This window comes from Homo sapiens, chromosome 4 (assembly GCF_000001405.40).
Source record: "Homo sapiens chromosome 4, GRCh38.p14 Primary Assembly".
Lineage (NCBI taxonomy): Eukaryota > Metazoa > Chordata > Mammalia > Primates > Hominidae > Homo > Homo sapiens.
In genome coordinates this window covers 103,932,127-104,076,305 of record NC_000004.12, presented here as the reverse complement: position 1 = coordinate 104,076,305, position 144,179 = coordinate 103,932,127, and the positions used below count along the sequence as shown (strand labels likewise).

Sequence of the window (144,179 nt, the reverse complement as noted above, 5' to 3'; positions counted from 1 at the left end):
TTTCTTCTGTTACTTAAGGGTTATTTAGACATGCACAGCTTAAGTTCCAGGTATTTGAGGATGGGAATTTTCCAGATTTATTTCTGTTTTTGATTTCTAATTTAATTCTTCTGTAGTCAGAGAACAAAGTTTATATGATTTCAATATTTTTTACTTTAACAAATAATGTTTCATGGTCTTTTGTAAAGGGCCATATAGTCTTTCCTCAAGAATGCTTACGTGCATTTGAAACAATGTGTTTTCTGCAGTCTTAGATTGGGAATGTTCTGTATATGTGAAGTCTAATATACCCTGCTACTTTTCTGTCTATTTGATCTATCAGTTATTGAGAGTGAAGTGCTACATTACCAAATTATAATTGTTTTCTTGTTTATTTCTTGCTTCAATTCTGTAAGGTTTTTTGCCGTGCATTTTTGGACTCTGTTGTTAGGTATATACACATTTACAATTGTTATAACATTCTGGTACTGACCCTTTTATTATTATGAAGTATACCTGTTTATCTTAGAAAAATGTATTGTTCTAATATATATTTTGCCTCATATTAATATAAGCACTCCAGTTTCATTATGGTTTTTGTTTGTATGATATATATATATACACATATCTAATATATATTTTGCCTGATATTAATATAAGCACTTCAGTTTCATTATGATTTTTGTTTGTGTATACACACACACACACACACACACACACATCTCTACACCATACAAACATTTTGTTTATATGGTATATATATATATATATATATATATATATATATATATATATATGGTATACATATTATACAATAATATATATGTTATATATAGTGGGTTTTATGCTTACTATTATAAATGTTATACATATGTATATAGTAAGCACAAAACAAGTATTTGTTCAATAATTCGATAAAATTATATACATATATAGAAAAAATGTATTTGAAATTTTGCTTTTATATACAGTCTATAATCTCTGGTTTTAGGCTATTTATATTTAATTTAATGCCTATGTAATTATATTTTTATTTAACATTTTATTATTTATTTTCTGTATATCTCTTTTGTTCATCTGTTTCTTTCTCACTAGTTTCTTTAGTGCTAATTAAATATTTTTGTGTGTTATTTTAATTCTTTGATTTTTTTCATATATACTTTTTTTCTTAGTCACGTTGGGGATTACAATATACATTCTAATTTATACATTCTACTTCAGATTAATACTAGCATAATTCTAGTAAATTATAAACAATTTGCTACAGTGTAAGTCCATCCCCTTATTTGCACCATTATTGTCAAGTATTAGATCTATATAAACAAAATACAGAGCTATTAGTATTGCTTTATATAATATGATGTCCATTTTAAAGTTAAGAAAAGACTGATAAACACGTATTTATAAGATATTTTATATTAGTTAACAGTTACCATTAACAGTCTCTATTTCGTCCTATGGATTCTACTTACCCTTAGGTGTCATTTCTTTTCATCCTGAAGACCTTCCTTCAGTATTTACTGTAAAGCGGCATGTTAGCAACAAATTCCTTGTTTTTACTTTCCTGGAATATCTTTATTCTGCCTCATATTGAAAGAATAACGCTGCTGGATATAGAATTCTTAATGAACAGTTTGTATTTGGTTTATATTTTGTTTTGTTTTAGCACTTTTAATATTCCATTCTACCGCCTTCTAAACTCTATTAGATAAGTCATTTTTCTCTTGTTGCTTTCAATATTTTCTCTTTGTATTTGGCCTTTAACAGATAGATCATAATGTGCTTAAGTATGCCTATTTTAATATTTGTTCTATTTATATTTGTTTATTAATATTTTCCATCACGTTTGATAAGTCTTTAGCTGTACTTTTTTCACTGATTCTTTTTTCTGTCATCTGGAATACACTGTTGAGCAGCTACAGTGCCATTTTAACTTCAGTGGTTATACTCTCCAATTCCAGAATTGTTATTTGATCATTTTTTGTGACTCCTGTATTACATTGATAATTTTATTTGTTGATTCTTTGTCATCATAGTTTCCTTTCATTTTTAACCTGATTCTCATTATTTCTTTTAACATATTTTAAAAAGCACATCTGAGTCATTTTTTCTGCTAAATCCAAGGTTGATGGATACCTAAGGACGGTTTCTATCTATTGACTGCTTTTTATTTCTGACAATGTATTACAGCTTCCAGTCTCTTTTATCTCTCATACATTTTATTGAAAAACTAGACATTTTTGATAATATTTGGTAGCAACTCTTTATCTTGATATTTTGATCCTGATGATGTTTGTCAGGTGTTTGTTTCTTTCTTTATTCTTGATTTTGTAAGTTGCCTGGATGTAACCTGTGAGATCAGTCTCCACTGTGGTGCATGACCAGTTATGTCTCTGCTCAGATTGTTAAAATTATTTATTTTTTATTTATTTATTTTTAGCTTGGCTTCCTAGGAGATACTTCTGCATCTGTGTAACTTAGTGTCTCTCCAATGATTACACATGGGTTGAGCTCAAAACTTTGGGCCAGTCAGATTTCTGTCTTCTGCAGAGAAGTGTGTGTGTGTGTGTGTGTGTGTGTGTGTGTGTGTGTGTATGCCTGTGCGTGTGTTGGGGGAGAAGGAAAACACATTCAACACATTCAATGTTCAGGTCCTTTCCAAGATGCACCAAATTAACTTTTCTATGCTCTCTTTTAAGTTTCCTATGCATATACATGCAGTCAGTGTCAACCAGGAATGTTTGAATATCTTTTGCCTTCGTCAGTGTCTCTTGGATGCAAGCACAACCTCGGCCAGAAATGTTTGTCCTAATCACATCCACTACCTAAGGCTCGTAGAGCCAAGCAGCTGGTTCTAACCTGTTTGCCTGCCTTCAGGAAGCCATTTCCACCAGTAATACTGAAGGGTGTGGCTATTACCCAACACTCCACATACAAAGGTTGCTGATTCTCCATCTTTTGAGTTCTGACATTAGAATCACACTGACTTGGGGAAGAATAGGAGGAGCACCAGCCAGAATGATGCAGACTCACACTGCTTTTTTTAAGTTTAGCATTTTTTCAAGTGTAAAGACTTTTTCAGTTTTTCTATGCCTCGCTTAAATTGCAGAGCAATGGAGTGGTATTTTCGGTCAATTTTGCTTCAGTGTATAATTGCTTTTTAGGGAGAGTATTTGTCAGTCTCCTCAGTCATAGCAAGAAGTCTTATGTGACTTTAAATGTGTATATATGTTCCAACAAAATGGACAAAAGCAACAAATAATCTAAATATCTCTTCATGGAGGAAATTTGTAGCTGTGAAGAAATGTGGAATTATTTTTAAAGAGTAGTACATATTTTTTTGTTCCAACATGTCCAATGTGGAGTTGTACTTTAAATTTTAGATGTCCACCTCATAAAAATAATGTGTATGTAAACTTTGCGGAAAATGTATGGCATAATGGAAGCAATATATTGTTGTATAAAAGGAGTATCATAGAAGAGATAGAAAACTTGAGGGTAAAACCTTACAGAATTGAATCCAGATAACTTATGTGCAAGAAAATATTGAAGATTGCATATACTCACAAAAATCAAAATTTATTCATTAGAACACAACGGTATTATAAAGATCACTAAGAGATTATAGGAAATGGGAACTAAAGGGCAAAGAAAGATAAAACATGGAAATTATACTCAATAAGCCACTAGTAATGATGTGTATACATGTTTTGAAAAGCAATGATAGAATCTTTCCAAGAAAAAAATATTGTTTATTGTATTTCTTGGAAGTTACCTGAGATAAATTTTCTGTATGACTTTTTTAGTTTCTCAAGGGGAATACATGTAAGTATACATAAAAATTTAGAATTGTTTAATAAAATATTTGGGATCTTATATAGAGGTATTGGAAATGACACATTGTGAAGTGAAGAGAAAGTTCTTGTTTAGTTATACTTGAATTTGTATGCAGAAAAATCTAAAAATATGGCTTTGGAGGATTTCCTTTACCATTATGATTCTGTAATATATAATGCATAGAGGTAATTAGAAAACTTAAGTGTTATATTTCCTTTCACACCAAATATGACAGACATTTGTATAGTATATTTAATACTCTTTGAATCATGCTAACTACCCACTGAAGAGTGTGAGGGTGATAGTTTGACAGGTTTACAAAAGATTATTGAGAGATCTGAAAAAAAATACACAATTGCTTAGAGCTTTAATTACATCAGGACTGATTTCTACATAATATCAACTAGAGAATACTTTTCTACTATAGCATAGATATTACATAAATATATTTAAAACTCTGAATTAACTAAACAAATATCAGCAGGGATAAAAAGTGGGTTTTCCTAAACTATACATGTAGTCATTAGTACTTTTATTATCTCCTGTAAATGGCCACAGGCGATTATAAAATTCTCTCTATCCAGTCCGAACTAAAAGACTATTCACTGGATATGGAATTCCCGAAGAACTGCTAAGTGATAATGGAGCCCAATTTACATCACGGAAGCTCCAAACCTTTCTTGGCTTAAATGCAGTGAAATACATTCATTTCATACTACAGAAGCTAGCCGCTAATGGCCTCATCCAGCACTTTGGACAGTTGTTCATGTAAGCACTTTTGCTTGAAAGTGAGGAGGCTGCACAGTGCAATAGCACCTGCCTAATGCTCAGTTGTCCTTCTGCTGTGCTGAGATGTTCACTTATCATTAGATGAAATCCCCACTCTGTGACTTCTGGGCAAAGAAAAGCACTCCCTTTTTTGATCTCAGAGAATCAGAAATATCAACAAGATATTTCAGAGCAAGGTGATTTGGAGGAAAAGGCATTAGGAAATGGGCCATAAGAACACATTTTCAAGCTGTTTCTTAGGTATTTGTTACTCTTAATACCTATAGAAATATATGACTATATCCTATTATAATTAAAATGAAGGAATAAATGAAGAGGTGCAAAAGACACGCAAACAAAGGAAAAAACATATTTTCATAATAATGGATTTTCACTTTCTTATCTGGTATTTCAGATATCAGTAAACTGTATGAGTAGTTTATACTTGAGATGTCTTAACTCAACATGAGAGAGAGGACAAGACTGCAAATGACATTGAAGGAGATTACCTAGAAGGAAGAGTTTATGACCTACTGGCATATATTTTAAAAATTTTGAAAGTTTTGTTTTCTTTTATTTTTATCTTTTTCTTTGCATTTATTTTGTTTTTAAACAAAATGCATATACTGACTTAATGTAAGTAATTTGTGCCTTCAGATAAGTTTTAAATAAGTAAATATGCATATGTTAGGGATAAAGACTGAATTAGATTTTTAGTACTTACGGCATGAATACCTACCTTCTAATACCAGTACTTCCTTTAATTATTCAGTAATCTTGGCCCTGTTATTAAATTTGTTGTTCCTCAAATACTTTATTTCCGAAGGAAGAACAATACATATTTTCTTTGCCTGCTTTCTTATGTTGTTATTGTTGTTATAAGAGAATAATGATATAGATCATTGAAAGGGTTTTACCTGAGAAATAAATAAAGAGTATTCAAATAGGAAGAGAGGAAGTCAAATTGTCTCTTTTTGCAGATGACATGATTGTATATTTAGAAAAATCCCATCGTCTCAGCCCAAAAACTCCTTAAGCTGATAAACAACTTCAGCAAAGTCTCAGGATACAAAATCGATGTGCAAAAATCACAGGCATTCCTATACACAAATAATAGACAAACGGAAAGCCAAATCATGAGTGAATCCCCATTTACAATTGCTATAAAGAGAATAAAATACCTAGGAATACAACTTATAAGGGATGTGAAGGACCTCTTCAAGGAGAACTACAAACCACTGCTCAAGGAAATAAGAGAGGACACAAACAAATGGTAAAACATTCCATGCTCATGAATAGGAAGAATGAATATCATGAAAATGCCCATACTGCCCAAAGTAATTGATAGATTCACTGCTATTCCCATCAAACTGTGATTAACTTTTTCACAGAATTGGAAAAAAACTACTTTAAATTTCATATGGAACCAAAAAAGAGCCTGTATAGCAAAGACAGTCCTAAGCAAAAAGGACAAAGCTGGAGGCATCACGCTACGTGACTTCAAACTATACTACAAGGCTACAGTAACCAAAACAGCATGGCACTAGGCACAAAACAGAGGCCTCAGAAACAGCACCACACATCTACAATCATCTGATCTTTGATAAACCTGACAAAAACAAGAAATGGGGAAAGGATTCCCTATTTAATAAATGGTTTTGGGAAAACTGGCTAGCCATATGCAGAAAACTGAAACTGGGCCCCTTCCTGACACCTTATACAAAAATTTCAAGATAGATGAAAGACTTAAATGTAAGACCTGAAACCATAAAAACCCTGAAAGAAACCCTGGACAATACCATTCAGGACATAGGCATGGGCAAAGACTTCATGACTAAAACACCAAAAGTGATGGCAACAAAAGCCAAAATAGACAAATGGGATCTAATTAAACTAAAGAGCTTCTGCACAGCAAAAGAAACTAGCACCAGAGTGAATAGGCAACCTACAGAATGGGAGAAAATTTTTGCAATCTGTTTCTGACAAAGGGCTAATATGCAGAATCTACAAGGAACTTAAACAAATTTACAAGAAAACAAACAGCCCCATCAAAAAGTGGGCAAAGGATATGAACAGACACTTCTCAAAAGAAGATATTTATGTGGCCCACAAACATATGAAAAAAAGCTCATCACTGGTCATTAGAAAAATGCAAATCAAAACCACAATGAGATACCATCTCATGCCAGTTAGAATGGTGATCATTAAAAAGCCAGGAAACAACAGATGCTGGATAGGATGTGGAGAAACAGTAATGCTTTTACACTGTTGGTGGGAGTGTAAATTAGTTCAACCATTGTGGAAGACAGTGTGGCAAGTCCTCAAGGATCTAGAACTAGAAATATCATTTGACCCAGCAATCCCATTACTTGGTATACCCAAAGGATTATAAATCATGCTACTATAAAGACACATGCACACGTATGTTTATTGTAGCACTATTCACAATAGCAAAGACTTGGAACCAACCCAAATGCCCATCAATGATACACTGGATAAAGAATATGTGGCACATATACACCATGGAATACTATGCAGCCATAAAAATGGATGAGTTCATGTGCTTTACAGGGACATAGGTGACGCTGGAAACCATCATTCTCAGCAAACTAACACAGGAACAGAAAACCAAACACTGCATGTTCTCACTCATAAGTGCGAGTTGAACAAAGAGAACCTACAGGCACAGGGAGGGGAATATCACACATTGGGGCCTGTCAGGGGGTGGGGGTCAAGGGAAAGGATAGCATTAGGAGAAATACCTAATGTAGATGACAAGTTGATGGGTGCAGCAGACCACCATGGCACATGTATACCTGTGTAACAAACCTACACATTCAGCACATGTATCCCAGACCTTAAAGTATAATAAAAAAAGAAGTTATAAGAAATATAAAATAAATATACATTAATTTTAAATGGATTTTCTACTTGTAAAATGTTGCATTAAGCTTGTATGAGTTAATAATTCATTCATTTTATTTCTTTAAAAAGAAATTATAAGTCCTCCAATAAACTATAAAAGAAGTAACATTAGCTGAGGAACACTAACATGATTTCAGATAGAAGAACACCCTGAGTCAAAGTAAGACAAATGGGAGATTTATTCTAACTTATAAGAGAATATTAATTCTCATGATTACCAGACAGAACACTCTAATCCCCAAATTAAGCTCAAAGAAGGTAGACTGAAAAAAATCTAATAACTAAAAGAAGTATTTTTTTCAGAGATATGGCCTAGTCAGTTGGTGTTTGATAAAGTGGACAGAATGTTCTGCTAATCAGGATAAGGTAGATCAGGGCTATTTGAACATTGTGGCTCTTAGCAGAGTAGTGAGTAGAAACCAGGTTTAAACATAGATGTTTCAATGGGACATTGTATAAGAATATAAACTTATTAGAAATCTTGCAAGTAGGAACAGTCTACTTCTACTATAGATTTTCTCTTGTGTTTTGTTTTAATATTAATTATGTTTGTCATTGATAAAATGATAAACATCTTAACTCCTTGGAAATTAATTTTGACTGTATAAAACCTAAATGGTAATTTTTGGACTGTAAATAGTTGTTTGATTCTGAATCACTAGGTTGGGGTTGTTTCTCAGTAAATAAGAGGGTATAGTTACGTAGAAGAAATACGTCCTAGCATTTGATAGCACTGTTGAGCAACTACTGTTAATTATTATACATTGTATATTTCAAAATAATTAGAAGAGAAACTTTGAAATGTTCCTAGCACAAATAAATGATAAATGTTTCAGGTGATAAATATCTGAATTTCCTTGATTTAATCATTATACATTGTATGAGTATATCAAAATATTACATATGCCCTATAAGTATGTATAACTATTATTTATCAATAAAAAAACATTTGGATAGAAAAAATATAGCATCCCTCTCCTTTTTTATTTTGAAAATAATTTTTAAATTATGAACAAAAAAATTAACATGATCAATGGCATTCAGATCATTGAAGTTTTTCTATCAACTGTGTTTAAGACAAGAAGGATAGGAGTATGCAAAAGGAACAAGACATGTATAAGGAACTTGTTTTGTAAAACAAACCTGGAATCTATTTGAGCTTTTCTTCTTTTTTTATGCTTTGCAGTAGTTTATACAGCATTGGTATTGTTCAGTGTTTCAGCATTTTTTTATTATAAACTGAAAAATTATAATTGTATATATATTGGGGTACATGGTGATGTTATGATATATGTATACAGTGTGGAAGGAATAAATCAAGTGAATTAACATATGACCTCACATACTTGTTATTTTTGTGGTGAGAAAAATTTATCTTTTAGCCATTTGAAGTTTGCCAATCATTATTATTAACTGTGATCACCAAGCTGTGGAATAGATGTCAAAAAACTTTTCCCTCCTAACTGAAACTTTATACCAATATCTTGCCATTTCCCCACCTCTTAGCCTCTGGTAACCACAAATCTACTTTCTGTTTCTGACTTCGATAGTTTTAGATTCCACTTAATCATATGGTATTTGTCCTTCTGATCCTGGATTATTTCACTTAGCATAATGAAATTTTCAAAGAACTAGTACTCTAAAACCTGTCTGGTTTTAGGAGTACATTTGATGAGATGTAGTTTTTTCTCTGTTATTATTATTGAACATATAGTTGATTATAATAAATTCCCCAATATTTGGTCCCTAAATCAGTTTCAAATTCTTAGTATTAAAAAAATGAAGTTGATATGATTGATTAAAAACAAATTATAAATTGAAAAACCATAAATTTATAAAATAAATTAGAAAAATGCAGTTATTAAAAGAAAACCTTAGAGATGCTGTGTCTGATTAATATTTGTATACTTTCAATCTTTGTACACTTTTGTGGCAGAGATTGCTAATTGCCTTATCAATATTCATTACCCTTTTCTTCTATTAAAAAAATAGGCATTATAATTGAAGCTATGGCAACGAACCATGACATTTCCAGTCTCTTTTCTTGCCGGGTAGGGTCACATGACCAATTCTGGCCAATGGTATATGAGAAAAGTTGAAGTGTGCAACCTCTGAAACTTGCTTGCCCTCAAAAGAAAAGGAGCATACAAAGTATTTTCTTCTTGTTTTACCCTTCCCACAGGCTGTAAGGTAGATACTAACTGATTTCAAGCAAGCTGATGAGGTAAGAGTCTAGAGATGGCAGAACAAAAGGAATGAAAGTGTTTTGTGTCCCTGACACCTCTAGGGCACCTTACCAATCCCAAACCACCAGAAGAGTTTCATCACAAAGAAATTAATATTAATCTTGTTTCAGTCAATATACTTTAGGATACCTTGTTACTGTGGCTTACACTACATCCTAATGTAACTTAATTTTAGTACTGTGAAGAATGTGATTTCTCATAAAGTTTTTAGGATGTTTGAGCATGGTCATTCTTGTGTTTTTTCCTCAGTAGACTAGTAAGTGTCAGTAGTATTTTAGAACCAGATTTGTCTACAGTTTATTTCACGCTAAAGCTCTGATAACTGAGATATATGCTAAATATAATTATTACTTTGTAAAATAGAAGTGATACGATAAAATAATTTTTATGTTTGTCCAAAAATGTTTGCCACCCATTAATGATATCAGACCGTACTGATGAAAATTTTGTTAATTTGAAGAAACTTTCAGGCATTTCTTCGCCCCATCCTCTCTTACACCTCTCTCAACGGCTTGCTAAGAATTTTTACCACGTATTCGTACATTTACAAAATAAGAACTTTGACAGCACAGGAATTGCAGACAATGAAGGGTGTATTCTAAAGGCCTTTTCAGGATGCATAAGCTTCTCAATGGTAGAGCAAGTTTTATTCACTGTCATTCTACATCAGATGTAGAAACATAGTTGGTATGAAACAGTGTAATGTGATTTATTACTATAAAAGAAATTATAGCATAAATATAAGGGGTGTTGTTAAAGTATTTAGATATAAAACTACTTATTTTGCTTCTGCTTTGACTTTCTGATTTCTTATAATGGTGTAGTCTATAATTCCTTTCACTACTCTTTCTCTTTTCGTGCATTATCCCAGCAAGCTTTTAAGTTATCTATTGCTAAATGAGAAATATTTAGTAGCATGCGAGACAGTCACTGTTCTTTTTATGATAACTAACCTTCATGTAAAAATCTCCTTTTCCAGGTTTTTGTTTATTTCGATTGTAACTTGCCTTTGAAGCTCTTCACTTGCTTAATAATGTTAGTTCTTTCTGAGACATAAAACAAACAAAAAACATCCCGCAAAAAAGAGCCTACTTCCTTTGTTTGTGTTTTAAATAACTAGGCATTTGTGAGGCTTTTAAAAACACTATTTAAGTTTCTTAATAATAAAATTCTTCTAAGATTCCCATTTACTTTCCTTTTAGATTTTCCATGGTACATGTGATGCTGTATAATAAAAGAATTGGAGGCAGGATTTCTAATGAGTTAGATTGGATTGAAGCATGACAGGGACAGGGGTTGTCTCTCAGAACACTTCTCACAGGCTGCAGGCTCTGAGGCCAATACTGGGAGGGAGCATATCAGGAGGGGTCTGCCCCCTGGTGGATTCCAGCAGAGAATTTCTGATTATGTCTATTATTTCAAAAATAGATCTTCTCTTCCACTCCCTGACGTTTGTCAAATTTGAATTCTTGTGTGTTTCTGAAGCTGATAATATTAATTTTAATCTCTAATACTTGTTCTCATCCAGACAACTAAGAATTAATTTGGAAGTCCCCACCCAAAGAGGACAGAGGATTTGCCTGGAAAAAATTTTTCCTTCCCTCAGGCAGAAGAAAACACAGGAAAACAAATATGATCTAGCCAAAGCTATCCCTGCCTAGACATAGGTGTGTCTGAGCCAAGCAAGCATGTGGTCTCATAAAAGGTTTCCGAATGGAAGTGCTGTGAATCGCATCATACATAAGCGAGTCAGTTAATTCCCCACGGCTCAAGACATCCTCTCATTGATTTATGATGATTCTGCAGCATAGCCCACTAAATTGCTGAGGATATGCAGTGAACTCGGAGAGCTTAAAGAAATCTGCCTCATGGACAAACCTTATTTTTTTTTAATAAAAATGTTTTCCACACTCAAGATTCTACCTTTTTTTCCTGCCTGATTTTAAAATATGTACCTGAGTTTCAAGTACAGTTTGAATCATTCAGTATGCACTTTTATTTTTATAAGCATCAATATTTAAAGAAACTACTAATCTTAAGGATGATTTCTTTAGGAAGAGTTATTTTCCTTTCCATCCTTTTCCCCTTCCTCTTTGACATTTTCTTTTCTACGCTTCCCCAAACATTTCTCCTTTCTAACTTAAATTTCTTTTTCTCTTTAGAGATCTAGCCTAATTGCCCTCTAGTTTTATAATAAAACAACTTCTTCTTGCCTGGAATGGTTTTCCTAATGCCTATAAATGTAAATAGCTTTTAGTGCCAGTATACTAAGTCTGTGGCTGAATGTTATACAGCCTACGATTATCATACCCCATACCTGCTTCTCAAATCTGCAGGAAATACGCTATGTCGCTATTTGAAACAGTTCTACTAAATCAGTTTTTCAATTATAACATATTTTTATACATTCAAGGCCTAGGAAACCTTACATTTAACTTAAAGAAATAGAATGAACCATTAAAGCCACAGCAAAATTTACTAGTTTAATGATGGCATTTCAAAAATTTGGTAATATGAAATGAAAACATGGACTGAAGAAAGAAAGTTTGATGATGAAAAAACAATGGATTTCCTATTCCCTAAATAGGCACAAGTTAATATTTTAGCTTTATAGAATTATTCACATTTTTGCAGCTTTCTTCTGTCTCAGCTGTTAATTAGTAGGAATAGAAATCACATCTACCTTTTTTACTCTTTGATATGGTGTATTTTATTAGTTTGAAAGACTATTAACTAGGCAATGAAAATGCAAATTTCATCCTATATAGCATCTTTCAGCCCAGAATCTAAAAGTCCTGGCTGCTTTCTTTTTTCTTCCTCACTTAGCTTTGTGCCTTGAATGGCATCTACGTGGATTTGAAAGCACTATTTTTGCCTTTACAAAACCCTGGAATCGTCCCTTGCAATCACAGGATGCATGCACTCTCTAAATAAGTCCCTGTTTTCTAAAGGAGATATTGCTTCAGGCTGTAGGATCTTCACATTGAACAAGGCACAAAGAGAAATGGACCCTATGTCTAGGCCATTCTATTCAATCATTCATTTTCAAGAAGGACAGACAAGTCAGGCAAAGGAAGAATGAACACATAAGCAAGCAGAGTACACTTGCTTTAGTTTCTATTTAGGAGAGTACACACAGGATTACTTTCATAACACACATCTTTGTCTGAGTCATAGCATTTAAAAACATTGGTAACAAAAGAATAAGGCTTTTATTGTAAGCTTTTATTTTGTCAACATATCACAACTAACCTGGCCTCCAGAAATATAAAGATATATAATCCAACAGGAAAATTTTTTTAACGTTTGATGTCATTTGTGTGAATAAGAGTTGTGTTTTTTGTCCAGTTTCAAGTATAACATATACACTAAAGCAAGATGCCAAAACTTTTCATATTATGTAAAGAAACATTGTTATAAAATAGTAGCCTAAACCAGGTGCAGTGGCATGGTGAGGTAGTCTAAGTTAAACTGGAGGCAGATGTGGGAGCATCACTTGAGCTGAGGAGTTTGAGGCCAGCTGGGCAACAAAGCAAGAACTCGTCTCTAAAAAATGAAATGAAACAAAGGAAAATTCCAAAGGCTCCAGAAATTCTATTAATAGGGCAGGATACAAAAAAATCAATGACGGAAGAAGGTTGTATAAAGTCAAATAATGTTTATTTTGATCGCTCAAACATTGATATCTATCAAAGCTCTCCTATTAACATAAATGTATAAGATGAAATATATAAAATAAATTCAAATATATTTTTATAAATATCTATCAATTATATATTAATAACCATATATCTTAGAACTCAACTAGTTCTGCTCTTTAATAACTGTATATTTTAGAAATCAATTAATTCTGTATCTGATGAGCGGGATGCCAAAAATTCCCCCAAATAAAATAAGATGTTATTCCCACATTTCATCTATTTGGGCTATCAAATTGGTACCTTTGTGTGTTTACATGATTTACATGTGACATGCTCTCAGAAATTATATTTATGTGACTGAGCAAGATGGAGTTCTCATTCAATATGACATCATTCAATTAAAAAGTAAAACAAAATCCAGTCCAGCATGTTAGTTATAATTCAAATAATTGTTCCCATTAGAATATTTCTAGATTATATCAAATAGAGAGGTATGCAGTTTCACCTAGATGAATCTAACTTTATCATAAAAATTACTGCTAAAAAATATAATACACATTTTGGGTTGGGGTAGGGGCAGACAGACAAGAAACACTAAAATACACAAAGGTAATTTTCTTCAAAGTGAGGTCAGATACATTCATTATATATAACCAAAAGTTGAGATGATATTTAAAGACCACAATAAACTAATATATTAAAAATATAATTCAGTTTTTTAAAGAAGATTTACATGTCATTCTTCAGGACTGTGTCTGTGAAGTTCATTCCTCTATTATGTTAAGAAAATCCTCACCAAATTTCTGTGATGGCACTCAACAGTATTGTATTCACAAGTGGGCCTCTAGTAGATACTAAAGAGATATTTAAATTCATTTTAGCACATTAGCAACAGGAAGATGATGATATGGAGTATCACTAAATAGCCACTAAAGTAATATTGGATGCCCTACCCATTATGAGTGGTGTTTGCACTGCAAAGAAGAGGGAGAAGATGAGGATGGCACAGTAATCAGATCAACCTGTGCTCTGATAGGGAAGGGAAGAAAAAGGTAGAAAAAGAAAGAAGGGCTCCTCCTTGGAGAGCTAGTTCTAGAGCAGAATGGGATTCCCAATGTCCTAGAAGAAGTCTCACTGTTCACCATCAATACTAGCAAGGTAAGTCTCACTGTTCACCAGCAACAATAGCAAGGTAGCCCTTTGCTTCATTCTCCACTTCCTGAAAGAAGAGATCGTGAAAGTCTGTCTTCCTAACTAGTTCCAAAATCTGTCTTCCTAACTAGTTCCACTCTTAGTCACACTAATTGCATAACATCATATTTGTCCTGGGGATTTGTCTCAAACATGTTTAAATTTTAGGACTTCACTACCCACCTTACTCTTCTATATTCCATTCTAAATATATGTGGAAAACAATGTGTTAAAATTAAAATACCTAGGTTGACATTTATTTCAGATCGTGATCTAATGAAAGGAACTAAATTTACCTTTCTGTCTGAAACAGCCAAAACCCATACCAAATATATAATTAATAGTTTTCAATGCACTGGACATCAGAAAATGAAGGATGGTGATTCCTGAGATATTAGAAACAAATGAGCTGAGACATACAAGTGTGTCAGCTTAATGTCTTAGAGTTTCCAGACCATGGCACAAGGGGGAGGAACTGAGGTGAAGTCCAGAGCACACCTTGAGTTGAGGAGATGGACTTAAGATTTCAAAAGGGCAAAGTGCTTAGAGTTTGTAGGATGGAACACTGGAAAGAAAAAAAAAAACTGCAAACAGGAAGAAATCCAGAGATCTGTAGAGGGGTCCATTGACTAGTCAGCAGAGTACTGATCAGCACATACATTTAAGGACACTACCTCAGTTTAGGGAAAGAACCACCAGAGGTTATTAGACATAACAGTGTCCAGCTCACACACAGAGAGGGTAATAGTGCCCGCTGCCATTGGTCTGATTGGAAAATTTTAAAATAGATGAGGCAAGATACAGAGGATCTTGTCTCAGAAGTGGAGAATAGAACCAGTCTGAGCTCTGCTCCACTCTCACCTACCAAAGCATAAAAGCAAGACTCAAAAAAAGATTGAATTGTTTCTAAGTAATTTGACTGCATTCTAGAACAAAGGTAAGAATATTTATAAAAATAAAACTTATCCAGTATCTTACAAGCCACAACTGACAATGTCTGCTGTTCAGTCAAGGATTATTGTGCATACAAAGAAAAAGGAAAACAAGAGCCATGATAAGAAGAAAAATCAATCAATTGAGACTGTCCTAGAACTAACACAGATCTGAAAAGTATTATACAAAGACATAAAACTTATTATAACTCTATCCCATATGTTCAAAAATTGAAGTAGAGACATTGACATTGAAGATATAACAAAAAAAAACCAAATAGAAATTTTAGAGCTGTCTACAATGTCTGGAATGAGAAATACACTTGATGTGATGCCAGATTTTGAAGACTTAAATTAGATTTTCTGCTCTAATATTCATAAACTATAACAACTTTTTTTAACCTTAGTTTGCTTCTCTGTAAAAGAGGACTAATAAGTCACAGTTAAATATATTGCTGCAAAGATTAAAATGATATGATGATAGAATTAGATGTTGAGGTATAACATTTGGCATGGTTTCTGGCACACTGTATGCATACAATAATTTTGAATGTATTATGTTGCTCCTCTTCTCATATTCATTTCTGGTTTCCTAATACTTGAGAAATAAAATCCAAACTCTCCATTTTGACATTCAAGATCTATACAATCTGGCTTCAGTCTTCAGTCTTTTGTCCAGTCTGTTTTCTATGTTAATGTAGCTAAATTCTAGTCAAACTAAAATTTACAGTTCTTTTTATATATCTATTAAAATTCTCTGCCTCTGCCTCACTGTCTGTTATGTGCTGACTTGTGGTCCACTCACTCTCATGTTGACATGCTAACCCCTTGTATCCCACAATGTGAACATATTTGGAGACAAATATAATTAAGTTAAAACAAGGCCATTTGGGTTTGCTCTAATCCAAGATGATTGGTGTTCCTATTAGAAGAGTAAAAATGTGGACACAGACATATACGAAAGGAAAACAATGTGAAGACAATCTTTTACAAGCCAAGGAGAGAGGCCTGGAATAGATCTCTACCTCATGGCCTTCAGAAGGAACCAATCCAGCCAACACCTTGATCTCAAAATTCTAACCTCCAGAACTGTGAGAAGGTAAACTTCTATTCGGTAAGCCACTCAATCTGCGGAGTTTTGTTATGGTAGTGCCAGCAATATAATACACTGCCTATTCACCCTTTGCCTTTTATCTGCATGCCATTACGCATATATCCAAACTATGAACTTCCATTTAAAATTTCAATAGTTTGTCAATTTCTTCATCAGGGTGGATAACTCCTTTCACCAAAATGTAATATCTTTATCTTCAGGAATCTTACTGCAGAATAATCTACATTTTTACGGCACTTAACTTATATACATGTGAATTATTGTTCCTTAGTTAGATGCCCTGTTGTTCTTATTGAACCAATATTTCTTAGGGGGTAGAATCTATTTCTAGTTTATTTTTATATTCTCCACAGAATATAGCTGTTCTATGCACATGATAATGTCTCAATTAAGATATTCTTTATGAGTTTAAGCATAAGTCATATGTCAACAGACAACTCATATAAGCATATCTGTGTGAGTATGTGTTTGTATAATTTTTAATTGTATCTCCTTTACTGTGGAGTCCATAGTAAACTCTGAACACAAGGACTTTATCAGTCTGATGAAAGCGCTGGTTCAGCTTTTTAAAAAGTCCATACTCTTCTTAGGCCATAATGGATTGTTTTCCTATATGTATTATAGATAGCAATATATTTTTGAACAACTTTGAAAAGAAAAATAATTAACAATTTTGTATTTTGGTCCTAATTGCACTTCTATTATCAAAACTAACAACTTTAGGAATATCTTCTTCTTGTCAGACCCTGCCATCTTGCTGAGGGGGAGCACTCTAGTGCCTTCCCTGATATACAATTTATGAGATGATACTTCATCTCCTCTCAAAAACTCTATGCTTTGTTTTACCTCCTGAAACACTGCCACCACCCTTATATTTACCCATTGTTATTCCTTGTCTTTTACTTTTTTGTTTTAACTCTAGAGAGGACTTACTTGTATGTCTTCTCCAAGGGATCAACAGAGAAAGCTAACCATAGCAATCATTAATTACTTTACATAATCAAAATCTGAGTGGACAGGAAGAAAGAGATTCAAGATTCACCTTGAATTACCAGCTCAATGAAAACTTTCCCTGCCTTGAAACACGTAGAATTCTTGTCTTCATGCTTTCACTCTGTTCTGCTATGGAGGGCTAAAATATAACACATGTAACACTATAACGGGGTAACAGGTAATTTTTCACATGTTTCACCTCCCCATATTAACTCAAAGCCCAATATTAGCAGGAAAAATGTCTCATTAATTTTTTCTATGTGTGTCTCCAGTATATAGAACGTTAGTTAACACATAGTAGGCTCTTTTTACATTGGAGTGCACTAGCAACTCATAGGTTAAAAGATTCCAACAGATGACAGGAAGTTGTTCTATGTACTATTTATTTTCCTCTCCTCCTCTTTTTCTTCCTCATTCTCTTCTTTCTCGTTCTTCTCCTCCCGATTTATTTTTATTATTGTCGCTGTTATTTATTTATTTATTTTGGTCATCTATTTCAAGAAAAGTTTATCTGGTGGTGATGGCAGCAGCAGTAGTTTCTTCTTTTCCTTCACCTTCTCCTCCTCCATCTTCTTCTTCACCATATTATTATTACTACAGTTAGATTTTGTTGCTATTGTTATTGTCTCATTGCTGTTGTTGTTGTTATTATTCTCTATCACAAAATCCAAATGCAAGTTTACATCGAAATTTTTCAAATATAAGTAACACCGGTGTCTTCAGTGCAGTATATTAGAAAGTAAAAGATTTATTTTTATGAAACCCATGGTCCCTTTCAACAAGTCAAAATAATGCTCACCAGAGTTCCCTGCCCTTTAACTAAGATTACTTGGCCTCCAGGCAAAAGTCATTTCCTTGTGGTTCATCCAAACCTCAGCTGTCTCTGGAGGTGGTTTCTCACTTTCTAATTTACAGATTGTGATTTTATTGACATTTAGGAGGGTTGCAATGGGCAAGTAAAAAGTCCCTAAGGGGTCTACAATTTTAGGATTAACCTTTTCTGTATAATTACATACTTTCCATTGCAGAATATTTTATGATTATTTGAAAAATGTAAATTAGTGTCTTTTCCATAAGAAAGCCACTGTGATCAGGATTCTGGAAAGAAATATGCTGGCATCACTGGGAGCTACTGGCCACAGGACCTGGGGAGCTTGGGCTTAAAGTCAGGCTGATCTGAAGAATTGGGTGATGTCTCTGAGACTAGAGGTGATACATTATCATGCTCAGGGAGAGAAGCATTCCAAACAGAGGAAATAGTTCAAAGCTGTAAGCACAACTGGGTAAGTTCCACAGCGTAGGCATTCAGTAAAAGTTCTAAACAAAAAGATACAGGTGGACATTCATAGAGCAGACTTGAATTGGAGAACCGACAAGTACAAAACATGGGATAATTCTAGATGTCAGTTACCTTATAATAATAGGAGAGGGGTTTAAGTCCAGTGACTGGTGACTATGACATATGTTCAAAGTAGGACCAATAATAAAATATTACTGTTGATGATAAAGTGGCTACTGTCACAATGTTTCCTTAATTTCCCTTCACTTCTTTTATTTAATTCACCACTGCTCAAAATGAAAATCTGATACATAAGTTTATCTTAGGATAATAAGGAAGTAAGGATGTAAGCTGCTGGACTAAAATGAATGTATAGTAGCCAGGAGAAAAATCACTATTTGACTCAGGTTTACCAGCTCCCTTTTGACAGTGGCTGTTGGTGCTTTGCCTGGATTCCCTTTATGAAGCCAATGCACCTATCACCTACTGGTTATGAGTATCAGTAATGATAGGTACAATTACACCCATCTGTGGAAAATTGCCCTTGGCTTACAGAATTTGTCTCACCAGAAGATGCATGAGAATGTAAACACTCTCTGGAGAAGGCAAAACCTAGCAATCACTGACTGATTCAGGATAAGATATTCCAGCCCCAAAGCCACTTCAAGCCAGGACAATTCTATGGTGCCATTCACACTCCAGAGCTCCCCATGGGATCACGCTTGTCTAGATTCAGTGAAACCATATTTTTGCTTAGCTCCTTGGCCTGCATCATCTCACTTTGATTTATTTCCTTAAAGGTTTTCACTGAGAACACTCCAGGAGTGCTTGTACAAAATTACTTATCTCAGGCTCTACCTCTCAGGCAGCTGAACTAAGACCCTTCTCTACAGATGTTTATTTACCAAGTTGAAAAATGTAGGTATGCATTGGATTCTGAACTAAGCAAGGGATGAAATGAGTACTTATTCTCCCAGTTCTTACCATGTGACCTCTCTGATCCTCAGTTTCCTTATTACTAAAATGGGAATAATAAGGTTTTGGGGAGGATTGTTAACTATTTTCATGCTAATGATAATATCCCAAATTTGTATATTAAAACTACATTTGTATATTTTATTCATTCATTTATAGCTCTTTACTAAGTTCCTTCTATTTGTTAGGCATTGTCCTAGATTCCGGGGTATAGAGGATGAATAAACAAACAAAAATAACTATTCTGATGAAATATTAACGGTGGATAGTACTCAAATGAGAAAAATGTACAGTAATTTAGATAAATATTTTGGAAAATTAATGTAGAAAATGGGTGTAGTAATGTGTTTTCAGTTCTCATGACAACCTTGTGCATCTTTTGCATGAAAAAACTAAGGATTAGAGAGACTTGCTAAGTTATTCAATATCACACAATCGGTAATAAAATGGAACACAAATCCAGACTTACTTGACTTAATGGTTAAGCTGTATTACCTCACACAATATAAATAAAATCTATAGTGATAAAAACATTGAATAATTGAACCACCAACCATTTTTCCTATTGAATCCTCAGGACATCTGATATTAGCAAACATATCCAGTTTATTTTTAGAATTTCTTACTCTTCATTGTGTGAAAAACCTTGGCTATTATGTTACCCTGCAAGCTGCCCACAAGAGAAAGTAGAAGAGACATTAAGATCTAAGAATTAATGTGTATAACTTCTGAGATTAAATGGGATTAAAAGGAGGATTCAAGAAAGAGAAATGAAGGAAAGAAAATATGACCAACATTCATAGGAGGAATAACAATATTGCTAGTTAAGATATATGAACAGTCATTACAGTTTTGTTTCATTGAGAAAATGGTTAAAAGGAATTGAATCTGACTAAGCATGAATGGCAACACTCTAGATGGAACACCTGTCTGTACCACAGGAGGTGGAATTGGAGTAAAGAAGGCACAATTACATCATCAGGCTGCTTACCTCTTCATAAATTTTAAGCTCAGCTAATTTAAATGAAGCATATACTTCTTCTGTAGGTGAATTGAGTTATGTAACACCAACTATAAAATGATAAGTATAGAGAATGCTATGTTACTTTCTTTGAGAGCTTAGAAAATTTTGGTTTATACAAGTAGTACTTATACTCAAGTTTTGACATGAATGGAAGCCTGGTATACCCACTATCTGTCAGCACCCACATTGTTTTTGTATCTCTCTTACACACACACATAAATTTAAAATAAAAATTTAAGACAAAAAAAAAAAAAAAAAAACTAAGACAAAAAACTTCTTGAGGTTTTGGAAAACCAAAACCTCAAGAAGATAAAGTGACTTACTCTTGTTTTAGTTTTCAGCTGGTAGAGTCAGTGTTTGAAATCTGATTTTTAATAGAAAAAAAAAAACTTTTTACCCTGTGTTACTTGCTTTTTACTAACAAAATTTTATTTTTAAACGATTATATATGACAAGACTTTAGCATAGTATTGGACACAAAGTAGGTATAAAATATGTGGGTTTTTTCCCTTTAATTTCTAAATCAGATATAAAAATATGAATGAAACTGGACTTTCTATCTTGAGGTCAGAGAAATAAAAAGACCTATGGACAGAATACTCAGTGCTGGAAGGTTGCCCAGGGAGGTTTAGGGCCAAGGGCCAAATCTAGTGTATGTGCTACTCATGTCCTGTACCAACTATGAAAATTCTCCCATAGATAAAACCAGCAATGCTGCTTCCTCAAGAGTAACAATTCACCACTGTTATATAAAAATATTATTGTGTTCTCAGATAAATCAAACAAAACAAGAACACACATTAGGGTAAACATTTATGCATGTTTTATTATTTCAAGACTTCTTAGAGAGTTCAATATATATTAGGAATCTCCAAAGGTAGGAAAGGAAAAAGGCAGGTATTACCCCAAATATTTTGAACAAGAAATATATCTCTCATAGAGCATGTTGTGGGATAAGAGTTCTAAAGAATAGATATAGGGAAAATTTATTATATTCATTTTTTGCTTCAGGTTGACACAGAGAAATGTGGTCACTTTCCCTTCAAGAAATAACTTTATACCACATATTTAAAGATTGGGCAGGATTTTGCAAAAAATCACAATGCTGGACCACTTGCCTGTATGCAAGTAGGTTGAAGACCCATCACCTCATGATTTTTGATTAAGGCAGAAAACTTGGCCAAAGGGGTTCAAATTGACAGCAAAAGCACAACAAGATTGACTGGATAATTCAGCATCTATCTGCTGACATAAGCATCCTTAAATTACATTTCTCCCTTCTTATAACCTGGGGTCAAGGCTGGTCCCTGGGTCTTTATTAAGCTCCCTATAGGTGAGGATTAGGTAGGTCCAGCAGCCAGAGACAGAGGAACACAGAGGCTGAAGTGGGCAAGGCTATTAGACTTCCAAAAATAATAAGGAACCATTAATCCACCCTTTTATATGTAGGAAGACTGATGACAAAATACATTGAACAAAGTTGGTAGAAAGAGGGTAGTGATCAATTAGAGTAGCATTTTCTTGATTGTCAGGGTTACATGGTGTTACTTAATTATTTTCCTAGAAGTATTATAATCATATACTACCAGACCTATTTTAAAAGTCTCTGGAAACCAGTCTCAAAGAAGGACCAGCAATTAGCAGAAATTGACATGTGGATCGGCATTACAAATAAGTGGAACAAGATACAAGGGAAGCTTTGTACTGGGAAAAGCACATTGAATTTGTAATCAAAACTCAAGTGCTGGAATGACCACTAAGTGTGGGACTTTGGACATTTTTTCCCCTTTGTGCACTAAGATGGTTGAACTAAATAATATAAAAGGATCGTTTTATCTTTACTTTTAAACATTCTACATTATTTGATTTGTGGTACAGGTGCAAAAAAGATCTTTCTGCAAGAAAAAAAAAAAAGAAACTTCTTACAAGTTGCCTGATTAGACAGCCATTCTTAGATTGCACATTGTATCCTCAGTATTCTCTGCTCAAATGCCAATATTCTCAGGAGAGTAATACATGTCTCAATTAATCAAGGGTTACATAGTAATATCGAACCAAAAATTTGTTTATCAGATCATTTTGCAGTTGCAGAAATTGTCCAGAGAACACTACTGCATGGAAGAGCATGGGAAAGGTTGAGAGGAAGAGGTGATGTTCAAGGAAGACTAGCCTGGATAAGGCACCACAAGGAGACCTGGTAATTAGCTGGCTATCTTAGGAGACCAAGTGTCTGGAGGGCAAAGATGTAGGGATGATAATACAACTATGTAAAATTAAGCGTATCAATTTTCATTTATCATATTATTCAATTAAGGACTATAGTTATCCAGAAAAAAATTCTTTCATGACCTGAGAAGTCTCTAGTCTAATTATACGGCTGTTTTAAATATCTGGTAAAATATTTTGGAAAAACTCAGATAATTTGGTAATGCTACTATTTTATTTTAGAGCTTAGCAAACTCCACACTTCTATCCCTTAGCAAAAACAGTTTTAGAGCAAAAAGCATATCTCTTTTACTAAAAAGACCCTGATAATATTAGTTGAAAGACTTTTAGAGTAAATGTTTAAAGTACATACAAGGCAAAATATGAAATATGGTATTCTGGAAAGAATATAGGATTTAGATTTTACCAAACAATCTAGATTTAGATTTTGCCAAATCCACCAGATTTGAACACTGGCTCTTATATTTTATAAACTGTATAGTATTGACAAGGCCCTTTACCTCTCAAAGCCTCTGAATGTTGTGGGACTGAATGACTTAATACATTGTGTCTGTCTGTAGCTGCTCAATAAATCTGAGTTACTTAGTTCGTAGTTAAAACTACCATTTATTGTCTAATTCAGTAATCTATTTTCCTTCCTGTATTATGGAACATTTTATTTTTTAATATAAGAATAATTTTCAATTTAAAAGGATTAAGGAAAAGCCATGGGATAAGGAAACTAAAAATAATAGACAGGCGATATCCAGCCATTATATAGTTGGATACCAAGTTCTGATTTAATATGCCTCTACCCTCCCCTCTGGGGTACCTTGTAGTTAGAGGATTATGCCATGAGTCAGTTTGTCTGCTGATAAAATATTTTCTCCTCTGAGCAAATTTGCCACCATAATGAATAATTATTCTCTTCCATTAAAAAGATTTTACATCTACACAATTGAAGTTAGAAAATAATCCTCATTTTCTATCATACTAATCAACGTTTTCTGTCACCAAGACGTTCAGCTTAAGTATCTAAGGAATATCTCTTTCTGAGATAAATAGTAATATCCCAAGTAAGTAACAAATAATATCATAGATTTAAAAAATAAAGAAGGAAGAACTGTATTTGCTGAGGCGTATTCTATTCAAAAATACTCTAATATCTTTACCTGAGATCACTCCATCACATTTTGTATCACATTTCCTTACTTTAATGGAAAAATATGTTCATCATAAACTCCCATTGCTAATAAAGCAATCAGACTTCAACTTAAGAAAACACAAATACGTCTTACTTGACAGTTGAATTCAATGACTTCCCTGGATTGCTGGATTCGGTAGATTTAAAGGAAGAAAATGGGACCCAAAAATCAGAAACAAATACTTGTTTTCACAGAGTTCTTTAACAGAAAGTTAAAAAAAATAGTGCCTAAGAAATGAATGAGTTACTGTTTCAAGTAGGCAATATTTCAGTATCTTTATTATAAAATAATTATCTTACATAATCGTGGGTTAATGGAGGTAGATACCACATTTTATCAAATAAGAGTAGGATGGGAAATTCTATATGGAGAATCTGAAAAGATACTAAAGTTATTATGTATTGCTGTGAAAAAATTACCTGAAAACCAGCAGCTACAAATTCTGTGAGTCAAGAATCCAGGTGTGGCTTAGATGAGTGTTTTCTGCTTTGAGTTTCTTACAAGGCTTTGATCATGGTGTTACCTGTGGCTGGAAGTCATCTTAATTCTCAACTGGAGGGGAATCCACTTTGAAGTTCACTCAGATGGTTGTTCGCAGGTCTCAAGTACTCACTAGCTGATGCCTGGGGGTTTCAGCTCTTTGCCATCAGGCCTTCTTCATAGGGCTACTTGCATCATGGTAGTTGGCTTCCCCCAGAAAGTGAATTTGAAGAGAAAAAACCCAACACGGAAGCACAATCTATTGCAGGACATGTTCATTGAATTGACATCCAGTCAACTCTGCTGTGTCCAATTCACTAGAAGTAAGTCACCAAATCCTGCCACCTCAAGGCAAATGATTACACAAAGGTGTGAATCAAAGGAAGGAGGGATCACTGGGAGCCATCTTAGAGTGTGCCAGTTAGGACACTCAGTGCTTACATGTACGTTTCCCTTTCCCCTTAAACATCTGAAAGCAGCCAACTTTCTTCTCTAGTGTTTGGGCATAATCAGTGGGTAAAAACCACTGGGTTCCAAGGGTAGAAGATAGGTAACTCTCACATTGTGGTTGAATTTCAAACCTCAGAGCATACTGAACAGGGCATATCCATGTCATCTCAGAATGCGTTAATTTCTTAATATACGATAGCAATATGAATGTGTTTATCTCATTTTTCCAGGTATTTATGAGACTTTGTATTTTCTATCCCCTGCCCTCCTTGTTTTCCTTCCATCATAGCTTAATCTTGATTCTTTGCTCATTGAACTTCATTGGAGGTCATTTAACATAAATCATTACTACCTTGGTAAATTAAGCAGATGGAAAGCCTTACAAAAGGTCTTCTTGTTTTCTGTTAGATATAGCATTTAATAAAGGAATTGGGGGGAAGATTTATTTTTGGCTGATTTTTTCAACCTAGCTAAATATAGCCATCACGATTTTTGTTTTTGTTTTTTAGTCTGAGGTGACTAAAATCTTCTACAGATTGAATTTTTCTACCCACAATCTAGGTACACATACTTTAGAAATAAATTTAGCCACAGTAGAACTTATTGTTATTAAAAGACTAAAATATATGTCATAATTTAGTCTACAGAAAAAAATAAAAATGAAATGACATACTTAAATATACATTTTGTATTTTATTCAGGAAGTTTGGCTGTTCCTATGGACTAATAGTAGGTTAATACTAAGGCTTGATTCTTGTCTTTTCTGCTGCATTAAAATCCAAATCCTAGTGACTACAGAGTATAAAATTACAAATGTAAGCTTTTAAAGGTTAGAATAAGGTTGAAGATGAAAAGTCTATATTACGCTCTGTAGTTAAATCCAATTATATTACAGCACTCAGTCTGCTTCTTATATCTCATTTGTCAATTGAAGTTTATAATTATGCTGAGGAAAATAAAAATTTAAAATGTAGAATTTTAATAGCATATTTCATTTTTTAATTCTCCTAATTTTTACTCTAAAACCTCGTCCTATTTTGCTGCTACATTTTCTTGTTTTCGTGACCTTCATTAAACTCTGAAATTCTCACCCCCACTTGTGAAAATGTAATGAGCAGTAGCAATTTTGAGTGGAATCCAGTTTAAAAATCCCTTGCCTCACTCAGCTGCTTCTTAGATACCTGAAATGTGCTGCTTAATTTAGAAAGAAAATTTGCAGTGAGGCTGCAATCCTGCATTTCAGAGAAAAAGGAGCAGGAGATGATTTGTAGGTGACTGAAAGGTGATGTTTACACTTAGGATTTCCTGAGCTTACCAATTTTAACCTTGGAGCTTAACTGTCTTCGATTTTAAGAAGAATTAGACTCAACTCATATTCTGGATATTTTTCTACTTTAGAGGTGAATCTTGGTTATGAATGAGAAAAATGCAGGCCACATGTTCAGTCCTAAAAGAAGGAAAAGCAAAACAGTCTGTGAAGGAGATGTATGGAAGGTATAGGTTTAGCTTTCTTCTAAGCCAATTGCAAGGAGCTAACTTTTTAAATTTAACCTTTGGAATGTATTTACATGCGCAAAGAAATAAGAGGCTCTAAAGTAGAGCATTTGCCACTTCCAAGCAGAAAAATAAAATGTCAAAATCGCTACATGAGAAAACATGTTTTTAAAATTCTCATTGTAAACTATTTTAAATAAATATGATAAAATTGAATGCAACATATTTATGCATATATGCTTATTACTTGTATGTGTAAGTGTACATAAAGTTTGAAATAAAGTGTAAAACTCATTATTTTACTAAAATGTAGAATAATGGATTCGTTTTCCAGGTTAACATGCTTTGTTTTCTAAACATGAACTTTATGATTCTTTATAAAATGAACAGTCTGGAAAAATTGGGTCTTTTCCAATGGGCTACTATTAAGAGATCTTAGGCTGGGCATAGTGGCTCATGCCTGTAATCCCAGCACTTTGGGAGGCCAAGGCGAGTGGATCACCTGAGGTCAGGAGTTTGAGACTAGCCTGACCAACACGGAGAAACCCTGTCTCTACTAAAAATACAAAATTAGCCGGGTGTGGTGGCACATGCCTGTAATCTCAGCTACTGGGGAGGCTGAGGCAGGAGAAGTCCTTGAACTCGGGAGGCGGAGGTTGTGGTGAGCCAAGCTCATGCCATTGGACTCCAGCCTGGGCAATAAGAGCGAAACTCCAACTCAAGAAAAAAAAAAAAAAAAAAAAAACAGAGAGAGAGAGATTTTATTGAAGGCCTTCTATATCCGAGACTAGAATTAAGTAGTATAGTGCCCCTATCAGGCTTTCAATAAATATTGGTTAAATGACTGAATAAAACAAGGAAAGCAATAAGGAAGGAAGAGAGAGAGAGGAGAGAGTCAGGAAGGGAAGGAAGGCAGCAAGACAGAAGAGAGGAAAGAAAGGAAGGAAAGAAGGAAGGGAGGATGAAATGACATGATATTATAAATGACACATAAAATGCATTGGATATCTCATCTTGAAAAGCTTTCTTCACTTCTAAAAACTACTCTTCTCTTTTCCCTCTTACTTCATGGTTTTGCCTTTTTAGTTTCTGTGATAGTTTCTTCTCTCTCTTTCTCTCTCTCTCTCTCTCCAATTTTTAAATATTGGAGTGCATTAGGGCTTAGTCTTCAGATATTGCTTCTTCTCTATAATCAGTTCCCAAGTAATCTCTCCAAATTCTATGACTTTACTACACCAATAATCCTACCCACCCATCCAATATGTCTCTAATTGAAGTGCTCCCCTAAACTCTGCATTTGTATATTTAACTTTTTACTTGACCCTCTACATAGATATAAAATAGTCATGTCAATGTCAAATTCTACCAAACAGTACTCTTGATTCATATTCCTTCCCTGTGAATGAATCTGCCTTTCTTTGATCGTTCCTATATCTTCTACCAATGGTATTGCCTTTAATCTAATTTTTCAAACTAAACCTTAAAGATGTTTTATTTCTTTTCTTCTATCACAACACTCATCCAATCCTTTAACATGCCCTGTTGGTTCTTCATCCGGGAGACCGCAAGTGGTATCGCTTTTTACCTTGCCCATTGCTGTTATGATAACTTGCTCAATTACCCTCTTCTGTTGTTTAGATTACTGCCATGGACCCGTGACAATATCCCTGCTTCTGCTTTTGCCTCTTGTTTTGGTCAGGGTCCAACTAGACCAACAGAAATCACTCTAGACAATTCCCCATAAACTAGAAGTTTAAAGACAGGAACCAACCAGATCCCAAAACTATACTTGTTGCTGATGTCCAGTGAAAGCAGAACCACAGTAAGTCTCTCAGGCTCAGAATCAATGAAAAGACAGAAATAAATAAGATAAAATATGGCCTGTCTTCTCTCTTCCATCCACCTGTCAGTTTTCTGCCAGTATTTCATCCAGTTATTTCATAAGAGAGGCTGCGAAATGCAGTACTAAAGGTTCATCTTCCTCTAATGATAGACAATAGAACTTGGGAAAGGAGAGAAATGTACATGAGAGCAATAGGGCCAAGGCCAATGAGCTCCACTCCCTCACTCGATTTCAGCCATAGCTTATTGTCCCCAAAGACAAAACAGTAGGTATTGTGAAATATAATACACACCATGCCAAGCACCTAGTCTCAACTTTCCAATAGCTTTATGGCATACTGTAAATAAAATATGAAGTCCTTACCATGAACTATAATCTTTGTGTGATCTAGCCACTGCCTATTATAATGTTTTCTAATTCTTTCATTTTCCTTATTTAATTACACCACATTGTCTTTCTTGCATTTCTTTGAATATGCCTAGTAAAGCTTCTTTCCCAAGAGATTTTTCATCTGTCTAGTAATCCATCTCTCCTGTTGTTTATATGGCATTTAACATAAACACAGAGAATTTCCCCCAGAGCATTTCTCTGATTACACACCTAGGAGATAAATCTATCTCCCTTTACCCTGCTTTATTTTTCTTTTTAGCACCATCACCCTCTTACATTACATGGCATTAATATTTGTTGATTGTTTTCCTCCTCTTTGGAAGATAGGCTTTCACTTGTTTACTGAAACATCTTTGGTACTTAGAACAGTACCTAACAAAGAGAAAATCAGTAGATACTTTTTCAATAAAAGAAAAATAATAAATTTCTCTTGTTATCCTTATCTCTTCATGAATTGTAATTGCCATAGGTTTCTAAACCAGTTATTTCAAAAGTTTCTTTTAAAGTAAAATTTTTGGAATGCAACACACTTTCTCAAAGAGCTATATTGCTGGTAAGGCAGTGGATAGCTTTTCAGACTATTTTACTCAGAATGTGGGCAATGTCATCAATTCAAATTAAATAAATAAAAGACCAAACAATTATATACTTGACATTTAAGTAATATAAATTTTTTGAATACTGATAATTATGAAAGGTATATTTAATTTAAAAAGCTAAAATAAATTCTCATCAAACATAAGATTTTGAGGTTAGAAGCCATCTTATATGTCACCTAGTCAAAATTCTAAACCAAACTAGAAACTTCCTTTCAAAACAGCCCTGTCAAAAGGTCATCCTTTCTATGTGTGAACATTTCCAGTGACAGAAAACTGACTGCATTGTAAAGCACAATCCTTGATATATAAATTTGAGCTAGTTCTGCAATTTATATAGTTCTGTTTCAATATCTCCTGCCATCTAATATCTGCTAGTGTTTACCATTTTGCCTTCTGAGTTTATGCTGGGTAAATATAGCCCCCTTTTACTGACAGCTCATCAATTATGTTGAGAGAGCCACTATATCCTTCCTAAAATTCCTTCTTTCTATGACAAATGTACTTATCCTTTCAATCTATTCTATACAGCTTGATTTCTGGACCTCTTGCCCGGTCAATCACCCTCCTCTGTATACACTCCTCCTTAACACTGTCCATTGCTGGATTTCTTATCAGTTAGCTATTGGGATGAACAGACCACTTCAACACTGAGTGGCTTAAAAGAACAACCAGTTTTTAGCACTCAGAAGTCTATGTATCAGGTGGCTCTTTTGATTTCTGCTGAGCTTATTCTTACATCTCTGGCCAGCAGTGCATCAGGTAGGCAGCTCTTGTGATGTTGGCTGGGCTCTTTAACACTTTTGAATGTCCACGTCTATCTGAGGGACACTTTAAATGTTGAATAAGGTTAAGTACTGTCAACATGCTTTATGCTATACTTATTGCAGGAGTACAGAATTTTAAAAAAGAAAATGGTGAGTCACACACACATATTCACATTAAAATGAGGAAGAAATAAATACTCATAGGTACTAAGGCATAGCTGATGTGTATAATTTGACACTTCCATATTTTCTTTATTCTCAGCCAGCTCCTTAGTAGGTCATGGTTTCCTGCCTAGGAGGTTGACACAAGCCTTCATTTTTGAAAGGTCTAGTCTTTAGCAGTCCTGCTTTTATTGAGTTGTATTTATCCATTTGCTGTATAGAGAACATGAGAACATCCAGGGTATCTACTTCATTCCAGACATGTGTCTCCTGATCCCATAGTAGCAACTTAATTTCTCCTTAAGAGTCAGGGTCAATTTTCCAAGAGAGTACAGTAACGCTTTTCTTTGTCAGTGGATTTACTATAATGAGAATCTTAAAGTGGCCAAATGGCAATCTCAACTTCAAGTTTAATGAAACAATTGTCGTGCTCCCTGGTGGAAGTAGTCATCCCTTGGGAGGGAACTAGACTTATCAAGCAGCAGAACCCAAAGACATGAGGATAGAAAGTGCAAGTTTCACTGATATTCATTTACTAGGGATAAGAGTGAGCGAATAGCCCTCAATTTTAGCCCCTTTTTCCTGAGTTATGAGTATCTGCTATGGGAGAAAGAAAGCCAAATATTAGTTCACTGATTTACAACATAGACTGCACCCTAGGGAACATCATTCCAGCCCCACCAAGTGATGCAGGCAGCTGGCCCAGTAACTCAGTCTTCTAAAGGCCTTTTCACTGTTGCATTATGCTCTCTCTATAGGGTGCTGCAGAGCATGAGAAATCAATAAATTCTGTAAGTATCAACCCATTTCCAGATACACCAACTATATTTGGAAGTCATATCTCAACGTGCCCCAGACACTTGGACTACAGAAATTTCACTGTAGCGGCAGACCACAATTTATGTGTCGTTCGTCTCCTTGCCTCTGGCACACATGTATATTATTAATGTGTCTAGAGAAGATGCTCTTTCCTTCTCATCATGTCCAAGGGAAGTATATCTTAATTGAATGGTTTACTGATGTTCTGAAAGAAAGAGGCCATCAAAGTATATATGAGACAAGTCTGCCAGGGAACCTAAGATGAGAGGAAAGCTGGTTGAACCCCTCAAACTCACTTTTTCCAGCATAGAAACCATGAGCTGGGAAAAATTTTCCACAAGCTTGTCGCATAAAATTGTGGCTGTGAAGCCAGATTCTCCTAACTTATCGGTGTTTTTCTTTTTATTTATTTATTTATTTATTTATTTATTTATTTATTTATTTTTTCACTTCTCTGTGGCCCTAGCCCCATTCTCACGTTTGAGTTCTAGGTTGTTGCTAGTAAAATCTCAGTGCTGTATATTTGTTTTGGTTTTCTGTGGGGTGTAGAGATGACAGCTTGCTTGGACACCCTCATTTTAGAGCCAAAAGTAGCTACACAAAAAGAATTCTTCCTAAAAAAAATACAAGGAAAACTTTAGTTTAGAAACTAATCATTTGTAGACCCGAATGAAATGATTGTTTTAAAAATGTCTGAAGTTACAAATCATTAGAGTGAAATACTGATAAGGACATTTACAATGGAAGATAAAACTAAAACAATTTCTAAGTTTGATACATAGAGATATGTATCTTATAAATTCAGGTAGTAGGAAATACTCATAACCACCTTTAGAACATATTTATCCCCCAAGTTTATCTTAAATCTACTAAAGCCTCTGGATATCACTACCAGTTTAAAGAAACTATGAGCTAAAATTAGAAGTCAGATAAATATAAAATGAAGGATATTATAGAGAACAAAAACAGATCAGTGCAGAAAATCAAAGTAGGAGGATTCTATCAAATAAAAAATGTTAAAAACCACAACAGAAAAAGTGTGGTAATCTTATTATAGTAGAGTAAGTTGGATATACCTGGTAAATGATTTCATCCAGGAGTTATATGAATGAGTTATTTGCATAATTCAGTTAGTGGCATATTTTTATAACAAGTAGATTAACTGACTAAACATGACTGCAAATTATTTTTGTAAATTAAATTACAGTAGCTAAAGTTGACTTATTTTATGCATGAAACCTTATGAATATTTCTGATTGATTTTAGAACATCACTTACCCCTAAAATTTTAGTTTCAGATTTATCTGCCACATTATGTCTCCATCCTGGTACTTTTATAGAAATATAAATTACTTTTAAACAATGCTTATGTACAGCAAGTGCTGATATTAAAAGAATAATACATTATATTTGTTAAATCAGAAACTCCCTGTCAGTTAATATAAATAAGTATTATATTCCTGCCTTGTGAGTTTATAGAGAATGCAACCTCTAAAGCAAGGCCCAACTGAAATTTTTAAAGTCCTTTTTATCCTCCATGGAAATATACTGATGTTCACACTTCAAAAGTAAAAAAGTTCAATGGAGAGAATTTTATATTGCTGTATAGTGAATAAAAGACCAAAAAAATTCTGACAGCATCTCTAAAATCACCTGAGATTTCCTTGAAATTTTATTTCACTCAGATGATAGTCAGGAAAATGTTTAGGTGCTGCTATGTGATATTTACACATGCATTCACTTCATTTCTATCAGTAATCCTTTTAAAGCCCTTAGTTATTTCCGTAGATACCCATTCATAATAAGAAATAGCTATTTTTAAATAACCATCCCAAGGCAAGAGGATAAAGTAGTCACAACAGAAAATACTAGACTTTTGTGGCCTAAAATAAATAATGTGCTCTAAATTTAGAAAATAAGGAGATGAAACTAAAATGCATATTACACATCGTTTGTCTCTTTATGTATTTACCTATGAATGAAAATATTCCTGGTAAAATATTTGTCAAATAACTGTTATCAGGGTAGAGGATTTTTATTTATGTATTTGTTTAATTGTCTGCCTAAAGGTAATGAAAAATGGAAGAAATGTGGGTGGATGAATATAAAAAGGGAAGAGATGGCTTTTCCAAATTTGCACTAATTTTTAAGTAACAGGTCACTATTTTTTAAAGCAATCAAAGAAGGAGAAAATGAAATTACTTATTTTTAAGGGAAAAAATAAAAGCACTGTAAATTATGGAAGGGAAAATTGTAAAGTGGAGTCAATTTTGCTGAAAAATCATTTTCCTAGCCTAAACATGAGAAAAATCAATTCAGAGCTCATACATGCCACCCTCCTATACTCAAGTGAACTTTGAACATGTAAGATTTGGGGAACGATTAGTGCATTACTCATCATCGTTGGTGAGGGGCACCAGGGCAAAATATGAACTTCACACTTTCAGGTAACTGACTGCATCAGGAGGCACAACAGCAACCCTCAGATCCTCTGAACTGGAAGAAGCAATGCAAAAGCTTATCTGAATATTGTTTGCCATTGCTTAGAACATTGTGATTTGCATCTTAGAATGTGCTTTTTACCACAGGCACTGCCCCTTGATCACAGAGGTTACACAAGGAAAATGACTTTTGACATGCTAACGATTGGCATCTAACTAGAGAGTGCAGGGGAAAAAAGACATTAAAATCCTATTATTTTCCTTAACGAGTCTTTATTTTGAGGCTCCAGGAAACAATGTATGGTTTTTCTGGGAAATGAATATTTCTGTGTTCTTCTCTTTCAAAAGAGACTTAAGACACATTCAACCAATATTTATGAAATTCATATTTATAATAGATAATTATTTGGGATAATGTTTATTATCCTGATTTTTTTTAAATTTTATTATTATTCTACTTTAAGTTTTAGGGTACATGTGCACAACGTGCAAGTTTGTTACATATGTATACATGTGCCATGTTGGTGTGCTGCACCCAGTAAGTCGGTATTTAGCATTAGGTATATCCCCTAATGCTATCCCTCTCCACTCTCCCCACCCCAAAACAGGCCCCGGTGTGTGATGTTCCTCTTCCTGTGTCCATGTGTTCTCATTGTTCAATTCCCACCGATGAGTAAGAACATGTGGTGTTTGGTTTTCTGTCCTTGCCATAGCTTGCTGAGAATGATGGTTCCCAGCGTCATCCATGTCCATACAAAGGACATGAACTCATCATTTTTTATGGCTGCATAGTATTCCATGGTGTATATGTGCCACATTTTCTTAATCCAGTCTATCATTGTTGGACATTTGGGTTGGTTCCAAGTCTTTGCTATTGTGAATAGTGCCGCAATAAACATACGTGTGCATGTGTCTTTATAACAGCATGATTTATAATCCTTTGTGTATATACCCAGTAATGGGACGGCTGGGTCAAATGGTATTTCTAGTTCTAGATCCCTGAGGAATTGCCACACTGACTTCCACAATGCTTGAACTAGTCTACAGTCCTACCAACAGTGAAAAAGTGTTCCTATTTCTCCACATCCTCTCCAGCACCTGCTGTTTCCTGACTTTTTGATGATCGCCATTCTAACTGGTGTGAGATGGTATCTCATTGTGGTTTTGATTTGCATTTCTCTGATGGCCAGTGATGATGAGCATTTTTTCATGTGTTTTTTGGCTGCATAAATGTCTTCTTTTGAGAAGTGTCTGTTCATATCCTTTGCCCACTTTTTGATGGGGTTGTTTGTTTTTTTCTTGTAAATTTGTTTGAGTTCATTGTAGATTCTGGATATTAGCCCTTTGTCAGATGAGTAGGTTGCGAAAATTTTCTCCCATTCTGTAGGTTGCCTGTTCACTCTGATGGTAGTTTCTTTTGCTGTGCAGAAGCTCTTTAGTTTAACTAGATCCCATTTGTCAATTTTGGCTTTTGTTGCCATTGCTTTTGGTGTTTTCGACATGAAGTCCTTCCCCATGCCTATGTCCTGAATGGTATTGCCTAGGTTTTCTTCTAGGGTTTTTATGGTTTTAGGTCTAACATGTAAGTCTTTAATCCATCTTGAATTAATTTTTGTAAAAGGTGTAAGGAAGGGATCCAGTTTTAGCTTTCTACATATGGCTAGCTAGTTTTCCCAGCACCATTTATTAAATAGGGTATCCTTTCCCCATTGCTTGTTTTTGTCAGGTTTGTCAAAGATCAGATATTTGTAGATATGCGGCATTATTTCTGAGGGCTCTGTTCTGTTCCATTGGTCTATATCTCTGTTTTGGTACCAGTACCATGCTGTTTTGGTTACTGTAGCCTTGTAGTATAGTTTGAAGTCAGCTAGTGTGATGCCTCCAGCTTTGTTCTTTTGGCTTAGGATTGACTTGGCAATGTGGGCCCTTTTTTGGTTCCATATGAAATTTAAAGTAGTTTTTTCCAATTCTGTGAAGAAAGTCATTGGTAGCTTGATGAGGATGGCATTGAATCTATAAATTACCTTGGGCAGTATGGCCATTTTCACGATATTGATTCTTCCTACCCATGAGCACGGAATGTTCTTCCATTTCTTTGTATCCTCTTTTATTTCATTGAGGAGTGGTTTGTCGTTCTCCTTGAAGAGGTCCTCCACATCCCTTGTAAGTTGGATTCCTAGGTATTTTATTCACTTTGAAGCAGTTGTGAGTGGGAGTTCACTCATGATTTGGCTCTCTGTTTGTCTGTTATTGGTGTATAAGAATGCTTGTGATTTTTGTACATTGATTTTGTATCCTGAGACTTTGCTGAAGTTGCTTATCAGCTTAAGGAGATTTGGGGCTGAGACGATGGAGTTTTCTAGATATACAATCATGTCATCTGCAAACAGGGACAATTTGACTTCCTCTTTTCCTAATTGAATACCGTTTATTTCCTTCTCCTGCCTGATTGCCCTGGCCAGAACTTCCAACACTATGTTGAATAGGAGTGGTGAGAGAGGGCATCCCTGTCTTGTGCCGGTTTTCAAAGGGAATGCTTCCAGTTTTTGTCCATTCAGTATGATATTAGCTGTGGGTTTGTCATAGATAGCACTTATTATTTTGAGATACATCCCATCAATACCTAATTTATTGAGAGTTTTTAACATGAAGCGTTGTTGAATTTTGTCAAAGGCCTTTTCTGCATCTATTGAAATAATCATGTGGCTTTTGTCTTTGGTTCTGTTTATATGCTGGATTACGTTTATTGATTTTTGTATGTTGAATCAGCCTTGCATCCCAGGGATGAAGCCCCCTTGATCATGGTGGATAAGCTTTTTGATGTGCTGCTGGATTCAGTTTGCCAGTATTTTATTGAGGATTTTTGCATCAATGTTCATCAAGGATATGATTTTTTACAAAGCAGCAATTTCAGACTTAGAGAAGTTATGGACTTAACCAGAATCAAGCAGCTGGCCTCATCTTAGTTGTAGCTCTCAAGACAAAACTGTTTATAATCTAGAGCAAGCAGGTGAGGAATAGTGAGACAAAATGACTACCTGCCTACTAAAAGATTTTTGTCTTCACCACTTTTATTTTGTTTTCACCATTTATCAAATGCTGACTTGAAGAGAATACGATAAGAAAAACAAGAACAAATTAATAACTAATAGTATTGTTTATTGTGTACCATGCAGTATGCTAACCACTTTGCATGTCTCATTTCACCTAACACTTCCAACAACCCCATGGGAGATGATGCTATTATTATCACTATTTTAGAAATAAGAAAAATAAGTTCAAACTTCAAAACTTGTGTGGTGAAATAAGGACAGTGATGACTAAGTAAAAAAGTAAATTCACAAAGCCCAATCTCTTAATGGGAAGAAATTATAAATGTCTTAACCAAATTATTTTGTTTACATTTTCCTTTTATATATATCCACAGCTGTTACTTTTGTAAAAATATTTAATCCTAAAATTACTATTTCAATAAATACAAAAATGCAAGTTTTAAGTAATAAGAAAGCACTGTGTTAAACATTAATGTCAACACCATTTCTTTCTTAGGGATATGTAAATACTGGTGCAACTTATAATCTATGAATTTTATATTAGACAAAATTTGATACTTGTAATCTACTAAACTCTTAGTACTTTAACATCAGCACAGAGGAAAATGAATCCAGAAGAAAAAAAAATAGACTATTATCTGTTATTCTATTTTTTATTCTCTCTAAGTATAATTGGGATGTTGGCCAAGTTGAATTTTATAAGTCTATAAATTCTAATATTTGAATCCACAAAGAATGCCAGTCTATAAATAAAGAATTTGATAAGAGACAGACAAATGAGCATTTGATTGACAAAGGTAATCACATGACTGTTTCCTCCAACAAGAGAATGTGAAACACTGTGAATGCATGGAGTAAGTATGGTTAAGCTCAGTGTGCTGGAATTCCATAGTGAATACACATCATTTGACTAACTGAATATGAAATCCTGAAGAGTTAACAGGGACACACCATTCTGCTCCAATATTCTTACTCTGTAGCTTGTAAATATTTATACTTTACTTGTAAAACATTATTGAATGTATGTGTTTATGGTGTCTAATGCTCCTATCAAACTATAAATGTATCTGGAAGCAGAGCATTTTTATCTTCACATTTTTAAGCCCTAGAATAATGCTGAACATATAGTAACGATTTAGTAAATATTTGTGGAATTAAACAAAATACTACTTTTTTCTTATTTATCTGGTTACAGAACACCCTTCAGAGATTTAGATTTGCCAGTAGTAAACCAGAGCACAATCTTGAAAGTCTCACATATTAAGCAGCATTGCAGAGGGGTTAAAAGTACAAGCTTCAGAGTCAGACATTTTAGGTTGAGTCCTGATGCTCCCTAATTAGCTGGAGAGAACTTGGGCAATGATGCCCTTTCTAAACCTCAACTTAATCTCTATAAAATAAAGATAATAATGTCTATCACCTAAGAATTTTCAAAGTTTCAATTAAATAGCACATATAAAAACATTTAGCACAATGTCTAACATGTTGTACACATTCTATAAAACCTGCCTATTAGTGTTAATATTATTGTTATTATCATTAGTCAGGGCCCTAACAGAAAACGAATTCAAATCAGGTGATTCAAATTAAGAGACATTCACAAAGGGCAATTTACAGAGGTTTTGGCAGGATTCAAGAAGTCAACAAGAGCTACTGTAGCAAGCAGAGATCAGCAACAGTAGAGAAATGCTTCTTCTAGTTCTGAATGGGCAATAGGAGAAAATCGTGTTCCTGAAACCCAGTAAGGGCTGGAACCTGGGAGAGTGGCTGGCTGGCAAGATCTGTAGTCATGAACGAATGCAGATACTGCCAGAAGTGAGCCTCCAAAGTCAAAAAAAAAAAAAAAGTGGGTAAGAAATCTCCAAATCTCCTTCTCTTCCTACCTTCCAATCTCTTGCTAGTGATCCCCATTAGTTGAAGTCAACTGGTGATATGATTCAAAGAGTCAGCAGGGTAGGAAAAAAGATTTATTTGAAAGAACAAGAGTGCCAAATTTTGTCAAAGGCCTTTTCTGCATCTATGGAGATAATCATGTGGTTTTTGTCTTTGGTTATGTTTATATGCTGGATTACATTTATTGATTTGCATATATTGAACCAGCCTCGCATCCCAGGGATGAAGCCCACTTGATCATGGTGGATAAGCTTTTTGATGTGCTGCTGGATTCAGTTTGCCAGTATTTTATTGAGGATTTTTGCATCAATGTTCATCAAGGATATTGGTCTAAAATTCTCTTTTTTGGTTGTGTCTCTGCCCGGCTTTGGTATCAGGATGATGCTGGCCTCATAAAATGAGTTAGGGAGGATTCCCTCTTTTTCTATTGATTGGAATAGTTTCAGAAGGAATGGTACCAGTTTCTCCTTGTACCACTGGTAGAATTCGGCTGTGAATCCATCTGGTCCTGGACTCTTTTTGGTTGGTAAGCTATTGATTATTGCCACAATTTCAGAGCCTGTTATTTGTCTATTCAGAGATTCAACTTCTTCCTGGTTTAGTATTGGGAGGGTGTATGTGTTGAGGAATTTATCCATTTCTTCTAGATTTTCTAGTTTATTTGTGTAGAGGTGTTTGTAGTATTCTCTGATGGTAGTTTGTATTTCTGTGGGATCGGTGGTGATATCCCCTTTATCATTTTTTATTGCATCTATTTGATTCTTCTCTCTTTTCTTCTTTATTAGTCTTGCTAGCGGTCTATCAATTTTGTTGATCCTTTCAAAAAAGCAGCTCCTGGATTCATTAATTTTTTGAAGGGTTTTTTGTGTCTCTATTTCCTTCAGTTCTGCTCTGATTTTAGTTATTTCTTGCCTTCTGCTAGGTTTTGAATGTGTTTGCTCTTGCTTTTCTAGTTCTTTTAATTGTGATGTTAGGGTGTCAATTTTGGATCTTTCCTGCTTTCTCTTGTGGGCATTTAGTGCTATAAATTTCCCTCTACACACTGCTTTGAATGTGTCCCAGAGATTCTGGTATGTTGTGTCTTTGTTCTCGTTGGTTTCAAAGAACATCTTTATTTCTGCCTTCAAAAAAAAAAAAAAGAGTGCCAAGTGAGTACACTCTCCACCACACCCACATTAGAATATAATAAAAAATTTCTTAATCTGCAAAACATTTCCCCCTAAAGCCGCCTGCTCCCATGTAAATTTGCATGGTTTCTGTGAGAATATATTTTAACATGTCTCATTACTACAAACAAGACATTTGATTTAATCTGAAATACTTGAATATATTATGAGGATGCATTTTCAACATAAAAATGGGAAATAAAGCCATTGACAACTAGCCTCCAATATTGCCTCCCTTATGATCTAACAGCAAAGATCTTGTTGGTCTTCTAAAGAAAAATGAATGGAAAAATTCATTAGAGGCTGACTCCAGAGTAAAGAAGTGCTCAGTTTATGCTCAGAAATCATATAATACCTCAAACCACAGTGGAGCAACCCATGCTGAGCTGATAATGAAAGGTATTTAAGATACTTTGACTTTAGTTAATATCAGATATAAGAGAAACGTCATTTAGAGCAGGATTTAAGGAAGCTTGAAGATAATTTCTTCATCTGTTTCTCTGTAGTTCTGTGAGTTGTTTCTCTCTCTCTCTCTCTCTCTCTCTCTCTTTTCTCTTTCCCCCACCTCCCTCCTATAACTAGAGTTCTTAGAATATTATCTCTAAGATAGGGGATAATCCCTGATTTTGGAAAAAGTACTTAGAAATTATTACCTATACAAATTTATGAGAAAAATCGGGTTTACTGGTGCACAAGAATACAGTAGTCTTGAGCTGCAAAAACTATAACTTAAAAAGCCTTCTTGTAAATTCTTCAAATCAATTATCTGACTTCCTCTAGAAATTGATCTTTTTTTTCAAAGAGAAATGAACTATCAACCAAACTGACAAACCAGTGAATGGGTATGGAGAAAACCACACAAAGATCCTGACCACATTTCCACTGGAATCTTCATACTATGAAGCCATCAGAGGTTGTGCACACAGCAGCATAGCCTCAGAAAAGCATGATTGGCAGTTTCAGTTGGTGAAAAGCTGTCATTGGAAATCAGGCAAACTAATCTCCTTCAGTGTCTGAGACTGGGCACATACCTACAAATCTCATTAGGATGTTAAATTCTCAGAGCTCTCAAGAAAAGGGAAACATCTAATTAAAATATATAAATATCTTTATGTTAAAATTATTAATCACATATGTCCTCAAAAATCTATATCATATTGGATTTTGCCTGAAAGAGGGGAATAGAGCAAAGTTGCCCAATTTTTTTTCTGCTTATTTATTTTTCTTCTATCAACAATGTATTTATTCTAACAGTTGTCAATCTGAACTCCTTCTAGGTCACGATATATCTCCTATTTGGAATTCCATTAGTGTGACCAAAAGAGACAATCCAAAATCATTGACAATATTCTATGAGACAAATAATTTCATGATTAATTATCTGAGCACACCCATGTCACTTTTTACAGGTAAATCAGCATTTAATTATATAAAATTTTCTGTCATTCATGATTTTCCAACATACACTATTTCTCATTTTCACTAATGAGGAATAAAGCATAAAATAATATCAGCCTTTTAGGGAGTTAAGAATTCATTGAAACGTTAATAGTCAAGTAATTGGCTTTGTAATTTCTTCTTTCTATAGCTCTGTGTATCATATAATGCATCAGATAGTGGTCAGCCAAGATTATGTCCAAACATGGATATAATTGATTGATTTGTGAGCCACTATTCTGGGATTCTGAGTAATACTCTATGTGTAATACATCCATATGCAGTAGAAGTAACTCCTGATTAATATTTTTTACAATAAGAGGTTTTTATTGAATGTTTCAAGTCTACATTAACATAAAACTTAAATTCTTTTTATGTTATTTCATGGAGCAGAAGAGGAAGAACTCTTGAAACTCCATCTATTTAAATCAACACTCTCAGTAACTCACGTTAGTATGAATGAATAATCTCAATCTTTTTCAAGTGACAACCATACTCCATTCTCTATAATATTTATCTTTTACAACCCCCAAATAGAAACCTATGAGTAATAAAGGAAACTAAAATCTATTGCATGCATATCTACTATTGAACCAGTTCTGGTGTATGTGTTTTTATCCGGCTTACTAAATTGACTTAGGCCCTACGGCTACATTGAAAGATGTGTGAGATTCGATTTTTTACTGCTCTGTGAAGTCTCCTTAATAAATAAGAAAACAATAAAATAAATGAAAATGTTATTTAAAGTTTCCCAATAAACTGTCCATGTAAAGTACAGTTGATGGACACAAGTTTCATTTTAGCGAATGTCTCCTGGGCTCATAGACTGCCATGCTCTTTGAAATCATTTCAAACAGTTGCATAAATGTCTACACAGACCTACCCAATGCATATTATGAACATGTTTTTAACCTGTTGATTGGTTTCTACAAAATGTGCCTTTCTGTCTTTTGCCATACAGCTAAAAAAAACAAAAAACTGTTTGTAACTCTCTGATGACAATAACATTAAGCAAAATTCAGAGAGCCAGAGAATAAGTGTGTACATATATGCAAACACACACTCGTATACACACAATGTGGATGGCAAGGCCATGAATTGTTAGTGAATGCATAATTAGTACAGTGCTGCTACACTACCATTCCATTCATCTGTTCTACTTGTATTTACCTGATTTCTTTAATCTGCATAAATTTAAAGAGTACAAGGGCGGTTTGTTACATGGATATATTGCCTAGTGATGATGTCTGGGCTTTTTGCGTAACCATCACCCAAATAATGTACCCATAAAGTAATTTCTCATCGCTCACCCCCTCCCACACTCCCACCTCCCTGAATATCCAATAGCTGTTATTTCACACTCTGTATGTCCATGTGTATACATTATTTAGCTATTTTTATTGAAAGTTTTCTCAGGTGAGAAATTAACTTGATAAAATCTCAACCTGGAAATAGTATTTTTGGAACAAATTTCTCAAAGTAAAGAGTGTAAGCATTTTTTAAAAGAAATGACCACTAAAGGAACACACATTGAGATTTAATTTTATATGTGTTACTATGGTCTTGAAAGTGCTCATATGTTTTCTAGATATTTAGTAGTGTTGCTTAGAACTCTAATAAAATATTGTTGGAACTTGGTCATTGAAAAGAAGATATACTTTGCAATTTGTGGGGTGTCAGAAGGTCAATCGCTTGTTGTGATAGCTGCTTTTGGAAAATGACAACAATAAGTAAGTAGTAACTACTTTCCTGAGCTTATTAGTCTTAATTTGGAAGTCGTTTGAATTCAAGCATCTCTTTCTGACTGCCCTCCCGCTCACTACTACTGAAACCACGTAGGAGTCTTTCTTTTAATTAATTAGGGTATAATTAAACAGCAGGTACCCGAGCAGAAGCTTGAGAGTTGGTTCCATCTGTTCTCCAGGGTCTCACAATGGCAACAAGAGAGTTCCCTCGCATATTTTACCTTAAGCAGCTTTTGTAGTTTAATTCCAAGCTATCTCTTTTATAAATTGCTCTTATGATTTAACTTGATAATGTAACACTTCCAAATTGGAGCCCCTCCAGCATTTACCCTGAAAACATACAAAAAAGAATTATGAAGGGAAGAGAGAGCATTCCATAAAATTCAGATCAGCAAACTCAATTAAAACAATATATCATGCACTTATTATGTAAAGCAGTGGGCAGACTCCATTCCATGAAAACAATCAATTTTATTTTAAAGATAGAGAAATGTAAAGACATGGAGAAGGCTGACAATATTCCAGAATGTAAAAGATGGGACAGAATTTATAGGAGTCCTAAATTAGATCTGATTCCTAGTCTGGAGGAGCCCCTGAACATTCAAAACCAGGAATGTGATTTTTGCTAAAAGAATATTTTTGAAAAGACTGAGTAAAACTGGCAATATTATGTACTCAAATACTAGAGCACCTGTATCACTTGCTACTCCATATTATAACTTTATGAATCATTCTTGTTTCTTCTGTAAAATTTTTAAGTTTATTGAGAAGAAGAGAACTATTAGATTCATTTCTTCATCCCCACAGGAGATACTGGAGTGGTTTAATCACTCTTTGATGAATGGCAATCATTCAACCAGCTATTCTTTTTTTGCCCATTGTATAAATAAACCCCACCTTCTCATTGATGGCAGCATGCTCAAATCTAGAAAAGGCTAAGGCTTTGAAAGATTTTCAGGATCACAGCTTGATGCTCTTCGAAATTCAAATTGATCTATTCAAGTTATGTTTTCAGGATGCTTATCACTTAAACACAAAGAATGGTTTTAATGAATGTCACACAGTATGGGATACTCAGGGTGATGACAAAAATAAAGGAAATCCACAGATTAGATTGTGATATATACTTATTTTGCCCAGATATTAGAAAAACAAGTAAACTTATTTGCCTACAACAATAAGTCAAAACACTACTCACTTTAATTTTAACTTTGTCATAAGAAGATTAAGAACCAACATACATATTCACTATACCATCCATTGATTCAATGAATACATATTAACTTTATGTGGTGAGTAAACACTAATCCCTACATACATACTTTAAAGACTGTTAATCAAATTATAACAAAATATTTTAGGAACAAGTATATTGCAAAAAAGGTGAACAGTAACTACAAGAATATATAGTAGAGGCATTTCACCAGTTCAAGGAGACAGGAAATGATCCTTTTGTTGAGATGACAGCAGTGAGTTTAACTTGACAAGGCAGAAAAAAAAATGAGTTTCTTTTTATTTTTATTTATTTATTTATTTTATTTTTTTTATTATTATTATACTTTAAGTTTTATGGTACATGTTCACAATGTGCAGGTTAGTTACATATGTATACATGTGCCATGCCGGTGTGCTGCACCCAGTAACTCGGCATTTAGCATTAGGTATATCTCCTAATGCTATCCCTCCCCCCTCCCCCCTCCCCCCACCCCACAACTGTCCCCAGAGTGTGATATTCCCCTTCCTGTGTCCATGTGTTCTCATTGTTCATTTCCCACCTATGAGTGAGAATATGCGGTGTTTGGTTTTTTGTCCTTGAGATAGTTTACTGAGAATGATGATTTCCAGTTTCATCCATGTCCCTACAAAGGACATGAACTCATCATTTTTTATGGCTGCATAGTATTTCATGGTGTATATGTGCCACATTTTCTTAATCCAGTCTATCATTGTTGGACATTTGGGTTGGTTCCAAGTCTTTGCTATCCTGAATAGTGCCACAATAAACATACGTGTGCATGTGTCCTTATAGCAGCATGATTTATAGTCCTTTGGATATATTCCCAGTAATGGGATGGCTGGGTCAAATGGTATTTCTAGTTCTAGATCCCTGAGGAATCGCCACACTGACTTCCACAATGGTTGAACTAGTTTACAGTCCCACCAACAGTGTAAAAGTGTTCCTATTTCTCCACATCCTCTCCAGCACCTGTTGTTTCCTGACTTTTTAATGATCGCCATTCTAACTGGTGTGAGATGGTATCTCATTGTGGTTTTGATTTGCATTTCTCTGATGGCCAGTGATGATGAGCATTTTTTCATGTGTCTTTTGGCTGCATAAATGTCTTCTTTTGAGAAGTGTCTGTTCATATCCTTTGCCCACTTTTTCATGGGGTTGATTGTTTTTTTCTTGTAAATTTGTTTGAGTTCATTGTAGATTCTGGATATTAGCCCTTTGTCAGATGAGTAGGTTGTGAAAATTTTCTCCCATGTTGTAGGTTGCCTGTTCACTCTGATGGTAGTTTCTTTTGCTGTGCAGAAGTTCTTTAGTTTAGTTAGATCCCATTTGTCAATTTTGGCTTTTGTTGCCATTGCTAAAACACCAAAAAATGAGTTTCTAACCACAGGAAACAGGATGTGTGAAAGCTGTTTCTAAGTGCTGATAGAACTATTGCAGTAGTCCAAATGAGGGATGATGGCTGGATGGTGGTTGTAGGATGGAGTAAAAGGAACAGATTTCAGAGATATATGTAACTATTTTCACAGGACATTCTGATGGTTTGTACACTACTATGGCTTTTAATATATACACAAACCATGACTTGTGAAGGGCAAATAAAGTTTAGTATGAATAAGATTTTAGATAGCACACATAAAAGAATAAATTCTGTCACATATAGTTTACTTGTCAGTAAAAGTCAATGCTATAGATTTAATGCAAAGGAAAGGCTAGAAATCTCTAAATTGCCAGCAAGTGAACATGATAAGCTTTGTGACAATTGAAGAGATGCCAAAGATGTTATTGAGGTCAATAGAGATAATATGTGTGTGTGAGCAGTAGTAATATAACAATCTATTTAAATGGATATATTCAATATGAAAGATCTTAACACAAACCTTATAGCAAGGACATTCTTATATAACTAAATTTGCAAATAAAATATCATTTGTTTGATTTTATGTAAATGATTTGTCCAATGTAATGTAAATAATGTAAATGATCAACTTTGATGTTCTACTTGTATTTACTTGATATTTTTTAATCTGCATAAATTTAAAGAGTACAAGGGCAGTTTGTTACATGGATATATTGTTCAAAGACTTACAACTGCAGGATATGATATTGTATGTTGAGGCTAGACACAGATCATTAGAGATGATTAACACTACTCATTTGACATATGAATAGAATAGCAAAATTAATCAGGAAGCTTAAAATTAATATAATACAAAATTCAGACTAAGACATTATTTGAATTATTTTAACCATATCTTACCCATTACATAGGATAAAAGGATGTTCTAACTTATTCTGAAGTCAACCATTCTATAGATGCAGAAGATAAGTAACTAAAGATACAATAAATCATATACACACATATATAGTACAATGGTATTATAATATCCATATAGTACTGAATAATGCAGATATAATACTAAAATTTTGCAGAAAATAAGGCTTCATATATTATTTATATATCTATTTGCCTGTTATCCAAGACTATAATCTACACAGAATAGCAGAATTATGGAAATTCACCTGCTAAAATGCATTTGAATGCATTTAGGAAAAAAGCTATGTTAAAAACAAATACCTTGACAAACTCATCAATTATTACATGGTATGTAGTTTAAATACATTAGAGGATATTGACAATTTTAATACCAATCATCTCTATCCCTATTTCTGCATTTCAGAGGCCAACACTTTCAGTTCTTTTAGTTTTTCACTCTAGTATGTCTATCCCTTTTTAGAACAGCACATTTGTACTGCTATTTATTGATTTACCATAATAATATCAGTTGACTTCCTGTTAAGATAGAGAAGAATTTAGTTCATTTACATTGATCCTCCCCTCACTTTCCTTCTATACTGTTGTGGAACAATGTTTAATTAACTCAATATCCAGATTTTATATTGTTATGACTATGTAAATGTTGTTCACCATTAAATCAAGTAGTGTTTTATGTTATGTTTCATTTGAGAAATTTTTTTCCCAGGGAGCTACTAAATGCTTATGTTTCATCCTTTTATTCATTCATGATCCAATTGATATTTTCCTCCTACGCCAGCAGACTTTTCAAATACCTGTTGAACATACTTCATATTTTCAAATGCCTTGACAGTTTTGTCAGTTCTGCAGGCTTTGTCATCTGGTCTGTCGGAAACAATGGCCTTATACATGTCAGATTTTTAATGAGAACACTATTCTTTTGCATGGATCAGTTTTATTTGCCCCACTAAACATCTCTTTTTCTGCAACCTTTTTTATTCCTGTTTCAATCTAGATTAAATCTAGATTGTCTGCTGCCTCAAAGCCATCAACCTGGTATTTCTTGTCACCACTTTCATAGCTTAGGTGTCTATTTCCTAGGTTCCTAAGTTTTAGTGTGTTCTTGTATCATAGGTGAGTATGTTTTAACACCTTCATATCTTTTTTAATTTCTTTGACCAAACTCACAAATGATAAAGAGTTTGGGTATAGAAATTCTAGATTTTAAAATATTTAGATTGCTGAATATGTAGGCATTGCTCTACTATTTTCTAGCTAAGTTAAGAATTTTTATTTCTTTTAGATTCTTCAACTTCTGTCTCACACAAGTCTTCCTATTATTTGGAGGTCCTTTATTTTATCTCTGATTTTGTGAACATCTCTGATGTTCACAAAATTCACAGTAATATAATTTAACATTGGTAACTTATCTTCTATAATTTGGGGCGCTATCTGAAGTTTCATGGTTTTAGTTCTGGAGTGTTGTTTTGTTATTTCTTTGATAATTTTCTATCTTTCAGATCTTAGAAAATATGTGACACTTCCTACTCTGGATTGACTTTTAATTTCCTGTATATTTTGGATTTTTTTCTACTCTCATTTTGTTCTATTTTACTTTCAGAGTTGTTTGTTCAATTAAATCTTGGAACTTTTCTACTGTTTTTTTTTAATTTTAGATATCATCTTTTTAATTTCTAAAACATATATTCTCCGTCAGATTTACCTCAGCATCCTGGATTTGTATTTGATAAACCTAGAAGCCTCAATAATAAGTACATTTTTTAATCTTATTCTTACATACATATCACATATACACAAGGACACATATAACTATACTAAAAAAAAAAACTTTCATAAAACAGTATCTGGCTGGGCGTGGTCACTCATGCCTGTAATTCCAGCACTTTGGGAGGCCGAGGTGGGCAGATCATGAGGTCAAGAGATCGAGTTCATCCTGGCCAATGTGGCGAAACCCCATCTCTACTAAAAATACAAAAATTAGCTAGGTGTGGTGGCATGTGCCTGTAGTCCCAGCTACTTGGGAGGCTGCGGCAGGAGAATTGCTTGAACCTGGGAAGCAGAGGTTGCAGTGAGGCGAGATCACACCACTGTACTCCAGCCTGGAGACAGAGTGAGACTCTGTCTCAAAAAAAAAAAAAAAAATCTAACCTTATACCTTCCATGCCTTATACCTGCCATGCATTTGGATATTTTATAACCTTTTTATTTTTCTTGCTAATTTAAGTTATTTCTTTCTTTATTATTGATTTGACCAAATGTTGGTGTTTGTGGAGGGAGCAGGAAACGCCCTGCTATAACATGATAAAGCTGTGAGTAGGTCTTTTTGTTAAAGCATTTTTTAGTATCAGTATCCATAGGCCATTCTTTCAGGCTGGTCAGTTACTGCAGAGAATTCTTCATATCCTTCACTGGCAAATACACATTTGTATGTCTCAGTTTTTCTATTGCTGGGTAGTGGCAGAAGGCACCTTGATTCAGTGTAGTATATTTCATATAAAAGACCTTCATTTCAGTCTTTTAACTTATTACTCTCTTCAGATTTGATACCTCCAAAGCGAGAACCTTTTAAGTTCAGTTTCTCCAGAGATAAACCTGAGGTTGAGGGTCATTTCCTAGTTGTGCAAAGTGAGGGACACTTATTTGTTCTACACCTAGATTGTATCAGTCAAACTAGAATAAGTTTTGCTATAGTAAAAAAGAACCCAAAATATTCAACTTTAAGAAAAAAAATAATTTCTTAATATACCATATGCCTATTACATACTGAGTTTTATTTCTCTCCATCTCATTCAAGGACTCATGAAGATGGAACATCAATCATCTTAAATTTGGCTAGGAACCATTCTGTAGAGAAGAGAGGTCTCTGGAGGGTCTCACATTGGCTACTGTTTCCTCTGACTTGAAGTGACCTAAATAAGTTATTTCATCCCACATCTAATTAGCCAGGATGAATCTTCTGGTCCCTCCCACCCACAGGCAGTTTCAGGAAGTACAATCCTACCTGTGCCCAGATAAAAAAGAGAGGGAACTATTTGGTCAAACCATAATGTTAGCTACATAAACATTTAATTATATCCTCATATCCCTTCCACTTAAGTTCCTTAAGCCTTAGACCTCCAATGGATCTGTGAAGCAAATTGGACACTTCTCATTGATAAGCTTCCATGTAAGCACAAATACTCTAACTTCTGCCTCTTGGGTGGGTCTGTATCACTGCTTTCCTCTCTTCCAAGCTACTGCTTCACTTGAGCCAGTCTTTGTCATAGTAGCCTGGCACAATTTGATTGTCTTATTGTTATTTTAGTAATGTTTTGAAAGAAAATAGATATGTCTTTGCTATGCAACTGCCATGTTTACATAGATTTTTGACACACCTATGTTTGTAGGTGAATCTTGACGTATCACTAAAAAGAAGGTAGAAGTAGTGTTCAGTGTCTTTCTTTTAAGAAACATTAGAATCATCTTGATCTTTTATCATTTTCCCTTTACCTAAATCCAAACGAATTATTTCACTTCTGTCTTAACCTTGTCTCTTTCTCTCTCCATTTGCCCTAGTGAAAGTACTATTTCTTTGAAGTTGTATTATTCTATGATTCTTCTAACTCTACTTTCTCTCGTGCATTATAATCTACCAAAATATTATGTCTCCATTGCTTAAAATTCCTTACTGGCTCTCTGTGGCCTAAGTCTAGATTTCTAAAGGTGATACTAATGACTCAATTTGATTTGGCCCTAGTCTGATTCGTTAATCAATTATGGCTTTCTCTAATTCCTTAGCTCACCTCATTGTTCCTTGTCAACCTTTCTCTCTGCCTGGTATTTCTTTAACCCTAATTTCATTTTCTTAAAAGCATGCCCATATTTGGGACTTAACACATGTGCTAACCTAACCCCCAAGTGGAAGTAGTTTTCCCATTTCAACATTCTAACAACAAAAATACCAATATCATTTAGAGATATTTGCAATGAAAATCTTATTTCATGTGTTATTTTACATGCAATAGAGGGCAAGGATTATGTTATCATGTATGTCTCAAAATGCCTAGAAAAACACCTTTAGGAAAGATGACCTTTATTTAATTCATTTACATTTTATTCAACTTACTGACTCACAGAGATGTTCCCATGAGTATCTCCAGGTTCCCCAAATTCTCAACATTAAATCAATTAATGCAATCTTTTGGTAATATTCTCTTTTGTTGTAACCTATGACAGATTTGGTAGTTGCTCCATGTAATTGGATGTGCCAAAATGTTCAGTTGTTCTGATTCTCCATGGACAACCTAGACAGATGGTCAACTGGCAGGCACCCAGAAATACTAGTTCTATTTATTAAGTACTGTCCAAACAACTAAATCTTACAGATGCTGACAAAACTACTATATTTTTATTGTGCTGATTTGCTGATAGTTACAATTATGTGCAAATAACTATTTCTTAAGGACATGTTTTTGGATAAATGACAAAATTTTAGAACCTGAATATTAAGAATCGAGTTGTTACCATTTCTTTTTAAACTGCATTTCCTAGCTTTGATTCATAAGTTTTACACGAAATTTTGAGTTAAGTACTTCACTCAGTGGGAATGGTGCACTATATCTTGACCTATATCAATTTAGTCATGATTTGAAAAGTACTAAAGTCAAACCTGCAATAAAGGACAATTATATCATATTTAAGTTAAAATAAGTCAGTCAGTTAGCAAACAAGTGTCCAACTACCAGAGGCAGGTAATACAAGAATCCAAAATAAATTCTATTCTCAGAGGTGACAGAGCACTGATTCTCCAGCAAGCTTGGAGGAGGCCCTGAGGTTAGATCAACTCAGATGGAATTTCATGTTTTGCTGCATGGAATTTCCATGATGGAAATGGAAGATGGGAGAGAAGAGAGGGGAAAAAGAATAAAAGCAAACAAAAACTAAATGGCTTCAATTTCCAGATGTAAAGAAATAAGTGAAACTCCATTAACTTTGGATATGTGTCTCAATTTGGATTTTATTTTCACTGTAGTGAGCATGTTCACAGGTGCATAGAGAAAGAAAAAATTGAAACCAACAATCTGATTCAAACAGACTAAAATGACCATTTATTTCTAAAGTGCAAAGTGTTTGAGATCAAAGACATTTACTAAAATACCTAGATTCTGAAATGTGGCTAGTCTGATAATATCACTTCAACTTATCATGTAAAAACAATAATGCTAATGTTTCTGGGTCTGTATTTAGAAGGAATTATAATAAAAGCTATACTGTATAGAGAGTTAGAAAGATTTTTATATTTTGACACAGGCCTTCTGTTCACTTGTCTTGTGAAGGCAGGCCCTTCTTTATATCATTGGCTCTGAAAGCTTCCTTAAACTACACTTTGAATGAGACTGCCTATATTTCTTTAGTTCAGCAACTAAGCAGTAAGTCCACAAATTTATAATTTATAGAAAAATATATTTGTATATAAGTCTAAAATTTCTGCTGTAGGAGCTTACTGTTCAATTATCTACTGTATTATTTTCAAGTTCATTTGAGAAACACTTAAAATAATGCAATGATGTGGAGTAATTGTCCAATGGCAATTGTGTGTGAGTTTCAATATATTAAAATTTAACAAAGAAAGAATAATATAAGAAATCATGTTCTTCAATGCCTATACTATTTTTTAAGAAATAATATAGAATAGTGGGAGAAACAATATCAAAAAGGAAAAAAGAAGCATACCACTCTTTCTAATAGCAAATTAAAAACCACAGGATGAAAAACTCATGGCTCTTATTCCTAGAAGATATAAACTAGTGTTACTACACAGGTCAAGAGCATTACATAGAATTTTAAAGGAGGCACTAGATGGTAGTAATTTGCAATACTTAATATCTAGAACTAAAAAACAAATTCACTTTATCCCTTTTCACATTGGCTCTATTCCTGGAGTTAGAAATATATATATTATTTTCTTGTTTGCATTCTTCTCTCTGAGTCAACAGTTAACAAGTAGTAAAATCATTCACCATTCTCATGGTGGGACTTTGTCTAGTAAATACTTGTAAGCTCTCCACATGCATTTCAGGTACCAACTTTTTCTCAAACCTTATCTGTTCCTGTACTTATATTCCTCACATCATAATATACTCACATACTTAATTTTTTTAAGGTAGTGTGGCACTGTTTGTGTTTTATGTCACTTCAAATGCTTCTGAGAATGATTTGAAAACGCCTAGATGGAGAAAAATTTCCAACAGGAAAGAGCTTGCAGTAGTATTTAGGAAGGATAGTGGAAAGGCAAAAACAAGCCGCCAGACCTTCACAATCTAGCACTATGAGGTGAAAACTTTTCTTGTGTGGCTGAAACTGCTAAATTAAAGCATAGTAAAACTATTTTGGTTTACTGTGGCCTGTCATATCAATAGAGTTTCCTATGTAACAATCAAATCAACCATCTAGTGGCCTGTATTGATCATCAAGACAGCTGAGGTAAACGGTTGTGCTGTGCCATGAGGGTCTGTTTGCTTGGCCATATATAGTCTCAGCAAGATATGCACGGGAATATTAATTATGAAGACAAGCAAGAAATGAGAGAATGTGTGCTGAAAACCCCCACAGAAAGCAGCAGTCTCATTTCCCACAGAGTTCCACAGCATACACAGACGTTCTCTGCTCAATGAGCACAGGCAGAGTTGTTGTCCTGCTGCTTTATGTTAATTAGAGAATAAATAAGTGGCCAACTGTAGTCTGTGGGCATATGTTGGTCAACTGTCTCTGTCTAATTAGGTTGTAAGCCCTCTAGGCAGGGACCTCATTTAAATCTATGTTCTGGAAAGCACTTAGTGCCTTTGTTGAGGCCTAGTGAATGCGAAAGACTAGGGCAAATGGCTGAGGTTTAATAAGGAAGAGAAAAACTTTCAAGAATTTGTGTCTGCGTGTATGTGTATGTGTGTATGTGTGTTTGGTATCTTGAGAAATGCTAACTAAATATTTTGGGCAAAGAATGTAATATTACTTTTGATAGACTAACACCCCATATGTTGCTTTTTGTAGCATAATACATATATGTAATTAACATGAAATTTATATGTAATTTAATGAAATAAATTCTGTATAAATTTATGTGTATTTCTTCTAAATTATACAGAGTATTTGCAAACGTAATAAGCATAAACATCAAATGAATATATACTAGTTTAATTTGAGTGTCTGAGCACTTACACCATATATTGCATAGTTTGCATGTGTGTGTGAATGTGTTGTGGGAAGAAATGAAAACCAACGAAATGAGAAAAGGAAAGGCTATTTATTCTTTACTTGCTATAGCAAGGGAGTCTGCCACTGTCACTCTCATTTTGGCAGGCACTCAAAGGCAGACAGAGGAGTGGGAAAGCTTTATAGTGGAAAAGAAAAAAGTCTTTGGGTATATCCTGATTGGAGGCTGTTGATCTGGGGAAACTGTAGACAGGATAACTAGATCCAGAGACTCCTATGTAATTGGTTAGGAGTACATATTTGGCTTTCTCTGACTGGCCCCAAGTTGAAGTTGGGGACAAAAATTAGGGAAGCTGTCAGTTATTAATCAAGCCTTGGACAATTTGAGCTGATTGTTACAGAAGTTATTGTTTAGCTTTTTGGATTGTCACCAGAGAGAACAATCAAGATTCCTGCAAGTCTGACCTATAACAGGTTGGTTTCCTGGTTTGTTTATTGTGAATAAAAGGTTAGTTTCCTAAGCAGTTTGCTGCAGGTTATTGGTCTCAATTTCATTTTTATTTTTTTAGAGACGGGGTCTTGCTATGTTGCCCAAGCCTCACTCAAACTCCAGGGCTCACTTAGTGCTCCTGTCTCAGCCTCCAGAGTAGCTGGGACAGCAGGTGCCCACCTCCAGAGTAGCTGGGACAGCCGTGCTCACAGTGCCCAACTACTCAAAGTTCCACTTTTATATATGATTTGGCCATTGTCTGTTTATATATTCAATTTCTCCATGTGTTGTATGTATGATTGTGTGTGTGCATGTATGTTTTTTATTTTTTGCAATAATGTAATGTAAGAGTGCTTTGAAGTGCACACATATTTAAGTATTCTGGTATCTATTAACCATTTATATTTAGTGGGTATTCTTTATTATGTTTGTGTGCATGTGTGTGAGCTTGTGTCTATGTATGGGTATGGTTCAGGGCTTTCTCTTCTTGTCACTCCCTGTATCCTCTGATGCCTGACACTTCATGTCTGTTGCTCTTAATTTAGAATAGTGAGGTGAAGTTCCAGAAGCAAAAGGCAACAAAATAGAAATTAAGATATACACATTTATATATGTGTGTTTATAAATTTTTGTGTTTAAAGAATACTTCTTTTCTGTGAAGTTAGTCATTCACTTTTTTGGACCCCTATAACATTACATTGTATATTGTTTTTCATATCACACACATGTATCTGTGATATGTCTTTTTCCTCAAGAGGCTTTAAGATTCCCAAGGGCAAAAACCTAACCTTATTGTGCTTTTTGTTTTTTGTGTTTCCCCCTAATGCTAGCCAAAGTAGTTTTCAACAAATACCTAATGGTTGATTCAAACTATGTCTATTTATGGTGTATTTAAAAATCCCTACATTAAGAAAATTTCAAATTACATAAACACTAAAACTGCTTTATTCCTTAATTAATTATCAAAGATGAATGTATATATCTTTGACAAGGGATAAGATAGTGGCTTTGGCCACAGGTATCTAACAGTATTTCTCGTATTCATTTATCATAGATTGTAGGTAATTAATGCCACGAAATATCCTAAAAAATGTATTGTCTAAAACACTTAAATTTTATATCCTCTTCCTAGACTAAAAAAAACTATTGACATTTTAGAATATAATAGAAGTATTATATTCTAATATTTTAAGACAAAATTTGTTTTTTATTCCATGGATCTCTGATGCCACTCAATGGATGTCCTCTAAAGATGAAAAGCAGACATTTGTGAATATGGAAGAGCGATGACAAAAATGGCTTATGGTTTGCCTGTTGTCCTCTTTTATAATTTGTAGAGAATAAAGTAGAGATTGTAAAATTAGTAGGCCAGCTTATTCATTTAGGAAGTCTATTCTTTGAATTAGTTACCCTCACATATTCAATTAGCCTGAGAATGTACCCTTTCACTGCATTTTCTTTCTGCTGTCCAAAAGCTTTTTGTTATTCCAATATTTTCTCTGCCTCTTCTTCCTTCCTTTTCACAGCGAGAACCACTGGCTCTCAACCTAATGGCTTATCTCCTCAGAAATATTCTAGAAAAACAGATCAAATCCCCCTTAAATAATTCTCAGAAACAGCCGGGTGCAGTGGCTCTTGCTTGTAATCCCAGCACTTTGGGAGGCCGAGGCAGGTGTATCACCCAAGGTCAGGAGTTTGAGACCAGCCTGGCCAACATGGTGAAACCCTGTCTCTACTAAAAAAATACAAAAAATTAGCCAGGTGTGGTGGCGGGTGCCTGTAATACCAGCTACTCAGGAGGCTGAGGCAGGATAATCGCTTGAACCTTGGAGGCAGAGGTTGCAGTGAGCTGAGATCACACCACTACACTCCAGCCTGGGCAACAGAGCAAGACTCTGTCTTAAATAAATAAATGAAATAAAAATGATCCTCATAAACTCTGAAGTAAATCAAGTCTCCAATTATGAAAAATAAACTAGCCTTATTTCTGAATTCCCACCTTTGCCTCATTCTCATTCTGCTCCTCCATTCTTTACCTTGCATTCTCTGTGCTACTCTTCTTAAAACTGAGCTTTATTACACAATGTTTTTATTTACTGTTTAAGTAGACTCCCTGTTTTTGTGACTTTCTGAATACAGTAGTCACCTTCCTCTACTGAAGGCTAATATTGCCCTTGTTGAACTGCTCTCAGGAATTCGAGAAGAGTTTCCGTCCGTGTCCTAGTTAACTGGAGTAGAGATATCCCAGGTCTACTGGGATTTGCGAATTCAGCCTTCTCTGGTAACCCTAACATTGATTCCTCTTCCGGTGTACAGAGAGATGTTTGCTTTATCACAGCCTTTGTCTTTCAGGTTTTTTTTTTCTAATTAGCATATCTCTGTTACCAATTTCTGTTTTAACATCTTTTGGGGTAAAACACTTGTTTAGTGAAAGTGCCTTTTTCTATCAGCAAAAAATATCAAGAATCGGTCTAGGGCCTAGTACTGAATGTCACCTAACTGTTCTTTCCCATGGTATGTATTTCATATTTTTTTTAAGAAAACCTGTGCTCACACCACCCTTTCATGTATATAATTCCCCTTCACCCATGATTTTTTAAAAAACAAGTCATCCCCCCAAAATTGTGTAAAATCCAGTTTAAAACCCATAACATCCATGAATCCATCTAAATAACATTATTCCTTACTTCTTTTTCTCCTTTAACACTCCCTATCTATCCATCTCTATCAATCACTGTTTGAAAATTCATATTGTTGCTCCCCAATTAAATGAAAGTTTTTAGATACTGCTAATTAAAATGACTTATTATGATTTTAATTGAGATGTAACTATATACCAAGCACTTAGTCAAGCGGTTGATATTTACTATCTCATTTACTTTTTATGACATCCATTTGTAGTAAGCATTAGGCCCATTTTAAACGCAGAAAATTGGGCATTAGAGAAAGTTTCTTGACTAAAGTCACCTAGCTGGTAAACAATACAGCCAGGATATATTTCTTTTTTCCCTTTCTTGCTTACCATTTTGTAACGTAATATCTATTTAATTACATATGTTGTTATTTGCCACTACAATGTAAATTGTTAAGGGCAGAGATTTTAATCTGTTTTTGTTCATCATTTTGTCTCAAATAATGCTTACCTCTAATAATATCTCTGTCCCTGAATCAACCAACCAATCAATAAGAAAAGGGCACAACATGAAATTTACAATCTAAATATCCTTTTTATATAAAAAAAGAAATGATTCGAATCATGATTTTATTGTTACTTAGCAGAGTTCAAATTCCAGGTGTTGCTTACTGCATGCTTTTTTGAATTATTTTTAAAATCAGAAAATTTAGATAAAATAATGATACATTGTGAAGAATATAAATAAATTCCTTTGTTGATAGTAAGGAATGTAGCATAAATTTGTTAATTACCCAAAATATAAGCAAAATCTTGAAAGCAACAATCATCTATGCATTAAGAATATAAAAGTGTTAACATTTTTCTGTTTACCGATACTAATATCCAAAGTCTCTTGGGCACATTTGAGAAACTTCCTAAAAACATTTTTAAAGTAAATAAGCTTGTGCAGACATCTTTTATTTTTTACACACTGAAAGTATTGGATAAGGGAGATAGAACTCTGAAGTTGAGTTATAACTTTCATGTTATCCTTAAAAATCAACTTTACAGCACCAAACATCCTTCCAGAATCTTCTGAGATTGTCTCCCATCCCCTGCTTATTTATTTATTTCCTTTTATTTGTAGTTGACAAGTAATAATTGTACATATTTAAGGGGTACAGAGTGACATTTCCGTCCATGTATACAAAGTGTAATGATCAAATCTGGCTAATTAGCATATCTACCACCGTGAATATTTATGATTTCTTTTTGTTGTGAACATTCAAAATCCTCCCTTCTAGCTTTTTGAAAGTCCATACTAAATTAGTGTGAACCATATCCATCCTACAGTGCTGCAGAACAATATAACTTACTCCATCCATCTAACCCTAACTTTGTATTAGCTAACCAACCCCTCTTTAGCCTCTCCTCTTTCCCACCCTTCGCAGCCTCTAATAACCAGAACTTTACTCTCCATTTCTATGAGCTCAATTTTTTTTAGCCTCCACATATGAGGGAGAACCTGTGGTATTTATCTTTCTATGCCTGGCATATTTCACTCATAAATGTCCTCCAGGCTCATCCGTGTTGTTGTGAATGACAGGATGTCATTCCTTTTTATTGCTAAATAGTATTCCATTGGGTACATATACCACATTTTTATTATTGATATATCCACTGATGGATATTTAGGTTGATGCCATATTTAGGCTATTGTGAATTTTCTAGGATTTTGAACTCTCTATTGAAAGATCTAGGTTTTTAAATTTATGTTTAAACATTATTATTTTTAACTACAAATATATATTTATGTCAGTAAATCAGTTGTGGTATGTATTTAGTGAGGGTATACTCTTTTCCTGAGGGTTTTATTTTTAAAATATGGATTAAAACTGACACAATCATAAATCTTAAATACCACATTCATGTTTCACAAAAAATAATTTTCCAATGATTTGCTTAACAAAAGACAAAACAATATTGTAAACTGTCAAAGAAGAAAGCAATCACAGTTCCACTGGGAGACAAAAGTGTCTTTCTTCTCTAAATACTGAAGCAATATCTGTACAATATCAAATGCATTTAAAAGGCTAATCAGACAGTTGCCATGATGGGAACAGAAGAGCCTACTTTTCTTCTTTCAAAATCCTGGGTAAGCCACAAATGAAAGGAAATGGAGTATCAGGGATAAAAATGGTTAAAATGCCTTTTTATAGCCTTTCCATTTTCTTTTGAAAAACATTTTAGGATGTAATAGTTAGTATTCCTAAAAGGACTTAAAATACTTATTAATTATAATAAATAAACCAAGCACCATGAACCCAGTTCCTAATTTTCAGAGTGCACAAGCATAGCATTGTTGATGCTATTTCTGGAATTTCTTTCTATTTTCATTTCAATTTTTTGTGATGACATCTTAGGATGGGGGACAGATCACTGATTTCCCTCAAGAAGAATCTTTATTTACTGGGTAACTTTTGCAACAAGTAATACATCAAAAAGAGGGAGCTATGTGTTTCAAGATACAAACAGGTATGATGGAGCAAGTTTTCGATAAATAACTGGCTAGATTATTTTAATTTCTGAACAGCCTAAGATTAAGATGCCCTATCATTATGCCACATTTCATTGTTCTTTCCTAATGGTTTACCTTAGAAAAGGTGCTCAAAATAAAATTGATGCAGTCCATAAATATTAAATGAATTATTTCCATATGCCAGGCACTGTTGCAGGTGGTCAATATGTAAACAGTAATAAATGAGACAGATGTAGCCCCATTCTTATAGTGCTGACATTTAAATAGCACACAACAATTGAATATTTAATGCCCCTAAAGAGGTAGACAAGATTCAAAAGAAAGTAAATAATGGAATGATATATTTTTACATTAGTAGAGTTAATAAAGTAGAATATCAAAAAGAGTATACTTAATTAAATTAATTAATAATTCCTCCCTCCACCTCTTGCTCTTTCTCTTATTTTTTACATATTATCTCTTTCATATTTACTCATAAATAATGAATTTGGTATGTATTACAAATGAAAAAATGCTTTTCCCTTACAGTTAAGTTATAAATTTGTAAATAACCTCAGAAACATGAGCAAATTTGTTACAGGTAAAATGAGTGAACATCACAGTTCTTTTCACTGAATTTCAGAAAAATTTATAAAGTCATCTATATGTGAACAATATTTTAAATGACTTGTAAGGACTGTCTAGAGGAACATAAAGAGTCTCATTTACTCATAGATGCTGATGAATCAATTTATCCCCAAGGCAATGATATTAGTATGTCACCTCTATAGATCGTCCTAGATGATTTGGCATATATTAAAAAAAAAGTGTACTCTTTCCTTATTGATTAGGAATTGATTCCTTATTGAATAGGCTATGTTAAAATTAGCATATCTAATCAATTATTTAATCCAATGAAAAATAATGGGAAATATACTAAAATGTTGTCTCTGCTAAAAATAAAAAAAAAATCAAGAGGAAAGTTATTTCTCACCAACTGCTTTTCTTTATAAAGAATAGTTCCAATACTTAGTGAATGATGGAAGAATTAGGCCATCTGCTGGCAAGTGGCAAACAGGCAACCTTTACACATCCAAACTCAACTAAAGCCACCTCAATGGTACTTAAGGGACTGAGGGAGTTGATTAGAAAAGGGAAGCATTATTTTTCCTTGTCCACATTAATTGGTAATCTTTCACGTTTAATATTTTCAATCGCAGTGATTTAACTTCATAACTTTAAACACTTTTAATAGTGGTAAGGGGCTACAACAGTAGGTAGTTATAACTCTATGGCATGCATCATTTATTTATTCACCAATATTGATTGATAGTCTGCTATGTATAAAGAAGGTTGTAAACATTAGGGACAGAGCAATATACACGACACCTTTCTTACTCTCACAGAACTAATATTTTAGATAGTCAGTTGTTTAATTAACATGCTAAATCTTAATTTTTTGAAGAGTGGAGTAGGCCAGGCGCGGTGGCTCACGCCTGTAATCCCAGCACTTTGGGAGGCCGAGACGAGCGGATCACGACGTCAGGAGATCGAGACCATCCTGGCTAACATGGTGTAAACCTCGTCTCCACTAAAAATACAAAAAAATTAGCCAGGCGTGGTGGCGGGCGCCTGTAGTCCCAGCTACTCCGGAGGCTGAGGCAGAAAATGGTGTGAACCCAGGAGGTGGAGCTTGCAGTGAGCCGATATCGCGCCACTGCACTCCAGCCTGGGTTACAGAGAAAGACTCCATCTCAAAAAAAAAAAAAAAAAAAAAAATAGTGGAGTAAACTGAGCTATATAGTTTCATAGTTTATACTAGATTCTACTTTTTTTCAATTTGGTTTCTAGAGAGAAAAACAATAATTCTTGAATCTCTGTTCTGGAAAATACTAGCTCATCATTTTGTCAGCCAATGTCAACCAAATTGAATAAATGGTGCTAAAATGCACTTCTGAGGATTCTTGGCCCTTATACATTTGACTGACTCTAATTCCAGTGATCTTCTCAAATTGTAGTAATCCATGGAAATGATAAATCTCCGTTAGCAGGGATTTTTTTTTTAAGTAGGCTTTCCTTGAAGCAATAACAAATGACTCTCCCTTCAATATGAAGGACAGAACAAGCATTCCAGCCTTGAGGATGTTTGCATCGGGTCATCCTAAATATAATGCATTGATGTTACTGCTGAAGCTTCTGCTAATACTACTGAACCTGTTATCCAGGAAAATTAAGGACTTCAATTTTCCAAGAACTTCAATTTGGCACCATTCCCAGGATTTTACTTGCACACACATACCACCACCCTTGCAGGTTCATTTCTAGTTCGTAAAACTCTGCGAAAGTAACAAATTATCTAATTAATATCCAAATTGCCTAATTAATACCCGAATCACCCAGTTAATATCAATTCTGAAACAGTTTTATTTCGTTTCTGTCAACATCTTTCTTCATGTAATTCTTTACGGTCTACTCCCTATTCCCATTTTTCTCTATAGATTTCATTCACAAACAACTTATGTTTCAACCATATAAGTTAATACATCTCTTTTATTCTTTCATCTAAATGGCACTAAACTTACTTCAAATCTTTATTGTTTGATTGCAATGGGCTTCTGAAGCCACCACAACATGCAGACCAAAAGAAGAGAAAGAAGGGAGATAGGATCCCCCAGGAGAATTTGTCTCTCAGGTTACATTTACATATTTAAAGGAGAAATATTTTCTAAGAGGTGCCACCTTCAAATATGTACTGGACCATGCCCGAAATCAAGAAATTAAACCTTTGAGATTTTTATTTTTAGTGAGCGAGATTCTGAGGCAGAAAAGATAACAACCACCAGAGTTATCTTCCTAAAACAGAAATGCAGGACTTTCAATATCCTTACATTGCCTATAAGGATTCAGACAACCATCCTTGCAGACTACATGCAGCCCACCTATTCTCCTAGCTTGTCCAAGGCACAGGAATAAGGAAAGAAGGGCTTCACAGAAAACATATACCTTGGAATCAAAAAGAGTCTTAAAACACCACACACACACACACACACACACACACACACACACACACACCTTATTCCAAAGCAAGAACATCTTTCCCAGTGATTAAGGCAGTGGTGTTGGGCATTGGATGCTGGGCATTGGAGGAGGAATTGCCTCAAGGGAGGAGCAGAACTGCACTTCAACATAACTAGGGCTTCATCTCAAGATGGTGGTGCTCATATCTCTCCAGGGTAGTGCAGTGTAGCACACTAGGGTATGAGTGAGGATGGTGCTGCTCTGCGTTAATAATTGAAAAGTGCCCATGGTTAAGATGTGACTTTTATGGGCCTTGAAGATAAAGATTATTTTAACTATGGGGACAGGAGGCAGGTTGGCTGAATGCAATGGGCTATGTCTCATGGATTTCTCAATGCTCTGTGTTGTTGTTGACACACATGTATTCTGCTATTAAAACATTGTATTATTTTGGATAAGGCACTTCACTTCTCTGAGTCTGACTTTTTCTGTTAGATAAAGATGATTGTAATACCTATTTCTTGGAGTGGCTTTGAGAAAGGGGTGAACTAATGCACGAGGATACGCGTTGTGTTTTAAAGCACTATACAAAGGTAAAATATTAAGCACTAGAAAGCTGTTTGGTACTGCTAAGTCACAAATGTTCCCACATATTAACCTTTTAGTGACTAAAATAGAATTCTAATTATCTTACTGGTATTCTCGTATTCAGTAAAATAAATAACATAGCTTGCAAGGATACACACACACACACACACACACACACACACAGTACATGTAGTCACTCTCCTATAGGACTCAAAGCTTTGTTCAGTTTGAATCTTAAAAATGTGACTCATAGATATTTTGCTGTTTTCTGACTTTGCCCATTTGAACAAAAGTTGCCTAACATTAAATCCTAAAAATAAGTCCAAAGCTATTATTGATTCATTAAGAATAATTACAAATAAATCTACCTTTCCAGTTTCATCTTGCCAAATTACCTTCCTGATTTCTTACTATATGCCCATGCATTGCAGACTCCTAATATTTAACCAAGCTATGTTCTACTATTCTTCTGTGCCTTTGACCATGTGAATCATTAATTTGATTATTTTATCCTCATTATTTTATCTATTTGATAAAAAAATTCTTGTTTTTCAAGGCTCAATTTATACTACTTCCTTAGTGAAGCTATCTCCAAATTCCTTGTCAGTATTGGGACATCCTCTTTATATAGCTCTTCCTACCTGTACTAAACATGACTCATTATTTTATAAATATTATTAATATGGATGTTCCTATTTAAACTCTTAAAGATAGTAATATCGTGATGTATATTCTTATATTTCTGTGCCTATCCTAGTGTCTAGCACATAGCAGATCCTATAGTAATTGAAAATTTCTTTTAAATATGTACTTAAATGTAAGCTAAATTTTCTAGCAGTTCATCAGTTTGAATGATGCTCAAATTTACTTTTTCTCTTCTTTTTGTACAGTTGTGGGAAAGCAGAGATTATAAAAAGACTATGGGGAAAGATGTTTTTGGCTGCCAAGCACATAGTCTCCCCTTCAAAACTCTGTGATAACAGAATAAATAGTGCTTCCTATTATGCACAGAGGGAATATTTAAACCTAAGGGACAAGTGAGACAGATGATTTGTCATGGTTAGGGTGGTTAACATTGGCCTCAAGGCTATCGGTTAATCTAAATGAAATGGTCAACAAGACTAGAAAGGATCAGTAAAGCTACTGATATGGTAACTGTGTTTCTAAGGTAGAGTCCATTAAGAAACAAGGATGCCACAGTCAGGTGGTCTGCTAGGGTACGGTTTTGAGAAGCAAATACTGGGCACAGCTTAATAAGGGAGTACAAAAGACTAAGCCACCATTTATTTCTGCAAACAGAATCAGATAAGTATTTTCAGTGCAGTAAGAGCTATGCACAGAAATACCAGGTTGTGCAACGAGAGAAAGAGATGCAACAAAGAATGTCTGAAATTTGTGAAAGTAAACAGACTTCTCAGAATAACAATAAAAATTAAAATTTTTGTCATAACATTTAGCACATTTGAATCTGAAATTGAAAAATTACTTTTGTATATAGATTTATTCTAAGGATCATCAGGGAAAAATGATGACTACTTAGGCTAAGACTAAGCTTCTAAATATCCATAGTTAAAATATTTTATCAGATCTGCTTGAAAGGATATTTGTAGTCAAATAGTGCCCATTTTGTATGCATGTAGCAATTTTAGATAGGTAGTGCTAGTTAAGAGTTTGGCAAAACCATGTGTCATTTACTCATAATGTATATAGATTCTTTTTAAAAAATGGCCATTCAGATTGAAGGGCCAAATTTTCATTTTATTAGCAAAGAAATACTTGGTATAGGAGAGCGTGAAAATTTACACTTAGATGTGATTTTGATGACTATTCATAAACTACCCTAGATTTTTTTTTCTTACATTCTTTCTTAGATGGGACCATTACACAGCAGTCAGTATATACCTGATACCAAGCCTGATGAAATTTGCCTGCTTTCAGTCCACTTGGACTGCAAAAGTACGGTGACGGAAGCACTGGCTTTGGAAGTTTTGGTTTTCAGCAAAACTCTCAACATAAAAGCACATAATAGTAGCACATTATCCAAAAGAGTCCTCAAACAGGTTCTTTAAAGGCAGAGCCTAAGACAGAGACTCAGGTGCATTATAGCTTACAGAAGGACTCTGGAGGAAAAACCCATGAAGAATTACACGGGATGGGGAAAGGGAAGGGGCTGAGCAATGATGTGGTCCCACATAAAGTTTAGACTTGTTCCTGATCCATTTCAGGGAGAGAGAGCCCTGAAGTACACATTGTGATTTGCTCAGCAATGATACCCTGCTTTGAGAGAAAGGAGCTGGGCTTTTCTGCTACCTGTGCCCCACGTGTGTCAGTCGTTGTTGTTATGGGTGGAGAGATGTTGTAGTCTCCTAAGCATATTCAGCCCAGTGGCATTTCTCTGGAGACATAATCCCTTTGAAGCATATTCAAAGTACCTATGGGATGAGGGCAGTGGCCCAGTGAAAAGAATCTGGCCTGAACTCTCTAAAACACCTACTAGCAAAAGGAATGTATGCACACATAAATTACAGAATTATATATTTTGAATATATTAACATTAAACTCTATATAGTTAACCTTATAATTTTATTTTAATTTATTCACAATATATACACAGCAAATGCCTGATGTGGATATAAGCGGTTTAGCAGGAATTTCCACTGTTTAAATTATGTTGCAATATTAGATTGGTGCAAATGTAATTGTGATTTTTGCCTTTAAAATTAATTTTATCACCTGGTTCTCACTTTAACAAAATTATTAATCCTTACTAAATTAGGATTTTTGTATTTGTTGGCTAGATTTATACATTTCTTTTCATTCTGTTCTGTGGGGATACTTGTAAGAAAGAGGAAACAAGACAAGATAAAAGCCTTAAAACATGATTCAATTTTGCTACTATTCTGTTTATTTTTATTTCAATAAGTTTTGGAGGAATAGGTGGTATCTGTTTACATGAATAAGTCCTTTAGTGATGATTTCTGAGACTGTGGTGCACCCATCACCCAAGCAGTGTACATCACCCAATATGCAGTCTTTTATCTCTCATACTTCTTCCACCCTTTCCCCCAAAGTCTATTGTATCATTCTCCTGCCTTTGAATCCTCATAGCTTAGCTCCCACTTCAAGTGAGAACATGTGATGTTTGGTTTTCCATTCCAGAGTTATTTCACTTAGAATAATGGTCTCCAATTCTATCCAAGTTGCTAACAATGTCATGATTGTGTTCCTTTTTATGGCTGAGTAGTATTCCCTGGGTGTATATGTGTGTATTCCCTGGTGTGTGTGTGTGTGTGTATACACACATACAAAACACATTTTCTTTATCCACTAGTTGATTTATGGGCATTTGGGCTGGTTCCATGTTTTTACAATTAATTGTGCAGCTATAAACATGTTTATAAACAAGTTTCTTTTCTGTATAATGGCTTCTTTTCCATATAATGACTTCTTTTCCTCTGAGTAGATACCCAGTAGTGGGATTGCTGGATCAAAAGTATATCTGCTTTTAGTTATTTAAGAAATTGCCACACTGGATTCCTCAGGGATCTAGAACTAGAAATACTATTTGACCCAGCCATCCCATTACTGGGTATATACCCAAAGGATTATAAATCATGCTGCTATAAAGACACATGCACACGTATGTTTATTGCGGCACTATTCACAATAGCAAAGACTTGGAACCAACCCAAATGTCCAACAACGATAGACTAGATTAAGAAAATGTGGCACATATACACCATGGAATACTATGCAGCCATAAAAAATAATGAGTTCATGTCCTTTGTAGGGACATGGATGAAACTGGAAACCATCATTCTCAGCAAACTATCCCAAGGACAAAAAACCAAACAGCTCATGTTCTCACTCATAGGTGGGAATTGAACAATGAGAACACATGGACACAGGAAGGGGAACATCACACTCCGGGGACTGTTGTGGGGTTGGGGGAGGGGGGAGGGATAGCATTTGGAGATATGCCTAATGCTAAATGACGAGTTAATGGGTGCAGCACACCAACATGGCACATGTATACATATGTAACTAACCTGCACATTGTGCACATGTACCCTAAAACTTAAAGTATAATAATAATAAAATAAAAAATAAATAAATAAATAAATAAAAAAGAAATTGCCACATTGTTTTCCAAAGTGGTTGTACTAGATTACATTCTCAAAAGCAGTGTAAATATGTTCCCTTTTCACCACATCCATGCCAACATTTTTTTTTTTATTTTTTGCTTATGGCAATTCTTTTAGGAGTAAGGTGGTATCACATTGTGGTTTTGATTTGCATTCCCCTGATCATTAGTGATGTTGAGCTTTTTTTCACATGGTTTTTGGACATCTGTATATCTTCCTTTGAGAATTGTCTATTCATGTTATTAGCCCACTTTTTGCTGGGACTGTTTGCCTTTTCTTGCTGATTTGTTTGAGTTCCTTGTAGATTATGGATATTCATCCTTGAATTCTTTTTTTTTTAATTTTATTTTTTTATTATACTTTAAGTTTTAGGGTACATGTGCACATTGTGCAGGTTAGTTACATATGTATACATGTGCCATGCTGGTGTGCTGCACCCACTAACTCGTCATCTAGCATTAGGTATATCTCCCAATGCTATCCCTCCCCGCTCCCCGCACCCCACAATAGTCCCCAGAGTGTGATGTTCCCCTTCCTGTGTCCATGTGATCTCATTGTTCAATTCCCACCTATGAGTGAGAATATGCGGTGTTTGGTTTTTTGTTCTTGCGATAGTTTACTGAGAATGATGGTTTCCAATTTCATCCATGTCCCTACAAAGGACACGAACTCATCATTTTTTATGGCTGCATAGTATTCCATGGTGTATATGTGCCACATTTTCTTAATCTAGTCTATCGTTGTTGGACATTTGGGTTGGTTCCAAGTCTTTGCTATTGTGAATAATGCCGCAATAAACATACGTGTGAATGTGTCTTTATAGCAGCATGATTTATAGTCCTTTGGGTATATACCCAGTAATGGGATGGCTGGGTCAAATGGTATTTCTAGTTCTAGATCCTTGAGGAATTGCCACACTGACTTCCACAATGGTTGAACTAGTTTACAGTCCCACCAACAGTGTAAAAGTGTTCCTATTTCTCCACATCCTCTCTAGCACCTGTTGTTTCCTGACTTTTTAATGATTGCCATTCTAACTGGAGTGAGATGGTATCTCACTGTGGTTTTGATTTGCATTTCTCTGATGGCCAGTGACGATGAGCAGTGATGATGATGCTCATAATCCTTTAATTCTATATATAGATTGTGAAGATTTTCTCCCATTATGTGGGTGATCTGTTTACCCTGCCGAAAATTTCTTTTGCTGTGCAGAAGCTTTTTAGTTTAATTAATTCCTATTTATATACCTTTGTTTTTCTTGCATTTGCTTTTGGGTTCTTGGTCATGAAGTCTTTGCCTAAGGCAATGTCTAGAAGGGTTTTCTGATGTTATCTTCTAGAACTTTTATGGTTTCGGGTCCTAGATTTAAGATTTTGATCCATCTTGAATTGATTTTTGTATAAGGTGAGAGATGAGGATCTGGTTTCATTCTTCTACATGTGGCTTGCCAGTTATCCCAGCACCATTTGTGGAATACAGTGTCTTTCCCCACTTTATGTTTTTGTTTGCTTTGTTGAAGAGTGGTTGACTGAAATTATTTGGCTTTATTTCTGAGTTCTCTATTCTGTTCCATTGGTCAATGTGCCTATTTTTATACCAGTACCATGCTGTTTTGGTGACTATGGTCTTATAGTATAATTTGAAATTGTGTAGTGTAATGCCTCCAGATTTGTTCTTTTTGCTTAGTCTTGCTTTGGCTATTTGGGCTCTTTTTGGGTCCCATATGAATTTTAGGACTCTTTTCTTGCTATGTGACATTGTGGAACTGGCTAAAAAAGATATTTAGATGAATATAAATAACAGAATAGAGTGAAAAGAAATTGATCTTCACGTATACGGTCAACTGAATTTCAGCAGTGGTTCTTAGAATATTAAATAAAAGGGATTTTAGGCAAAAAGAAAAAAAAGAGAGAAAAAAAAGTCTTTTCACCAAGTGAAACCGGAAAAGCTGGATACCTATATGAAAAAAATATTCCCCAAAATCCATAAACAAGCTATGTGGTACATACAGCCATACCATTGACTATTATTTAGTATTAAAAAGGAACAAACTATTGCCACATGCAACAAAATAGATGAATAGCAACTATATTAAAGAAAGAAATTGTTTATAAGGAAATTATAAAAAGGCTTAATTATAAAGACAGAAAGCAGAACAGTTATTATAGAAGCTGAGCATAGGGGAAGATATTATCAGTAAAAAAAAGATACTATGAAGTTATTTGAGGTTGTTGAAATCTTCTTGATTGCAGTAATTGTTAAATAACCATATTCTTTATAAAAATGATGTAACTACCTACTAAAAAATTTAATTTTACCTTGTACATTAGTAACTTAATATACTTGACAAAAAAAATTTAATTTTGGAAAACTTTAATACATGGCAGAAACACGTATTGTTTATCGTGTGGGCCATATTGCCAACTAGAGTGTGATTCACTGGACTGAGCATGGGGAAGTTACCATTACCTGGTCTTTCAGATAACCAGAATTTCCATTATATACAATCAATCCTTTTTCTGGTTAATTATTTTTGAAGTGATTTTCTCACTTTTCCTACAGTTGCTGAATGCCAAATATTAATCAATTGCTATAGTTTTGATTTGATTTATTCATTGAGGCAGACATGGTCACTTATTTCTGTTGTCTTAACAATTAAACCATATTGACTGTTCAATGACCCAACTGATTTTTGAAGATTGGCTGCCATTCCAGTTGGAGAGGAAGTAGGTACCACAAAAGTAAATTGCTTTAAATGTATACACATCTGACATCAGTGTTGTGCAGCAGAAATACCATGGTTTATTTATTGTTAACAAAATATGCTAATTCATAGATATAAAAAGAAAGTCATAGGGAATGGATCCTATATCTTCTTCAAGAGAAGAAGAAAACAGAAAAGAACTGCCCATAAAGTATTCACTTATATTTAATATGGGTAATCATTGAATGATATTAAACAATGATAATTTTTGATATTTGCAAAACAGATAAGCAGTGTTGGGTGACAGTTCGAGAATACATGAATTTAAATAATAGCCTGTCACTGCCATCCTCACCACCCTTATATGCAACTATGCTTCTCTATTAATTGGACTTCGCTTATCTATTATGAAACTGGTTATGAGAAGTCTGTAGAGGAGGGATACTAAATTACAAATTACAAATATGTATCTTAGTTTGATAGGGATATTTGAAAAGGAAAAAATAACTGTATCAACAACAATAATAATAATACCTAACACTATGAACAGAACATCTGGATGTCTATTGATAAAACGGTAGAAAGGGACAATGAGAGATGCAACTATAATTTACCCAATGTTGGGCATTAAATGATAAAACTGTAAAAATTTAAAATGCTGTTTCATGAGGAAAATTTAATGGATTTATATGCAAAGGGGTAATCTATTTCAACTATGCTACAAATTAGAAAAGATATTCTCTGAGAAAATAGGTTTTAAAATTCCTGCCATTTTCAGAGTTCATAGTGTGCATCACCAGGCCAGAAGATTAGCCATCACTGCCACCATCACCATCCATATAAGATAATGGATGTCATATGTCATGTATACTTGGATAGACAGAGACAAAATATGGTAAAGCTGTTTATAAATTAAAAGCAGTGATTAAAGAGTTAAGTCCCTAAAGCTAGAGTAGACAGACAGACATATATTTGGATGGGGAAGAATGAAATAAAATATACCAAGAGGGATACAGAATGGAAATCAGTGACCAGATCAATGACTATATCTCCAGAAAAGGTATCAGCACTTCATTAGCAAGCAGGGACTGGAAGCTGATATTATAAATAAGTGCCAAGAATGATAATGGCTTTGAGATTTTACTCTACTTGCAAGTTGTGTAGAGTAAACTATGTGGCATTTTCATTATGAAGTCTAAACAGGTCATTTTCTTTTTTTTAACACAATACCATATAATTACTTATAGTTCAAGCGCTTTACATTACCTTTCCAGAAATTAGTCATCTTATAACTGAAAATGTGTACCCAATGACCACCGTATCTCCATTTCTCCTACCCACCTCCAGTCTTCTGGAAACAACCTTTCTACTTTCATTTCTGTGAATTAATTATTATATTTTATTTTATCTTACTTTTAAGGTCTGGGATACATGTGCTGAAAGCACAGCTTTGTTACACAGGTATACAAGTGCCATGGTGGTTTTCTGCACCTTTCAACTCGTGGTCTAGATTTTAAGATCTGTGTTCATTAGGTATTTGACCTAATGCTCTCCCTCTCCTTTACCCCAAACCCCCAGTAGGCCCCGGTATGTGTTGTTCCCCTTCCTGTGTCCATGTGTCCTCATTGTTCAACTCCTACTAATGAGTGAGAACATGTAGTGTTTGGTTTTCTGTTCCTGTGTTAGTTTGCTGAGCATGATGGCTTCCAGCTTCATCCATGTCCCTGCAAAGGACATGATCTCATTCTTTTTTATAGCTACGTAGTATTCCATGGTGTATATGTACCACATTTTCTTTACCCAGTCTATCAATGTTGGCCATTTGGGTTAGTTCTATGTCTTTGCTATTGTAAGTAGAGCTGCAATAAACATACATGTGCATGTATCTTTATAGTAGAATAATTCATATTCCTTTGGGTATATACCCAGTAATGAGATTGATGGGTCAAATGGTACTTCTTGTTCTAGATCCCTGAGGAATTGCAACACTGCCTTCCACAATGGTTGAACTAATTTACATTCCCACCAACAGTGTAAAAGTGTTCCTATTTCTCCACAGTCTCACCACTCTCTATTGTTTCTTGACTTTTTAATAATGACAATTCTGACTGGCATGAGATGGTATCTCATTGTGGTTTTGATTTGCATTTTTCTAATGATCAGTAATGATGAGCTTATTTCATATATTTTTTGCCTGCATAAATGTCTTCTTTTGAGAAATCTCTATTCGTATCCTTTGCCCACTTTTTGATGGGGTTGCTTTTTTCTTGTAAATTTGGTTAAGTTTCGTGTAGATTCTGGGTATTAGACCATTGTCAGAGGGATAGATTGCAAAATTTTTATCTCATTCTGTAGGTTGCCTGTTCACTCTGATGCTAGTTTCTTTTGCTGTGCAGAGCTCTTTGGTTTAATTAGATCCCATTTGTCAATTTTGGCTTTAGTTGCAATTGCTTTTGGTATTTTCATCGTAAAGTCTTTGCCCATGCCTATGTCCTGGATGGTATTGCCTAGGTTTTCTTCTAGGGTTTTTATGGTTTTGGGTTTTACATTTAAGTCTTTAATCCATCTTGAGCTATTTTTGTATAACGTGTAAGGAAACGGTGCAGTTTCAGTTTTCCGCATATGGCTAGCCAGTTTTCCTAGCACAATTTATTAAATAGGGAATCCTTTCCCCATTGCTTGTTTTTGTCAGGTTTGTCAATGATCAGATGGTTGTAGATGTGTGGTGGTATTTCTAAGGCCTCTGTTCTGTTCCATTAGTCTATATATCTGTTTTGGTACCAGTACCATGCTGATTTGGTTACTGTAGCCTTGTTGTATAGTTTGAAGTCAGGTAGTGTAATGCCTCCAGCTTTGTTGTTTTTGCTTACGATTGTCTTGGCTATACAGTCTCTTTTTTGGTTCAATATGAAATTTAAAGTAGTTTTTTCCAATTAGGTGAAGAATGTCAGTGGTGGTTTGATGGGAATAGGATTGAATCTATCAATTACTTTGGGCAGTATGGTCATTTTCATGATATTGATTCTTCCTATCCGTGATCATGGACTGTTTTCCATTTGTCTGTGTCCTCTGATTTCCTTGAGCAGTGGTTTGTAGTTCTCCTTGAAGAGGTCCTTCACATCCCTTGTAAGTTGTATTCCTAGATATTTTTCAGCTCCATTTCAGCTTCAGGTCATTTATGTTCCTCTCTAAACTGATTATTCTAGTTATCAGTTCCTGTAACATTTTATTAAGGTTCTTAGCTTCTTTGCCTTGGGTTAGAACATGATCCTTTAGCTCAGAGGAATTTGTTATTAACCACCTTCTGAAGCCTACTTCTGTCAATTCGTCAACCTCATTCTCCGTCCAGTTTTTGTGCTCTTGCTGGAGAGGTGTTGTGTAGTGGGAAGTCAGGGACCCCGAACGGGGGGACCGGCTGAAGCCACGGCAGAAGAATATAAATTGTGAAGAGTTCATGGACATTTATTAGTTCCCCAAATTAATACTTTTATAATTTCTTATGCCTGTCTTTACTGCAATCTCTGAACATAAATTGTGAAGATTTCATGGACATTTATCACTTCCCCAATCAATACTCTTATAATTGCCTATGCCTATCTTTACTTTAATCTCTTAATCCCATCATCTTCATAAGCTGAGGATGTATGTCTCCTCAGGACCCTGTGATGATTGCGTTGTCTGTACAAATTGTTTGTAAAACGTGTGTTTGAACAATATGAAATCTGGGCATCCTAAAAGAACAGGATAACAGCGCTTTTCAGGGAACAAGGGAGATAACCATAAGGTCTGACTGCCTGTGGGACCGGGCAGAACAGAGTCATATTTCTCTTCTTGCAAAAGCGAATAGGAGAAATATAGCTGAATTCTTTTTCTCAGCAAGGAACAGCCCTGGGAAAAGAATGCATTCCCATGGGGAGGCCTCTAAAATGGCCGCTCTGGGAGTGTCTGTCTTATGCAGTTGAAGATAAGGGATAAAATATGCCCTGGTCTCCTGCAGCACCCTCAAGCTTGCTAGGATTAGGAAATTCCAGCCTGGTGAATTCTAGTCAGACCGTTTGCCTGCTCTCGAACCCTGTTTCCTGTTAAGATGTTTATCAGTGACAATGTGTGCACAGCGGGACATGGAACCTCATTAGTAATTCTAATTTTGCCCTGGCCTTGTGACCTTGCTCTGCCCTTCTGCCCTTGTCATCTTTTATTGCCATTTGAAGCATGTGATCTCTGTGACCCACTCCCTATTCATACCCCCCTCCCCTTTTGAAATCCCTAATAAAAACTTGCCAGTTTTGTGGCTCAGGTGGGCATCACGGAAACTGCTGACATGTGATGTCACCCCCGGAGACCCAGCTGTACAATTTCTCTCTTTTGTACTCTTTCTCTTTATTTCTCAGCCTGGCCAACACTTAGGTAAAATAGAAAAGAACCTATGTTGAAATACTGGGGGCTGGTTCCCCTGATAGTGTTGTGTTCACTTGGAGGACAAGAGTCATTCTGGCTTTTGGAATTTCCTGTGCAAAAAGGTTATTTTCAAAATACTAGTTTTGTCATCCTCCTAATGTACTACTAGAAATTGTTTTTGTAACAAGAGAATGTGAAGTATTTATTAAGACACTATTTTATATTTTCCTGAAATTTCCAACTACTCTGAGAATAGCTGAAGAAGTAGTTTGGCTTTACAATGAATGCTCTACAAGAGCAGATTAAGGATAAAGAGCCAATATCATTGCAGATATCCATGTAGATTGGCTTTGGAATTAAGCATGCTAACTGGGATTACAATAATAATCCAAGTAAAGTGCAATAAAGCGCAATAAAGTAAAGTGCAATAAAAAGTTAAGCCAATTGTCTTAAAGTTTTAGGAGTGAGAATAGGGGTGTTAAAAATAAATGAGGGCTGGGTGTGGTGGCTCACACCTGTAATCCCAGCACTTTGGGAGGCCGAGGCAGGCGGATCACGAGGTCAGGAGTTCAAGACCAGCCTGACCAACCTGGTAAAACCCTGTCTCTACTAAAAATACAAAAATTAGCTGGGCATGGTGGCACGTGCCTGTAATCCCAGTTACTTGGGAGGCTGAGGCAGGAGAATTGCTTAAACCTGGGAAGCAGAAGTTGCAGTGAGCCGAGATCGTGCCACTGCACTCCAGCCTGGGCAACAGAGTGAGACTCCATCTCAAATAAATAAATAAATAAATAAATAAATAAATAAATATTTTCAATGAATCATTCAGATTCATTAATTCAATAAACAACTTGTGATAGACAGTGTGAAGTTGCTAGATACAGAATTAAATGAGTTAGCTCTTATTCTTTTTTTTTCTTTTTTTTTTTTTGAGACAGAGTCTCGCTCTGTCACCCAGGCTGGAGTGCAGTGGTGCCATCTCAGCTCACTGCAAGCTTTGCCTCCCGGGTTCACACCTTTCTCCTGCCTCAGCCTCCCGAGTAGCTGGAACTACAGGTGCCCGCCACCATGCCCGGCTGATTTTTGTGTTTTTATTAGAGACAGAGTTTCACCATGTTAGCCAGGTTGGTCTCGATCTCCTGACCTCACGATCCACCAACCTCGGCCTCCCAAAGTGCTGGGATTACAGGCATGAGCCACCATGCCTGGCCAATTAGGTCTTATTCTCATGAGTTAAACATTTTATAGGAAGACAGACAATATACCAGTAAATAAAAAAACAACAACTTGGCAAGAGTCTATTCTTAAAAATTACAGAGAACAATAGGATAGCAGGTAACTAGGTGGCATTTTTTATTATAGCAATCATAGATGGTGAGGCTTCAAATATGATAGAAATTCACCTATGAGAGGATCTGGGAAAGAGCTTTCTGGTCAAAGCAACAGCAGTCTGAAGGTCTTGACATGGAATAAGCTTAGTATATTCAAAAAACAGCAAGAAGGTTGGAGAGGCATAGAAGAGAAGAGAGGCAGAAAATAATGTAGAGCACTTGGGGGTGGGTTTATGTAGGGTTTTTGTAGGCTACAGTAAGAGTCCCAGTTTGATAAACATTATTTTATTCCTATCTGTCCAGGAAAACTTTCTATCCTCTTCTAGTATCAAAATGCTTCTTCACTATGAAGCTGACTTCTCTCCCCAGGTTAAAAAAAATATGCACTTGACAGACCTGCACAAGCCTTATCTCATTCACTAGCCATAGCCATTAGTGGAGGATGGATATGTTTTCAAAACCAAGTTAATCTCAGGCATTTTTAAACCTTATGTTAAAGAGTTATTATGAGAAAGGTACTTCCTTTATTCTACATGAAGAATAAAACCATCAGAGACATTCAAATTTCATAATATTCAAGACTCAGGGTCCAACCATTTTGTGTATCAGAGAGCCACAGACAGTTACATACATGAATACATTCCATGTTTTGATTAACTTGCTCGATTTAAGTTTGGCAACTTGCAGCTGAAAAAGTCTTAGCTAATATCCCTGTGAATACTTATCTAGCACAAGGATCTTATTTACTCTTACCTTGATGTTTAGAGTTATCTGAGAACTCCTGAGAAATTTTCCATTTGCCACAGTTGTTAACTTACCAAAATTCAAATTTAATATTGGATTGAGAGCAGCTTTTAATGCTCTGAGATTTAGTTGATGATTTTATGGGCTCCATAGCATGCAGAGAAGTTGCCTCCTATTAAATATAATGCACATCCCTGTGAAATAAATGCCGAAGTTGGCCTAGGCTTTTGAAGTTACAGTTCTTGAGTGACACATCTTTTTCAATTCACTTCCATAGGACTCAGTATAAATCCACTGCAAGCATGGCTATATTAAAGCATATTCTGGTGTCATGTGCTTCACATTTTACCCTGCGTTGAAATGTTAACCCATTGATCTTGCCTCATTAAACTCTTCTGGTAAATTGTATACCAAAATCCTTATTGTCTTTTCTTACCACATGGCCTTGAAAGTAATTATTTCAGTCGATATTGTCATAAATGCTGATGACTTAAATTACCACTATTATTACTTTGTCCATTGTCTTTAAAATTTTTATTCTGAGTTCAGTCTTCTCTGCTAATGTATGAGCCAAGATATCCAGTAACTAATTCAACTTCTTTACCTAGATGCTTTAAATTTAGCTCAACACTCAACATATACCACATCACAGTATGTTCCATGTCATGATCTCCTTCACTCCACAATGTCTCATGGATTTTATTTTTTCAATATCTATACTGTTTCAATCTTTGCAACCACTAATTGAGTCCAATCACAGATACTTTTACCTGGATTTCTGCAATAACCCCTAACTGCCTTCCATGAAATTATTTTGTCCCTTTACAATTACCATGCTATAATCCAAAAATAATAATTTAAATCTCAGTGAAATTATTGCAATCCCATGATTAAAATCCCTTGGTAGATTCTCATCAGTCTTTACATAAATATAAAACTCCTACACATGCTTTATGAGGACCTGCATAATCTATCACCTGCCCTCCAGTCCATCCACATGTCACACTACTCTTGCCTCCCATTAGCTGTCTGGCATGCTTTCTTTCCACTGGCCATAATCCAAAAACTTGCTTCACATCTGCTGCTGTAAATTATGACATCTAGTTGCTGTCGTTTCTTCTTCTTCCCCATTTCCGAAATTCATGCCCCTTCCTTTCCACTTCCAGGATTCGTACCTAGAACCAGGTAAACATTTTGTCTTTTTATTTTTTCTGAGTCATATATGTTAAAGAGTGTGTTTTATAGGTAGAGAGGGGCAGAATTAGAATTGAGGTTTGAGAGATTTTTCTTGATAAATACAACAAAATTGTTTCAGTGACAGGAAAGTGTCCATAATTACATTTGCCTATAATATGTATTTAGGATGAGTAACGTAAGGTACATTGGACAACCTCAAAAATAAGTTTTTATAAGAAAAGGGTACAAATCTTGACAATCATGGATATAAACCACTAAGTCTGTCCTGGGATCGAGTTTTATTATAGTGTTTTTAAAATTTTTAGGACCTAAGCCTATAAATCTTATTAGGAATCTTTCTAACTCCTTCAAGCCATGGGCTAAAATTCAACTAAAATTTCTTCTAGTGCTGCAGGTATTTTTAGTGGATGCTATGATAGAATTGAATGCAAGGAGAAGTTGTCTTTCAGCCTTACTAAATTATAATAAGAAGCCTCTGGCTACTGCTATTTAAAAAAGTTATTTTCCTGGGGTAACCTAGGAGGGAAAACGTCAGAATTTTATTACAGACAAGGAAAGGGATTATCATACCCACCTTTCTCCATTCCATAAGGAGTGGTCTCTACACTCCTTTTGGACAGCTCACTTTTATAATAGCTACTAGTTCAATTCTTACTAGTATTCTTTCCACACAATTTTGAATTTTGAATTGTGTGGGAAAAAGACTAGTAAGTACATTAAATTTCATAGTCATCAAACTAGAAAAATTCTCAACAGGACATCTAGTCCCTGCATCCACCTGTGGAGAAAATCTCAGATAATGGTGAAATGCCCAATAAAATTCCAGACTACTAAAATTGCCATAGGAATAATGGCTTAAATCAACTTTTTAGTTTCACTCGATTTCTTAATAGATTGGTTCATAATTAATTTCATTCTTTGTGCAGTGGAGAATATATTCATCTCATTGATAATGTTTTACATAATACTGTCCATATATACTTGGCCTTGAACTAACCAATTTGGAAAATAGGAAGAAAACATTCTCATTTCCCTGCTTTCTCTCAAACATGAAATAGTTTCTCTCTCTCTCCATGTATGTGTGTGTATATATATATGTGTGTGTATATATATATATATATATACACACACACACTCTAATACAACTTGTCTTTGTTTAAAGTCAATTTGCTAGCTAAATTAGAAAAACAAAGACAATGTGTGTATAAAATTTAATAGCAAAACAAGAATTCAAAAATGCTTATGGAATGTATATAAGAATGGAAGAAAAGGAGAAAGAAGACAAAAGCAAAAAAAAAGGATGGTGGGGAAGGGATGGGGGATGAAGAAGGAAGGGAGGGAGGAGGAAGGGAAGAAGAAAAGAAAGAAATATATTTTCAATTTATATATATGATTTCTGTAGTAGACCCATGATGATTCCTAATAGTTGAAATTATTTAAAATAACGCCTATGAATAAATTTTATATTTAGGTAGGCCAGTTCTATTTTATTTACCAATAAAGAAAGAGAAAATGATAAAATAAGAGAAGAAAATCAATCCTATTAGTGAGGAAATGAAGCTGAAATTTTCTACACTGTTTCTATGAGCCATTAAACATTTTTTAAAATTTCTCTGATTGCAGATTTAATAAAAATTTGTCTTCAGAAACTGCTGATTTTAAAATAATTTCTTACTATTGAGAATACAGCACTGCAAAGACAATACTTGTTTGGATAAATTTCTACAGAATGCTGAGATTTTTTTTTTTTTTTAAAGACCCTTCTTAGTAGCTAGCAGGGAGGAAAAATGATAACCCCTGATTTTCTCCAAACATCCACGTATCATTCCCCAACCTGGACCTGGAAATAGTTTTTATAGCTTGAAAAAAATGTCAGAAACATCTTCCGTTGAATTTAAAGGCTGTCTTCATGGTCATGTGAAAGGATTAGGAGAGCTGTGGGAACAAGCAGGTCTGGAATGTGCTTCAAAAGCTGCAACTGTAAAAGATGAGTCATGGCTGTGGGGCCAGTCAAGCTGAGACAAGAAGAGTGTTGTGCAGGCAGCACTCAGCCTTGAAGGATTTACACAATAAAAAATAAATAAAATAAGTCTGTTGCTATGAAATGCAGGCCATTGAAGGCTTAAATTTTAAAATGCTTTAATGTCTTTGTGTCTGCTTTGTTAGAAAGAAACAGAAAAATCTGTATTTCATAAATAATTTGGGTTATTGCCAATGGGGAAAGGAAACGTAGTGATTATTTTAATGGCAAATAAATTTATCGAGCTTTTTCTAAGCAGCAAGACCTCAATTATCAGTAGCAGCAAATAAAACAGCAGAAATGCCTGATAAAAGTCAGGGTAGAACTCCCTTTATCTATTCTTTATTCAAACTAAATGGGACAGTTAATGTTGTGCCTTGAGCAGGATCTTTGTAGTAAATTGGCCGTTTTCTTTTCCCCCAACACATTCTGGGATGCCTTTCAGGACAAGTAGACAAAGGAATTAGTATCTGTCCCTTTAACAGGGATTGTCTCTCTATGCCTGTCCTCCAACTCCCTGGCTATACTCCTGTCAAATGTTTTATAGGGATTAGAGGAGGAAATAGGACTAATGGATTTTCGTCTGAGACTTGATCTTCTAGTGCCATCTATTGCTGCTTTTATTTTTAACTTCCATGGCCAAGTTTTCATTAAAGGTTCAGCAATTCAGGACTATTTTTAAGTCTTAAATGATTGATTAAATTAAACACAGAGCCAATTAAATTCTCATCTCATATGGAGTGACTTTTAGCAATATTTTTCTGCTAAATATAATGAAGGAAAATGCACATATATGATCTAAGTTTGTACTGGAACTAAGGCTAGGTCATCCCAGTTCTGTTTTGTTTTCTTTAAAACCCTCCTTTTAAGTCTGAGTTATCAAGATAATTATCTCAATTATTTAATCTGAGTGACTCCATCGATATTTAATGGTCTCATCAAGATTAGATCTGCCCAAGCATCTAAGAATATTGGTGGGGAAAAATGTAGAAGTTGTAATTTCTTATTTTTCAGTAAAAATGGAATTTTATCTCATTGTGCCTAAACTTCTATTCCAAATTATTCTCTCTCCCTTCTTGTCTGCAAAAAGAGTTCTATTAGTACTAATATTTCATTTATATGAGCAAAGGGAAAAGTGGAAATGAATAACTATCTAATGTCTTTGATTGCTATAGGTAACAATTTTCCTGGGCAAGAAACCCTACCCCACCTTAATCTGACAATATTTTCTATTCTGAATTATAAAGGTAATTTTATTTATGCAGACAAAGGTAACACTGATTAAATAATCTAAATTCTAGCTTCTAACAACAGGTCATGGAAATTCTGGCTTATCCTGTCAGTTAAACATTAAAACAAAGTGTGCCTCCCATGTTAAATGCATGTGTTCAAAAGATATTTTGCTAAAGTTGTCATTCTTGACTTCTACTTGGCAATGTTTTGACAGGATATTCTCATCACGTCAAAACTAGCCGTGATTGGCCGGGCGCAGTGGCTCACGCCTGTAATCCCAGCACTTTGGGAGGCCGAGGTGGGCGGATCACGAGGTTAGGAGATCGAGACTATCCTGGCTAACACGGTGAAACCCCGTCACTACTAAAAATACAAAAAAATTAGCTGGGCGTGGCAGCGGGCTCCTATAGTCCCAGCTACTCGGGAGGCTGAGGCAGGAGAATGGCGTGAACTCGGGAGGCGGAGCTTGCAGTGAGCGGAGATCGCGCCCCTGAACTCCAGCCTGGGCGACAAGCGACAAAGGGAGACTCCGTCTCAAAAAAAAAAACAACAAAAAAACTGGCTATTATTCATGACTGTTGATCGACTGCAAAAAATAATGGTTATTCTAAAAACGATGAGAGAAGTGAAAGACCTCCTTATTTTCTTAAGAATTATTATTTCACAGGCTATTTTTTTGTTTCTTTGCTTTTTGCTTGTGTGTGTGTGTAAGTTTGGTTGTTTTTTATTAAGTGCCAACTGAGGGGAGCACACTGAAGAATAGAAACTATGGTCTGACAGGGTAAAATAAATGAACAAATCATAATGAAAAACAATTATTTTTTTTCAAGCATCTGATAGGTGTGTGTGTAATATGGGGAAAAGTCATATTGTAAATATCTTCCCAATATATCATACAAATAATTAAAACCGCCTTAAGTTGTTAGGTTTTGCAATCTTCCCTCCTTCGTCATCCTTCCTTTTTTCTTTCACAATAGTTAGAAAATTTTACATTCTAGCTCAGAATATAATACTTGAAATATATTTTCCTATTTTAAGCAATAAAAACATTAAAGAGACAAACTTTCACACTGTGGCTTAGAGAAAGATTATCAAGACTAAGAACAAGATGTGGAAATTGCTTAGAAGTAATGGCTATCTGCCACATTCTGGTGGTAAAGGATAAAACAGCAAAATGGACATAATTTTATTAAATATTTCTGACTGCAAAGGAAAATTTGTTAGAAAATAACAGGTAAATCAATCCGTTGGGGATACCATTATTATCAGTTTTATTAGAGAACCAGAAGAGGGCACTCACCTCCTGCAAAAGATAGCAAACTAACTAGAGCAAGCAATTGGATATGTCTTCAAATAAATAAAAACAAAGGATTCTAGTGTAACATTCATTATAGAGCCTTCTAGCATACTTCATGATAAATGTATAATTGATGATGTTCTATAATATCAAATAAATACTGAAAATATATACTACATTTGTATTACTTCAGTGGTAGCTCAAGACATTAAGTTGCTTTTTTTTTTAATATTACCATCCTTTTCCATGGTTTCATATTGAAATAAGGATTTGAGAATGATGTAATTTACTTGTATTTATTTGTTTTTCTTATTTGATTAAGAAGAAAAGAAAAGCTATGACTAGGTTCCAAAACTAACTACCACAATAAACAGTTGCCCAAAGAAAGTTTTTAAGATATTTTCCAGGGAATTCTCTGTCTCTGTGTCTCTCTCTTGATATTAATAGAGATATCGATAAAAGTTATATATACAGATATATGAATATGTATGTCTGTATAAATATACATATATATACATGTGTGATCTGAGCATTAAGTTAATTATCATCTAAAGTTATCCAAAACCTTGAAAAATGAAAGAAAAGTTGTATATTCTTCAGTTGTTTGGTATAGAAATTTATTAATAAAAATTAAGTCAAATTTGGTGATAGTGGTTTTATCTTTTCCTGTTGTCTTCTCATCTGCTACAAGGGTGGTGTTGAGTTGTCTCTGTTTCCCTTTCTTTCATAATCATATCATGTATTTTGAAGCTCTTATGTTTGGTGCATTAATATTTAATATTATTTTGTCTTCCATTTAAATTGTTTTTTTAATATTTGTGAAACTTTCTTCATCTCCAGAAAATTTTCTGTCCAAATTCTGGGTTCTAAAATTAATTACTACACAGTTTGACTGAAGAAAGTCTTCAGGACATTCTCTAAGGAATTCTCTCTCTCTGTCTCTCTCTTGATAGTGGTTAGATACAGATATAGATAGATACAGAAGATATATAGATATATGCATTCATAAATCAAGACCCATATACAAATGCATATATCTATATATGGATCTTGATATTTTACCCAGTATGTTAATCTCTGCCTTTTATGTTGAGTATTTAGTAAATTATATGGTTATATGCTAAGCATAGCATTTTTCTATTTGTTTTCTGTTTGTTTTGTCTATTTTCTTTTTGTATCTCTTTGACCTTATGTTGGATTAATTAAATAAAGGATTTATCGATCTGGTATTTTAATTATCTATTTAAATATATATATATACACTTTTGTGTACATTTTTCTGGTTGTTCTAAGGATTACAATATGCATCCTTAACATATCACAGCATAATAAGAATTAATACACCACATTGGCAAAAATATCATAATTCTTCAACAAACAGTATAAGAAACTTCTATCATTTGCACTATCATTTTTTCATAATTTACAATTATATAAGACATAAGTCCCCTAGAAATCAATAACAAGAGGAACTTTGGAAACTGTACAAACACATAGAAATTAAAGAATATGCTCCTGAATAACAAGTGGGTCAATGAAGAAATTAATAAGAAAATTGAAAAATTTATTGAAACAAATAAAAAAGGAAAACAATATACCAAATCCTATGAAAGATAGCAAAAGCAGTATTAAGAGGAAAGTTTATAGAAATATTTGGCTACATCAAAAAAGTAAAAAAACTTAAAATGAACAACCTAATGATGCATCGTAAAGAACTAGAAAAACAAGAGCAAACCAAACCCAAAATTTGTGGAAGAAAAGAAGTAATAAAAATCAGAGCAGAAATAAATAAAATTGTAATGAAAAAACAATACAAAAGATCAACAAAAGGAAAAGTTGGTTTTTTAAAAGATTAATGAAATCAACAAGCCTCTAGCCAGACTAAGAGAAAAACAGAGAAGACCCAAATAAATGAACTCAGAGATGTAAAAAGAGAAATTACAACTGATACCACAGAAATTCAAAAGATCATTAGAGACTCCCATGAGTAACTGTCTGCCAATAAATTGGAAATCCTAGAAGAAATGAACAAATTCTTAGACACATACAACCTATCAAGTTTGAATGATAAAGAAATCCAATGTCTGAGCAGGCCAATAACAAGGAATGAGATTGAATTCATAATAAAAAGTCTCCTGGCAAAGAAAAGCCCAGGATCCACTGGCTTCACTGCTAAATTTTACCAAACATTTAAAGAACTATTATCAATCCTACCCAAACTATTCCAAAAATTTAGAGGAGAGAATACTTCCAAACTCATTCAATGAGGCCAGGGGCCAGTATTACCTTGCTACCAAAACCACATGAACACATAAAAAAATAAAAAAGGAAACTACAGGCCAATATCCCTGATGAATATTGATGCAAAAATCCTCAACAAAATACTAGCAAACTAAATTCAACAACACATTAAGTAGATCATTCATCATGACCAAGAAGGACTTATCTCAGGAATGCAAGGATGGTTCAACCTATGCAAATCAATCAATGTGATAAGTAATTTCAATGAAATGATGAACAAAAACTATCTGATCATTTCCATTGATGGCAAAAAAGCATGTGACAAAATTCAACATCCCTTTATGATAAAAATTCTCAAAAAACTGGAACTGGATATAGAAGGAATATACCTTAACACAATAAAAGCCACATATAACTGACCCACAGCTACTATACTGAATGGAGAAAAAGTGAAAGCCTGTCATCTGAGATCTGGAGTAAGGGAAGAGGGCTCACGTTTACCTCTGTTTTCAACATAGAATTGGAAGTCCTGGCCAGAGCAATCAAAAAAGAGAAAAAAAATGGCATTCAAATTAGAAAGGAGTAAGTCAAATCATTTTTGTCTGCAAATGATAATGATCTTACATTTGGAAACACCAAATATAACTCCACCAAAAAAAACTATTAGAACTGATAAACAAATTCAGTAAAGTTGCAGAATACAAAATATATATATAAAACTCAGTAGCATTTCTGTATGCCAATAGCAAACTATCTGAAAAAGTTATCAAGAAAACAATCCCATCTACAATAGCTACAAATGAAATAAAATACCTAGGAATAAATTTAATCAAAACAGTGAAAGATCTCTAAAATGAAAACTATAAAACATTGTAAGAAATTGAAGAGTACACAAAGTTGAAAGATATTCCATGTTACTTTACTGAAAGAATTAATATTGTTAAATATCCATACTACCCAAAACAATCGACAGATTCAATGTAATCTCTCCCTATCAAAATGCTAATGACATTCTTCGGGGATATAGAAAAAATCATTCAAAAATTTGTATGGAATTACAAAAGATCCAGAATAGCCAAAGCCATCCTGAGCAAAAACCAAAATTGGTGGAATCACATTACCTAACTTCATATTATACTACAGAGCTATTGTAACCAAAACAGCATGATACTGGCATAAAAGCAGACAACAAATGAGAGGAACAGAATAGAGAGCCAAGAAACAAATCCACACACCTACAGTGAACTCATTTATGACAAATTTTCCAGCAATATGCACTGGGGATAAGACAGTCTCTTCAATAAATGGTGCTGGGAAAACTGGATATCCATATGCAAAAGAGTGAAACTAGACCTCTGTCTCACTCCATCTAAAAAATAAAATCAAAATGGGTTAGGGACATAAATATAATACATAAACCATGAAACTACTGCAGAAAAACATTAGAAAAACTCTCTGGGACATTGGACCTAGCAAAGATTTCTTGAGCAAAACCCAAAAGCACAGACAACTAAAGCATAAATGGACAAACGGGATTAAAAAAGCTTCTGCCCAGCAAAGGAACCCATCAATAAAGTGACGAGACAACCCATGGAACAGAAAAAAAATATTTGCAAACTACCCATCTGACAAGATGTTAATAACCAGAATACATAAAGATCTCAAACAACTCAACAGGAAAATTTCTAATAATCCAATTTAAAAATGGGAAAAAGATCTGAATAGACATTTATTATAAGAAGACATACAAATGGCAAACAGGCATATGAAATGGTCCTCAACATCACTGATTATCAGAGAAATGCAAACCCAAAGTGCAATGAGGTATCATCTCACCCCACTTAAAACAACTTTTGTCCAAAGACAAGCAATAACAAACGCCTGTGAATGTGCAGAGAAAAGGGATCCCTTGTACACTGTTGGTAGGAACATAGATAAGGACAACCACTATGGAGAACATTACGGAGTTTCTTAAAAATCTAAAAATAAGCTAAAATATGATCCAGCAATCCCACTGCTAGGTATATGCCACACAAAAAAAAATCAGTAAATCAAATACATATCTGCACTTCCATGTATATTGCACTACTACTCACAATAGCCAAGATTTGCAAGCAACCTACATGTCCATTCTCAGAAGAATGGATAAAAAACATTTGGTACATATAAGAACTAGAGTACTATTCATGCATTAAAAAGAATGAGATTCTGTCATTTTCCACAACATGGATGAAACTGGGGGATATAATGCTATGTGAAAAAAGCCAGGCAGACAAAGACAAACTTTGCATCTTCTCACTCATTTGTGAGAGCTAAAAATTAAAACAATTGAATTCATGGAGACAGAGAGTAGACTGATGGTTACCAGAAACTTGGAAGAGTAGTGAGGGAAGTGGGGATGGTTACTGAGTACAAAAATATAATTAGGTAGAATGAATAAGGTCTAGCATTTGATAGCACAACAGTGTGATTCCAGTCACCAATAATTTATTTTACATTTTAAAATAACTAAAAAATTATAGTTAAAATGTTTGTAACATAAAGAAAAGATAAATACTTGAGGAAATCAATACCTCATTTACCATGATGTGATTATTATACTTTGTTTGGCTATATCAAAACATCTCATGTACCCCATAAAGTTATACACATACTATATATCCATAAAGATTAAAAATAAAGACATAAACACACAATGTATTCCATATTATTATAAAGAAATTGAGGAGAAAATATAATCTCTTATGTTTACTAAGACATATAATATTTTTTATTCTATTTTTCTTGCACATCAGTATTCCAAATGATAATGTTGCTCTTTAGCTTGATGAATGCCCTTATTCATTTCTCAGATTTCATCACTGCTGCCAAAAAATCTTCAACTTTTATTTTTGAGCACTTTATAGTCTCCTGATTTTTGAAAGATAATTTCATTAACTACAAAATTGAAATCTATTTGAGTTTTTCTAAGTAATGGTAAGAACAATTAACATAATATCTCCATTATTAACAAAATCTTAATCTTAGGTGTATAATATAGTATTGTTATCTATAAGCATTATATTATACATTAGATCTCCAGAACTTACTCATTTTGCATAACTAATATTTTATATTCATTAAATAGCAACTTTTATTTTCTCCACTCTCCAGGCCCTGACAACCACTACAAACCAATTTTCATAGGTTTAACAAGTTATGGATGCAAATATAATTATAATTAAACATTATTCAGGCTGTACTTTAATGCTCTTTGTTCTAGTCACATGACACTAGATATTGACCATTTATATCTCCAATTTTCTATAGATAGGATTTCTGACCTTAGGATCATAAGGGTTTTTTTTTAAGATAGGATCTCTGACTGTAGAATCATAAGGCTTTTATTTGAAAATTGCTTTAGATGTTTTTCAGAACCTCAGTTCCAGCAAAACAGCTGACATAAAACAGTTTGAAGACTTCTGCAGAGGAAGAAAATCAGTATGAGAATAAAGTTTCTTGATCTCTTTGTTCCAAGACTTCGCTCTGCACTCTCGTGCCGATGAACAATCTCCACACTTTGGTCTACTCCAAAACTCTTAACTGCCCTTATCCCAAACTCTTCAGGGAGACAGATTTGAGGTTTCCTCCAATTTTCTCATTTTGGTTGTAATTAAACCTCTTTCTTTGCTGCAATCCAGTGTCTAGGCGTATCAACTTGAGGTGCACATTGGGCAATGGACCTATTATAGTAGCAACTATTTTCCTTATCCATTAATTCATCCATGGACAATTAGGGCATTTCCATATCTTGGATACTGTGAATATGCTGCAGCAAATGTAAAAGTGCAAATTTTTTTGAAATATTGATTTCAAATTTTTTGATAAATACCCAGAAATGAGATTTCTAGATTGTATTGTAGTTTTACTTGTAACTTTTTATTGAATTTCCATATTGGATTTACCATTTTACATTCCCACAAACAGTGTACCAGGGTTTCAATTTTTCCAAATTCTCACAAACACTTATCTTTTTTTGTTTTTAATAGTCATCCTAACAGATGGGAGGTGACATCTAATTGTGGCTTTAGTTTTGATTTTCATTTCCCTGATGCTTAGTGTTGTTGAATATATTTTTATACACATCTTGGCCATTTGTCAGTTTTGTTGGAGAAATGTCTGTTCCAATTCTTTGCCCATTTTTAATCAGTTATTTGTCTAGTTTTGTTTTTGCCATTGAGTTATAGGAATGTCTTACATACTTTGAAACTGGGCAGTAATGGATATAAACTGGAGAATTTTACTAGGAAGAAGCCTACACTGATGTTAAAAGCACATTAAAGGAAATTCTGTTGAAGTCACAGAAGAAAACAGGAGGATGTAGAGAAAGTCTTATCCTTTTCAGAGAATACTAAAGTGGTCATAACAGACTATAGATAGAAACTTGGATAGAAAAGGCCATTCTGATGAGGTCTCAGGTGGAAATCAGTACATTATTATACAATGGATGAAATGGCATCTTTATTATAAAATAGCAAAGAACTTGGCTGAATTTCATTCATGTCCTAGTGTTTTGTAGAAGCTAGAACTTGTGAGTCATAAAATTGGATATATGGTTGAGGAATTGTCTAAGCAAATAGATATGCTCCTATTGGTCATTCAAGATAAACAGCCCTGAGTAGTAAGAAAAAGCTTTCTAGGTGAATGGTTTATCATATTCTTAGTTCTCTCACAGAATGAAAGATTTTAGCAGAAAAAAATAGGTTTTTATGCAAACATTGAGAAGAAGCTGGCAAAAGAAATTTCTTACCTTCATAGGATCCCATACACCATTAAAGGTAAACAGTCCTGAGTAGTAAGAAGAAGTTTCCTACCTGAATGGTGCATTACATTGAGTGTTCTCCCAACAAATGGAAGATTTTCATTTAAAATGGAATTTGTAGGCAGACATTCAGAAGAACAAGTTTCTTACCCCCATAGAGTCCTATAGCCCTATAGTCCTATAAGGTTCAAAGCCCTGAGGAGTACGAAGAAGATTCCCAGACAATCAATGTATCATATTCTGTGTTCCTTCGCAGAATGAAAGATTTACTTCACTGAAAATGAAGTTCTGTTCCTCTTGACTGCTTATAGTAAAATGCAAGAAGAGAGAAATGAATTAAAGATGAAATTGTTAATCAGAAGAGAAGCAGAACTTAAAAACTGAGAAAATGCTCAATCTTTACCTACTGGAAAAAAATAAGAAAGCCTTTTTGGGAGACAATAGGGGTGAGGCCAAGTGACATTATGATAATGAGTTTCGTATGGATTGACCATCTCAATGGAAGCCAGATGTTATTCATCCAGATATGGGAAGACTTGTCAGCATCTAAATAGAAACCAGGATCTAATGTCCAAGACAATGGAAGAATGACCTGAAAACATTTTGGAGATCATCAGGACTATCCCTCCTATCAGAGTCCCAGAATGCTAGAGCCTACAGGGTAGAATGATTTCAAAAGAGACACTGCTGCCCAGAACTGCTTTGCATTATAGGATCCATTTCCTGCACTCTGGCACCATTCTGCTTGGCTGCCCCAAGTGCAGCTCTGGCAGGACCTCATGTGGCGTGCACCGCATTCAGCAAAACTGTGGGAACATGGTTGCCTCCACTACATTTCAAAGGATGCACTGGGGAGCTGTGGGGCCCAGACTGGGAATCACCACAAGGGGAGGGCCACCACAAAAAGTCTCCACTAAAGCAATGCCCAACAGGGCCATAGGGACAGGGGTGACTCTGAAAACTCAGACCAGAAGAGCCACCAGCATGTGACTCCATGAAAACCGTGGCATAAGCTGCACCCAGCAAAGCCATAGGGGTTGGGCTTCCCAAAGACAGGTGCCAGACAACACTTCACAGGTGGGACCATTGCCTCACTTGGTCCTGAAAGAAGGACCTCTGTCCCAGTGGGCATGGAAGGCAGAGCATCAAGTCCACGCAGATTATTCTCAAACCTTAAGGGTTTGGATTTGCTCAGGATCTCTAACTTCCTTCTTCTTTCCTATTTCTTCTTTTTGGAATAGGAATATCTATCCTATGTTTGTTCCTTCATTGTATTTTAGAACCATAGAATATGTTTGATGTAACAGGTTCATATCTGGAGAGTCATTTGCCTTGGAATGAATTATACATTGAATCTCATCCATATCTGATGATATGGTATGTGATATGGTATATGATATCTGAAGGAGATACTGGATTTAGATTTTAAAATTGAGGCTGGACTCTGTTAAGACTTATGAAGTTATCTCTCTGTTTTTTTTTTTTACTGTGATGGTGAATTTGATGGATCAATCTCATGGGTCATGGGGTGCCAAGATTAAACATTAATTCTGAGAGAGTTGGTGACTGTTTTTCTGGATGATATTAGGATTTGAATCAGTGGACTAAAGAAAGTAGATTGCCTTCTCTAATGAGGAAAGGCATCATCCAATTTGCTGAGGATCTGAAAAGAACAAAAGGCAGAGGAAGGGGGAATTTACCCCCTTTTTTCTCTGTTTTACCGCTTAAGCCTAGACATCTCATCTCATTTTTTTCCCTCACGCTGGTATTTCTATCATTGGCTTCCCTTATTCTCAGGTCTTCTGAATCAGACTGAATTACACCATCTTTCTTGGGTCTCCAGTTCGCAGAGAGCAGATCATGGAACATAACTTAGAACACAAACAATGACTTATGACATCGTTATTAAACTGAAGAACCAAAATATTGCCAAAGCATTAGAGACAGATGGTTATCCCCTACTCTTCTGTTTTCCATGAGGAGGAAATTTCCTTAAAAACTCTTGACTTACCCACTCACTTTCAAATTCTCTCAAGGGAGAAAAATAACTTCTCAAGATGGCATAATTTTGAAAAAGTATTGGAATCTTTCTTGTCAGATAGATAAAGGCAGATAAATAAACCATTCTTGCCAGGGTCCTCACTGAAGACAGCACACACTTTTCCTCTGCTTCTCCTTGCCTTAAATTTTACAAGGCAGCATCCCATGGGAGGCCAATGATAGTGAGCAACTAGATAAATACACCTATTTCAAGGATGCAATATTAGGAGTCAAATCATCACCAATCTGTGAAACAATGTTCTTCAACATCAGCTACATCATTTACTCCCAATTGGTTTTAAACTTGGAAAGGGAAGTGAGAAATTCTTCAAACCCCACCATTAAACAATAAGCTTTAAACTAGTAAGGGGCAGAGATATGATTTAAACAACAATCTGAATAATTCTACATGCTTATTTCAAGGAAAAGAATTTTTTAGAAAAGAATTTTTTAAATAAGAATTCAGGACAAATATCTTAATGTCTCTCTCAAACTTACTGCAAGGTCATCTTGTATGTTAGAATCATGGGCCTTTGCTATAGCATCCCTTTCAAACTCACAGGAGAAAATAAAAGGAATAGAGAGGATGAAAAGGGCAATGAATAATCACGGAGAAAAAAAGTGGCTTATTTATTTTGCCTACCTCTCATTATCCATGTATCTCCCACCATTACAGAGATCCAAACATAAAGATTCTGAGCTACAATAATCTTGGCCTCTAATGCACCAATGCTCACAAGTCAATTCAGTGAAAATTTGCAGCACACATATTGCGTGGTAGGTATGGTGCTAAGTCCTGGGGATTTAACAAAAGCCCTTTAATTGTCCATAAAGTAAAGGCAGATAGACAACCTTTAACTGACTTTCCCCAGGCCTTGTATCTATGGTGCAAGTAGAAGTCTCATTAACTGGAACATATTGGATCCCTCTGATTCATTCTTTCTTTTGTGTTCCGGCAGACCTCTAGATCTCCCTTAAAAGATTTTGGGAAATTTAGTGATCTCCATGTGATTTCACCATCACTCATCTCATGCACTTCCCAATGTCAGAAATGAGAGTGTGAATTCTCTGCTTAGGTTTTGTTTTCTGATGTTCCCCAAAGTTGCAGGTGTGTGAGATACCAAATGACCAAATGAAATGGCATTCATCAGTTTACAGAAATCGGGAGAATTATTTCTTCTTTACTTTGTACCACACCATCACCTACACTCTGAAGCAAAACTCATCACTCAAAGTCTGGGCTATGTTCCTTCCCCTCTTCCCTCTCCATCTCCAATCATTTAAACTGTCATCACTCTTTTGTCTGCAAAGCTTAGTGCTAGTAATTACAATTGAACTGGGGATAAATGCCATGGTTGCACATGTTTGTTTTTGGTTTTGGTTTTCATTCTCATGAATTCCAGGTACTAAATGCAGGTTTCTCCTCAGCAAATTCTAGTCCTATAATGAATTACCTCATGCAAATAAATGACTAGATAATTTGGATTTCACCACCCTCATCAGATACTATAATGTGAAACTTTGTACAATCTTATATAGAATGACTACCAAAAAAAAATAGGAAGATACAGGGCTCAGAATTATTCTTATTCCACCTGGAGATCTAGAGATACATGTAAACCTGAAGATCCAAATATATCAGTCTTTATTATTTGCTACTTTAGGCTCCATGTCATTGGAAAGTTGAAATAGGTCAGGAGATGAGAGGAAATTCTGGATTAGCTTGCAAGTACCACGATCATGTTTTCAAGTGACCATAGTGGGGAAGGTGCACCATAGATAAAGGGGATTTGGGGAGAACATCAACACATCTAACAATATGAGTTATAGACATATTTTAGCACAATAGATATAGGTTTGATTTATCTGCTTTAGTGACCAGTAGTATTTCATTATGTGAATTAACCAAAATGATCATTCCTAATGAGCATTTCAATTGTTTCTATATTTTATCATTATAAAAATAAATATAATCAACAACAATAAACATTTTTAAATGTTTGACCATTTTTCTCCATGTAAATTATCAGAGATACGACAGCTAGTGAAAGATTATGTACAATTACACTCAGAAACATAATGCTAACTCATTTTGCCTATATTTTCATTTATGTTTCAATGCAGTGAACTTTCAGTGATAGGGCTAATTATCCTTGTCAAGATATAATCTCATGACACCAATAGTATTTTGCAAGATAATTAATAACTATACTTTTGGATAATATAATATTAGGACTAAAATTATAAAAATTGTTAAAAATTTTAATCAACTGACCTTTTTTGTAACTTTACTAACAAAACTTTAAAACTATTTTTTGAGAAAATTGAGAATCTAGATTAAAAAACAATATTTCTAGTATAAACTAGAATTTTAATTTGATAAAATATAAAACTTAACTTGTGATTTGCCCTTTTCTATTTTAAGATACTTTATTTTCATTTTTCCCTTTGACTTACTGTGTTATTAGCCCAATTATCATGGCCTTTGTGGCTTTGCTGCTCAATAGAGTAGTATAAAATGCTGACATGGTTATTATTAACTAAATATGCCCTTATGGATATATAAACAAACAAAATACAAATTATGTGAATTTGGATGTGTATTTTAACCCAGTTAAAATTATGTCATTCCACTGGTGCTAAAGCCCATGAAGCTAGTGCCTTGGGCAGTGCCAAAGGGGCTGAAAAATGGTGTAGATTCCTCCAGGAGAATTTGAGCTTCTTATGGCCTGGCCTTACCATTAGTTTTCTCTCTGGCTAAGTATAATGTCAGCTGAAGAAAGCTTCAGGATCGAGATAGGAAGTCAGACAACTTCCATGCCCAGGAGAGTTAACAGTTAATGCTATTCAGTATGAAATATTATGTGTATTTTATGCACTCACGAAATGCATCTATTTTCTAATTCTACATTTTATGAGGTATATAGGACAATTATTTTCATCTTCACTTTATCATGTTTTTGGTAGCAGTCTCGTACATTTCTGACTTATAATTTTCGGTCTCGTTTGTCAGATTCTCTAGTTCTGCACTGACCAGCCTGTCTCATAAATATTACTGCCTATAAAAAATCAGTCAGCAAACATTTATTGGTCCTAGGGTGATAAAATATATATAATACGTAACCCCATGGAATAAGAAGTAAACTCTGGTGAGGGAGGGAGGTAATTGAGCAGCATGACAGAAGTATGTACAAGGTGTTTTTATAAGCCGTGGTACATAGCCTTTGGATAGTGGAAACATGAGGAAGTACTTTTTGTGGGAGATATTGTCTAAGCCAATTCTTTAAGGATGGGCAGAATTTGTCAGTCAGGGTGTGAAATGTTTTTAAAACAGAATAAAAAGCAGATACAAAGGCATGAAAATGTGAAGCAGAAAGGTATAAGAGAAGGCCAAGCATTTGTACAACCAGTGTAAAGTATAAGGCTGAGACTTAAAATGCAGCTGGTATTTTTGTTGGTTCTAGACCTTTGAAGGGTATTGTGTAACACAGAAGATTTTTAAGCTGTGACTACTATTGTTATTTTCATTTTAAACAAATCACGTGGTCAAGTTATTATGAACAATAGATTGGAGCAGAAAATCTTAATGAGGATAAACTACTATAATCAGATAATTATAAAAGTTAAACCTAGCTATTTTAAGAATCTGAACAAGGGTGTTAACATTATAGTAGACATGGGAGGGTAAATTTGAGAAATGTTTGGAAGGTGAAATCAAAAGGACTAAGTTAAATGATTGTATGTGGAAGTAATAGAAAAAAGGTATAGTGAGAGAGATATTAAAAAATTGAAAATACAACTCAGAATTTCTATGGTCCTCCTGCTTCTGGAACAATGTGTAAAACATGCCAATTTCTTCTGATTTTTTGTCCACATTGTATTCACCTCAAATACTAAACAGTATGTTAACCTGCAAATTGGACAGTGAAATATGTTGTGACATTGAAATATAAATTCAATCTTAAAATATCCATATGCCCTTCAAATGCCTTTTTCTCTGCTTCTCCCTACTAGTTAGTGTCCCACCACCTTCTCAGTCTAAAAGTTAAACTGAGAAAAATGAGAGGGTAAAAATAATCAAGAAGCCAGGGCTTGAACTGAACACCAAGATCTATAGGTGCTACCACCTAAATATGTCTAGACTTGACTCTCATATTGACTTCCACTATTAGTGCCCTGTTCAGATTACTTGACTTATTATAATGGTATCCTAACTTATCTTCTTGCCTACATTTCATCCCTTCTATTAAATCTTGCAAATTGTGGCTGGAATAACTTTTCTAAAGTGTAGGTATGGCATCGTGCTTGTGGTAAAACCCTTGAATCTCCTAACATTTACATAACTAAAACATTGTGTTCACATCCAACATCTAATGGATATCACCTAAACTCTTTAAACTAAGTATATAAGATTCTTGGTAATCTAGTCCCCATATGTATCTCAAATCTTACACTCTTTCTCCAAATTTGGCAAATCACATAAAAGTAATCCAAAGTATATTTGGGTTTCTCATATCTTTCATGCCACAATGGAACTCCATATACATGGAAATGTTGCTCATTTTGTCATGAAAGTCCTCCCCAACATCTCCATCCTTTTAGTCTCTAATAAGTGTTCAATGTTTTCTTTACATATTTAGATGAAGCATCCCTTTTCTGTGACAGATTTTCACATTCTCTCACCCCTCAAGCAAAATTAAGCACATTCTACCTTGTGCAGTATTGTATCCTTCAGATCCCTCTATTATAGCACTCACCAAAAAGAATTGCAAGTGTATTTATACATACATCTCTAGGAGGTGGAGAACATCCTACAGTGAGAACTATGTCTTTACCTTTGTAATAACATCACCTAAAAGAGGGCTTATCTCATAGGTAGGATTTAAAAGCTGTTAGTTTAATGAATGATTATACAACTAACAAACAATTCATCTTGGTATAATTTACAAAGTGGCCAAGAATATAGTCATCTACATTGTGTTGGTGTGTAACAACTGTCATGTTGAAAAAATAACCCGTCATTTTTTTTGTGGATGATCATTTTAAGTCTCCTTGACAGACTACTTGTATTTCTAGGGATCTGAGATCTGAGACTTTATAAACCAATTAACTCTCTATACAAGGTTGTAATGATCTATGATCCCATCAAGTAAATACATAAAAAATTTGTGTGTGTAAGTGTACATGTTTAAACCTCACCTAGTCATACACTTTAAACTTTTTTTACTAAAATAGGATCACAATTTATTTGAACTAATCCATAAAATCCAGATAGTTTGAGCACTATAATCATTGGCAAGGGGAATATTTACGCAAATCTAGTCTCAGAAAAAGCTCTGTAGATTTCTTAGCTCTCTAAGATTTACATAAAAGTGAATCATGGGCTACATATAAAAAGTAGTATGCACCCACAGACACATTTATTAATACACACCTGTTTAGAAAAGTAAAGCAGTTTTAGTATATTTCAGTGAAACATATTCAGTGAAACATATTCAGAGAATAAACACCCCTTCCTCAGGAAATATTCAATAATTAAATTTCTCTGAGTCAAAACAAAAGGACAATATTTTTAGTGAGTATTAAGAATATGAAGCTAATTTTCCAACCTGTATTTACTCTATAGTAATATATTTTGCATATTTTTCAGACATATTTTTTAATGTTTACGTGTTTTCTTAAACTCTGGAAATAGAACAATTGTCACTTTTCAACAAGTGCCTGTTATTTCACCCTTATCTATTTTATATTTTATGCCCTAAGATGGTAAATAAATAAAAAAATAGTGCTGATAAACTCTTTGAATACTGAGCTGCAAATCTATCATCTGAAATGAATAAATGTAACTGTCATGACTAGAGCATATATAGCTATAAAATCTATATTAACTGTTCACTTAGAAATGTGATTATTGATAGTTTGGGCTATGTAGATTTCTGATTTGTACTAACGTTTTTGATACATAATGGTACCTTTGTTACCGTGGAGGGTTTTGGCTACGAGTTGTCCAGGTTTTTGGTGTTTTGAATAAAAAACTGGACAAAATGCACAAATAAAGCATTAAAGAATGAAGCAAGGACAGCACAGATGGATTGAAACAAAAGTGCACTCCACAAAGTGGAAGCGGGCTTGAGCAAATGGCTCAAGAGCACTGGTTACAGAATTTTCTGGGGTTTAAATACCCACTGGAGGTTTCCCATTAGTTATGTGGCTTATACCATATGTAAATGAAGTAGTAGCTTGCAACCAGTCTGATTGGCTGTGGGAGGCAATAAATCAAAGGCTGAATTGAAATTACAAAGTTATACATGAAGACTTGGCCTGCCACCAGTCTGATTGGTTGTGGGAGGGGACCAATTAGAGGTACTTTCTTTTTTTATCTGCAATGCAGAAATGGGGGGTCAGCGGGGTTAGTTGCAAAGGGAGCAGCTTCTGTTCTTTTGTTACTTGGGCATGGAAAATTGGGTTTTTTTTTTTTATTTAGTTCTAGGAAGTCAGTGTGAATTGGCCTTAGGTTCCCTGCCTCCACAACCTATTCTCCTGCCTCATTTCCCCCAGAGAGATGTGATTCCCATAAATCTTTATGGGAGGCAGAGGGACCAACAGTCTTTCTTCTGTAACTACTTTATGCTGACTTGTGGCACGGTCCATACCTATTGAGGATCACAGAACCCTTGCCTTGACAGTAGTTTCTTGATGGCTGGGAGTGGTGTCTACACCTGGAACTGGCTGGAAACCTTGTTGCATGATTATCTGAAGTTTGATTGTCTCTAGATGAGAGGAAATGAATTTGGTTAAAAGAGTTAACAAACATGGTCCAAAACCAAGGCAAGTGTAATAATTAATGATGGGCTGGCCAACGGAAGGAGCCACGAACCCCAAGTTAGCATTTTTGACCATGAGCCCCATGACTTGGACAGCTGTTGTCATATCTTAGAGACCCAATCGGCTACTTTTTGGGTGGCATCTCTTGCTCATCCTGATTAGTTGACACAAAAACAGCATTATTCCTCTAGAAAAAGACATAAGCCAACTTTTTCAGCAGTTAGGAGATCCAGTCCCCTTCTATTTGTCAAAGTGACGGCTGCCAAGGAGTCTCTTTGATTTTTTTAAGTAACAATACTTTGGACAATGTCATCCTAGCTTTCCATAAAAATCCTTGGACATGCACTGATAATAGGATAGGGAAGTTGCAAGTCCACTAACTCCCATTCCTACTCCTGCTGTTATTCCTAGCCCTACCAAAAGCGGTATGAGTTGGATGGCTCATTTGTGTCTGGTGGTTGAAGTTAAAGGTATAATGAGAGATTGGTTATTGGCAGCTATATTGATTTCGGGGGCTAAATAAACACATGTACAGGTTCCAGTCCAATTGACTGCAAAACTACACAGGAACTAGTTACACAGAGAAAAAATGTTACTTATTTTTCAAGCCAAAAAATTTCTCTATGGTGAACATGTGGGTTAGAATGTTGTTTGCACTTTTCTGAGTGGTTAAGTTCCCTGCTAAGGTGGTGTATTAGTCCATTTTCATGCTGTTGATAAAAACATAACCGAGACTGGGAAGAAAAAGAGGTTTAATTGGACTTAAAATTCCACATACTCCACATGGTTGGGGAGGCCTCAGAATCATGGCAGGAGGTGAAAGGCACTTCTTACATGGCAGAGACAAAAGAAAATGAGGAAGATGCAAAAGTGGAAACCCCTGATAAAACCATCTGATCTTGTGAGACTTATTCAGTACCTCGAGAAGAATATGGGGGAAACCACCTCCATGATTCAAATTATCTCCCACCAGGTCCCTCCCACAATATGTGGGAATTATGGGAGTTCAAGATGGAATTTGGATGGGTATACTGAGCCAAATCATATCATTCCACCCTTCCACCCCTGGCCCCTCCAAATCTCATGTCCTCACATTTCAAAACCAATCATGCTTTCCCAACAATCCCCCAAAGTCTTAATTCATTTCAGCATTAACCCAAAAGCCCACAGTCAAAAGTATCATCTGAGACAAGACAAGTCCCTTCCACCTATGAGCCTGTAAGATCAAAATCAAGCTAGTTATTTCCTAGATACAATGGAGGTACAGGTATTGGGTAATACAGCTATTCCAAATGGGAGAAATTGGCCAAAACAAAGGGGTTAGAGGGCCCATGCAAGTCTGAAATGCAGCAGGGGAGTCAAATGATCTCCTTTGACTCCGTGTCTCACGTCCAGGTCACACTGATGCAAGAGGTAGGTTCCCATGGTCTTGGGCAGTTCCACTCCTGTGGCTTTGCAGGGTATAACCCCCTCCTGGCTGCTTTCACAGGCTTACATTGAGTGTCTGCAGCTTTTCCAGGTGCACAGTGCAAGCTATTGGTGCATCTATCATTCTGGGGTCTGGAGGACGGTGGACCTCTTCTCACACCTACACTAGGTGATGCCCCAGTAGGGACTCTGTGTGGGGGTTCCAACCCCACATTTCCCTTCTGCATTGCCCTAGCGGAGGTTCTCCATGAGAGCCTCGCCCCTGCAGCAAACTTTTGCCTGGGCATCCAGGTGTTTCCACACGTCTTCTAAAAATCTAGGTAGAGGTTCCCAAACTTCAATTCTTGACTTCCCTGTACCTGCAGGCTCAACATCAAGTGGAAGCTGCCAAGGTTTGGGGCTTGCACCGTCTGAAACCATAGGCCAAAGCTGTATCTTGGTGCCTTTTAGCAATGGCTGGAGCAGCTGGGACACTGGGCACCAAGTTCCTAGGCTGCACATAGCATGGGGACTCTGGGCCTGGCCCAGGAAACCACTTTTTCCTCCTAGGCTTCTGGGTCTGTGATGAGAGGGGCTGCCTGGAAGACCTATGACATGCCCTGGAGACATTTTCTCCATTGTCTTGGGGATTAACATTCAGCTCCTTGTTACTTATGCAAATTTCTGCAGCCACCCTGAATTTCTCCTCAAAAAAATGAGTTTTTCTTTTCTTCTGCACCATCAGGCTGCAAATTTTCTGAACTTTTATGCTCTGTTTCCCTTTTAAAATGGAATGCTTTTAACAGCATTCAAGTCACTTATTGAACACTTTGCTGCTTAGAAATTTCTTCTGCCAGTCACCCTAATTCATCTCTCTCAACTTCAAAGTTCCACAAATCTCTAGGGCAGGGGCAAAATCCTGCCAGTCTCTTTGCTAAAACGTAACAAGAGTCACCTTTGCTCCAGTTCCCAACAAGTTCCTCATCTCCATCTGGGATGACCTCAGCCTGGACCTTACTGTTCATATCACTGCCAGCATTTTTTCAAAGCCCTTCAGCAAATCTCTAGGAGGTTCCAAACTTTCCCACATTTTCCTGTCTTGTTCTGAGTCCTCCAAACTGTTTCAACCTCTGCCTTTTACCTAGTTCCAAAGTCACTTCCACATTTTTGGATATCTTTTCAGCAACACCCCACTCTTCTGATACCAATTTACTGCATTAGTCTACTTTCATGTTGCTGATAAAGACATACCTGAGACTGGGAAGAAAAAGAGGTGTAATGGACTTACAGTTCCACATGGCTGGGGTGGCCTCAGAATCATGGCAGGAGGTGAAAGGAACTTCTTACATGGCAGAGGCAAGGGTAAAATGAGAAGATGCAATAGTGGAAACCCCTGATAAACCCATCAGATCTCATGAAATTTATTCACTACCATGAGAACAGTATGGGGGTAACTGCCCCCATGATTCAAATTATCTCCCACTGGGTCCCTCCCACAATATGTGGGAATTATGGGAGTACAATTCAAGATGGGTTTTGGGTGTGGACACAGAGTCAAACCATATCAGGTGGCCAAGGGAAAATGTGAACACAGCTAGTGGGCCTACCTTGACAGTACTTAGACTGTGTCTTCCTTACAGTGCCCTTATCTAGGGATGGTTTCCATGAAAAATGTATAGGTTTTCTAAATGACGCAGTTTGGGTAACTGCATAGCTTACATCTCTAAGGTGTAGAGATACATTGATGACTTTTCAAGCTTCCCAGGACATAAACAGAATTTTAGCTTCCCTTAATACAAAGTAGCACCTGGAATTTTAGCTCTGTAAATGTTGATATTGGGCCCGAAATGGGTTTCTTTGGGGATGCAACCCCAGAAAGGTGCTCTGGTAGGACTGGAGAAGGTTTGCTGTTCATCCTGTCATTGTAGGTCATTTTTTTTTCAAGGGACGAAAATCAGGTTGGAATTGGGATGGCAATGTATTTGGATGATGATGGAGATAAACAAAGCCAACAGTTCTTTGCCAGAGCTGAGCTGGTGGTATTTAACAATCTTTGCATTAAATTTAAAGTTCTTAATAAATATTCAGAATCCATTAATTGCCTGAGGGGTAAAGTGAAAGTCTGTTGTAAAATTAACCTGATTCCCAGTATGCGTGGTCCCGGTATACACAGTCTGTGGGTGGCCTTATGGAACGAAAAAATTTACTTATTTGTTATTTTGTTCTATAGAGTGGGAACTTCAAGGGGTGGATACTTAGGCTGTCAGGAATGCTTGTTACAAAAATGAAGTAAAACATTTTGCTTAATTAGTACAAAGGAAGTGATTCCATCTGTTTGGAAGAAGGCAATTAAATTGTAAAAATAAAAAATGGCTACTATTATCTAGCTTACAGTAACTATGTAACAAAGACCCCAAGGAAAGTTGACAGGCATTTATCTTTTGGCTCTCTTTTTGAATAGGTACTTCAAGTCAGGTTCACAGGTGTGGTGGCTGATGGGAGCTTCAGGTTCCAGGTCCAGGGCTTCAGGTATCAGAGGCTTGACCCTGGAAAGATGTACCCAACTATCTAATCCTAGTAATTTGACTGCAGAAGGCACGGCCGGTACCAATGAAAATGGTTCCTTCCATTTGGATTGTAACTGTTGAGCAGGTGATCCCTCCTTCCGTGTACTTTTCCCTTTGCCTGATTTTAGGTTGCTAGTTAGTTCCTGGTTTCTGGAGGCTTTGCGTTCCAAACTTTTGTATAGCCTGCTGAAATTGTCCCAGGTCAACTAGGTATTTTACTAAACTGGCTGTTTCTGGATCAGTAATTAGATCATTAGATAAAAATGTCCTTCCATATAACATTTTGTATGGGCTTATATTAATTTTTGCTCCAGGGAAATTACAGATCCTTAAGAGGACTATGGGCAGTAAGCTAAGCCAAGTTTCTGATGTTTCCTGACATAGCTCAACCAGTGCCCTTTTTATAGTTTGATTAACACTTTCTACTTTCCCAGAGGATTGAGATCTTCATACTAAGTGCAAATAATATTTGATTCCAAAAGCCTTAGCAACCCCTTGAATTATTTGGGAGACAAAAGTTTGATCATTATCACTTTGGAGGCTTTGGGGTAACCCAAACCAGGGGATTATTTCCTTTAAAAGAACCTATATAACTTCATTAGCCTTCTGTGTTCTGGTAGGGTAAAGTTCAACGCAGCCAGTAAAGGTGTCAATTGATACTAGCAAAAACTTGTATCCTTTACAAGCTGGCATATGGGTGAAGTCTAATTGCCGGTCTTCCCCTTTAACTTTAGCCAATGTGTTCACACACAAAATCCCTTTTACAATTAATTTTTCATAAACCTTCCACAATGTGTTCAAATGTTTAGGTTTTTCCTATCTCACTTAAACCCTTTAACTTTCTAAACTTAGAACTTTTGAAAACTGAGATATTAGACACCATCATTTAAAGTTAGTTATTTCTTTGTTAACTGTTTTTTAATAGCCAGTGAACATCATACACTCATCCAAACAACAGCCTCAAAGTTAAATACATAAGCATTTTTGCCAATAACTCAGAAGATTCAGCTAACAACATTAAATTAGTCTCATTTGTCAAAGAAGATACACAAATCAAGACCATTTTGTTTTGGCTGGGTTAATAGCTTTATAACCTTCTATGCCAAACACTGACACCTCAAAACATCTAGCAAAGACAAATATAAAACCCAGACAAAAATGTATGCTGACAATTATAAAGACATTTCTATTTTTATTTCACCAATAATTTTAAAGCCAGCTTGTTTAATAAAGATTTACTTATGTCACATGAACTTGAAAATTGCTGGGACTTATTTACTTAATTTATGAGTGCTCCTTTATTTATAAATCAATTTGGTAGACACAGCATATAACATAATAAATGTACATACACATAAACACACCTAGAAATGTATACACACACAAATAAGAATCCAATAGCTTTCACCTTGGAACTCTAGCCATGAGGTAGCAATACAATCTCACTGGTTTTACATGGTTACATTGTGTTGGCCCCAATAAGTAACCCAATGAAAGCTGTGAACCAAAATTTTAGGTAAAGCAGTTTCCATGGCAGTTTGATTTTTAAATTCTGAAGAACACTGGGGCCATACAATACCAAAGGAGAGCATCACATGTTAACCAGGTCAAACCCAGCTTAGAACAGCAGCACAAAAGCCTGGATACATGCAACTCCATTCCACTTCCCCATTTAGCAGCAAACTTCAGATTCCAAACAATAGTGAGGCCAAACAGTATTGCAAAAGAATATCAAGCATTTCCTCCTTGAAATATCAGGGTCAAATTGGATTATCAGGGTCAAATTGAGTCTAATGGTTGAGGATGTAGCCAAGTGGGAAGTCGGGTGGAATAGATGGAGTGTTTCCCATTATCATCTGAAAGAAAGAGAAAAGTCCAGGGCTTAGTACTGGACCTCAGAATCTCTGCCTAGTACATCCTATTTAGAGAGGTTAAGGTCTGGAGTTGGATCCCCTAGGGCATCCCCCTTTAGGGTCCAATCTTAGAGTATCGGATGCCTCTGACCTTAGGTGGGCACTGGTGCCACTTTGTATGCTTTTCCTCCAGAGGCAATGGCCTACTATGAGCTTTCCTTTTGTTCCTGGGTGTGTAATCCCCAACTTTTAGCATACCACCAATTTAGATAGGCCATATCTTCCTGTATTCCTCATGGGACTAAGGGGATTCCCAAACATTGCAATGTTAACAGTACCAAGATTGGTGGGGTGTTCTAAGGAAGGGCCCAGGGGTAAATTGAAGATTGTGGTTGAGAATTTCTATGGGGTTCAAGGTAAGCAAGTGGATGTGTAAGCAATGCCCATCAAGCTATGGGGTCCCCTTAGTGGAGGTCCAAAATATAGAAGTATTCTAAAGTTTACGGGTTCCAAAGGTCCTCAGTCAGTCAAATAGATTGATTAGGAGAAGGGAGGTCAAAACACCTAAGGGACATTATATTTTGCCCTTACAGGTTAACTCTACGGAAAATTTTGCAAATCACCTGAAACATGTGTAAGTTTACCCTGGACGAGCTGCTGCTACTAATTTCATTACACGTAGAGATCAGGGACTACAACCGGAAAATACAAAAAAGAGTCCTTCCCCTTATGGGCAGGGCAACCATCCCCATTCACTCCTTGGCCTTCAGGTAACACCAGAGAGTGGCCCAGGAAAGTCATCCTCAATTACCAGGACTCAAGTCTCTCACCCAAACCAGGCAGTGGTGGTCAGGTGCTAACACACGGAAATCTTTCAGTTTCACCGTAGAGCAGCCTCTGCCAGATACCTGCAGCTGCCTCCATGCTTAGGTGCTATCTGCCAAGGGTCCCGAGTTGGAAAGGGAAAAAGAGAGAGAGACAGAGGGAGAACAGGGCTCCTCTATATACAGCAAAGAAGAAAAGGAAAAAAACAGAGAGAGAGAAGAAAAATAAATCCCAAACTTGGGGCTTACCTCCTTGCTGGCTCACCAAAATATGTTACTGGCGCATGGTCTTGACTACAAGTTGTCCAGGTTCTTGGCATTTTAAACAAAGAATAGGCACAGTGCACAAAGCAATGAACAAATGAAGCAAGTAAAGCACGGATGTATTGAAATGAAAGTGCACTTCACAGAATGGGAGTGGGCTTGAGCAAGCGGCTCAAGAGCACTGGTTACAGAATTCTAAGGGTTAAATACCCTCTAGAGGTTTCCCATTGGTTACTTCATTTACACCTTATGTAAATGAAGTAGTGGCCCATAACAAGTCTGATTGTCTCCCACAACCCAATCAGAAGCTGAATTGAAGTTACAAAGTTACACATGAAGACTTGGCCTACCATCAGTCCTGGTTGCAGGAGGGGACCAATAAAAGGTACTTTCATTTTTCATCTGCAACACAGAAAAGGGGGAGGGGGCAGTTGCAAAGGGAGCAACCTCTGTTCTTTTGTTACTTGGGCATGGAAAGTTGGGGTTTTCCTTTTGATTTAGTTCTAAGAAGTCAGTGTGAATTGGCCTTAGGTTCCCTGCCTTTAGACCCTATTCTCCTGCCTCGCTTTGTCTTATATTTTATCTGTCTCTGTCATAACAAGTATACTCATCAATATTAACAAGTTGATTGTATAAGTTTGGATATAATTCACCCCATTTTGTTTCTATAATACTATCCCAAGTTATTTTCCTCCCTGTAGTCATCATAGCAAGTTCATTTCTTTCCTCCTGGTACTTGTAAACAGGCTTTTGCAATACTTACTACTCATTTACTTCCTATTAGCATTTGCTATTTGTCTTTTTTAAAAAAATCTTCACTCAATTCTTATGCATCCACATTTGGTGTGCAACTCTAGAACTTAGAATATGTTTTTTGGAAAAGTTAAAAATGTAGTTTACTGAAAGATATGTGTTTCACACAGAGCAATAGCAAACAATCCAATCTTAAAGTTTACATAAACATAAATAACTTCAAAACTAACTATATATATACACACACATATGTATATATTTTTATGTGTGTGTGTGTGAAGCTGAAGTCACTGACTTGGATAACTTTATCCTGCATCCAATATTTTGCACAGGACATTCATTCTTAAGGCAGAAAAATTAAATTTGACAGGCAAATGACTTGGTCAAAGTGGGAGTATACTGGAACAGACAAATTTCTTGCTAATGAGGATTTATCTGTGGTGACAATTTCATTCTTAGAGTATGCTATATAAGAAACACATTTGAGAGAACATAAAAATATAAATTTTTAAGACACATGAATATGATTTTTCAACAAGAGTTCAGAGAGACTAGGCATTCTATTATGAAGTGAAGTGATGCCCATAACAAACTAACAAACTCCAACATACTTTTTCTGATATGGTACATAAAGAGTATAAAATATCAAATTACATTTTTGGGGGTATATTACTTTAGACTGTAGATTCCAAGGTCTAGTATAAAAAGTATCCTGGATAGTTAAAAGCAGTTGAATGTCAACTCCTACTGTTACTTAGAAGGCTATCACTTAGGATAGTCTTACACCACCAACAAAACCCTGTTCAGAGAAGAAATAAATGTGTACTAAAATAAAAATGAAGCCCTTCCTGCAACATATGTACAAAAACACTTCTTAATTACTAACAAACAAAAAACATATTAACTGTAGAATGAAGAGCATCGGAGCTAGAGAGATGTAAGAACATACCGCCCTGCCTAGATGGATCAATGAACATATGGGATGAAACCAGCAGTTCTATGGGCACCCTGGGAGATGTCCTATTCAGAATGGGAGACCTTGGCATTTTTAAATACTGCCCAAAGACTTAATCAAATCTTGGATCTTGAAGTTAGAGTCTGTCCTTGTATTTTAAAACTCTTCACACAATGAAAAAGCCACACTGGCTGGGTGCAGTGGCTCACGCCTGTAATCCCAGCACTTTGGGTGGCTGAGGGAGGTGGATCACCAGAGGTCAGGAGTTCAAGACCAGCCTAGCCAACATGGCAAAATCCTGTCTCTACTAATAATAATAATAATAAAAAAAGCTGGGCACGGTGGTGGGCACCTGTAGTCCCAGCTACCTGGGAGGCTAAGGAAGGATAATCACTTGAACTCAAGAGGTGGAGGTTGCAATGAGCCAAGTTCGCACCATTGCACTCCAGCCTGGGTGACAGAGTGAGACTCTGTCTCAAAAATAAAAGGAAGGAAGGAAGGAAGGAAGGAAGGAAGGAAGGAAAGAAAGAGAAAGAAAGAAAGAAAAGAAAGGAAGGAAGGAAGGAAGGGAGAAAAAGTCACACTGATTATTTTTGTAATCTTAATATTTTCTCTCTTCTTCTCTTATCAATTTTCTTTCATATTTTCTATTTACAGTAATAAAAACATCTCAGAACAACACTCATTATTTTTTTTTTCCTCTGGAATCTCTGCACTATTCTTAGTCTGTGACCAAATAGTTTCTCTATGTTCGACACCTCCATTCCCAGTATCACCTCCACCTTTTTTATTTTCAGTTTTTGAGGTTTATTATCACCTTTTCTGACACATTATTTTTGAAAAGTCTTTCATTTCTCTACAAAATTCCACCAGAAGTTCTAGAATATTTCAAAAATAATAAATTTACATTATAGATAGTAATTAAACCATAGTAACCACAGATTTTCTTAATTGTGATCCATATAAAGAGACAAGTGAATTAAAACCATTATTTACATGTAAATACAATTGTATATAACAAAAATATAATTAGAATTCAGAAGGAAAAGTGTAAGGTTTCCTATGTTGTATATATTTACAAATTAAGCCTTTGGGTTTCTAGTTCAGCATTTAAAGAGCTTGGAAGTCACCATTCTTTCTTAGCAACAAGTAAAAAGCTGAAAAAACTGAAAAATCAACAGCTCTTCCTAGATCTGGCAGAGAAATGAGGTCACAGGACAAAATATTGCTTCCCAAATGTAAAAGACAGACATGTAAATACTTCTGATAAGTTGAGTTAAGAGGATTCCAGTTTACCAAAGCAGAAACCATAGAGCATCGCTCCATGCAGGAGCCAGTCTCAAGGGAGAAAAACGTGACTGGTAATTGATGAATTCTTACTGTGGACAACTCTGATAGTCAAAAACTCTACAGAAACCCAGTCATATAGAGGCCCTCACACTTTGTGAGTTTTACCTCTAGGAGCTCTACCAGGTCCTCACAATAAATATCAAAGAAAAATCCTCTCATGCCTTCAGCACCAAAAAAAAAAGGGGAAAAAATTTTGGAATGTGTCAGAACATTCTGTTCTACTTAACAAGGTCTACCCTTATTAGAAACTATTTTACCAGGGCCCAAAGTATTGAGGTTTTATCAGAGACTAACTTACCTGGGGGAAGAAAAATGCCCAACTCTAGCCCCTTTTGGCCATTTGATCCCACCTAATGGCCAGGAGTGGAATCAGAGTTGAGATCGCGAAACAGGGTAATATTCACAACCTGGAGGTACATGCATACCAAAAGACCGAGGCCAAATTATGCAACTATATAATGTTTCCCCTCCCCTACACCTGGCCTTCAAATCATTAAAGGCCTATTTACTGGAGTTCCTTTTACCCAGTACATCGTGTCTATCTTGCAACATAAAATTATAAAGCATAACAAAAGAAAAAAAAACGAGTTTGAAGAGACTGAACAAGTATCAGAGCCAGTTAAAAGTGACAGGAATGTTGGAATTATCAGATCAGAAAATAAAAATAAACTATTATTAATATGTTAATGATTTTAATGGGAAAATTAGACCACATGTCAGAACAATGAATAATGTAAGCAGAGAGATAAAAATTCTAAGAAATAATTACAAACAGATACTAGAGATCAAAAACACTGTAACAGAAATAAAGAATATGTTTGATCTGCTCATTGAGTAGACTGGATGCAGCTGAAGAAAGAGTCTGAAAGCTTGACAATATGATAGTAGAAACTTCCAAATATGAAAGAAAAAACAGAGAGGGAGAGAAAGAAGAACAAAAAAAAAGGTAACAGAATGGTCAAGAACCATGAGACAACTACAAAGGATGTAGCACGTTTAGTGATAATAACAGAGGAAGAAAGACAGAAATAGAAATATCTGAAGTAATAATGAGTGAGGATTTTCTCCAAATTAATTTCAGACACCAATCCACATATCCAGGAAGTTCAGAGAAAAACAAGCAGTATAAATCACACATACACACACACACACACACACACACACAAACTCTGAATCTAGGCATATTGTATTCAAATTTCAGAAAGTCAAAGATAAGAAAAAGTGTTGAAGAAAGCCAAATGGAAAAAAAAAACCACACATTATCTACATAGAAGCAGAAATAAGAATTACATCCAACTTCTCCACAGAAACCATGCCAGAAAGAAGAGACTAGAGTGAAATATTTAAAGTTTGTAAAGAAAAAAATAAACCAACCTAGAATTATGTACCCTACAAAATTTTTTTAAGTGAAAGAGAGGGCCAGGCATGATGGCTCACGCCTGTAATTCTAGCACTTTGGGAGGTCAAGGCAGGTAGATTGCTTGAGCCCAGGAGGTTGAGACCAGCCTGGACAACATGGTGAAACCCCATCTCTACAAAAAATCACCCAGGCACGGTGGTGTGCACATGCAGTCCTGGCTACTCAGGAGGCCGAGGTGAGAGGATCACTGTAGCCTGGGTGGTCAAGGCTGCAGTGAGCCATTATCATGCCACTGCACTCCAGCCTGAGTGACAGAATGAGACCTTGTCCAAAAGAAAAAAAGAAGTAGTGAAGGCAAAACTAAGACTTTCTTAAACAGAAATTGCTGAAATTTGTTGCCTTGCAGGAAATGTTAAAAAAAAGTTCTTCAGAGAGAAGGAAAATGATACAGCTCAGAAATTCAGATCTACATAAACAACCCAACAGCTTAGAGAAGAAGTAAACGAAGGTAAAACAAAAATTTCTATTTCTTATTCTTAATTGACCTAACAGATAACAGTTTGTTCAAAATAGTAATAGCAATAATATATTTGATTATATATACATATATAATGCTTATGTATACTGAATAACAGCAACAATAGAAGAATTTGGAGGAATTAATTAGGAATACTTTATTTTTATGATGTACTTGTGCCACCCCTTAAGCAGCATAGTGTTAGGTGACAGTGCACTTGGATTTGTTGTAAATGTATATTGCAAACTCTGGGACAACCAGTAGCAAAATTAAAAAGAGAAGAAAAACTGATATGCTTGAAAATGAGCAAAAATTGAATAATATAAAATGCTCAATTGAGACCACAATAAGCAGAAAATGTGCAGAGACAAAAATAGAAACAAAGAACAAGAGCAACAATTAGAAAACAGTAACAAATATAGTGGATATTCATCTAACTATATTAATACATCACTTTAAATATTAATTGTCTAAATGAGCTAATTAAAGGAAAGTGCCAGAGTTTATTTAAAAAAGAGACAAAACTGTATGTTGTTACAACAAACCGATTTTAAATACAAAAACACATACATTAAAAGTAAAGATACAGAGAAAGATCTATGATACTAACATTAATCAAAAGACAGCAGGAGTATTTATACTAATTTCAGACAGAGCAGGCTTCAGAGTGAGGAAAGTTTTGAGGAATAGGTGAAGACATTAAATGTTGATAAATGTGACAATTCTCCAAGGAGACATAACAATCCTTAACGTGTATGTACCTAACAATAGAGCATCAAAATACATGAGGCAAAACCTGATAGTATTGCAAGGCCAAATAGATGAACCCCTTATTATAGTTGGAGACTTTAACACACCTATATTAAAATGGACTAATCTAGCTGACAGAAAATCAGTAAGGACATCATTGACTTTAGCATCACCACCGATCAATTGGATATAATTGGCATCTATGGGCTACCTCATCAAACAACAGCAGATTGCACATTCATCTCAAGCTCATATAGAACATTCACCAAGATAAACAAAAATCTGGGTCATTTAAAAGAATAAAAATTAAACAGTGTATGCTTTCAAAACATAATAGAATCAAACTAGAAATGAATTACAGAAAGATAACTAGAAAATCCCAAAATATTTGATATTAAGCAACATGACTCTAAATAACACAGAGATCAAGAGGAAATCTCAAGCAACTGTTAAAAATATTTTAACTTAATATAAAAATACAACTTATCAAACCCTGTGGGATGCATCAAAAGAAGTACTTAGAAGGAAATCATAGCATTGAATGCATATATTAGGATAGAAGAAAGATCTAAAATCAATAGCCTAAGCTTTCACCTTAAGAAACTAAAAAAAAAAAAAAGAACAATTTAAATACAAAGCAGAAAAAAAAATAACAAAAACAAATATAGCAGAAATCAGTGAAACTAAAAACAAGAAATTAGTTGAGGAAAACCAAAACCAAAGCTCATTCTTCAAAATGATCAATAGAATTAATAAGCCTCTAACCAGTCTAGCCAAGAAAAAACAAAAAGACACAAATTACTCATATTAAAAAGAAAAGAGGGATATTCCTACAGATCCCACTGACATTTAAAAGATTATAAAGGAATATAATGAACAACTATATGCTCATGAATTTGATAATGTATAAAATGGACCAATTCCTTGAAAGCCAGTGTGCCAAGTTTCACACAAGAAGAAATAAACAAACTGAATTAACCTATATCCATTAAATGAGTTGAATCAATAATTATATATCTAAAAGAAAATAAATAATTCTTCCAAAAAGATACATGCACTTGTATGTTCATCACAGCACTATTCACAATAGCAAAGACATGGAATTAACCTAGGTGCCCATCAATACTGAATTGAATAAAGAAAATTTGATATATATACACCATGAATACTACACAGCCAAAAGAATGAAATTATGTCTTTTGCAGCAAAACGGATGTAGCTGCAGGCTATTAACCTAAGTGAATTAACACAGGAGTAGAAAACCAAATACCACATGTTCTCACTTGTAAGTGAAAACTAAACATTGGGTATTCACGGGCATAAAAATGGCAACAATCAATACTAGGGACTACTAGATGAGAAAGGGAATGCAAGAGTTTAGAAAGTAACTGTTGGGTACTATGCTCACTACCTTGGTGACGGTATTGATTATACCCCAAACCTCACATCATGCAATATACTCATGTAACAAACTTGCATATGTACCATCTGAATCAAAAATAAAAGTTGAAATTATTTTAAAAATTAATCTTTCAAAGCAGAAAGCACAAAATATATATGTATATATACGTAGCAGTTGTCTTTCACAAAATAGAAGCAGAGGAAATACTTCCTAATTCATACCATGAGGCCAGCATCACCCTGATACCAAAGCCAGACAAAGACATTACAAGAAAACTACAGACCAATATATTGTATAATCATGGGTGCAGAAATCGCCACAAAATATATCATATAAAATCTAGTAATGTATAAAAAATCTATACACCATGGCTAAGTGGAATTTATCTCATGTATGCAAGGTTGGTCCAGCATTTGAAATTCAGTCAGTGTAATTTATCACATCTACAAACCTAATGAAAATATCACAAGATCATATAAATAAATGCAGAAAAAGTATTTGACTGAAATCCAACACCTACTCATGTTAAAAGCTCTTTAAAAACTAGACATAAAGGGAAATTCCCTCAACTTGATAAAGAATATCTACAAAAACAAACAAACAAAAAACCTACAGCTAACATTATACTTAAATAGTGAGAAACTCAAAACTTTCCTGCTAAGATCAGAAACAAGGCAAGAACGTTCTCTTGCCACTGCTTTTCAACATTGTATTAGATGGTCTAGGTAATGCAATAAGACAAAAAAAGTGATACAGATTGGGAAGGAAGAAATAAAACTGTCTTGTTTGTAGATGACATGATAATCTATATAGAAAATCTGAAAGAACTGACCAAGCAACAACAACAAAAAACTGCTGGAACTAATAAGCAATCTTAGCAATGGTACAGCATACAAGGTTAATATGCAAAAGTCAATATTTTTGTGTAAACAACAACAATTATCAAGTGGAATTTAAAACTAAAAACACATTTCCATTTATATTTGTGCCCCATATATAAAATATTTAGGTGTAAGTCTAACAAAATGTGTGCAAGGTATACATAAGGAAAACTACAACATTTGGTTGAAAGGTAGCAAAGAAAAAATAAATAAATAGAGTCATAGTTCATGTTCAGGAATAGGAAGATTCAGTATTGCTAAGATGTTAGTTCTTTCCAAATTGATATATAGATTCAGTACAATTCCAGTAAAGTCTCAGAAAGTTTTCTTGTGTGTATTAGAAACTGATTCTAAAGTTTATATGAAAAGGCAAAAGACCCAGAATATACAACTAAATACTGGAGAAGGAAAGACAAAGGACTGACACTATCCAACTTCATGACTTATTATAAAGCTGAATTAATCAAGACACTGCGGTGCTGGTTATATATGTATATATATAACCAATTGATCGATGGAACAGAATACAGAACTTAGAAATTGACCCACATAAATATAGTAAACTGATCTTGACAAAGGAGCAAAGGCAATACAATGAAGAGAAGATAGTATTCAATAAATAGTGCTGGAAAAACTGGAAATTCACATTCAAAAATATAGATATAGCCACAGACATGACACCACTCACAAAAATCTCAAAATGAATCCTAGACCTAAATGTGGTATACAAAATTATAAAATTCCTAGAAGATAATAGGACAAAACTTAGATGACCTCAGATATGGTGATGACTTCTTAGATAAAATATCAAAGGTACAAATCATGAAAGAAACAATTAATAAGCTTGGTTTTGTTAAAATTAAAACCTTTTGTTCTGGGAGAGACACTGTCAAGCGAATGAGAAAACAAGCCGTGGATTGGAACAAAATATTTGCAAAAAAAATACAACTGATAAAGAACTGTTATGTAAACAAAGAACTCAAAACTCTACAATAGGAAAATAAACAATCTGAATAAAAATAAGCAAAAGTCCTGAACACACATCTCACTAAAGAAGAAATATAGGTGGCAAATAAGCATATGAAAAGATGGTCATCATCATACATCATTAGGAAATTTCAAATTAAAACAATAATGAGAGAGCACTTAAACAATAGTAAGAGACGTCTATTAGTATTACCAAAATCTAGAACACTGCCAACACAAAATGCTGTTGAGGATGCAGAGCACAGGAACTCTCATTCATTGCTGGTGGAAATGCAAAATGGTACAGTTACCTTTTAAGACAGTTTGGCAGTTTCTTACAAAACTAAACATGCTCTTACCATATGATCCAGGAATCATGCTCCTTAAGATTTACCCAAATGAGTTTAAAACTTATATCCACACAAAAAAAAATCCACACACAATATGTAAAACAACTTTTTGCATAACTGCCCAAACCTGGAAGCAACCAAAATGTCCTTCAGTAGGTAAATGGAAAAATAAACTGGTACATTCGGACAATGGAATGTTAGCACTAAAAACAAAACAAAACAAAAAAAGGTGCTATCAAGCCATTAAAGAAGTCATAGAGAGGAAACTTAAATACATATTACTAAGTGAAAGAAGCAAATTTGAGAAAGCTACATACAGCATTTCAACTACATAACATTCTGAAGCAAAACTATGAAAAAAACGAAGAATGGTTACAAGAAGTTAAATGGGAGAAAGTGTTGAATAAGCAGGATCCAAGGGCTTTTTAAGGCAGTGACTCTATTGTGTATAATACTACAATGGTGAATACCTACCATTATACATTTGTAGAATCCATAGAGTGTACAACATCAGGAGTCTTCCTTAATGTAAACTACGGACTTGGGAAGATTATGATGTGTCAATGTAGGTTCATAGATTGTAACAAATGATGTACCACTGTGAGGTCACAGTGAGAGAGGTTGTGGGTGGGTAGGGACAGGGTATATATAGGAATTCTCTGTACTTTCCACTCAATTTTGCTATAAACCTAAAACTGCCCCCTCAAAAAAAGCTTATTATTTAAAACAATCAACTGCATACATAATCCTTTTAACTTGAAAAGATTAAAATTTTGACTCTAAAAGGTCTGCAAGTAAAGTATGCATTTTCTGTGAGTGCTACATCATATTTTTTATCATCTTTATATATAACATGCTGAATTTTATAAAACAAGTGATATATTAGGCTCAATCCAATATGGTAAACTAAGAGACTCATTATTGAAACATCTGGTGTTTTCTACATGTTTATGAATATCAATGTCTCAAACTGAAGACTTCAATTGTGTCACATTATGAGAATTTCAGGAATTCAGATTTTCCTTGATCACACAATTGACACATTTATAGACTTAATGACTTACAAGACACTATTTTACCAAGTTTTATAAAGTATTTTGAAGCATTAAGATCCATATTGAAAAAATTTTACTGACTCTGATATATCATTTGCTGATAGTACCTTGCCTTCTACCAGTAACTTTCTCTTAAAGGTTATATGCAACTATATGCAACAAAGTTGTCCTTATTTTGTATAGCACATTCCCCAGTTAATTACACAAAAAAGGAGAGGCATGAGGAAAACTGTATTTCTTATAAGTTAAATGATAACTTCTTTGGGGACATATTTTATTTAGTTTTCAGATTTATCATATTGTTACATGCAAATATTTAAACCTCTGAATGCACTTAGCTTATTTTGTTCTAAATTGTACAGAATAGAAATAAAACATAAAATGTAGACATGAAGATTTTAGTTATTATAACAATTTTGCAAGGGAGGGGAGGTGATAATGGTGCCCCATGAAAACTGCTATCAGCACGAAAGAGATTGCTAACTGCCAATCAACCAGTTTCATTGGGTGACTTTAGGTAAATAACTTTTACTTGCTCTATCTGTGCTTTTAATTTTGGAGGACAGATATTTTGGCTTGATCAGCCTCAGGAATGCTGAATGAGTCTAGTTAGACCTAAAACATATTGATATATTAATCAGAATCTCAATGTGTTATTATTATTATTATTATTATTTTTTTTTTTTTTGAGACGGAGTCTCACTCTGTCGCCCAGGCTGGAGTGCAGTGGTGCAATTCTAGTTCACTGCAACTTCGCCTCCCAGGTTCACACCATTCTCCTGCTTCAGTCTCCCGAGTAGCTGGGACTACAGGCGCCCGCCACCAGACACAACTAATTTTTTGTATTTTTAGTAGAGACGGGGTTTCATCGTGTTAGCCACGATGGTCTAGATCTCCTGACCTCGTGATCCACAGGCCTTGGCCTCCCAAAGTGCTGGGATTACAGGCATTAGCTACCGTGCCTGGCTAATTTGTTAATTTTTAAAGAAATACAATCATCAAATGTGTTAGCTATTTTTAAAATTGCTAACACATTTTAAGTTTTTAAGTTTCTTATTTAAGAAAAACTGTGAAAGCCAAATTATTAGATCATTTGATAAGCCAGAAACTAGCCAAAGACAAGTAAATAATGTGATGTTAATGTTTGATGATTTTAGGGTCCAATTGGCTGAATCTGCCACATCCATTGGAGAATATATTATAAAAATATAATAAGACTGAATCTTTCCACAAGCATTTCAGTGTATTTATTCTTACTTTTGGAAAATACTAGGAAAGAATTTGAGAACATATCACCTCCACCAACTCGCCATCTACTTCACCCTGATTGTTTTTTTTTTTCAGTTTTTATTTTAGATATTACATGAGTATATTGCTCATAGATCGTGAACATAGTGCCCAACAGGTAGTTTTTCAACCCACATCCCCCTCCTTCCTCACCCCTAGTATCTGTAGTGTCTGTTGTTCCCATGTTTATGCCCATGTGTGTGCAATGAATAGTTCCCTCTTGTAAGTAAGAACATGCAGTATTTGTTTTTCTCTTCCTGCATTAATTTGCTTAGGATTATGGCCTCTAACTCCATTTAGGTTGCTGCAAAGAGCATGATTTCATTCATTTTCATGGCTTTGTAGTATTCCATGGTGTATATGTACCACATTTTTTTAATCCAATCCACCATTGATGGGCATCTATGTTGATTCCATGTCTTTGCTATTATGAACAGTGCGGCAATGAACATACACGTGCATGTGTCTTTTTGGCATAATGATCTAGTTTCCTTTATGTACGTACCCAGTAATGGGATTACTGGCTCAAATGGAAGCTCTGTTTTAAGTTCTTTGAGAAATCTCCAAACTGCTTTCTACAGTGGCTGAACTAATTAACATCCCACCGACCGTGTGTAAGCATTCCTGTTTCTCCATAGCCTCACCAGCATCTGTTTTTTGATTTTTAAATTTTTTTCCTTTCCAAAAATATGCTTTATTTTTAGAGCAGTTTTAGGTTCACAGCAAAATTAAGAGGAAGGTAGAGAGATTTCCCGTATACCCCTTCCCACGCACACACATAGCCTCCTCCATTATCAACATCCCCCACCACAGTGGTACATTTGTTAAAATCAATGAACCTATATCGACATATCATAATCACCCAAAGCCCATATTTTACATAGGGTTCACACTTGTATTTTCTATGGGTTTTAAAAGATACATAATGGCATGTCTCCAACACCCAACACTACAATATGGTACTGAATAGTTTCAGTGCCCTAAAAACCCTCCGTGCTTGCCTATTCACCACTCTCTCTGATGTAACTATTGACAACCACTGATCTTTTTTACTGTATCCATAGTTTAATGTGAAATAAGCATATGATAAAGAATGGGTTAGCCCTCTTGTCAAACATTTATCATTTGAGTTACAAACTATTCAATTACATTATTTGATTTTAAAATATACCTTTAAGTTATTATTGACTATAGTCACCCTATTGTGCTATCAAATAGTAGGTCTTATTTATTCTATTTTTAGTACACATTAACCATCCCCACCTCCGTCCCCCACCCCCAATACCTCAGTACCCTTCCCAGCCTCTGGTAACCATCCTTCTACTCCGTACAACCATGAATTCAATTGTTTTGATTTTTAGCTCCCACAAATAAGTGAGAACACTTTGTCTTCTCACTTATTGTTTTGTCAATCAGTGAGATGTTTGACAATCATCTCACTGATGTTTGTCTTTTTGTGCCTGGCTTATTTCACTTAACATAATGACCTCCAGTTCCAGCCATGTTGTTGCAAATGACTGGCTCTCATTCCTTTTAATGGCTGAATAGTACTTCATGGTGTATATGTACCACATTTTCTTTATCCATTAATCTGCTGATGGGCACTTGGGTTGCTTCCAAAACATAGCTAGTGTAAACAGCGCTGCAACAAACATAGGAATGCAGATATCTCTTTAATATACTGATTTCCTTTCTTATGGGTATACACCTAGCAGTGAGATTGCTGAATGATATGGTAGCTCAATTTTTAGTTTTTTGAGGAACCTCCAAACTCTTCTCCATAGTAGCTGTTCTAATTTACATTCCCACCAACAGTGTACAAGGGTTCCCTTTTTCTCCACATTCTCACCATCATTCATTATTTCCTGTCTTTTGAATAAAAGCCATTTTAACTGGGGTGAGATGATATCTCATTGTAGTTTTGATTTGCATCTCTCTGATGATAATAATGTTGAGCACATTTTCATATGCCTGTTTACCATTTATATGTCTTCTTTTGAGAAATATCTATCCAAATTTTTGCCTGTCTTTTGATTGGATTATTAGATTTTTTTCCTATAGTTTGTGCTACTTATACATTCTCATTATTAATCCATTCTTAAAGAGTGATATGATTTGGCTGTGTCCCCACCCAAGTCTCATCTTGAATTGTAGCTCCCATAATCACCACATGTCGTATGAGGGACCCAGTGGCAGGTAATTGAATTATGGGGGTGGGTTCTTGTGATAGTGAATAAGTCTCATAAGATCTAAGGTTTTATAGAGGGCAGTTCCCTTGCACGTGCTGTCTTGCATACCACCATATAAGACATGCCTTTGCTCCTCCTTCAGTTTCTGCCATGATTGTGAGGCCTCTCCATCCATATGGAATTGTGAGTCCATTAAAACTCTTTAACTTTGTAAATTACCTAGTCTTGGGTATTTTTTCCTAGCAGTATGAAAATGGACTAACACAGAAGGGTAGTTTGCAAATATTGTCTCTCTTTCTGTGGGTTGTCTCTTCACTTTGTTGATTACATCTTTGCTGTGCATAAGCTTTTTAACTTGATGTGATCCCATTTGTCCATGATCCCATTTTGATTGCCTGTGTTTGTGGGCTATGGCTGAAGAAATTTTTGCTCAGACCAATGTCCTGGAGATTTTCCCCCAGGATTTTCTTGTAGAGAGTTTTATGGTTTGAGGTCATAGATTTAAGTTTTTAATCCTTTATTTAATTTTTTTTTTTTTTTTTTTTTTTTTTGAGACGGAGTCTCACTCTGTCGCCCAGGCTGGAGTGCAGGGGCATGATCTCGGCTCACTGCAAGCTCCGTCTCCCAGGTTCACACCATTCTGTTGCCTCGGCCTTCCAAGTAGCTGGGACTAAAAGTGCCCGCCACCACACCTGGCTCATTTTTTGTATTTTTTTTAGTAGAGATGGGGTTTGACCGTGTTAGCCAGGATATTTAGTTTTTATATATAGTGAGACATAGGGGTCTAGATTCATTCTTTTTCATATGGATATCCAGTTTTCTCAGCACCAGTTAATGAAGAGACTGTCTTTTTTCCAGTCTTGGCATCTTTGTCAAAAATGAGTTCAGTGTAGTTGTGTAGATTTGTTTCTGGGTTCCATATTCTGCTCTGTTGGTCTCTGTGTCTGTTTTTATGACAATACCATGTTGTTTTGTTTACTATAACTCTGTAGTATAATTTGAAGTCAGGTAATATAATTCCTCCAGTTTTGTTCTTTTTGCTTAGGATAGCTTTGGCTATTCTGGGTCTTTTGTGGTTCAATGTGCATTTTATGATTTTTTTCCTATTTATTTGAAGAATATCATTGCTACTTTGATAGGGATTGCCTTTAATCTGTAGATTGCTTGAGTAGTATTGACATTTTAACAATATTGATTATCCCAAGCCATGAACACAAAACATTTATTTTCCATTCATTGGTGTTCTCTTCAATTTCTTTCATCAGTGTTTTATGCTTTTCATTATAGAGATTTTTCACTTATGTGGTTAATTATATGTATTTTGTTGTATGTGTTGCTATTGTAAAAAAGATTACTTTTTTCTTTTTTGCATTATTCACTGTTGGCATATAGAAACATTACTGATTTTTGTGTGTTCCTTTTATACCCAGTTTTGAGGGTTTATCATGAAGGGATGTCAAATTTTATCAAATGCTTTTTCAGCATCAATTGAAATGATCATATGGTTTTATTCCTCATTCTGTTGATATGATGTATCACATGATTGATTTGCATATGTAGAATCATTCTTGAATCCCAGAGATAAATCCCACTTGATCATGATGAATGATCTTTTAATATATTGTTGAATTCAGTTTGCTAATATTTGGTTGAGGATTTTTGCATCAATACTCATCAGAGACATTGGCCTGTGTTGTTTTTTTTTTTTGGTTTTTTTTTTTTTGATATGTCTTTTTCTGGTTTTGGTATCAGGGTAATACTGGCCTCATAGAATGAGTTTGGAAGTATTCCCTCCTGCTGTATATTTTGGAATAGTTTGAATAGGATAGTATTATTTCTTTAAAAGTTTGGTAGAATTCATCAGTAAAGCTATTGGGTCCTGGGCTCTTCTTTACTGGGAGACGTCAATCTCATTACTTGTTGGTCTACTTAAGTTTTAGATTTCTTCTTGATTCAATCTTGGTAGTTTGTATATATGTAAGAATTTGTCCATTTCTTTCAGCTTTTCCAGCTTATTGGCATATATGCTCATAGTTTCCATGGATGATCCTTCAAATTTCTGCAATATTAGTTGTAATGTCTCCTTTTCAATTTCTGATTTTATTTATTTGGATTCTATCTCTTTTTCTTAGTCTGGCTAAAGTTTTGTTTAACTTTTGTTAAATTTTGTTTAACTTTTCAAAAAACCAACTTTTTGTTTCATTGATCTTCTGTATTGCTTTTTTCATTTCAATTTCATTTATTTCTTCTCTGATTTTTATTATTTCTTTTTTTCTACTAATTTGGGGTTTGTTTGCTCTTGCTTTTCTAATTAAGATGCACCATTAGATTGTTTATTTGAAGTTTTTTTCTCTTTTTTGACGTAGGCACTTATGGCTATAAACTTCCCTATGAGTATTGCTTTTGCTATATTGTATAGGTTTTGGTATAGTGTGTTTCCATTATCATTTGTTTCAAGAAATTTTTCAATTTCCTTCTCAATTCTTAATTGACCAACTAGTCATTCAGGAGCATATTGTTTGTTTAATTTCCTGTATTTGTATAGTTTCCAAAATTCCTCTTCTTAGTAATTTCTATTATTCCATTGTGATCAGAAAAGATGCTGATATTATTTCAGTTTTTTGGAATGAAGACTTGTTTTGTGACATAACATATGGTCTATCCTTGAGAATAATCCATATGCTGAGGAAAACAATATGTATTCTGTAACTCTTTAATGAAATTTTCTGTAATATAGACTAGATCCATTTGGTCTATAGTGCAGATTAAGTTTGATGTCACTTTTTTGACTTTCTATCTGGAAGCACTATACAATGCTGAAGGTGGGGTGCTGAAGCCTCCAGCTATTATTGTATTGGGACCTGTCTCTCTTTTTAGCTCTAATAATATTTGCTTTATATATCTGGGTGCTCCAGTGTTGGGTGAATATACATTTAAAATTGTTATATCCTCTTGCTGAATTGATCCCTTTATCATTACATGGTGACCATCTTTGTCCCTTCTTATACCTTTTGTTTTGAAGTCTACTTTGTCTAAGCATAGCTACTCCTGCTTTTTTTATGGTCTCCATTGACATGATATGTTTTTTCCATCCCATTATTTTCAGTCTGTGTGTGTATTTGTAGGTGAAGTGTGTTTCTCATAGACACCAGAACATTGGATCATGATTTCTTTTTCTTTTCTTTTTTCTTTCTTTCTTTTTATATTTTATTTATTTATTTATTTATTTATTTTTTAGGGAGACAGTGTTTCACCATATTTGCCAGGCTGGTCTCAAACTCCTGGCCTCAGGTGACCCACCTGTCTTGCCAAAGCCTGGCCTAATTTTTTAAAATCTATTTAGCAACTCTGTGTCTTTTGATTGGAGAGTTTACTCCACTTACATTCAATGTTATTATTAATAGGTAAGGACTTTACTCCTGTCATTTTGTTGTTTTCTGGTTGCTTTGTGGTCTTCTTTTCCTTATTTCCTTCATTCCTGTCTTCCTATAATCTTCATGTTTATATTCTCAGGTGATATGATTAATTTCTTTCTTCTTATTTTTGTGTATCCATTTTATGTTTTTTGGGCTTGGAGTTACTATAAGGCTTGCAAATACTGTCAAATAACCTATTATTTTAACCTGATAACAGCTTAACACTATTTGCATAAACAAATAATCCAAAAGAAAACTAACAAAAATTCTATACCATAACTTCATCCCCATGCTTTTTATCTTTTTTAAAATTTCTATCTTATTATATTGACTATGTCTTAAAAATTTCTTGTAGTTATTATTTTTATTAGTTCATTGTTTTTCTAATTAGGATAAGAATAATTTACACACTTCAGTTACAGTTGTGAATGGAGAAAAACTGAGACAGGTCTCAGTTAATTTAGAAAGTTTATTTTACCAACGTTGAGGACACACCCATGATACAGCCTCAGGAAATCCTGATGACATGTGCCTAAGGTGGTCAGGGCACAGCTTGGTTTTATACATTTTAGGGAAACATGAGGCATCAATCAATATATGTAAGAAGTACATTGGTTCAGTCTCAAAAGGTAGGACAAATTGAAGCACAGGCAGGAAGACTGGAGGCAGAGAGGGAGCTTTCAAGTCGCAGATAGGTAATACACAAAGAGTTACATTCCTTTGAGTTTCTGATGAGCATTTCCAAAGAAGGCAATGAGATATGCATCTATCTCAGTGAGCAGAGGGGTGACTTTGAATAGAATAAGAGGCAGGTTTGCCCTAAGCAGTTTCTAGCTTGAGTTTTCCTTAGTGATTTTGGGGGCCCAAGATGTTTTTCTTTCACATTTCTCCCCCTTTCTTTTTAAAAATCTTTTGGAAGAACATTTTATGGGAAAATGAATCTCTGGTCTCAGATTTCATCTGATTTCTCATGACTAGGATGATTTATTTCTACATGGGTAGGTCCCAAAAGCTCATTTTTACCAGGTTGTGAAGTCTCATGTCCTGTGAAGATAAAATGGGGGTGGGGGAGGAAGAAAGAAAAAACAACAACAAACGAAAGAACAATCCTGAAAATATCAATATAGACCACATTACTCTGAAGTCCGTACATTAGTCCACAGGTATGAAAGTGGCTTATGTATGTACATAGGTTGCTGTTATTTTCTCCTGGCGTTTAAGTTGTCTGGCTTCAGTTTGCAGGGATTTAAGAAAGCACAGCTTGGTTTTCAGTGCCTCCAAATTAGAAAAAATGGGAAAAAAAGAAGAAAAGGTAATTGAAAACATGATTTTGAAGATTTGTAGCCAAGAAAACTTAGAATTTGTTCCAAACTGTAGAAAATAATAAAAATTGAAAAAACATTAGGCAAGACTATAATCTAACAACAGGTTTACAGTAGTTTTGAAACATAATTTTTTTCTCTCCCCATTTTCCCCTTTTTACTAAATTCAAATCATGCTAGGACTAGTTTGCTTTAATATACTTGGCCTAATTATTTGTATACAGTTCAGCAAGAGTAATTATTTTTACATGGGTTTTAAATTGGCTTTAATGGAACTTTGCTCCATGGGAGGATAAAACTTTTTTAAAGCCGAACCCAGCCATGGATTTGTGCCATCAAATACCTATGAGCTGGGTGAATTTCCTCTCCTCTTGAGGTTCTAAGATAAACCTGGGGCTACTGTGCCTGTCAGAAAGTGGCATTCTTTACTTACCACAGGTCAGAAAACCTGTACAGGGACTGTGTACACAAAATAGGAGGTCAGTTTTTCCAAGGGTTTTATTGGCTCTGTAAGTAAAGTTTGATTGCTTAAAAGTCAAGTTTGATTCCTTAAAGGAAAGCACAACATTCCAGTCAAAGCCTTGGTCAAATAAACAGTCTCCAATTGTGTCTTATTGGAAAAGAAAACAGATTCTTATTGCACTTATGCAAAAAACTGTATTGCTCTAAATTAAGAATACTCACAAATAGTTTTGAAATTCTGGAGAAATGAGGCAGAGATTTTTGTTCAAAATTTTGCTCCAAATTTTGTTCAAAGGAGCATACTTTACTCAATTGTTAAGAGCTGTAAATAGCTTAAAAGAAAAGTTTTCTTAACTCTGAAAAACAAAACAAAATATCAACAACATTTTAAGCAAAAGGTAAAAAAGATAACTTAGGTTTTCTGTTGGTTCAATTAATTCAGTTAACTCCTGTTCTGTTTGATAGTCATGAACATTTCAGCTCTCCATTACAGTTCTGAAATTTTTCCCTTTATTTCAATGTCACAATTTTCAAAGTTATCAGAAAATCTGCATTTAAGTGCACTTGTTAGAGTTTTATATCTGATTGTAAACCTTTTAAAGAGGGTTAAAAACAAGACAAAATAAGACAATTGTCTATTGATGAATAAAAGAAGTTTTAAGGAAGCCATAGTTAAAAGACACAACTGACAAGAATATTTGTTACCTCTGTGGCACACAATAATTTTAACATGAAAATGATTATTGTTACTGATAATGTACTCTAAGTTATATCAAAATTACAGGAGTTTCCCATAATTTTGGAACACATACCAATAACATATTTATACAAATACAGTGCAAAGAAAACCAAACATCATTTCATAATTGACAATGCTTCCTGTATAATTTTTATACCAAATAAGCCAAGGTATGTCATTTTTGGGCTTTAAGGAACCCAATGTCTTAAAGGATTACTTAGGTTAGAAATAGACATAATTTATAATATGATTTTGGAAAGTGTTGGGAGCAGGCCTCCAAAATCTGGCCATAAACTGGCCCCAAAACTGGGCATAAACAAAATCTCTGCAGCACTGTAACATGTTCATAATGGCCCTAACAGCCACACCGGAAGTTTGTGGGTTTATGGGAATGAGGGCAAGGAACACCTGGCCCACCCAGGGTGGAAAACTGCTTAAAGACATTCTTAAGCCACAAACAATAGCATGAGTGATCTGTGCCTTAAGGACATACTCCTGCTGCAGTTAACTAGCCCAACCTTTTCCTTTAATTCTGCCCATCCCTTCATTTCCCATAAGGGATACTTTTAGTTAATTTAATATCTATAGAAACAATGCTAATGACTGGTTTGCTGTTAATAAATATGTGGGTAAATCTCTGTTCAGGGCTCTCAGCTCTGAAGGCTGTGAGACCCCTGATTTCCCACTTCACACCTCTATATTTCTGTGTGTGTCTTTAATTCCTCTAATGCCACTGGGTTAGGGTCTCCCCAACCGAGCTGGTCTTGGCAGGAAAGTTTGTCAAATATAAAAGTTTTAAAACACTTGATATTACAAAATAGGATTACAGGTTATTTTAAAGTCATTTATTTAACCAAAGTGATAATTCAAGGATTTCAAAAAAAGTGAAAACCTGTATTATTTGAGAGAGGAGACTTAATTTTCTAAATGAGTAGCCCTAATAAAAACAACATGAAGCCAATTACATTTTTTTCAAAATTTGGTATACAATTTATAAAATTTAATCTTGATTATAAAATATAACTTCCATAAGACTTTTAAAACCTTTATAACCTCTATTAAGGAGTTGGCTAATGTCTCAAGAAAACCTTGGTAATCTGACACAGGGGTCCATATACTGGTTTTGGATTAGTGTGCCTTTGACATTAGTAATTATAGAGAAACTGAACTTACTTTATCTTTCAAATTTGGCCCTTAAAATCTAAAATGCCCACCTCTTCCATGATAGTCTCTGGACTTTGAGGAACTGAATAGCTTTAATTTCTTGCCGTGTGTCTCAGGAATGCAGTTTATTTTGATTGGCATCTTCTACTGGGCCTGAAGATGAGGCTTTAATTGCTGTCAGTGTTTAAGATTTAGCAGGATTTGGTATCCTTTTTAGACCCAGGATTTAAAAGCCCTGTAACTCAATGTAACAAGGATTTTAGAAGCATATATAGGAAGATACATGGATGTAATAACCTTAATTTTTTAAAAAATCTCAAGTTTCTTTTTCCTAAGCAAACTAAAAATAATAATATGACAACTTGATTATATAAAAATTTTTGGGTTTTTTAAATACATGAATCCTCTTACTGTGACTTCCATTGACTGTTCATGTCAGGGTAAGACTTTCTGATTTGTTCTGAATATCCTTCCTTTTTAAACAACCAGTTATTTTATTTTAGGACTAAACTTACATACAAGATTCTTTCTCATATAACGTTATTTCTCTTTAAAGTTTTTTACCTCAAAAAATAATCCTCTTTATTTTTATAACTTTCTTTGCATCTTTTTTTAAATTTCCTGGTTCCCTTTACCTTGTTTTATATATAACCTTTAAATAAGCTTTGAATTAGACAAAATTTCTTCACCTTCTTTTTTAAATAAAGTCACTTATATGGCTGGATGCGGTGGCTCATGCCTGTAATCCCAGCACTATGGGAGGCCACGGCGGGTGGATCACGAGGTCAGGAGATCGAGACCATCCTGGCTAACATGGTGAAACCCCGTCTCTACTAAAAAATACAAAAAATTAGCCAGGCGTGGTGGCAGGTGCCTGTAGCCCCAGCTACTCAGGAGGCTGAGGCAGGAGAATGGCGTGAACCTGGGAGGTGGAGCTTGCAGTGAGCTTAGATTGCACCACTGCACTCCAGGCTGGGTGACATCACGAGCAAGACTCCGTCTCAAAAAAAAAAAAAAAAAAAAAAAAAAAAAAAAAAAAAAAAAAAAACACTTATTTTTAGCAAGAATGTTTTTCTAAAAAATACATTTATTAGAAAATACCCAAATACCCAAATAAGGGAATATCTATTATTTAATTTAATATAACTTTATATTCTAAATTATGATCAGTTTGTATACAAGTACTTATCCCATTACATTTACTTAATTATTTAATTTTGTTTACCTAGATTATTTATCAAAACTGTGATAGTCATGATTTAAAGTTATGAAAACACCATTGCAAAATTATAACTAAGACAGTGAAAAAATGATTTGACCTAACTGGCACCATCTTCCTCATAACCTTTAAGCTGTCCTTTTTCATTCCTGAGTATAGGCTGAACTAACTTTGGAAGGGAATTCAGTTTATGGTTTTGACTCTGAAACAAAATTGATTACAGCCCTTTCCTGAAAAGACCCCCTTCTTGCCTGGGTACCAGTCTGCCTTTGCAGGATCAACAAATTAGCTACAAAATTAGAAATTACAGTTTAGGGGTCATGCAGCCTCTGGCAACAAAAGTCCAAACCTCCCAAAATTTCTCCTGGTGGTAACATCACTTCTGTAAAGCCTAAGATCAGTGCTTGGAATATGTTGCATATCCTGTACTTGATGGATCAGCTGACACCACCCAGGCCAGTAATCTGGCCCAACCAGTTCTGCCATTGCACCCAGGAAGAGAAGACAGCAAGAAAACCTCACTTTGCCCCGCTGTGATTCCATCTCCTGACCAATCAGCACTCCCCACTTCCCAAGCCCCTACCTACCAAATTATCTTTAAAAACTGATTTTGGAATGCTAGGAGAGACCAATTTGAGTAAAAATAAAACTCCAGTCTCCTGCATAGCCTGCTGTGCATAAATTACATTTTCTCCATTGCAATTCCCCTGTCTTGATAAATGGGTTCTGTTTAGGTAGCGGGTAAAGTAAACCCATTGAGCAATTACAGTACATATCATAGATTTATAAAGACCCTCTCCTACTTTTTTTCCACTTTGACTTTCAGATTCTCGATAAACTGTTTCACAACCCTAGGCAATTGTCAGCTAAATAGCCTTAAATTTGCACATTAAAGGAAGAAACTCAGGTGAAAATCAAATAGCAAAATTTACATCATAAAATACAGAAAGAAAAGGTCTGGTGGTGCTAGAGGGAGACACTTTTATTTTTCTTTGAGTCAAATTAAACTACACTACTCCTTAAAACCCCAAGAGTAGTCTCTGTTGCAATAACTATTTTAGAAAAAAAAAAATCAATTGAAAACGGAATTCAGTCAACTGAGAAGAAATAGAAAAAAAAAAACTTTTGCTCAAAAAAAGACAAGGTCTTAGGAGAGGAAAAACAAAAACAAAAACATGAAGGCCTTTCAAATACAAGCACACATGCACACATATACACACATATCTTGAATGTTAGCCTTCTAATTTAGCTGACTTTTAACTATTTAGCTCCTTTAAAAATTTTTTAAAAATTTTATTACCATATTTCAGCTAAGACAAAATGCTGCTAAACTAACAATGATCACACAAATATTTCTGCGCACTCTAAGTGTAAGCAGAAATTAACACCAGTTGATTGTTAAATGCTAACTTTAGTCACCTGAAAGGAATTTGCAAAACAAGAATCCCAAACCAGTTTCTTTACCTAGTGGGTCTCAGGCTGTAGACTACTCTCTACCATCCTAGAAGCAGGAAAACAAACAAACAAAACAAAACAAAAAAACCAAAAACTGATCTTCCCTGTTGGAAGTGAGCTCAGACTCCTAAGGGAGTTACCTGCCTTCTATCCTCATGGAAGCAGGAAAACTTGCCTTCCTGTTGGAAGCAAGTAAAACTCAAAAACAGGATGAGTTGTATAGAAAAATAAACTTTACATCTCGACCAAATTTTGGAAGATCAGGGATTTCTGGAGGGGGTGCTTTCAGACATCAGCAAATTGTCCTGTTGGTTTGAGCCATAAAATTATTTCATGCTAGTACAAAATGCCAATAGGAGACGTGTTAAAGGTCAGGGGCACCTCCACTCAGAATCCCCCCGTGGTTACCAAAATGTGAATGCAGAAAATCTGAGACAGGTCTCCGTTAATTTAGAAAGCTTATTTTGCCAAGGTTGAGGACTCACCTGTGACACAGCCTCAGGAAGTCCTACCAACATGTGTCCAAGGTGGTCAGGGCACAGCTTGGTTTTATATATTTTAAGGAGACATGAGACATCAATCAGTGTATGTAAGAAGTACATTGGTTTGGTCTGGAAAGGTGGGACAACTTGAAGCAAAGTCAGGAAGACTGCAAGTGGGGAGGGAGCTTCCAGGTCACAGACAGGTGATATACAAAGGGTTACATTCTTTTGAGTTTCTGATGAGCATTTCCAAAGGAGACAATCATATATGCCTCTATCTCAGTGAGCAGAGGGGTGACTTTGAATAGAATGGGAGGCAGGTTTGTTTTACTTGCGTCCCTGTGAAGAGACCACCAAACAGGCTTGTGTGAGCAACAAGGCTGTTTATTTCACCTGGGGGCAGGCAGGCTGAGTCCGAAAAGAGTCAGCCAAGGGAGATAGGGGTGGGGCTGTTTTACAGGATTTGGGTAGGTAAAGGAAAATTACAGTCAAAGGGTGGTTGTTCTCTGGAGGGCAGGAGTGGGGGTTACAAGGTGCTCAGTGGGGGAGCTTTTTGAGCCAGGAGAAGGAATTTCACAAGGTAATGTCATCAGTTAAGGCAAGGACTGGCCATTTTCACTTCTTTTGTGGTGGAATGTCCTCAGTTAAGGCAGGAACAGACCATTTAAATATCACTTCTTTTGTGATTCTTCAGTTACTTCAGGCCATCTGGATGTATACATGCAGGGGGATGCGATGGCTTAGCTTGGGCTCAGAGGCCTGACATTACGGCCTTCTTATATTAATAAGAAAAATAACATAAAATAGTATTGAAGTGTTGGGGCAGTGAGAAAAATTTTTTGGGGGGTGGCATGGAGAGATAATGGGCGATGCTTCTCGGGGCTGCTTCGAGCGGGATTAGGGGCGGTGTGGGAACCTAGAGTGGGAGAGATTAAGCTGAAGGAAGATTCTGTGGTAAGGGGTGATATTGTGGGATTGTTAGAAGAAACATTTGTCATGTAGAATTATTGGTGATGGACTGGATATGGTTTTGTATGAATTGAAAAACTAAATGGAATAAGAGAAGGAGAAAAACAAGTATTAAAGGACTAAGAATTGGGAGGACCCAGGACACCTAATTAGAGAGTGCCTAAGGAGGTTCAGCATAGCCTTGCCAGCAAAGATTATTTATTTACTTTAAGAGTTAAGAGTGGCGGTTTGGGAATAGCACCAGGAGATATCAGCTGTGATGTCTTGGAGAAACAGCGTAAACCAGCAGTGTAAACAAGAGCAGGGCATTTATGAGTAGTTGAGAACAGTGAATAGGAGTATGACTAGACAGAAGATAGTAGGGATGACAAGTTTTCTGGGGCACAGTCCAAGTTGGTCTGGTGTCTGGAATGAGACTGGGGCCTAATAAAAAGGAGCATCTATTCAGGAGCTTATATGGGCTGTACCTTGTAGCATTCCAAGGACAGGCCTGAATTCTGAGAAAGGCAAGTGGTAAAAATATTGTCCAGTCCTTTGTAAGTTGGTGGCTGAGCTTGGTGAGGTGTGTTTTTAAAAGACCATTAGTTCACTGAATACTAAGAGCCTGAGAAATTGCTTGGATGATTTGACTAATAAAGGCTGGTCCGCTACAGGACTGTATAGAGGTGGGAAGGCCAAACCGAGGAATTATGTCTGACAGAAGGGAAGAAATGACCATGGTGGCCTTCTTAGACCCTGTGGGAAAGGCCTCTACCTATCCAGTGAAAGTGTCTACCCAGACCAAGAGGTATTTTAGTTTCCTGACTCAGGCATGTTGAGTAAAGCCAATTTGCCAGTCCTGGGCAGGGGCAAATCCCCGAGTTTGATGTGTAGGGAAGGGAGGGGGCCTGAATAATCCCTGAGAAGTAGTAGAACAGCAGATGGAACACTAAGTTATTTCCTTGAAGATAGATTTCCATGATGGAAAGGAAATGAGAGGTTCTAAGAGGTGGGCTAGTGGCTTGTACTATAGCATAGCCTGCCTTTTCTGGTGTGTGGCAATTAGGCCTTGTGGAACTGACATCAATAAACCAGTGTGATCAGGGTGAGGAACAGGAAAGAAGGAAATATGGGGAAATGGGGTGAATATCAGGTAGATCAGAGAGATACAGTCATGGGGGTCAGGTGTGGTATCAGGAATAATGTGGGAGGCCAGATTGAAGTCCAGGCCAGGAACAAAGGTAATTGTGGGAGACTCAACAAAGAGTGAGTACAGCTGAAGGAGCTGGGAAGCAGAAGGTATATGTGTCAGGTGTGAGGAAGAAAATAGATTTTGGAAGTTATGAGAACTGTAGAGAGTGAGTTGAGCATAGTTTGTGATTTTAAGGGCCTCTGAAAGCATTAGGGTGGTGGCGGCCGCTGCATGCAGACTTGAAGGCTAGGCAAAACAGTAAGGTCAAGTTGTTTGGATAAAAAGGCTACAGGGCACGGTCCTGGTTCTTGTGTAAGAATTCCTACTGCACAGCCCTGCACTTCAGCTGTGGGTAATGAAAAGGGTTGGGATGAGTCTGGGAGAGCTAGGGTGGGGGCAGTCTCTAAAGCTGTCTTCAAGGAACGGAAAACGAGTGGGAAAAGGATGTAGGATCTATGGGGTCAGTTAGGTTTCCTTTTGTGAGTTTATATAATGGTTTTGTTAGGATGGCAAAACCATGTATCTAAAGTCAAAAGTATCCAACCATGCCTAGGAAGGAAAGGAGTTGTTGTTTTGTAGAAGGTGTTGGGGTTTGAGAGATCAGTCGGACATGATCGGCAGGGAGAGCATGTGTGTTTTTATGAGGATTACACTGAGATAGGTAACAGATGAGGAAGAAATTTGGGCTTGACTGAAGTAATGGGGGCTGTCTGTGAAGCCTTGTGGCAATACAGCCCAGGTAATTTGCTGAGCCTGATGGGTGTCAGGGTCAGTCCAACTGAAAGTGAAGAGAGGCTGGGATGAAGGGTGCAAAGGAATAGTAAAGAAAGAATGTTTGAGATCCAGAACAGAATAATGGGTTGTGGAGGGAGGTATTAAGAATAGGAGAGTATATGGGTTTGGCACCACGGGGTCGATAGGCAAAATAATTTGGTTGATAAGGTGCAGATCTTGAACTAACCTGTAAGCCTTGTCTGGTTTTAGGACAGGTAAAATGGGGGAATTGTAAGGAGAGTTTATAGGCTTTAAAAGGCCATGCTGTAACAGGCCAATGATAACAGGCTTTAATCCTTTTAAAGCGTGCTGTGGGATGGGATATTGGCATTGAGCAGGGTAAGGGTGATTAGGTTTTAATGGGATGGTAAGGGGTGCATGATCAGTTGCTAAGGAGGGAGTAGAGGTGTCTTATACTTGTGGGCTAAGGTGAGGAGATACAAGGGGAGGATGTGAAGGAGGCTTTGAACTGGGGGAAAAGGCAGCAATGAGGTATGGCTGTAGCCTAGGAATAGTCAGGGAAGTAGATAATTTAGTTAAAGTGTCTCAGCCTAATAAGGGAACTGGGCAGGTGGGGATAATGAAAAGCAGTTCTTAAAAGAGTATTGTCTAAGTTGGCACCAGAGTTGGGGAGTTTTTAGAGGTTTAGGAGCCTGGCTGTCAGTACTTACAACAGTTATGGAGGCAAGGGAAACAGGCCGTTGAAAAGAAGGTAATGTGGAGTGGGTAGCCTCCATATTGATTAAGAAGGGGACAGACTTACCTTCCACCGAGAGAGTTACCTAGAGCGTCTGTGATGGTCCTGCAGGCTTCCGAGGTGATCGGGCGGTATCAGTCTTCAGCTGCTAAGCCGAGAAGATCTGGGAAGGAGTCAGTCAGAGAGCCTTGGGCCAGAGTTCCAGGGCCTCTGGGAGTGGCTTCTGGGTAAGTTGGACAGTCCAATTTCCAGTGGGGTCCCGTACAGATGGGACATGGCTTAGGAGGAATCCCAGGCTTTGGGCATTCCTTGGCCTGGTGGACAGATTTCTGGCACTTGTAGCAAGCTCCTGGGGGAGGCGGGCCTGGAAGAACGCCTGGCCACTGTGGTTTAGGCGTTTGGAAGTTCTTCTGTGCTGGAGATGTGGCTGGGGTTTGTCTCACAGTGGAGGCAAGGAATTGCAACTCAGAAATATGTTGCTACTTGGCTGTCTCTATTCTATTATTATACACCTTGAAGGTGAGGTTAATTAAGTCCTGTTGTGGGGTTTGAGGGCCGGAATTTATTTTTTGGAGTTTTATTTAATGTTGGGAGTGGATTGGGTAATAAAATGCATATTAAGAATAAGTTGGCCTTTTGACCTTTTAGGGTCTAGGGCTGTAAAGCATCTCAGGGTTGCTGCCAAACAAGCCATGAACTGGGCTGGGTTTTTATATTTGATGAAAAAGAGCCTAAACGCTATCTGATTTGGGATAAAGAAAAAGGAGCATTAACCTTGACTATGCCTTTAGCTCCAGCCACCTTTTTAAGAGGAAATTGCTGGGCAGGTGGGGAAGGGCTACACATGGAATGAAAGTGTAAGCCAGACTGGGTGTGAGGAGGGGAGGTGATAAAAAGATTATAGGGTGGAGGAGTGGAGGCTGAGGAAGAATTTGGACCTAGCTCAGCCTGGCTAGGAGGGGAGAGGTTAGATGGGTCTGTAGAAAAGGAAGATTAGACTCAGTGACACTTGGGGTTGGGACTGAGGGGACAGGCGGGAGGGAAAGAGGGAAGATGTGGGATGAGTTGCATTGGGAACAGAGACTAGGGAGGGACTGATGTGTAAAAGAATGCCTGGACGTCAGGCACCTCAGACCATTTGCCCATTTTACAACAAGAATTATTTAGATCTTGTAGGGTGGAAAAATTGAAAGTGCCATTTTCTGGCTATTTGGAACCACTGTCGAGTTTGTATGGGGGCAAGTGCCATTGCAGAAGAAAATAAGGCATTTAGGTTTTAGGTCAGGTGTGAGTTGAAGAGGTTTTAGGTTTTTAAGAACACAGGCTAAGGGAGAAGAAGGGGGAATGGAGGGCGGAAGCTTGCCTATAGTGAAGGAGGCAAGCCCAGAGAAAAGAGACAGTAGAGACATGAAGAGAAGGGGTGGGGGGGTTCTTGCCCCCTAGAAAAGCAGAGAAGGGATAGAGACATGGAGAGAAGTGGTCGGGGGGTTCTTACCTTCCAGAAAAGTGGAGAAGGGGTAGAGACATGGAGAGAAGGGGTCGGGGGGTTCTTGTCCCCCAGAAAAGTGATACTTGCCACTAAGGGTGAAGGACCAAGGCAGGCATCCCTGTGTGGTCAGACACCTCTGAAATGTGGGTGAATAATCAGGCAGGCATCCCTGTGTGATTAAATACCAAGGGAAGACTGTCATCCCAAGTCCCTGACCGGCGCTGGAGTTTTGGGTCCACAGATAAAATGCATCTCCTGTCTCTATGAGAACAGGAAAGGAACTGAAATTAAGAGAAGGGAGAGATTGAAGTGTGGCGCCAAGATTGAAAGGAGAAAGAGGTTGAGGGATAGTGAGAGAGGTTGGAGGAGAGTGTAAAAAGAGGCCGCTTACCTGATTTAAAATTGGTGTGATGTTCCTTGGGCTGGTCGGTCTGAGGACCTGAGGTCATAGGTGGATCTTTCTCACAGAGCAAAGAGCAGGAGGACAGGGGATTAATCTCCCAAGTGAGGTCCCCCGATCCGAGTCATGGCACCAAAATTTCACTAGTGTCCTTGGGAAGAGACCACCAAACAGGCTTGTGTGAGCAACAAGGCTGTTTATTTCACTTGGGGGCAGGCGGACTGAGTCTGAAAAGAGAGTCAGCAAAGGGAGATAGGGGTGGGGCCATTTTACAGGATTTGGGTAGGTAAAGGAAAATTAGAGTCAAAGGGGGTTTTTCTCTGGTGGGCAGGACTAGGAGTCACAAGGTGCTCAGTGGGAAAGCTTTTTGAGCCAGGATGAGCCAGGAGAAGGAATTTCACAAGGTAATGTCATCAGTTAAGGCAAGGACCAGCCATTTTCACTTCTTTTGTGGTAGAATGTCATCAGTTAAGGCAGGAACAGACCATTTAAATATCACTTCTTTTGTGATTCTTCAGTTACTTCAGGCCATCTGAATGTATACGTGCAGGTCACAGGGGATGAGATGGCTTAGCTTGGACTCAGAGGCCTGACAGTTTGGCCTAAGCAGTTTCCAGCTTGGGTTTTCTTTAGTTATTTTGGGAACCCAAGGTATTTTCCTTCCACACAGTGTTATATTATTCTATGTTTTTCTGTGTGCTTACTATTACCAGTGAGTTTTGTACCTTAAGTTGCTTATTTATTGCTTATTAATGTCATTTTCTTTCTAATTGAGGTACCCTTTTAGTATTTCTTGTAGGACAGGTCTGGTATTGATGAAGTCCCTTAGCTTTTGTTTGCCTCAGAAAGTCTTTACTTATCCTTCTTGTTTGAAGTATATTTTTACTGGATATACTATTCTAGGGTAAAAGTTTTTATGCTTCAGCACTTTAAGTATGTCATGCCACTCTCTCCTCACATGTAAAATTTCCACTGAGAAGTCTACTGCCAAACTTATTAGACCTCAATTTTGTGTTATTTGTTTCTTTTCTCTTGCTGCTTTTAGAATCATTTCTTTATTCTTAACATTTGGGAATTTGATTATTAAATGCCTTGAGGTAGTCTATTTGAGTTAAATCTGCTTGGTGTTCTATAACCTTCTTGTGCTTGCATATTCATACCTTTCTCTAGGTTTGGGAAGTTCTCTGTTATTATCCCTTTGAATGAGCTTGCTACCCCTATCTCTTTCTCTACCTCCTCTTTAAGGCCAATAACTCTTAAATTTGTCATCTTGAGGCTATTTTTGAGATACTGTAGGAATGCTTTTTTCTTCTTCTTTTTTCTTTATCTTCTCTGACTGTATTTTCAAATACCTTGTCTTCAAGCCCATTCATTCTTTCTTCTGCTTGGTCTATTCTACTATTAAAGGACTCATGCATTATTCAGTATGCCAATTGCATTTTTCAGCTGCAGAATTTCTGCTTGATTCTTTTTAATTATTTCAATCTCTTTGTTAAATGTATCTGATAGAATTGTAAATTCCTTTTCTGTGTTATCTTGAATTTCTTTGAGTTTCCTCAATACAGCTATTTTGAATTCTTCCTCTTTCTGAAAGGTCACATAACCTTGTTTCTCCAGGATTTGTCCCCCATGTCTTAGTTAGTTCATATGATGACGTCCTGTTTACCTGGATGATGTTGATGCTGGCAGATATTCTTCAGTGCCCAAACATTGAAAGGTTAGATATTTATTGTAGCATTCACTGTCTGGGCTTATTTGTAGCCATCCTTTTGGGGGAGGCTTTTTAGATATTTGGAATGATTTGGGTGTTGTGTTGTAGGCTGTATCTGCTTTTGAGGGCACCCCAAGCCCAGTAACACTGTGGTTCTTGCAGACTCATAGAGGTACCATGTTGATGGTCTTGGACAAGATCCGGGAGAATTCTCTGGATTACCAGGCAGAGACTCTTGCTTCCTTCTCTTACTTTCTCACAAACACAGGCTCTATCTCTCTCTTCTCCATTCTGAGCCACCTAAAGCCGGGGGTGGAATGACACAAGCATCCCTGTGGCCACCACCACTATGACTGCACTGAATCAGACCTGAAGCCAGCACAGCAGTGGGTCTCACCCAAAGCCTGCTGTTAACAACACCTTGGCTACTGTTTATGTTTGCTCAAGGCCCTGGGGCTCTACAATCAGAAGGTGGCAAAGCTAGTCAGGACCATTTCTTTCCCTTTAGGTCAGCAAGGTCTCTCAAGCCCTGGGTGGGTCCAGAAGTGCCATCTGGAAGTGAGGGTCTAGAGTCAAAAACCTTAGAAGTCTACCTGGTATTCGACTGTATTATGGCTGAGCTGGCACTCAAACCACATGATGCAGTTCTTCCTACTCTTCCTTCCTCTTTCCAAAGGCAGAGAAGCCTCACCCCATAGCCACTGCCATGCCACACCATGAGTGCTGCCCAACAACCACTAATGTTCCCTTAAGGGTTAAGGGCTTTTAACTAGGCTTGTGTTGAATGCTGCCTGACCTGAGACTCCTCTTTCAGGGGAGCGGGCTCCCCTCTAGCCAAGGGCAGCAACAGAAATGCCATCCAAGTGTCAAATCCTAAAATTGGGAACCCTAAGTCCCCACCTGGTGCTCTACCCCTCTGTGGGTGTGCTCATATCTAAGCTGTAAGACAAAATCCCCTTTACTTTACTTTTCTCTCTCTCTGCTTTTCTCAAGCAGAAAGAGTTTTGCTCTGTATTTACCACACCTGGTAAATTAAAGCCACCAAGTCTCACAGTCTCACCCGAGGTCCTCAATATAATACCCGGGTATCACTGCTGGTTATTCAGGGCCCAAGGGCTGTTGAGTTAGCAGATGATGAATGCTGGCAGGATGGGGTCCTTTCCTTCAAGGCAATTAGTTTCCTTCTGGCCCAGGGTGTGTCTAGAAATGTCATATGGGAGCTAGGACCTGGAATGGGGACCTCATGTCTCTGAAAGATGCCCTATTTTGCTCTGGCTCGGATGGTATCCGTGATGCAAGACACAGTCCTCCCAACTCTTCCCTCTCCTCCCCTCCCCTGCCCTCCCCTCCCCTCCTCTCCTCTCTTCTCCTCTCCCCTCCTCAAGCAAAAGGAAGAGATCTCTTTAGGAGAGCAGCCTGGGCTTCAGAGAGGGGTGGTGCCAGCACTCCCTTAGCTGTCCAGCTGGTGTCTCAGTATATGACGTGCTCCCCACCCCTCACACAGACAACTGTCTCTGGGCCTAACTCAGCACTAGGACACATCAAAGAGTAGCAATCCTTATGGTCTAAACTGCCTTTCAAGTTTACTTGGAAACACACGGTGCTGTAGCCCTTGGTGACAGAGTTTGCAGGTGCTCAAGTTAGGACCACTGGAATTGGTGATTTCCCTCTGGCTAGGGTTGTTTTAAATCTTCCCTTCATGAGTAAGCATCAGTCGAGTGTGGTCTGGTTTTTCTTTCTGATATTACAGGGCAGCACTGAGTTCATTGCCTCACAACTGCTGTCTTCTCATTCCCCCAGTGTGTCCGAAATTGGTGGGTTCTTGGTCTCACTGACTTCAAGAAAGAAGCCGTGGACTCTTGCGGTGAGTGTTACAGTTCTTAAACATGGTATGTCCGGAGTTTGTTCCTTTTGATGTTTGGACGTGTTCAGAGTTTCTTTCTTCTGGTGGATTTGTGGTCTCGCTGGCTTCAGGAATGAAGCTGCAGACCTTCACGGTGAGTGTTACAGCTGTTAAGGCAGTGCATCTGGAGTTGTTTGTTCTTCCCATCTGGAGTTGTTCATTCCTCCCATCTGGAGTTGTTCATTCCTCCTGGTGGGTTCATGGTCTCGCTGGCCTCAGGAGTGAAGCTGCAGAGCTTCCAGTGAGTGTTACAGCTCATAAAGGCAGTGCAGACCCAAAGAATGAGCAGCAGCAAGATTTACTGCAAAGAGCAAAAGAACAAAGCTTCCATTGTGTGGAAGGGGACCCGACCTGGTTGTCACTGCTGGCTCAGGCAGCCTGCTTTTATTCCCTTATCTGGCCCCACCCACATCCTGCTGATTGGTTCATTTTACAGAGAGCTGACATCTGTTTTACAGAGAGCTGATTGGTCCATTTTGACAGGGTGCTGACTGGTGCGTTTACAATCCCTGAGCTAGACACAAAAGTTCTCCAAGTCCCCACTAGATTAGCTAGACACAGAGCACTGATTGGTGCATTTACAAATCTTGAGCTAGACACAGAGTGCTGATTGGTGTATTTGCAATCCCTTAGCTAGACATAAAGGTTCTCCAAGTCCCCACTAGATTAGCTAGACACAGAGCACTGATTGGTGCATTCACAAACCTTGAGCTAGACACAGGGTGCTGATTGGTGTGTTAACAAACCTTTAGCTAGACACAGAGTGCTGATTGGTGTATTTACAATCCCTTAGCTAGACATAAACATTCTCCAAGTCTCCACTAGATTAGCTAGACACAGAGCACTGATTGGTGCATTTACAAACCTTGAGCTAGACACAGGGTGCTGATTGGTGCATTTACAAACCTTGAGCTAGACACAGAGTGCTGATTGGTGTATTTACAATCCCTTAGCTGGACATAAAGGTTCTCCAAGTCCCCACTAGACTCAGGAGCCCAGCTGGCTTCACCTAGTGGATCCTGCACCCGGGCCACAGGCAGAGCTGCCCGCCAGTCCCGCGCCATGCACCTGCACTCCTCAGCCCTTGGGTGGTCAATGGGACCAGGTGCCGTGGAGCAGGGAGCGACGCTCATCGGGGAGGCTCAGGCCGCACAGGAGCACACCCGTGGGGGGCGGGGTGGGGGGCAGTGTGAGACTCAGGCATGGCAGGCTGCAGGTCCCGAGCCCTGCCCCGCCGGGAGGCAGCTGAGGCCCAGCGAGAATTCGAGCACAACCCCGGCGGGCTGGCACTGCTGGGGGACCTGGTGCACCCTCCGCAGCTGCTGGCCTGGGTGCTAAGCTCCTCAGTGCTCTGGGCTGGCGCTGCCGGCCAGCCGCTCCCAGTGGGGGGCCTGTGGAGTCCACGCCTACCCGGAACTGGTGGTGGCCCACCAGCGCCCTGCGCAGAGCCAGTTCCTGCCTGCGCATCTCCCTCCACACTTCCCCACAAGCAGAGGGAGCCAGCCCCGGCCTCGGCCAGCCCAGAGAGGGGCTCCCACAGTGCAGTGGCAGGCTGAAGGGGTCCTCAAGTGCTGCCAGAGTGGGCACTGAGGCCGAGGAGGTGCCGGGAGCCAGCGAGGGCTGCGAGGGCTGCCAGCATGGTGTCACCTCTCACCGGCACCCCAGCACCTCTCTGCACCATGCTGCTGCTGCCAGGGTTGAGGGAGAGGTGATGTCAGAGATTCAGGACTTTTTAAGAAAATATCTTCAGTACCTTTTTCAATGGTATAAAGATAAAACCAGGTACTATAAGTGCTCACCTGATTTTTGGTTCTTGAAAAGGTGTTTTCCTGTGTAGATAGTTGTTAACTTGGTGTCTTTGTGTGGAGGATGATTGGTGGAGCTTCTATTCGCCATCTTGCTCCACCCTCTCCTGACTTTTCAGTAAGAGCCATTCTGACTGGTATGTGGTGACATCTCATTGTGGTTCTGATTTGCATTTCTCTGATGATTATTGATGATGAGCATTTTTCATGTGTTTGTTGTTTCTGTTGTTTCATATGTATGTCTTCTTTTGAAAAGTGTCTGTCCATGTCCTTTGCCCATTTTTTTAGTGAGATTATTTGGTTTTTGTTTGTTGTATCGTTTAAGTTGAAGTAATACCAAGCACACTCTCAGACCACAACACAATAAAAATAGAAATAAGTATCAAGAAGATCTCTCAAAAGTACACAAATACAGAGAAATTAAACAACTTGTTCCAGAGTCACTTCTGGATAAACATCAAAATTAAGGCAGAAATCAAAAAATTTATCAAAATTAATGAAAATAAGGACAAAACTTACTGAAATCTCTTGTATGCAGCTAAAACAGTGTTAAGAGGAAAGTTTGTATCTCTAAATGTCTTCATCAGAAAGTTAGAAAGATCTCAAATTAGTAATTTAACTTTGTACCTAAAGGTACCAGAAAAAAAGAATAAACCAACCCCAATATTTTTGCTTTTTAAGTGTATTTCAGTTTAATTGATCTCTTTACTCATTAGCATAAAATTTTTAAATACAATAATACCAAATTTATTTGAGGTTTTGGAACAGTTGTTTTTCTGTAATGTGTTGTATGTGTCTTTGCTTGTTAGTGTGTGCACACTTTCTCTCTCTCTTTCACTCTTTCTCTTCCTCTTTCTTCTCATTCTCTCTTTAGAATTTTCTTAAAACTTGATCTATTGTGTGTTATAATATAACTATATTTGGGGTAACTTACATATTTCAAGCCTCTAATAGTAAAGAAAATATTAATGTTGAGTAAGACTGGATCATCACACTGTTTGTGATGACAGTTTTGTATATGCCTGGAGGTTGTTTAATGGTAGAACTAGAAAAACACTCCTGCCCAAGGCTACCTGCTAGTGGGAGTCTCCATCACAGGTGGAGCAAGCTCTATGTTTTCTTAAGAGCTGGTTCCACCACCAGGAAACCTAGACTCTTAAATAGGCTCAAGCTCACTTTTGAACCGCACAAAGATCTCACATCTTTGCAAAGGGAAAAGGAACATGTTCTGCCTTTTTCCTCACTGTAGCTGAAGTCGCAGAAAAATTGGGACTCATTTTTCTTCCCTGGATGTCAAATGGTGAGATTTCTTTAGTTAACTTAGTTTCAAAATTTATAATTGACACACAATTGTATGTATTTATGGAGTAAATTGTGAACTTTCAATGCATGTATAAATAGTACAATGATCAAACTGGGGTAATTATCATACCCATCACTTTAAAGATTTACCAATGCTTTGTGGTGACAATATTCAAAATCTCTTCTAGCTGTCTTAAAATATACACTACATTATTATTTGCTGTAGTCACCCTGTTGTGTTATAAAACACCAAAACTTATTATTTCTGTTTAACTGTAACTTTGCACCCAATGACCAACCTCTCCTGGTACTCCCTGCCTATCTCCACTAACCTCCTTAGCCTCTGGCTGGTGAACAAAAGAGAAAAGAAGTATATTTATTTTTGTCTTTACATTTATATTGGAAAGTAGAATAATTAAATTATATAAATCTCCTTAATACGGCAAATTAAGTATTTTAGAATAAAAAATATATTTGATATTGAAATAATTGATAATTAGTCAAAGTTCTTAATTATGGTTTCTGCTATGTATCATTCTTCATTTTCAATATTTTCTCCAGATATCATAGAAGTAAAATGAAATATGAAGAATAGTTAGACATACATGCATACACATAAGGAAATACATATATATTATGTCTACATAGAGTTTCTACCTAAGAAAAAATTAAAACAAATTGTGGTGTGCGAAGTGAGATCTAGTGTTATCAAATGTTCACACTATTTGCAATGCTAAACTGAAGGTCTGCCACTAGAGGGCAGTGTTTGACTAATAATTAAAAGTTATAACTAATGCCTTATAGACAAAATAGATACTTGACCAACAGTTCACATAAAATTATCCTATCAGTAAATAACAACTTCACCTCTGATCTTACTTAATTTTCCATTTGCCTTTGTGGTTTTGTTTGATGCCTATAACTTTTAGTGATCCAAAGATCTGCTTCCCATGAAATCCCTATGAGATCATTATTTTGTTTAGGTAGCCTTAGAAGCCTTCTTTTCTCTAAATCGGCTGCATTCTCTGACTTGATACTCCTTGACCTGGCATTCACTTATGTTTAATCAAGAAATAATGCCTCAAGTCATCACTATTAGCTCTATACTTAGAGGTTTTCAGATAGATCAATAGAGAGATGATAGAGATAGATATAGAGATGATAGAGATAGAGATGATAGAAATATAAATGGGATATAGTCTCTCTTCTTAAGAGCTTAAATGACAGTGTGCCTGTTACTGACCACTAACCACTTAGGACCTCCTGTGTTGTTCTACAAATCCTGCCCCAGTCTTACTATATTGTCTATTTCTCTCACATTCAGCCTATTATTTCCTAAGTTTATACTTTATTTATTGCTGGGAAATTGGTGTGCTTACATATGATTTTAATAATACAAGCCGAACTGGAAATAATGTAACAGCTGATCTTTTTTATTTTTATATTTTATTTTATTTTATTTTGAGACGGAGTCTCGCTCTGTCGCCCAGGCTGGAGTGCAGTGGCGCGATCTTGGCTCACTGCAAGCTCCGCCTCCCAGGTTCACACCATTCTCCTGCCTCAGCCTCCCCAGTAGCTGGGACTACAGTCGCCCGCCACCACACCCGGCTAATTTTTTGTATTTTTAGTAGAGACGGGGTTTCAGCGTGTTAGCCATGATGGTCTCGATCTCCTGACCTCGTGATCCCCGCCTCCGCCTCCCAAAGTGCTGCGATTACAGGCGTGAGCCACCGCGCCCGGGGCTGATCTTTTTTTAAATGCACTTTTAAATTAGAATTTATTCCTGGAGACGGTTAATGATAATATCTGTTTAATATTTGCTTTTAAATTTTATTTGTCCATTTCTCATTAGCTAATATTTATGAATATTTCCCATATGGCTAGCACTGTAAGTGTAGGTTAATTCTAATTTTAAACCTATGACATAGATGCTGCAATTATTTCCAATTTAGAGCTGAAATTGAGGCTGAGGATATTCTTAATCATTTACCCTTATGAAACATGAAGATCTAGGCTGTGGTATATTTGAGATCAACATGCAAGTGGCATATGGTGTAAGTGGCAGAACTTGTTTTCTTGATGCTAGAGTTGGTAATACCTCCTCTCAGGTTTTCTATAGGCAGCAATTTTTAAGTAACCTGATTGGGCACACAGTTTTAAATGATCTAATTTAAAGCCCTTGGTGACTCCTGAACTATTGGGTAGATGTTATTAAGTTTATTATTAAAGTCCTATCTGTATATTTTTATGCTCACAAGATCAATTAATCTGTTATATTAATGAATTATATAATAAACTCATTGCTAGGATCTGAGAGTACAAAAATTGACAATATTGACTCCTCAAAGAGTTTTAATGATACATGGAAACAGTATATAGAGGTTTTAAAAATAATCTTAACTAGCGATAAAATGGGATAAGTCACACATATCAAATATTTTATGTACACAACGTTTTGATTCCAAAAGAAGTAGTTGTGCTGAGCAAACATGTTGCTCTCCACCTAGAAGTCAAAAAGTCACATGAAATAGTCCTCTGCTTCTGATGACAGAAAGAGAGTAAAAGCTCTGTAAGTATATCTGGCCATGGATATGAGCAGTGGCCATAGTGGTGATGACTCCAATAGTCTGGGGTGCATTTGAAACCAAACTGAGCTCTCTAGCCTTTCTTATGACAAACATCAGATTGGGGACATGGCTCAGTCCAGCCATACTTACTAGTTTACAGAAGGAACAGCAAGATGATATAACAGCAAGTCAAGTACATTGGGCCACATTCCTACAGGTCGGAGAGTTTGGAATATATGAAACTCTGACTGCTTGGAATCTAGACTAACATATAAGCCACACAGAAAGACCTGGTAATTTCAGGTTCCCTTAGTAGGTGATCACAGAAGATTTTTGGGTTTCCAGACTGGAATGAGCTTCCAGACAGGCAGAGGGGCCCCATTCTAGACTGCCGGTGGCTGAAGTACCCTTTACTCATATGTCCCTGGATGACTCTTTCTGCATTTTT

At 35.9% G+C, this 144,179-nt stretch overlaps 1 long non-coding RNA gene across 3 annotated transcripts, besides 3 other annotated features; it reads right to left on the bottom strand.

Annotated features, from left to right (window-relative positions):
• Positions 1-38,754: 38,754 nt before the first annotated feature.
• Positions 38,755-114,696, bottom strand: LINC02503 (long intergenic non-protein coding RNA 2503). Of its 3 annotated transcripts, NR_186772.1 has the most exons (7): positions 114,628-114,696; positions 105,220-105,271; positions 97,783-97,899; positions 77,278-77,475; positions 76,375-76,494; positions 43,190-43,380; positions 38,755-39,823 (listed from the first exon to the last, which is right to left on the bottom strand). It is a non-coding gene; the product is annotated as a long intergenic non-protein coding RNA 2503 (long non-coding RNA). The 3 variants fall into 3 exon arrangements; NR_186770.1 differs by lacking the exons at positions 76,375-76,494; positions 77,278-77,475; positions 105,220-105,271; NR_186771.1 differs by lacking the exons at positions 76,375-76,494; positions 97,783-97,899; positions 105,220-105,271.
• Positions 127,525-128,148: an enhancer, noted in NCBI's record as "OCT4-NANOG-H3K27ac hESC enhancer chr4:104869315-104869938 (GRCh37/hg19 assembly coordinates)". NCBI's record gives its function as "activates a minimal SCP1, AML or CMV promoter by ChIP-STARR-seq in primed H9 embryonic stem cells {active_cell/tissue: H9 hESC(primed)}" and the evidence as "EXISTENCE:reporter gene assay evidence [ECO:0000049][PMID:30033119]".
• Positions 128,178-129,060: an enhancer, noted in NCBI's record as "NANOG-H3K27ac hESC enhancer chr4:104868403-104869285 (GRCh37/hg19 assembly coordinates)". NCBI's record gives its function as "activates a minimal SCP1, AML or CMV promoter by ChIP-STARR-seq in naive H9 embryonic stem cells {active_cell/tissue: H9 hESC(naive)}" and the evidence as "EXISTENCE:reporter gene assay evidence [ECO:0000049][PMID:30033119]".
• Positions 129,061-129,945: an enhancer, noted in NCBI's record as "OCT4-NANOG-H3K27ac hESC enhancer chr4:104867518-104868402 (GRCh37/hg19 assembly coordinates)". NCBI's record gives its function as "activates a minimal SCP1, AML or CMV promoter by ChIP-STARR-seq in naive H9 embryonic stem cells {active_cell/tissue: H9 hESC(naive)}" and the evidence as "EXISTENCE:reporter gene assay evidence [ECO:0000049][PMID:30033119]".